The sequence below is a fragment of the Marmota flaviventris genome, chromosome 6 (genome assembly GCF_047511675.1).
Source record: "Marmota flaviventris isolate mMarFla1 chromosome 6, mMarFla1.hap1, whole genome shotgun sequence".
Classification (NCBI taxonomy): Eukaryota; Metazoa; Chordata; class Mammalia; order Rodentia; family Sciuridae; genus Marmota; species Marmota flaviventris.
The window spans coordinates 32,158,432-32,302,610 of NC_092503.1; the positions used below are offsets into that span (position 1 = coordinate 32,158,432).

General features: G+C 36.8%; 2 protein-coding genes across 2 annotated transcripts in view; one reads left to right on the forward strand and one right to left on the reverse strand.

Annotated features, from left to right (window-relative positions):
- Window positions 1-596, forward strand: part of Ccn2 (cellular communication network factor 2) — a 3,205-nt gene extending 2,609 nt beyond the window's left edge. Inside the window, exon 5 of the mRNA XM_027938514.2 lies at window positions 1-596. This exon is cut by the window's left edge and continues 793 nt beyond it. The gene's annotated coding sequence lies outside the window, so the exon portion shown is untranslated.
- Window positions 597-43,144: 42,548 nt separating this feature from the next.
- Enpp1 (ectonucleotide pyrophosphatase/phosphodiesterase 1) lies at window positions 43,145-109,947 on the reverse strand. Its single transcript, XM_027938530.2, has 25 exons — window positions 109,700-109,947; window positions 80,200-80,272; window positions 77,758-77,874; window positions 76,849-76,974; window positions 75,598-75,658; window positions 73,353-73,450; window positions 71,223-71,302; window positions 70,987-71,106; window positions 69,436-69,545; window positions 68,202-68,267; window positions 67,583-67,655; window positions 64,751-64,859; window positions 62,850-62,981; window positions 60,721-60,752; window positions 59,750-59,877; window positions 58,643-58,712; window positions 57,786-57,873; window positions 56,542-56,711; window positions 55,613-55,664; window positions 53,788-53,942; window positions 52,240-52,369; window positions 51,187-51,267; window positions 49,872-50,004; window positions 48,135-48,297; window positions 43,145-46,903 (listed from the first exon to the last, which is right to left on the reverse strand). Exons 1-25 carry the CDS (start codon window positions 109,943-109,945, stop codon window positions 46,733-46,735), a joined length of 2,784 nt encoding a protein of 927 aa, XP_027794331.2. The 5' UTR covers window positions 109,946-109,947; the 3' UTR covers window positions 43,145-46,732.
- Between the last annotated feature and the right edge of the window lie 34,232 nt (window positions 109,948-144,179).

Sequence of the window (144,179 nt, forward strand, 5' to 3'; positions counted from 1 at the left end):
ACAGTGTTTAGGAATCAGAAAACTGTCTTTTAGACTGGACAGCTTGGGGCAAGTTAATTTGCCTGTAACAAGCCAGATTTTTTTTATTGATACTGTAAATATTGTGGATATATATATTATATATATATATATATATTTGTACAGTTATCTAAGTTAATTTAAAGTTGTTCGTGCCTTTTTGTTTTTGTTTTAATGCTTTGATATTTCAAATGTTAGTCTCAAGTTCTGAACACCATAGGTAGGACGTGAAGCTTATCTGATAATTCAAAGCCTGAAATGAATATTCAAGTGGAAATTGTAATCAGTTAGAGTGGCAGTCCATCAAAACAGATGGTTTGCTGAAGGTGAGGTAGCAATGTCCTTGGAAATCTGGTTTCTAGACAGGAAATGTGGTAGCCTCACTTTCAGTGACCAATGGCCTTTATTGGAAAATGACTGGCTCTATATAATTCTATAGGTCAGTTTTCCACCTAGAAGCATTTGTTTCTATTTTGACTATGACTGTTTTTTGGACAGTTTATTTGTTGAGAGTGTGACCAAAAGTTACATGTTTGCACCTTTCCAGTTAAAAATAAAGTATATATTTTTTCTACAAAGGACTTGGCTCTTGGTTTACTCTTGGAAATGGTTCTGAATTTTCTTGAGTATAAATGGGCAATTTTGGTTTATCTTAAGATAATAAAATTATCCAAAAATTTTCTAAATACCTTTTATCACATATAGTAATAAATTGGTTAATCAATAGAATTGTGAATAAAAATACTTCAGACTCAGTCAGGTTTCACAGGCTCGCAGTTACACACATCATATTGAGGACACAGGCTTTTTTTGTTTGTTTTTTATTTCCACAGTACATCATGAACAGTTTAAATTCAATTCTTTATGGATGACTTTAGTCTCCTCTAATCCTTGTGGTATTATAACTGGTCCTTTTTACATTTAGTGTGTCTCTGATTATTGTGGAATAATTCCATATCATAAACTAATTTGCCTTGCATATGGAAATACTAAGATATTTTCCTAAATTGTATGCTCTACTGTGGGTTTACTTCTGAATTTTAATATCTTACTCTTAAATCTTTAAAATACACTACAAAATATACAATAAAATGGAGACATTTAATAAGTCATCTTGCATAATTATGTTTCCAGCTGCCCTGGTAACCAATTACAAATGATGGCATAAATGTAAAAGAGGAAAAGTCAGTCTTCATTCATTAACATTAGTTAAAATTTGTCTTCATTTAAGAGCAATTTCTTCATTTGCCCAAGTCTTTGACCAGATCAATGTATCCTACATTACCAAGTGGTTTATAAGAGATAAAATGAAATTATTCAAGAACCCTAACATAAAAACTGTATTGGATCTACCCAGGCCTCTACTGAAAGAGGAACCAAAGTGAATGCAAACTGAAGAAATGCTTCAAAGGCAACCAGGAGTCCAATTCTTTTTTCAGATAAGACTAGCTGTGGATTCCAGGGAGGAGGGGGGCAAAAAAAAAAAAAAAATTGGAGACAGACTAACTGTCCCAGGGTAATTAGCAATGTTGTAGTCATTCTGAGAGACAAAAATACACCTGAAAATAAAGACTAGTTCTACAAATAGTGACCACAGCACAAACCAAAGGAAAAACTTCCCTTGTTCAAAATGCAAAAGGTATTTCTAGTTACAACACTGGGTTTTCAGGGTACAACCACATGTGTGTATAGCAATGCTGTCAGCAGCAGAACTCCTTCCCCAAATAAACCTACATGCGTGCGCACGCGCGCGCGCACACACACACACACACACACACAGAGTACATTGTTAGTTCACATTTCCTTTCTGTTGATTACTAGCTGCAAAAATGAAGGGTTGTGGTAAATGAGCCCAACTATTCCAAAAGAAATCAGAGAATTCTGGAAACATAGAAGCAATATTGGAAGCATAGAGTTCAGATTTTCCAAATCCCCACCTAAAAACAGGGTAACCAGATTGCATAACCAAAATCCCATAAACAATATTTACAATGCAATTAGGAAATAAGATACCCCCTGGCCCCCAAAATAGGAATGAAGACAATCAACCACCAAAAGCCCACACTGTGTCAGCATATGTGTGAGGAAGAGCAGAGGACAAACAGGGTATCTGATGCTTCTAAAAAATGAGAATCCCCAAAGCAGCCAGCAAGTATTCACTATAAGTACAGGTGGCCAGTTTGAGAACAGCACTGAAACCAGTAGGAGTTTGACATTTCCAACAAAACATTTAAGTCAGAGCTTCTTTCCAAGAGAGGATACCCACAACTCTTATGAGTAGAATTAAAATTAAGCAGATCAGAGATAGCAGACATTGAGAAAAATGATTCAGATAAAAATAAGAACAGAAGTTTAAAATCTCCCCCAACCCTAGTACTGGGGATTGAACCCAGGGGTGCTTTACCACTGAACTATGTCCCCAGTCCTTTTTATTGATTGATTGATTGATTGATTGAGACAGGGTTTCACTAAAATGCTGAGACTGGCCTCTAACTTGGGATCCTCCTGCCTCTGCCTCCCAAGTCACTGGAATTATAGGTGCACACCACCACGCCCACTAAACAGCCATGTTTTTTAAATACTGCAACAAAAGAGGCATCTCTGTGAATTTAAAAGAGCTATCTATACCAAGCCTCCTTACCAGACAAAGTTAAGAGAAGTTGATTCCATATAAATTAGGGAAACAAAATTATCGAAGCTAAATCCCACACAAAGTTACCACATGAAAAAAAGAAAATAGAGGGCAGAAAACATCTCTGCAGATAACAAAAACATCTAAGAAATATGCGTCCATAAAACATTGCAAAGCTAAAACTTCTTATTCCAAAAGAAAATTAAGAAAATCATACAATACAGAAATGATGATAAGAAAACAACCAATGATATAAAATAGCAACATAAATCAGAATTGGTAAAACTTAACTATGAGATGAAGGAATTGGAAATGAAGGAAAGATAATGCACTAGAAGGAACTTAATAGTGATTAACCACAACAGACTAATGGAAAAAAATTAAATAGAAATATAAGAAATAAAAATACTTTGAGAAAAAGTGACAAATATTGTAAGCAGACAAAGAAGATACAATATACAGATAGTGGGAGCTCTTGGAGAAAAAGTTATAAATCAAGAAAATTACTAAAATTAAAAAATGGAAAGTACATATTGAAAGAACATACTGTCTACCAAATAAAACCAATGCATCACCAAGGCATGTCCTAGCAAAATTGCTGGAATTTAAAGAAGAGGAACAAGCACTTGGACATATAGACAAAAAGAACATGAACTTGGTAAGTAAAAAGAAAGTGAGTTCATCATCAGACTTTTGACAGCAATACTTTAATGAATGCTAGAAGAAAAAAAAAACAGAATAGCACATTTGAGATAATCAAGAAAAGAAAATGTAAGCCAAAGAATTGTACCTTACCAAAATAACTTTTAAGAAGAAAAACAAAGAATAAAGTCAAGCTGTTGAAAACATAAAAGAACTCAGGACATACTGGTCCTGAGGAAAGTGAGACACATTAACACAAGGACTGGTGTTTAGCACTGATTATATTTTTACAACCCAGATGAAAAGAAGGTTCAAAAGGAGAAAGTACTGGATACAGTGGTGTCATTCTCTGCTCGAAAGGAGTGGTATACAGTCATAAAAAGTGAAGGAAAGAATGGAGACAGCATATGCCCTTCCCAACACCCCCCCCCCCAAAAAATTAGCTGCTTTTATTGCTAGTGGTGGTATTAATATTGTCATTCTGAGACTGTTACTCTGGGGTGGTATGAAGTAAATTAACCTTCAAGGATGCTCCACTATCCCCAGTGTCTGAGTATTCACATGGGTTTTCAGTGAGGAAGTTAGAAAATATAGATAGAATATAAAATGGTTAAGTAAAATTCTGAATTTGAATTGGAAGAAATATCAGCATAAGGCATGAGGTAGTTTGTCTTTTAAAATACACACACTCACACACCCACATTTTATTCTCTTCATCTGCCCACTGAAAATCTCAGACAGAAAGACAACTCAAAAGCAGTGAGCATCCTAGCCTCAGATTACTCTTGAAATACAACCACTAAAAAAAAAAAAAAAACTAAGGATTTGGGGAAATTGCTGATTCCAAGTCTGGGGCAAGATAGTGTAAGATAAATGCATTTAAGTTTAGAATATCTTTTAATATTGGAGAATAAGACAGTTAAGTGCCAGTAAAATCACATCAAAGGGACTGAGGTGACAAATGAAGGAGATACCTTATACAGATGGGGCAAGTAACCTTCAATGAGAATAGGAATAGTCATGCATCAAGCCTGTCAATTCTGCTTACACTCATGAGTTTATAAAAATAGCTGTTAAAAAAAAAAAACTAATTGACACTGCTATGGCACTGGCTACAGTTTGAGTGCGTCCCCCACAAAGTCCATGTGCTAGGAGTTTGGTCCCCAGCATGGCAGTGTTGAGGTAGAAGACAATATAAAAGGCAAGGCCTAGAGAAAGGTAGTTATGTCACAGGGGGCACCACTCTCAGAATAGAGCAATATAATTTATATGGGACTCTGATATTTCCCATGAGAGTGAACTATCATAGAAAGAGCAAGTCTGAACCCTGAATTCCTCTTTCTTCCTGTCTCACCATGTGATTGTTCTCTCCCCTCTTGCATGTATTCCTGCCATGATATCATCCACCATATTGTGATGTAGCTAAAAGATCCTAATCAGAAACCAACAGATGGGGCTGCCAAATTTTGGGACTTTAACCTCCAAAACTGTGTGTTAAATACACCTCTAATTTATAAACTTTCTAGTTTTATTTTTCTATAACACAGAAAACAGGCCAAGACAGACAACTTCTGATATTGACATAGAACTGATTCAGTGTACACAAAATTTAATTTCTCTATGATGATTTCAGTATTTTGGGGTGGAGTTATACTACACATCTATTAGTGCCTCAGAAAAGATCAGCCCAATCTGGATCAAGCCCAAACATAACCTAGAGACAGCTTTGAAAACAAATTATAAATTTTTAGTCAACTGTGTTTCCTTCGTGATGATCAGTCTAAAGTATAATTTTTATATTCTTTCTAATCTCCTATGCTTTTTAAAATTTTATGAAATAAACAAGCATTATTTTAGAATTAGAAAGATTTTTAAAAAGAAATATTACACCTTCTGATTAAAAATAGCAAATATGCCAAAATTGTTAGGATTGTCCATGATTTGGTAAATTTTTCATAAAATTTTGATAAATATTTCATAATACACAAATAAATAGCTTAGCTATTTAAGCTACTGAACCTTAATTAACCATGTGCAGTGTGTGCAGCACACATAACAATCTCTATGGAGTTCAGACATTCATTGTGTATCCGATGAACTCTCTTATCCCATTTGCTCATGCCATAAATAGAACTGTGGAAGATTTTAGTTCACAAGTATATAACTATTCTTCACCTCATGAATCATACTTATTATATATAGACTTTTACTATGACTAAGAATTAAGTAAACAAAGTAAAATGTATTCTTAAAATACCAAGTCAGATTCCAAATCTAAATATAGGATCCACAGCAATAAACATGTAGACCTATCTTCTATATTAGATGTTTAAAAGATAATCAAAGAAGAGTTAGTAAGAAATGTAGACTATCATTGATTCACTAGCATTTACATCTCAAGAATATAAAACATGTTAAGACTTGCATTAGGTCAATAAACTCTCTTTGTCAGCACAATTAACATTTATAGTCTATATAAATACACAATTTCAGGAAAATTTGGTAGTATTTACTAAAAGTTAAACACATACCTATGACATAAAATTTCTACTCCTTGTTATATATCCAAAAGGAATGAGAAAAAGACATGTATGAAATTTTCAAAGCAATTTTGCCCATCTCCAAAATAAAAACAATCCATATGTCTAACAATAGAAGAATGGATAAGGGAGAATATTTACACAATGGGAATTTAATATTTATTTTTTAGTTTTAGGTGGACACAATATCTTTATTTTATTTTTATGTGGTGCTGAGAATCGAACCCAGTGCTTCACGGATGCTAGGCAAGTGTGCTACCACTTGAGCCACATCCCCAGCCCCTATACACTGATTTTTAAAAAAGAAAGAAAGAATTGCTATTATATTGAGCAAAAAAAAAAAAAAAGCTAGGCTCAAAATTGTATATTCTGAACAATTCATCTGTATGATCTGTATGAGAATGAAGATAGGTAAAACTAATCAACAATGATGGAGGTCAGAACAGTGATTACTCTGGAGGTGGGGACATGAGAGAACTTGGGCCACACTATTAAATGCAGATATTGTGTATTAAAAGTTTAAAAATAAATAAATTCAAGCACTTTTTAGAAAGAATTATGCCTTATTATAAAAAGAATTATCAGGGAGTTTTTTTTAATCTTCATATTTTATATTTTCCAAGTTATTTACAAAGAATAGTTATTACTTTATGATCACAAAAATGAACTTATTTTTAACATTTCAGATGATGAGCTCCTGAAAGATAATACATATAACAAGCCTCTTTGCATAATTAACTAGAGTTTCATATGTATGGAAAATGAAAGGGACCATTTGATGAGGGTAGAAGCTCAAAGCTAAAAGTACCTATGAGAAGAAAGTCCCCCAAATACACAAATATTTTAAGGAGGTATTGAGTTTCCCTTTTACATTAGATGGACTTGTACCAATTTTTAATTAAATCTCACAGTACAAGTGGACCTCATCCTTGGATTATAGACACTGATTTTGCATTAACTTCTCAACAGGTTCATTCAATAAAATGTAATTCTAAAATTTAACTAATAAGTAGAAGCTGTGAAATGATATACTTGATGTATATTTAATGGATCTCAATAAACATATTTCTTTTATACAGTGCAACAAGATTTTAAGGTTCCTGGAGTACCAAGTGGAAAATAACATCTCACTTTACATGTTCCATGTTAGCAGTAAGGGTTAGCAGCACATTTCATCAATGTATGTACATTTCAGCAGGATACTCCCAGGAAAATGAATAGAAAATACCACTTTTACAAATAACAAAAAAACTGATCATCCATTCCGCCCATACCTAAGTTTAAATAAAAAAAAAAAAATTACAACAACTAGCAAAGCCCAAACATAGAAGCATCCTGAACCAAATGAGGTGAGGAGGTGATACATGCAGATAAATAAATGTTTCAAATAAAACCCAGATGTTTGATCTAATTTTTTCTTTACTCTGCATACAAGAAACCAGATTTGATGAATATCACAGAGGGAATCATTCACGGCAAAGATTGACTATAAAAATATACTATAATGTTACATTTTTAATCCACAATGTAATAAAGTAAATGATAAAAAGGCTCATGAATCTAATTGGTTGAGAACCACCTTGTATTCATTATCTAATATTTTAAAGTAACCTCAAATCTATCATCATCTTTATGAAAATAATACATAAAATCACATAAAATACCCCAATTTAACTGTCAACATGGTGGGTGCTATGCAAGAAATTTGAACTTAGGAAATACAGACAGATTTAACCCAAACCATATGTAATCCAAGATCAGAAAAGCAATTTGAATGGGGAAATTTTGATCCACATTTTGAACTTATAAATCTTCATTCACTGTTAGCAATGTTGACTGTTCTCTAGTTTGCAGTCCAACTTATATTGATTTATACTATGTTTGAGATTGAAGTCTTTTAGAATTGAACCCCCTAGCATTAGAAATATTTTAAAAATTAAGTGTTCTTCTTTTAATGTTTTAAAAAATGTTCTTTTATGTCATTCCAGAGGGATTATTTTTTAATGTGAGTAGGCCCAATTCCTTATTTTTCATCTCAATCTGAATTCCTTCCTGGCTAAATTCCTTCTAGTCTATGTCATCCTTGTTCAGTTTTTGTTATACCCTCTCTAGGGAGGAACCATCAAGTAATGAAAATGACATTAAATCAAGGTCTTAGGAAGTATTTTCTACAACTCTTTTTTTTTCTCCCGTTTTATTTGTTTGTTTTTAAATTTCACCCATCTTTTTGGGCTGGTGAATCCCAGTGCAAAGGAATATGTCATGTCACTCATCATTTTTAACTCAGGGTTATTGGGTAAGTTTACATATTCATGTTAAAGAGTTCCAGAAGTTCAGAGGCACTTCCCAGAACTCTGTTTGCATAGATGCCACAATATCAGGATGTGGTGAGATAGAGAGAGGCATGTGGGGGTTTTGGCCAACACTATGGTTTCTAGATTTGGATATTTTAGGGGAGAAGTTACATGCTTCTATATGACCTTTGGGAGACAACTTGTAGAAAGGATGAGAGCCTGATATATGCACTGGGAAAATCCTACGTTTAGCCTTGGGAAACAGCAAGAAGTCAGAAAGGCAAGTAGGGTGGGATGTACAAATATCCACAGGTCATTCATACAATTCTTGATGGCTTTCCCTCTTTTCAGCATGAATATTGTATTCTACTATCTGTTATAATAGTCTCTGTTGCACTGTTTCCAGACATGGTTATTTAGTGACCTCCCCCACACACAAATTGCTCAGCTGATAGAGTACCCCATGATGAGAAAATAATCATTAATCTTTCAAGATGGAAGCACATGATCTCTGTCTAAGCAAAATTTCTACCAGAGATATGTAGAACAGCCAATGGAGATATAAAGGATTTTGACAGAGCAGTGTGGCATTGAAACTGCCCCTAAAGGGTTTAGTGGGGAGCCTGTTGAGAGCTGGTCTGGCTGGCTAGGAGTCTTATACTCCCTATAGCCATTGAGGGAATCCACAAGATTTTTTTGAGAAGATATTTGGGATTGAGGTCCTATAAAGTGGAACCTTTAGAAACTGATAGAATTTCAGGGACATGAAAGTCAGAAGCTGCTGGTAATCATTTGGAACAGCATTCACCAGCAGAAACAGCTGCTGAGAGGTGGTGCTGGGAAGGATGCAAGCCAATGGGAGTGACTAACAGAGCTATTGCTATGGCAACCCATGCTAACCGTGGCTGGAAGTAGTAACTGGTGGAAGTTGTCATTGCCAGACCCACGGGCCAAGAGGATCCACGGGGAGCTATTGACTGGAAGCAACAGTGGGTGTATCTAGCAGAGAATTAGGTCTGTGGATCAGCTACTTGAACAGTTTTTGGGTGGAGGGTGTTTTTCTTGAAGTTGTTATTCCGTTTAAATATGCTTAAATGAATCATTTTTGATTCTGGAGAAAAAGAGAAAGACTGTTAGTCTTATTACCCACTACACTGAGAGCAACATAATTTTCTTTTATGCCAGCTTCTCCATGTGCTCCTGCATTTCTATGAATAGCAGTATTAATCTACTGGTTGTGCAAGTGGAAATACTTCATTATTGGTGACTCCTCTGTTTTTCTCTTACCCAGAATCAAATATTTTAACTGTGCTTTAGAAATTAATTTATATCAAGTAGTCCAAGACCCAATCATACCTCCTCCATCCCTAATTTACACACAGACTTTGGTGATTTCTACCTCCAGGAGCTCCATCAGGTCCTCACAGTGAATGTTGGAGACAAATCCCCTCTGACTTCAGGCAAGGGGAAGGGAAGAGTAATGACTTTGAAATATGTCAGAGCATTCTTCTTCCCACCCTCAGGAGCAACTGTTTTACCAGGGCCTAACCTATTGGGGTTTTTCAATATGTTACCTATTTGATCGATCAAGAAAGTTGATCTCTTGTGGACAGCGGATCTACACTTCTTGTTTATTTGTTTCTTTTCCTTTTTAAAAAAAATATATTCTGACAATCTCCTCATAATTGCTGTATTGAGACTACTGATATTTAAAGTGATTATTGACATCATGCATTAATATCTACCTTATGTATTACTATTCTCTACGTAATAACCTTCTTCTTTGTTGCCTTTTTTGTCTTCCACATTTTTATGGCATTAGTTGACCATTTTGTATGATTCCATTTTCATTCCTTTCTCTTTTTTTAATTTCAGAAAGACATATTTATAATTCTTGATACACATATCATTGGTTTTTGTTTCATGACTAGAAATATTTTTTCAGAAAATATTATATATTCATTGAAACACACCACAATAATGATTTATTATATATATCCACATTATATTTATTGGATAAACATTCCAATTACTTTTATGTAATAAAAGTAAACAGGAATTTTGCATGTTGGCTCTGTGTCATTTTACACATTATTTTTAGGCCTTTATAGGATATAAAACTTAGAATAACATTCTCAACTAATATTCTCATTAGATGTAAATGATTCAAACTACAAACAATACTAAGATAAACACTGCTATTAGTTTAAAATCTAATTTTTTAGAAATTTTATCTTTCAGTCAAAACAAAATGATCTAGTCACACCATTAACTGCCCCCAAATTGTTGGAAAACCTAAATATCTTTGTTAAAAAGCAGATTCTAAAACTGCTTTTTAAAACTCTTGTTTAAAAAAACAAGAGCATATAAAACATTTCTGATATTCATAAGGAATTTAAATATAAATTCATACCTGCTGAGTAAAATCCTGTCAACTTTCAACCTGATTCAACATAGATCAACAGTTATTATGCATAAATAATTCAAAATCAAAGTTTATAATGGAAATGTCAACAAGTCATAACTACTACACATTTCAACTGATGGGTTCCCTTTTACTTCAAGGATGCACAGCAGATGTGCATATCTGATAGACAGACTGCTTAGAAAATTAAAGCTATAAATAAGAATAAATAAATAAATTCAGAGCTATAAATAAGGAATAGGTAAATATAAACATAACAATGCTAAAACATTAGGGCCATTAAAAAAAAAGTGAATAAGATGCAATGAAAACACATTTGATAGGTCTCTGTAAGCCACTTTTCACTGAGTTATAAAACAATGGTTTTCTAATTCTTTTTAAAAGGAAAATTTTTCTAAAACTGATGCATGAAGTAATTTCACTGTACATTCTTGACTAAAAAGCAACCTTCAAATCCTCTTGAGGACTTTGACATATCTCATCAGGATCTCTCCAGAAAGCCAGCTTGTCATATTTTCAGCACCCTTAGTGCTTCAGTAGCCTTGAGAAGTTCTTTAATAACCGATGAAAAAGGCTTTTGGTTAATTCCTTATTCACAACACCATACATAAATAAACAGTGTTTCCATATCTAAGCCAGTTCTCAAAATTCTTGAAATCTCAAGTAGAACATCCATGGTCTCCCACACTGCATTCACTCACTGCCACCTTGGAGTGCACCCCAGCACTGCTGCCACTCCCCAAGGCAAAGGCTGAGGGAGTTCACTCCTTTCTTTATATTTCTTTTCTTTTTTTTAAATTTAGTGGTTGAGCTAGAATTTGCAATATATATTGACAACTAATTCAGGTCCATTTTCAAAATAACACTTTATCACTTCCTGGATGATATCATGCAAATGTAATCTAAAAAAATAAAGTTTATCAATTAAAATAAAAAAGTGTTCACAGGCAGTGGTACCAACAGAGCAGTTGGAAAGAGGCAAAAGGTCTGTGAAGAACACATCCCTAACACCTATCCCCCAGGCGGATGGTTACTTTTCACCTGGTCTTTTTCTGCATCTCGTTACTAGGGTTGAAGGAAGGTACTGGAGGCATAAGAAAGTTTGACTCACATAGCTGGTCACCTGTCACAGAGAACGAAGGTATCCCTGGTTTCCATTGGGACCACATGTTGCTGTTAATGACTCCTGCTGATGAGACTTTGCATAGACATTGGGTCTACTTTCCTTGAGTTGATGTTCAGTCTCTTCCATCATTGAGAAACCCTCCATGGGAAGGTTATGCCTCTCTTTCACCCCACTAACTACCCAGACAGCCCACCTCTTCTCAGTATGGCTTCCTAAGAATGGCTTCCTAAGAGTATCAGGTGGCCACGAGAGGGTTCCAACAACTTCTGTGCTCCTCCGACCTCCCATATGCTTTCATGAGAAATCGAAGTGCTGAGGCCTTCTTTCCTTTTCTCAATAAACTTCATAAAACTCAGATGGTTCAGAGTTTTCCAACTTATTCCCAGGTGCCAAAGTCTTTTCTTGCTGTGCTGGTAGAAGTTACTAGAGCCAGCCATCCCATCTTCATAAATGTCTAGACAAGTAACAAGTACATTCACATGACTCTAAACTCAGAAAATCTCTTCTAAACCACTTCCAACTTTCCATTTCCATAATTCTTATTGCAGGTATTACTATTTTTGATTGCTATGAGTCTTCTAATTAGCTTTCCTGTTCCACCTCAAGTCTCCTTCTTAATTGCTGCCTCCAGATTCATAACTCGGATCACTTAAGTTTGTTGCTTAAAAAGAAAGCAACCTTAAATATTGGCTCCCTTAAATATTGTCAAGGTAAATACTATCCATTCAGCATTCCTGGTGTTCAAGATCTTCTGCAACATGGCCTCAAAGGACTTAGAATAACCTCAAATTACTCCAGCGCATACTTCTGAAGCTAAAAATCAAACTGGACTTTCTCATTTTTCCCAAATATATTCCACATTTTACCTTCAGTCAACACAGTACTTTGGCCTGCAGAATTCTTCCCCTGCTGATTCCCTTACGTGTGTATATGTGTATGAGAATGTGCATACTTTCATCAAAGGCCCTTTAAAGCCCTTCCCAGAAGCTACTTCCAAGAATACTTGAATTCTCTCCTGATCCCCCAACCTAATAGCAGCCCTCTTTCTTTTCAAGTGCTCTAACAAAACTTCTATTTATAACTTTATTTTATCACTTAATATCAGTTATATTCACAATCTAATTTTTTTTATCCCGAGTAGCCAACAGACAAATGTGCTCATTAAATTTAAATGCATTAAAATGGAAATAAAATGTAAAATTTAGCTTCCCTGCACACTAGCAATATTTCAAAAGCTTAGTCACAAGATGCAACTAGTGGCTTTTGTGTTGCATGGCATAGATCCTGTACATTTTGTCATCGCAGAAAGTTAGACTTGAAAACATTATTCTACTTCATTATGAATTTACGTTATTCCTCTCCCTTTCGGGGCCAAAGTTCTTAAGCTCAGAAACTTATATGTGGAAGATTCTCAATAAGCAGCTTATTTAATTATGCTATCACATGAATAGATTGGTAGTCTCTTTAAATCATTAATCTACCAGATCTAACATACCTTGTAGATTACTTGAAGAATTGAAAAACTTTTTCAACAAGTTGATGTTTTGTATTTAAATTCCAAAGCCACAAGTATAAGACAAAGCAATTAGTCATAGAATATGGCTAAATAGTTTATGGAAAGGACCATATTTGTCAGACTATAGTTAAGGATACTGTTGTTATTTCTCACTCATTCCCAACCCAAGACATTAAGCATGTTTTGCTACATCTGCCAATCCCATTTCTGGAAACATTTGGGGCACATCCCATGACTTTTAGATTATTTTTGGCTATTATAATGTTTTCACATTCAGACACTTTTAAAATACAGTCCAATATAAATCAAAAATTTAACCTTCCATTAATTTAAATAATTTCTCCTCCCTCAGTTCAGGGAAGTGAGGAGGGAAAGTTGGGGAGGGGACTAGTCTCTCCTTTCACTCCCCTTGTTCTACCTCATTTTGACACATCTTACATTTGTGCTTTCAAATTTAGCTGTTACCATGGCACACTGAATCATTCGCTGGTCATAGTTTTAGTACGTATGATGGTGAGACAATGCATGTTAGGTACAAGGAGAGATGTAAAGTCAGGTAAGACGTCATTTGTGCTCTCACAAATCTTACTACAGAAATAGTTCCATCGAATAATCATGAAATAAGGTAAAACATGTTAAATGTCTTAAGAGTTTTATGGAGGGAAAATATCCCATAGGAGGGTAAAAGAAAGAAAACCCACTTTCAGCTTAGACTTTATGAAAAAGAACCATTTGAGCTAGGATTTGTAGGAAAGATAATACCAAAAGGCATGCATGTCCTAATTTCATCTCCATATCCAGTAAGTCATACATTACAATCCAGCATTATATCCACTTATGTCCTTTGGGACTCTGTAGAAAATGATTTTATAAAAAAATCAGTCTGACCTGGAGAAGGAATTTATTGGGAAAATTTATTGAAAGTCCTAAGGTGGTCTGATTCCAGCTAAGATAAAGGAATTCACAATATCTCACCAGGATTTTGCCCTCTCTGTCTGTCTGCACTGCTCTACTTTCTGCCTTGTGTTAACTTCAGTCTCAAAAGTTAAGTGAAGATATCTGTCTGTCCCAAGGTGATGGCAGGCACTCCCAGGACTACATTTTTCTAAAAGCAGAACCCATATGAAAAGCCAGAATTCCAAGCACAATTCTTGAGCTTTTGTAGATTAGACAAGCTGGGACCAATGCTTACCCCTGAACCAATCAGCTATACCCGTGGGAGGTAAGGGGCAGACTGATTTAACCCAGGTGACCCCTGAAACCCCTAGGTGGGGTCAGCTTTACTTACAGCACAGGAGCTGAAAGCTGGGGCGTGTCAGTTCCACCAGAGCAGGGATCTGCAACCTTATTCTGTGAAGGGCCTATAATATGTACTTCAGCCTTTGCAGGCCATACTGTCTCTGATCAACTCTGCCATTGCAGCTCAAAAGTAGCCATGGGCAATCCATCAACAAATGGGCATAGATGTGTAACAATAAAACTTCAAAAGTCAGGAGGAAGGCTAGTTTTTGCCAAAAGGCCATAGTTTTCCAACTGCTGCATTAGAGAGAAATTAAGGAGAGTTATCAGAAGGGCAATCAAGCAATAAAAACCAAAAGAAGCAAGTATTCATGGGTAATATGATGTAGATACGAGTGCTACTGTGGCTCTTTAGATCTTTCCCTCTCTATCATAAGAACCGCAATAGAAGACTTTCACTGGACTCCTTTTCTCCAGAGTTCACTTGGCCTCAAATTTAAATAGCCTCCAAAGTGTCTAGGTGGTAAATGCTTGAAATACAGGAGGAAAGGTGTCAGCCTTCGTGGGAACAAAACTGTGGGTGATGGCAGCCCTGGCATCAGATAATTTGCCTGTGGTCATAACACCTTCACATGTTAAGATACATATTCTCCCTCCCCACTCCCAAATAGTCTCTTATTTCCCCAGTCTTTCCCAGGCCCAATAGCACCACACCAAACCACACATTTTCCAGTCATTCAGGCCAAAAGCTGAGATGACATCCTTGATTTTGTTTTGCTCATCCACAATCAACCCGTTAGCAAGTTTCATGTGCAACATTCCTAATGAACATGACACTTCTCCCCACCTCCAAGAGTACAGCTAGAGTCCGGGTCACCAGGTCCCTCTCCTGGACTTCTTTAACAGCCTCCCCACAGTCCCTCCTTCCCCTTACTTCTCTGTGTCCATTCTCCATTCAGCAGCTGAAACAAACTTTCTAAAATATAAATCACTCTGTAGCTTGTTATTAGGTTTAGAACAAAATCCAATCTCCTTAGCGTGGCTCACAAGGCCCTGTGATTTAGGCTCCCTCCATCCTCCCGCCTCATCTAACTTCAGAAATCCTTGTCAGCAATATGGCCTTCCAGGTGTTCTTTGAGTACTCCAAGCTCAGGCCTGCCTCATGGCTCTCAGGCTTTCTACTCCTTTTTCCTAGTCTGATCTTTTTCCTAAGAATTTCTAAGAAGGTTAAATCTAAGAGCACAAGATATGGTTATTTCTCTTGTTTTTCACTCTATCTGTAGGGTACAGAACACCACTGGATACATAGTAGGCTTGAATAAATATTTGTTGAATGAATGAATGAGACCTATGTGTTAAGACAAATAAGAGAACAGATACAGACAGCAGGATAATGCAGAAATGCTGGAAAAGGTTAACGTTCGTCTAAGTCAAAGCACTTCGTTTATCCAGTGCTCAGAGAAGAAACAACAGCTTTGCACCACGTAGAAATAAGTGGTGTGCTAAATTAAACCACTGGGAAATGGCTTGATTTATTTAACACTGATTTTTCTATGAAGTACAGAAAGTACCTTGCAAAGAATTTCTAACTCCAGCAAAATTGGCAATAAGAAAATGTCACGCTTGTAATTGAAAAGCGTGAAATGCCTACTTCAGTAAATCCCAGAAGGTGTCATGAGGAGCAAATAACTTAAGTACCTTTACTGGCCACTCAGAATCTGTCTCCTGATGTCCCAGAAACTTTCTCCCAGAATCCTGTCATGGGACCTTGTGGCAGGGTGGCACTGGGATTAACTTTAGGTTGACTCTCTAATTCTGTTAAATGCTGGTTGCCATCAAGTATGCAAAACACGGTTCTTGGGAAAGTCAACATGCTGGTTTTCTTTATTGCTGATTAATGCATGAAATAGTCTCTTTCAGATTAGATCAATAAAAGAACTATGAGAATAATCCCCTCACTCAGGTGAGGTTTCCTCCTGAACCTATACGAATCAGCTTTTCCATGGTAACAAACAACACTCAAATCTCTGTGACTTGTAAGTTTATTGCTCACCCAGTTACATGCTAGCAGCTGTCCTTTTTTTTTTTTTCTGTAGCTTTGCTCCATGTAGCTTCTCGTTCCAGGAACCACACTATGAGAATAGCCCCCCTTGGGGACACAACATCATGCTTGAGGCAGGGAGGTAAGAGTAAGAGGCAGAGCAACATCTCACAATTGTCCTTCAAGTGGAGTCTTGGAGGTGCAACACTGCACTTCCATTGGATGATGCAAGTCACATGGCCAAGCTGGTACAGAGCAGAAGTGGACTTGGTAGAAACGGGACTTTGCATTTCTCATGGCAATGAGAGAGAATGTGTGATTGCCGTGCAGAAGGGAGTCAATCTCTGGGAACAGCAATATGATCTATATCACAAGACCCAGTCAATATGTTCATCCTAAGTTCGTTCTTCCTCTGATAGGTGGTACTGACATTTATAAGGTTTGAGGTTCTGAAACCTCCTACAGTTCTTAACTCCTGAGTTAAATCCTCAGTTCCAAGTTCAGTTCTATTCTCTCCAGGATAAAAGGATTTAACCCTTCTTCTCTCTTTCTCAGACATTACCCTTCTACTAGTTACAGACCCATTTGCCATCTTCCATAATCTTTCCAGGAATATTTGTGTATTTAAACAAGTGAAAATATTGAAAAATAAAAATTCTTACTGCTAGCTAGAAGCTAATATGTCCAGTGATACTCTCCTGACTCTTTCCAACACACCACACTGCCTACTAGGTAGAATTGCCCTATCCAGAAAGGAAACCAGGTATGGGATGGGTGGAAATGAGTTTTCAGGTCTATTTTAAGGCTTTGGTGGGCCCTAAGTACTTTTATGATGAAGTCCCACTCTACATCATATAAAATATATCAAAACAAACCCTCACCCCACTTTAAATATAGCTTTTGGATGTCAATTTTTTGAAAGGATGTTAATAATTTTGCTTTTCAAATTATTTGGCTACAAGTAGCTTTTGATTTATGATTTGCCATGATATGTTAGCTATTACCATGTATGCTTAGGAATTCTTTCAAAATAAGAAGTTTCTGCTTCCAAAGTTATTTTCAAAAGTGATGAAATGTGTAGAAATATTAAATTTGGCAATTAATATAGTTGACAGTGTTATATATGTAGATTTTAATTGAACTTTTATTACATTCAGCTTTCCAGTTTTCTCATATTACTTTGAGCCAATACATGTTTTTTCAGAACTCAAATATTTTCATAGCCCTCTGAAAAACTCATGGGTTCCAGAATATGTGCATCTACTGCCCAATGGATAAAATAGGCCTGAAGATGCTTTATCTCAGAGCTGTTCTGGGTGAGAAAAAATGCTGCCTAAAATATGGAGCCCAGAAACAAAGCTTTAAGAAGAAACTGAAATTAAAAGTCTAGTATTAGCCAGTTATGGTGGTGCACTATAATCCCAATGGCTTGGGAGTCTGAGGCAGGAGGATCAAGAATTCAAAGCCAGTCTCAGCAACTTAGCAAGGGACTAAGCAACTTAGTGTTTTAGTCAGCTTTTTCACTGCTGTGACTAAGGGATCTGACCTGAACAACTACAGAGAAGGAAAAGTTGATTTGAGGGCTAGCAGTTTCAGAGGTCTTAAAGGTCCATAGAAGGCCAGCACCATTCCCCAGGACTCAAAGTGAGGCTAAACATCATGGCGGAAGAGTGTGATGGAGGGAAGTGGTTCACATCACAGTGATCAGGAAGCAGAGAGAAACTACACTTTCCAGATACAAATATATACCCCAAAGCCACACCCTAATTCCCACCTCCTCCAGCCATATCCTACCACTTCAGTAACCACTCAGTTAAAGTCGATCCGTCTCAGGGATTAAATCACTGATTGAGTTAAGACTCTTACAATCCAATCATTTCTTCTCTGAACCTTCTTGCATTGTCTTACACATGAGCTTTTGGGGGACACCTCACATCCAAACCATAACATTCAGTGAGACCCTGTCTGTAAATAAAATACAAAAAAAAAAAAGGGCTGGGGATGTGGCTCAGTGGTTGAATGTCTCTGAGTTCAATCCACAAGCACCAAAAAAAAAAAACCAAAAAACAAAAAAAAAACAAACGCAAGTCTAGTATTATCCAGGCACAGAGGTGTACACCTGTAGATGACCCTGGAGGCTGAGATGGGAATCTTCCTTGAAATCCAGGTGTTCAAGAGCTGCTGGGGCAAAATAGTGAGATCCCGTCAAAAAAAGAACAGAACTCATGTTGTGCAAAGAGGGAAGAATGTGAGACAGGGGGACAAAAGCCAGGCACTTGAGTCTAAAGTGAGGAATCTGGGAAGAGAGGAAGAATAGGAAGGAATACAGGTGCTTGGGTACTAAGGTATACGCATCATTACCCCTCAAGGCCTCTTGGACAAGGGACTTGTTGAAGAGCTGATTTTATCATACAGCACATTTTTGTGGTGATCTAGGGCCAGAAATGTGCTTTCACTTTGTGACTCCAAATAAGTCTACCACATCCCCACCCCAAGTCTACAAAGTTTTCCTCAGACACATGTCCTCCCAGAGGCCTCTGCAGCTCCCATGACAGCTCCTTGCATGAGATTTTCCCTTCCCTTAGTGGCCCCAAGACATTAAGCTGTTCTAAACTGACCTTTTAGTGAAGGGGCTCTGACTTTCATGCCATGAAAGACCTGTATCCTTCCTAATGTGTCTCTTTCTTCTTGATCTGATTTGTCCAAAGCAAATTGTCTAATTGTTATGGCAGGTTCCTTAAATCAAGCTGCACTTCCCGAGATTCAAAGTGATTTCTACATCCTATTCTCTTTACACTTGCACTTCTGATCCTATGATGCTTACAGTCTGATGACCTTAATGATTGAAGGCTTTCTTTGGCTGGGCTGTAGCATCTCCGCTCTCTGACTTTTGTCATTTCTCATCGAATTTGTGTTTCCAGCCTACAAAGACCACTAGGTTTCCATTTGATTTTTTGGAAGGGAGAGGGGGATGGGTATCAGGTATTGAACTCAGGGGCACTCAACCATTGAGCCACATCCCCAGCCCCGTCTTGTATTTTATTTAGAGACAGGGTCTCACTGAGTCACTTAGCACCTACTTTTGCTGAAGCTGGCTTTGAATTCACAATCCTCCTGCTTCAGCCTCCTGAGCTGCTGGGATTACAGGTATGTGCCACCGCTCCTGGCTCCATTTGATTTTGAAGCAGACACCACTGTTATACCACATATAATGTTGCAGTAACAATAACAGCCAATAAAATTGTTTCCATAGCTTTCTCTAATGATAAATTCAGGTATGTCTTCACCCAATCCAAGAAGAGAACTTTCAGAATTTAGTTAGTATTTTGTTTTTTTGTTTTTTAATAAAAATATGTTTTCACTCTTAGTAATGATGCCCTAATGGACAAGGACCAAAATCTAAAGTCTGACCCTCAGGCCTGTTCTCATCTCTTGATCCTGAAAACTGACAGGACACTTTCTCAAGTAGTCTCTGATCACAGCACTTAATGGGAGGTTTTAGTTCTTGGTGAAGAGCTCTTCTGGAGAGAAGTTTCATCAAAGGACACATGGGTGTCCACTCTGTCCTGGGCAGATCTGGAAGGAGGTTGAGGGGATCACACAAAGTCCATCATGGCAGAGGCTGATGGAGGAAGAGGCCTGGTGCTGAGGGTGTTGGATGCTGGACATAGCAGGCCAGCACTAGTATCTGGAGGCCATAGCACACAGTGAGTGGTGTCCACTGGAATTATAAAGTGTGCCACCTGTGTCACTGTACATGGGAAGTCTGACACAGGGATCTGAGCCTAATGACAGAGACAAGGGTGTTGGGAACGGATCAGACAAGCAGGAGCAGGAAAAGCCATTGCTAGGTTCTATCCGTGGTCACGCGATTTGAGATTTCATGTAAATACTTTTCTACTCAATGGTCCAGAACCATCACCTCTAGTGACATGTTGCTACTGAGCATCTCAAATGTGTCTAGAATAACTAAAGAACTGATTGTTAAACTATATTTAATTTTAATTCATTTAGTTTTAAAAAGTGATGTCAGTTATTGAAAAAGTTGTATATAGGACTAGAATAAGATGTATTCAAATCTCTTTTTCTACCATAAATTTTATGAGATCTAAACACATATCAAATACTTTGCATGAAAATTTAGTGTACAAATTGAGATGCATTGTGCGTGTAAAATACATGCCTGATTTCAAAGACGAAAAAGGTACAAAATATGTCAATAATTTCATGTTGATTATATGTTGAAAGGATAATATTATATTGGCTTAAGTAAAATATCACTAACTTATTTTATTATTTAGCATTAGCAATAATGTGTTGTTAAAATATATTATCAATAGACTTTATATTTAAATATAGATATGTAAATGTATATATTCAAGTACATGAGAATATATAAACGTATACTCTCATGTAATAAGAATACATTAATATACCATCAAAACTAGTTTTACCTACTTCTCTTTATTCTTTTAATGAGACTCATAGAAAAAATTAATTACCTATGTGACATATATATTTCTTTTGGACAGCACTACTCTATTACATGTAGGTGTATACATTCTTCTAGATCATTTAACAAATATAATTTGTTAGATTACACTTATAAATTATATTGACAAGTAACATAATTTATAATATTAATGCTCAAATAACTCTACAAATATTTGGTAACCATTCTTTCACTTCTCAATGTATCAAGAGCATCTTGCTACATCTGATATTCATCTACAGCCTCATAAGGACTAAAATCAATGAGAGATCCTTATTTCCTGGAATCAGCTTAACTGCAGAGCAGATTGTATGTGTTAGAGTTCCATTTCTTAGACTTTTTCCTAAAATACCAAGTGCAGAGAACTAGCAGGTGGGGTACCCTGGACCATTCAATGAGACATGTTTCCAAGAATCTGAGTAGGGACTTGGATGAAAGGAGTGTTTGTGAGCTAAACCTTTCATATTACATTTGCCCTAGTTGCAGTAACAATAACAGACAATCATCTGTCATTAGTATCCGTGGGCTAGTCTCTCATACAGACTTATGATCAGGCAATAAATACTATTTTTAGGAGGTGACTGTATAGTTGACAAATCAGGCAGTAGCCACAGATGGCCTCTAAGCAACCAACACAAAACAGATTGATGGGACCTGCTGCACTTAAAGTCTTATAAGAGAAGTGGGAGTAATAAAGTCTCCAAAATAGGCTGTCTTACTAAAACTTTTCCTTTAAAATCCACTTTTGAAATTCAGTTCAAATATAGCAAATCTGGGATTTTCATCCTCAAGGAATACTTTTATTGTACACAGGCCTTTATAGACTGGCAGAAAAGATAAATTATTTCACAACTTTCCAGATCCCTGAGAAATAGTTAATGAAACTCCTTGCATAGTCAAAACTGTCCTGAGACAATATCCCCAAATAATGCCTTCTCAGAGAGGAGGCATGATATTAGGTTTTTGGTGTACAAAGATCTGCACTTGAATCCTGGATTCACATTTAGTAGCTGCATGACCTTAGAATGTAATTTAGCCTTCCTAAGTCTCAGTTTGCCCATCTGTAAAAGAAAACAATAACAAATGCCTTTTGTGTCAATGTGCATAAAAAGTTTAGTATTTAATTCAATGCATTCTTTTAAATATTTTTGTGCTAGACACACACTAGCTGGTATATAATAAACACTTAGTAAACCTTTTTAATTATTATTCTTTTCCACCTTATGTTACTGAAACATCTAACCTGATTACATTACAGAGTACACAGGTAAAAGAGAAGAGATAGGAAGAAAATAGAAATAAAACATGACATCCTGATATAACAAACTAATAGGATTATGTATTTTTGGAAGGTATCTTTCTTATTTCATTTACCTATACAGATTTAATTTTAAAGGCATTTTTTCATTTTTTTCTTTTCTTTTTTTTTATTTTTACAATTTATTAACATAGTTTGCTATTACTAAACAGTTAGTTTCTAATTTTGCACTCTTAAAACTGCTGTACTGAGCAGGTGTGGTGGTGCAGACCTGTAATCCCAGCAGCTCAGGAGGCAAGGCAAGAGGATCGCAAGTTTAAAGCCATCCTCAGCAATGTAGTGAGGCCCTAGGTAACTTTTTTTTTTAATTTGTTCTTTTTAGATATACATGACAGTAGAGTGTATTTTGACACATTATACATACATAGAGTATAATTTTTCATTCTTATAGTTGTACATGATGTGGAATCATTAAAGGCTTTTTAATGGAAGCCCACTACAATATAGTCCTTTCCTCTTTCATTTAGATAACACCGACATCTTGTGGTCATCTGAAGATAGCCCTGGAAATTGACCCTTGTCATTCCCACATCTTTAACCTTCATCTGCAGAGATGCCATAAGAGAAGTTGAGTCTCTGTATTCAATAATTAAGTAACAAAACAAGACTCAAATATACGCTGACTTTTGGAGACTTTGAACATACTGTAGAGATAATTATAAAAATTCAGATTAATTGAATTAACTGACATTTTGTTTTGTACTGTGGATAATAAAACATTTATTTGTTTTGGAAAACAGTTTAGTATTTCCACATTTTGACTTGGAGACAAAACATTGTTTTCCAAATAGCACTCATTTTGTAGGCCTTCAAAAATCTCCAGGCACACAATCCAGAGAACCTAGCAGATAAAATGGTATATGTGTTGGATGGAAGGGCTTCTCAACCTTGAGTGATCCTTGCAGCGTTTGTTTAAACAAAGATTGCTGATCCCACCTCCAGAGTTTGACTCTATGTCTCTGAGGTGGAATCTGAAAATGTGCATTTCTTACAAGTCTGTTAGTATTGCTGACATTCCTGGTCCACAGACTCATTGAGAACTACTGTGCATTAGCATTTGTTAGAATCCAGATCAAGATCAGTCATCTCAGAATCTCAGACCATTGACAAGGGAAATAGAGTGGTGGGGAGGGTTATGTTGTGTTTTATTTTTTGTTTTTTGTAGTGGGCATTTATTACCCATGGGCCCGTCACCACTAAGTTATATTCCCAGGCCTCTAGTGTATTTTTTATTTTGAGATAGGATTTTATATAAGTTGCTGAGAGTCTTGCTAAATTGCTGAGGCTGGCCTTGAACATATCATCCTCCTACCTCAAACCTCCTGAGTTGCAGGGATTACAGGCATGTGCTACCACGCCTAGCCTATATACGTGAATTTTGAGTATCCTTTTTTTGATGCACAATTTTTAGATGCACAGGCATTTTATCCATGAAAGTGAGTATCATTATTAGTTTTAAGTGAGAAGCAAAAAGGATGTGGGAAGCCTAGTATCCTTGAAGGAAATATATGCAGTCTGAACACTATTGCAATGCAGGACAGGAGAGTGAAAAAGAATTACTTTGAAATAGCAGTTGGCTGAGGCTAACAGGCCATCAGGACCAGCCACTGAGTTATCATAGCTTTAGAGTAGGATTGCTGCAAATCTGGAGTGCCCTGCAGAGTTGCAAGCTTGCTGTCCAAATGAGGTTACCAGGGAGGATAAATTTGGAGCACCAAACAACCTGGACCAGAAGGCTGCTGTGTTTAGCAGCGCCTCCATGTGGCAGTGGCTGGTACAGCTGCACTGAGAGACAACAGTGGGGCTTGGAAGAGGATAGCCTCCCTTCATAGTAAGCAATTACGAGGAAAAAGTGGGGCCTCAAAACTGGCAGATGGACTTAAAGATATTACACAGAAAAATAAAAAAGGATAAACATATTTGCTCACTAAAAAATGGTGATATGGGGCATGTCTCTAATATATAATTTATTTCTGCCATGGGGAATCAGACAGGATTCAATCTTCTGTCTTGAAATTGATGTAAGGTCCAAAGAGCCAGAGAAGAAGCAGCTATCATGGGGTCCTGCTCTGCAACAGTGTCTGTAGATGCTAAGGACTGCTTAAATTATTTTCAACATTAAGATTTGCTGTATATGTTTCTGTTCGTGGGCTGTAGATAAACATTCTCCTTCCACAAACCTAGAAATATGCTCAACATTAAAAGTAAACGATCAGGTTTTGCCTCAAATTACAAACTCTGAGGATGGAGACCAGCAATCTTTGTTAAACAAAGTTATCAGTAAAATATGGTCAACATTCTTTAAAATGTGTTGTTGAGCTTTCAAGGAAAATGGGGGATTCTATAGAACTTTCACATAGCAAGAACTTAAAAATTACAGCCATAAGTGGCAAATAATAACACTGAGGCTGCCTGGGAGGGAAGAAGGTTCCATTTCCCATAATCAGTAGTCTAGGATCTTAGCACCTTCATGAACAGGACATATGAAACTCCAAACCCAGCTGGTAGAAATGCAATTATAAATGTCACTCCTTACCCACCCTCCCTATGAACCTAGGACACTCACCAACCCATACCTTTGTTAAAGGGGTGGACTAGAAAAAATCCACCCACAAATACATGGAGAAATAGTCTCATCTGCTTAAATAAGGGGGAAAAATTCCACTGGAATTTATAGCTGTGCCTTCCCACAATGCAGTTGGAGGTTTGAAGCAGCACCACCAATCTAGTCTGGGAACCCCAAGCCAGAAGATTATTATAGAAGTTAATCCAGAGACGCTAGTATCTCCAGTGTGCCTGATTGAAGCAATGGAAATTTTTCGAGAGGCAGGTTGTGGAGAATTTCCACAGATAGGGTGTAGCATAAGTTCACAATTCAAAATTACAAAACATATTTAAAAATAATCTTTCATGAGAGACTGTTCAGACATAAAACACAGGAATAGTAGACCACCAACCCAAGAGCTAATAAAAAAGGTGAAGCAGAATATAAATTAGGAATGAGAATGGGGTGAGAACTAGGTCTGTGCTTTGCACTAATGGGAAATGACCAGTAGTGGCTCCCAGAGCTATGCCCTAAGACTATCCAGGTTCAATGGCTCAATAGAAAAGCTTATGACTATATAATATTCCCTTCCAACTAGAAGAGTTTGCTCATTTTTAAAAAAAATCTCTCTTGTCTGTCACCCCAAACAAATGAAAATCACATGATTTTGTACTTTACCCAAAGTACAAAAACAACAACAAAATGATGTCATGTGTTTCTCTTTATATCAAACCCCCTCACCGTCCCCACCCCAGCACCTGTTACCAATCTTGGTACATGAAAGGTGCTCAATAAATTCTTGATGACGGATAGGTCGGCTTTCCCGAAATGTAACATCGCTTACTGTTTGCTGAGCAACCTGTCTTCCTGGAATCAGAGGCATGAGAGGTGACACCAGCTGGTTAGAGGCACCAGGGGTGGCAATCAGCCCTCAGAGGACCTTCCCAGTGGAGCACAGGAAGTCAGCTAATGAAAGGGTTAGCAGCTGAACCACCTCATATGCCACCTAAAAGACACTATTTTTACTCTTCACAAGGTATTTTCCACTTCAAAATTGTTACCTTTTCCTCCTTGATATATCTCTTACTTCCCAATTAAGTTTCAAGCTTTCTTTCTTCCAGTTTCAAACCAAAATTCTCTCCCAGGAGATATCTCTCCAAACACTGTTTTACGAGGAGAGCTAACAGACCTGGACTATAGGGTGTTAACGGCACCTTTGATATGGACCAGAACACAAACAGCCCTCTCACCTCCAGGGAGCAGGCCAAACATGTTGGCAGCCACTTTAAATAGAGAGACTCCAGCCCACCAGCCTAGCCCCCCCGCCCCTTCATCATACCCCACATCCGAAATCTCTATCCATCATTCACACTCTGTGTTTGGTCTGGACAAGGGAGTGACTTTGGCACGGGTCTCAGAATATTCTTCATGAACTCTGGCATTCCTCCTTGCGGTCTCCTCAGCCACAGCGGATTAGTTCAGTTTCCCCTTTTAATGGAAATTTAGAAGTTAGTGGGTAAATTCAAAGACTCACGCTGTTGAGAGATCAGATTCTTTAGACTGGCAGGATTGAAAGGGTCAGGAGCAAATAGCTCCACAGAGAAAATGGCACTTTGAGCAAGACCTTGAAGGAAATGGGGAAAGTACTCCATGGGGAAGAAGAGCACACACAAAGATGGAGAAGATGTGGGGTAGATGCGGGGCATGCCAAGGGTCATGGCTGTAATCGAGTGCATTAAATATAACCAGATGAATGAAGAGGATAAATAAAAAATAACATTAATAGGTTGGCTGGGGTCAGACGGGGGAACATAAATGAACTAGAAAGTTACTCTAATATAAGAACCCAAACCACAGTCATTTATTGAGCATCTACTGTGTACCAAGATCTACCACAGCAAGTAAGGTTACCATGAAGTCTCAGATAGAGGGTTCAAAGCTCCCTCTTGGAACAAATAGTGAGTGTCCTGTCTAGAGAAACACACATTATGAAATGAGCATTTTACCTTGTGACATAAACAAAGGGCTTTGGGAAGCAAGAAGGCAGGGAAGAAGAAGGAATTTGGGCTAGGCACATCCAGGACCACAGCAGCGGGATGTGAATTAGGACTGGATTTTGTAGTGAGATGGTGAGAGTTTGGGGTGTGGATGGGATGTGTGGACAGTAGAGGGGGTATTCTTAAGGGAGAAAGCCTATGTGCTTGGGTCAGTGGAATATATTGGTAAATATTTCCTAGCCAGCTAAAAATGGAGCTTGGTTTGCAGCTTTTGATTTCTATGGTAAATGCTTCTGCTATGGCCAGTTTCAAACTAGCAATTGTAAGTCAATCAGCTCATAACATCTTTGACAATTTATCAACAGGCTCTTAGGAGCTGGTAGAGGCAGGCTCCAACACCACGACTTGGTTTGAATGTGTTGAATTTGAGGTGACTGCCAGACATCTGAGTGGGGTTGACTAAGAAGAGTCACATGTCTGTTGTCCCGGTAACAATCTGAGCCAAAGCAGGTTCTGTTTCAAAAATCTCAAAAGGCAACACTTTGAGGAGAGGTCAGTACAGGCCTCAAGGCCCGATTGAACAAAAGCAAACTTACTGTAAATTTGTTTATTCTCAAACAGTAGGTACAGCTTCGTCAGTTTAGAAGCACCAAATAAAACAGTAGTTCATTTGCCCTCTGGATTAAAAGCTAGCTTCAGATTCAGTCTATCCAGTATGCTCTTGGAGCTGCTTTTCCAAGCCGCCCTAAGTAAACCAACTCCAAGTTCCCTTACTTTTGTGTGTGTCCCAGTATATCTCATAATGGCTTACTGCCACCTGCTGGGCAGAGTGAGGTAGCACTGAAAGGTGAAATCTATAAAGAACCAATAAGCCTAAGCAGCAAAATCTTCCAGTTCTTTGTCCTCTGGTGTTTCTGTAGTTGTTACGAAGGAAGCCTATTAAAAATAGAACAGTCTAGACAGTTCCGAGAAACATCCTGCTACTGCCAGTCATTCTGAGAGCTTTCATTTACCTGGTGAATGTCCCACTCATTGGCCCAGACTCCAGTGACCTTTTATTATTATTATAATTATTAAGTTTAATTTTTTGAAACTTTTTATTTGTACACTATAATTAACATAATATTGGGATTCATTAGGTCACATTCATGTATGCACTTAAGATAATTTGATCAATCTCATTCCCTGGAACTTTCCCCTTCTCCTCCTCCCTCTCCCATCTGCTTGCTCAACTTTCCTGATCTCCTTTCTGTTATTATCATTATCATTTTAATTAGTGTATTATAACTGTATATATAAGTGAGGTTCTGACCCATATGTGGAAGCTAAAGAGACAGGAGAAAGGATAAAAGAGGAATTTCACAAAAATAGAAAGGAGATCAACAGAGTAAAGGAAGGGACTCCAGAGGAAGGAGGGGAGGGCATGGGAAGTACTGAGGAAGTCACTCCAGTAGGTGATACTACATTCAGTGACCCTGGAGAAACAAAGAAAGGAACTTCTGCCCATAGGAAGCGCCTGTCTGTGTTGAGCACGCTCAGTGGATGTTCCAGTGGAGAGGCCCAGGCCTTGGTTCCCAGGGAATTCGCACAGCATCTGTGTGTCTAGCTCATGATCACTCCATTTCAAATGCCCCTAATCTTTCCTAAGCTAAACATGTTCGAGACTGATATTTTACTGATATTTAAAATACTGAAGAAGATTTTAGGGTCTCCATTTTATCCTGTCAATAAGATGACAGCTAAGTTTTTTGGCAAAGTGATTATAGCTTATCAATTCTACATAAAACAATTGCAAGGGCCAAGCATAATTGGTGACATTTACTTCTCTTTAATTTACAAGGGTGAGAACTTTATAATAAGAAGGCACAAAAGATATTTTAGACTCTTTATTAATTATTAATGTGATTGCTGCTTTGCATACAATCACAAGGTAAAAATTTAAAGTTATTATGACAATGCTCATATGGTTATTATAAAATTTTACCAAGAGTAAAAGTTCTTTTCTGTTCTATTTTCTTTGTATTATTACTTCTTATGTTATTTATTATTTGTTCTAAGTGTTTTTTAAAAAGCAACTACTATTATTACACGAAGAAATGGAAGCTTATCATTAAGAGAGAAATAAAAGTGTTTCTTACGCCTCACAGTGATGGGTAAGTTAAAATGTTACATTTCCTTCTACCAACAGAGAATACAGGGGAGAAAAAAAAACACCCTACATTTTCAGGATGAAAGACATAGTGTCCCTGCTAGGATCAGGAGCAAGGCAAAGATGTTCACTCCCTACCACTTTTAACATAGTACTGTAAGTTCAAGACAGTGCAATAGAGCAAGAAGAAAAAAGTCATGTTAATTGGAAAAGATGACATGATTTTCTATGTTCAAAAATCCCAAGGAATGTACCAAAAAACAAAAACAAAGAAATAAAACACAAAACTAAAGCTAATAAAATAATTCAGCAAGGTTCCAGGATATAAGATCAGTATATAAAAATTAGCTGTGTTTCAACATATTAAATGACGATTTGAAAACCTAAATAAAAATATAATATTATTTATAATTGCCAAAAATAACTTTAGATTTTAAAAAAACTAAGAAAATATACTGAAAAATACTGATGAAAGATATTAAAGATCTAAATAAAAAGATGACTAGTCATAGACTGGAAGTAAACATAATAAAGATGTCAATTCTTCCAAAGTGGATTTGTGGGTTTACTGCAATTCCTTTCAAAATCCAAGAAAGATATTTTGATAAGGACATGATTATCTTGAAATTTATAAGGATAGTTAATGTTTAAAGCAACACAATTCACAATAGCTAAACTGTGGAGCCAACTTAGATGCCTTTCAGTGGATGAATGGACTAAAAATGTGGCATATATACACAATGGAATTTTACTCAGCAATAAAAGAGAATAAAATTATGGCATTTGCAGGTAAATGGATGGCATTGGAGAAGATAATGCTAAGTGAAGTTAGCTAATCCCAAAAATCAAATGCCAAATGTTTTTTTCTGATATAAGGAGGCTGGACTCATAGTCGGTTAGGGAGGGGAGCATGGGAGGAATAGATAAATTCTAGATAGGGAAGAGGGGTGGGAGGGAAAGGGAGAGGGCAGGGGATTAGCAAGGGCCATGGAATGGGATGGACATCATTATCCAAAGTACATGTATGAAGACACGAATTGGGTGTCAACATACTTTATATATAAACAGATATGAAAAATATGTGTAATAAGAATTGTAATGCAAAAAAACCCCAACAAAGTACATGTATAAAGGCATGAATTGGCGTGAACATACTCTATATACAAAGATATGAAAAATTGTACTCCATATGTGTAATAAGAATTGTAACGCATTCCGCTGTTGTGCATTTTAAAAAAAAATAAAATCAATAAAACTAAAAAAAAAATCTAGAATAGTTAAGACAAATATGAAAAGAATAAATTGGGAGAATTCACTCTACCTGTTTTGGAGATTTTCCATACAGGTAGGTAAACAGACTACAGTATGGAAGGGATAGAAGTACAGATCAGTTGCACAGAGTGGAGAACCCAGAAATATCCACAAAAGTACACTCAACTGATTTTTGACAAAGGTCCAAAAGTAGGCACTGGAGGAGGGGAAGCATTTCCAGTGTACGGTGCTAGAACTATTGGATACTCACAGGCAAAAACGTGAACCTTGACCTAAGCCACAAGCGTTGTGCAAACATTAACCCACAATTCTGATCACAGATTCAAAGGGAAAGTATAATATAATAAAAATTTAAAAATATTAAAAACAAGTGAAACTCTTTAGGACCTAAGGTTTGGTGAAGAATTTTTAGAACTGATTCCAATAGCATGAGTCATTAAAAAACAAAAAACAAACAAACAAATAAAAAAACCCAGGTTAAACTTTATTGAAATTACAAATGTTTATTCTGCTTTAGATCCTATTAAGAGGATGGAAAAGATGAACCACAGTGTATGGGAGTTTATTTGCAAGATATACACATGATAAAGGACTCATATTTAGAATTTGTAAAAACTCAAAATAACAGTAAAAAATTAAGCCTTTCCCTTAGAAAACAGTTAAAAGACATAATGAGATTTATTTTTTTTCACTGAAGAGCCTGGACACATTGCAAATAAGCACATAAAACATTCAATGTGATTAACAAATGAATGCAAAGTAAGATCAATGTATCTCTGCAAACCTATCAAAAAAGTGAAAATAAAAAATGAAAACAATATATAGCAGTGTGAAATGTTACAGCCATTCTGGAAAATAGTCTGGTAGTTTCTCAAAAATAAAAAACTAAAAATACACTTATCGTACAACCCAGCAATTGCCTTCCTGGTCATTAAACCCACAGAAAGGAAAATTTTACATCCACACCCAAACTGGCACACAATTTTTCATAGTAGTTCTATATGTAATAAATAAAAACTGGAAATAACCCAAAATGTCCTATAAGAAGTAAATGATTAAATAAACTGTATATATCCATACCAAGAATATTGATCAGCAATAAAACAGCAACAAACTTGATACATAAAATGACTTGGATTGATCATGAGGAAAGCGCCTTGAGTGTGGGTGTGTGTGTGAGGGGTGATCTCAAAGGGTTACATGCAAATAATTCCAATTATATAACATTCCATTTATATTTTCTGCATTTAATTTACATCTTTATATAAATGTTTTCTGCATTTAATTTACATCTTTATATCTCCTAGTTAGATGTCATTTCTGGAGCTAATGGTATTTTAGCAGGGTGGTGGTGCTGCTGCTGGGAATTGAACCCAGGGTCGCTTAACCACTGAACCACATCTCTGATCTATCTATCTATCTATCTATCTATCTATTTATTTATTTATTCATTTATTCATTCATTCATTCATTCATTCATTTTTTTTTTTTTTTAGACAGGGCCTCCCTAAGTTGTTTAGGGCCTCGCTAAAATTGCTAAGGCTTTGAACTTTCAATTCTTGGGCCCCAGCTTCCACTGCACCCCCCACCCCCACCACCACGCTCCTCTGCCAAAGGCATCTGACAGACTGACAGCTTTAGGGGCTTAGGGATGGCAGAGGGAGGAGGAGACTATGATGATAAGGGCGCCACACCAGGAGACCTTCGTGATGAGGGAATAATTTTCTATCTTGATTGTAGTGGTGCTCACCAAATCTAAACTATATGATAAAAAGACAGAACTGTGCACCCGTTTTATCCCATTGTCAAGTTTCTGGTTTGAAGACGTCATCGCCAGGGTAACTGTGTGAAGGGAACACAGGCCCCCTCTGCGCTTTCTCTGCAACTCTGAATCTGAAATTATTTCAAAAGAAAGGCCTGATTCAAAAAATCCAGCACCAGAGTAAAGAAAGAATGATCTTTGACAATCAATTGTGTGCTTCTGTGTGATGAAATGACTTCTTTGTGAATTCTAAGGAAGGAAATGTCAGGAACGCATGGACTCCTGCCCAACCCCTTTACTTCCCCGCCTGCTCCAGAACATAGAGGCTCACTATCGCTCAACTCCACAGCATTTGATTTAATGGTTTATATCTGTGTCCTTCGAATAGATACCAAACCCAGGCCCACACCAAGGTCACCTTTGAAACCATAATGTTTAGCACAATGTTTATTATGGGTTAAATAAATGTCGGGGAAATATTTTGGTGAATGAAAAACGCCTTGTTTGTAATAGGAACATCTTTCTGAGAACACTCTCCTGCTGTCTGGTTTATTGGCTCAAACTGAATAATTCCAAGTCTGGCCAGCAGAGGGAGAATAACTCCTTAGTTTAGAGATTTTAAGCTGCAACCCATCTGCAGCTCTTGTATGTTCAATTTTATCAAAGGCCTACTTTCCTAGAGCTAACCATGTTTCTAAAGTGAGAATTGTTTTTACTGATCATGTATGTGTTGTTTCACATGCATAAAAAACTTGCAAATTCCCCATCTATAATCAGAACTTCCATCTATCCTGCCAATACATCCTTCCCTCCCTCCCCCAAAACCTCACCATGATGTTTTAAATTACAGTTAAAAAAAAAAAAAAAAGACATGGGACTGGGGCTGTGGCTCAGTGGTAGAGCACTTGCCTGGCATGTGAGAGGCACTGGGTTCGATGTCAGCACCACATGTAAATAAATAAATAATAAAGGTCATCAACAATTAAAACAATATTTTAAAAAAAGACATAAAAATTACCATCGAACTGCTTTTAAGGAAACAGTTCGGCAACAGTATTTTCCCATGGGGCAGCAGACCTCTAAATTTTCTCATCTTATAAAACTGAAACTGCACCCATTGAACAACTCCTGTTTCCTCTTCCCCCAACTCTTGGTAACCACCATTCTACTTTCTCTTTCTATGAATTTGACCTCTATAGATATCTCATATATGTTTGCCCTGTTGTGACTGGCTTAACATAATATCCTCAAGGTCCACCCAGATTGTAGCATGTGATGGGGTCTCCTTTTTTTTGACTGAATAATATTCTATTGTGTGTATCAACCTATGTTGCTTATTCATGCCTCAGTGGACACAAATTATTTCTTCCTCTTGGCTACCGTAAATAGGACTGCTATGGACATGGGTGTGCATCCACACATCCTTTTAAATATGGACTAAAAAAAACATTCACAAGTGACTGGTCTCAACTTTTAATTCAGCCTTGTCTCTTTAAGATACACACGTCTGGATTGAAAGAAGCAAAACCAGACCTGCTATTTACTGAAAAGTTGTATCTATTTCAACAGTTTCTCAAAGCATAGACCAATAGACCACAAGCCTCAGAATTACCCAGTGTGTATGTAAAAGGAATATCTACCAAATCAGAGTGTGGGAGTGATGGGCAGGATCCTACCTGCTGGTAGGTCTGCTGAGTTGTTGTTATCGTTGTTATTTTTTTTTGGGGGGGGGGCTGTAACCGGGGATTGAACTAAGGGGCACTCGGCCACTTAGCCACATCCCCAACCCTATTTTGTATTTTATTTTAGAAACGGGGTCTCACTGAGCTGCTTAGCTCCTCACTTTTGCTGAGGCTGGCTTTGAACTTGTCATCCTCCTGCCTCAGCCTCCTGAGCTTCTGGGCTAACAAGCTTGGGCCATCACCTGGAAGGTCTGCTGAGTTTTAAAAAGACATTAATATCAGAGAGTCATGTCCTTGAGCACACCATAATTAGGCATACAATCCAAGGAATAGAGTCCAAAGTGGGATAAAGGTAACAGATTGTATTCCAAGAACATGCACAGCAGAAGAACAGTTCATACTCCTTTTATCCAGATTCACAGAATTGAAGCTTCTGAAATATACAGGATTCTGAATGGAAGAAGCAAGGACACAATTGGCTCCCACCTCTGCCCCTCAGAATCCTTTCTTTGCTCACCGTTTCTCTCAAATATTAAGACAGGCAAGGTGACTGTGTGCCTTTACCTTGTTTCCTTTTCTGACCACATTGGACTAAAAACCATTTGTCTTATTTAGTTAACAATTGCACCATAACTTATTGGCTTCACATCACATCGTTCTGTTTTCACAGTCCTGTGGGTTGTCTGTGCTCAGCTGGTGGCTCTGCTGATGGTCTTTCCTGGGTTCACTCTTGCAGCTGTTGGCAGCTCCATCAGGGTTAGAAGGCTAAGATGGCCTTACTGCCCTGTATGGAACCTTGGTGCCACTGTCACTGTCCGAGCAACCTCTCTCCATGCAGAATCCCTTTATCCAGCAGCCTAGCCTGTGTCTACTTACACAACAGCAGGGGAGTCCAGGAGAGCAGGCTCATCCCCTCCATGATGTTTGTTATGCACCAAGATTAAGTCCTAAAGATCTGCTTCCTAACATTATACCTATGGTCAACAATACTCTATGTGTCCACGAAAACGTAAGAGAGCAGATCTTGTGTTATCACAATTTGAAAAAGCTTGAAAAGAACCATAGGGTGACAGATATGCTGACCATGAACATTTATAAAACAATATCTCAAAACAAAATGCAAAAGAAAAAAAAAGTTGAGTTCAAAGAGTGGAGAAATAGACTTCACCTCTCAGGGGGATAAGTGGAGAGGGTACACTGCAAAGGGGAAGATGGGAATCTTTGTAAACAATTTTCCACAGTCTGCTCTCTGGTCACAGCACTTCACATCCTTCCCATAAGCAAAACCCATTCACCCTGTCACCAAACCTCCAGAATCTTATCCAGTCACATCATCAAATTCAAGGTCCAAGATCTTCTGATCTGCATTAGGTTTGGATGCAAAGAAAGTCCTTCAGGTGCTGGTCCTTAGGCATAAAGACCTGTTAACTAAGCAAGTACTCTTCTTCCCACACACCACAGCACAGCATGGTGAACTTGGGACAGCAGCATCATTATCGTAGACACTCCTGCTTGCAGAAGGAAAGTTGGACACCTCAACACAGTCACTGATTCTTAGCAATTCTGAAATCTGGCGGGGCACTGGTTACCAGTTCCTCCTACTTCAGGACAGTGACAGTTCCTTGATTAGGATCTAATTCTTCTTCCTGGAGTGGGTTTCCTAACTCATTTTATCAAAAACCTTCTGGTTCTGCCCTCTGAGAGATGCAATGTTAAAATGTTTTCTTGTTTTGTTTTGTTTGTTTTAATAAAAATGGATCACATTTGTAGCTGAAAAACTTTCTCAATCCTCACTCATACAAAGTTAAGTTTCTAGAAGTCTCTTTTAAACTGTTAGTCAAACTTGAGGGGCTAGAATGATAGCTTAGTGGTGAAGCACTTGCTTGGCATGTGTGAGGCACTGGGTTTGATCCTTAGCACTACTTTAAAAAAAAAAAAAAAAACTTGATACAATTTTCTCTAGACTTTGGAATTACCATGAATCTTATTAGTATTTACTCTGAGCCCCCAAAGCCACATTCATCCTTAACTCTCAAATGCCAACCTCTTTCTTTGCATATATAAGTGCCAAGGTGTCCATATTTCTTCTCAATTCTGTTCACAAACACAACAGTGCTCTTTGGCTCATCTGTCTTTCAATACCTTATTACCTGTTCACAAAGGGAAGGTTGGACACCTCAGGGCAGAAATATGCAAATAACAGAAGCCAACTGGAACTTTCAACTTCTGCTTGAAAGACTCCTTTCCCTGATTCTATGGTTCCTTGGATATGTTATCAGTCTTCCAAGATAGTACAGGTTAGATTTTAAGCAATTCCCACACTACAGAACCCCTACTGCAGGTATTGCTTTCTACAACCTTTGACAATGTCTTTACCATTTTCTAGTCTCTGTCTCCTGCCTGATTCCAAAGCCAATGTCACATGATTTAAGTTATACTTATGGTACCATCTACTTTCCATGCCAATTTATGTCTAAATCCTATATTGTATGAAAATCACACTAAGATGGAGTAGCTTAAAAGAATGACTTGCTATTTAGCATGATTCCCTGGCTGTTCTCAGCTGGGTAGTTCTTTGGATGCTCCCACCTGGGATCACTCATGCAGCTTCAGTTATCTGGCAGCTCTATTGTAGCTGAGGGGTATAAGATGGTCTTAACTCTCATATGGCGTGTTGGTATTGGCTGTAGGCCTGAGCATCTGTCCTACAGATCTTCTCATCCTTCAGTAGTTTAATCTGGGCTCCCTTATGTAGTGGTAGGAACATTTGGAACCTAAAACAGAAGCTTCAGTTCTCTTAAGGACACCTCATAAGTTGCAACATGCTCCTTCTGCCATTTTCCATTAGCCAAAGAAAGTCTCAAGGACAGCCAATACTCAAGGGACAGAGAACAGATTTAACATGTTGTTTGGGGGAGCAACAAGGCTGCATGAAGGAGGGAAAACAACAATCTACTACAACGATGAACTGGGGAACAGAATGCAAATTACTCTGGGAGAAAAGTTGGTGAAACAGAAAAAAGAATAAATAGGGTTGATAGAGATGTGACCTCACCTCCCTGAATGTGTAATATATGGGGGAAATGATCGAGAGTGTGAGTGTAGACTTTGCACCTCAGATGAAGAGAACCTTCATGTGAAGAAAAACTTCAAAAGAGGAAAGAGCCCAAATATCATGAAAAGTATGAAGACAACCTTAATCCGTCTTTTCTTCCATTGCTGCCCTTTGTTGGGGCTTTAGAAAAATGAACAGGACACAAAAGGTTTTCCCCTGACACTAGTTTAAAGGAAGATCCAACAACTTGGACACAATGGGAACATTGCCACACATCCTCTTCGCTCAAATAGAATTTCAGTTGCAAATGGAACAACAACAACCAAAGGCACAAAATTCACCAAATATACTATGGGGATGGAGGAAGAAAAGGCTCATTCTACCTAGAAGAAAACAGGTCAAAGAATGAGAAGAGACACCAGAGAATACTTCACGTGTAGAACAAGTTGACGGACATGTCTTGAGCCAGCTGTGCCATTAACAGACCAGACACGTTTGCGTCTTTCCACGATGTCAAAATTTATTGCATACTAGCAGATTCACAAGCTACATCACACTCACCATATTTAAGTTAAGTAAAAATCCTCATGGGTCACTAAGTGTCAGGACCAAAGCAATCACAAGTTCTTTTATTTTCCAGTGTTAAAGTCTAATATGTATAATACTCAAGTCACACTTCATAATTCACATGATAATGTGTATACATTATAGAAAAGCTAAAGAAGAAGGAGGAGGAGGAGGAGGAGGAGGAGAAGAAGAAGAAGAATAGTAGTAGTAGTAGTAGTAGTAATAGTAGTAGTAGTAGTAGTAGTAGTAGTAGTAGTAGTTGAGGTAGCCTTGGTGTTTCAGGATGCTGAACCAAGAGCAAAGGCAAAGAGCGGATATGAAGGCAAAGAGTTACTGGAGGTGGTCCCATAAGAGATTTAAGAAACCATCTACGCAGAGTTGAGGCAAGGTCCAACAGCTTCCAAGTGTCAACTTGTCCTCATGCTCAGGAAGAACTGGGCTGAGCTGAAGCCCTGGGACAGAGAGCAGAGGTTCTTTCCTGTGGATTTTCTTGGGCAAGGCTTCTGACCAGTGACCAGGTGAGGAGGTCCTTGTGCCACTGTGTCCATCTTTGGGTGCTCCTTCTTTTCAAGGTCTTAGGTGAGGAAGTTACATCTGGTGAAGTTGCTAAGCTCCTGGGTCTGGTGTTCTGACATGATTTGACATGCTCTGGTGTCCAGGTACTCCTGATTTAATTTAATAAGTTGGCACAAATAATTATCAATGTGTGCCTTATGTTCGTGCTGGGCAGCTGGTGGTTATTTATTCATCTTAACAAGGTGTGGAGTCATTCTACCCTGGCACTTGTGCTCAATGGAGTAATTCATGCCAAACGACTGCTTTACAAAACAGAGTTAGGCACAGCCTGTTCTCACAATATGTGGATCCAATAAACAAAAAGAGACTCAAAGAAGATATGATAAAATAAAGGTAGAGATTTAGAAAGAAGGAATAGCAGGTCCTAAGAAATAATAAATAGCAAAAAAAAAAAAAAGAACTTTGATGAAAAATGGAATCAGGGGCATACAGGGATGTTTGAAATAGTCACATATGGGATGTTTGAAATATAAAAGAAAAAAGAATTAGCATATAATCCAGAAGCTAATAAAACTGATGGGAGGTTAACCATGGTGTGATAAATGGATGATTGTTATTTCCCTCCTTATACTTTACTGTATTTTAAAAAAAGAAATTTCTCAAATAGAAATCAAATCTGTCAATTTGGAAATAACCTTTATTTTTTTTTAAAGGGAGGCTATGGAAGGTGAGTGGGGTGGGTGGGAAGCGGTCAGAAAGAATGAATGAGAGTTTCAAAAAGAAAAGAAAGGTCCGGAGGAAGTGAGGAAAAGTCCGACATGCCTGTGAGATCCAGGACAGTGGAAGGGCCAGCTCACATTCCAGTGGAGAGGAGGGAGCTCTGCAAATGCAAGAGTCAGTAAGTAAGGAGGGGAAACCCGTAGGAAGGGTGGACTTGGGCTACACAGGGAAGAATCACACTTCTCTGTGGATGACTTCTAGAAGGCAGGGGGCAGATAGGAAACAGGACACTTGGAAGTGGAAGAGAAATGGTGTCCAGTGCCGCCCACCAGATGCCAAGCCAGGGTGGGCCTTTCTAAACCGTATTCACATCACTATGGCAAATCTCAGTAAAATGACAGAGGACCATTTAAATTCAATGGGGAGCTGCTCTAGATGTTATTGGAAACTTACACGTATGTACATGGTGAACGGGACACCGTCATTTCTTGGGGCGTGCTCCCCTTCTTTTTGTTTCCCCTTCTTTTTGAATCTCCTCTTTTTGTTTTATATCTCCTTTCAGCTTCTTCTATTTATTGGATTCACGTATCCATTAACCTGTTCTATGTAGTAAGCATTTCTTTGTCGTCTCTTCTCATTCTTTGACCTGTATTTTCTACTAGGTGAACCGGGTAGACTGAGCCTTTCTTCTGTTCCTCTCTTCTCTCCTTATTTCTTTTCTTCCTTGCTTTTATATTAAGAAAATTTTTCTTTCTTGAATAAACATTACTGATGATTTTTTCCAGATTATAGAAATAGTGCTATTTATAGGGAAAAAAGAAAGTGAGACTGATGTGATTCTGCAATCTGTATATGGGGTAAAAATGGGAGTTCATAACCCACTTGAATCAAAGTGTGAAATATGATTTATCAAGAACTATGTAATGTTTTGAACAACCAACAATAAAAAATTTAAAAAAAAAAGAAAAAAAAGAAAGTGAGAATTACCCCAAACACTACAATTCAGATGCAATAACTGTTAGCATTTTAGTGCATTCACTTCCAGAAAGATGAAAAAGAGAGAGAGCCAAAGAGGAAGATAAGAGAGAGGTGGAGAAAGGGGAGTAAGGAATTCTTCTAGCCAAGAGAGTAGATAAATTTCCAGTGCTATTTTAGAAGCTGTCATTTTTAATTTATGTGTTGTGAATTAATTTCACAATAACTATATTTCAATTAATATATTTCACTTCAGTAAATTTTGACACATTTCAGTTATTAAGGACCTGTTCTGTTATAGGAATAAACTCTTACTACTATTTCTCGCATGAATTAATATTTAGATTGAAAATCACTGTATTTTCGTAAAATTGTACAATGGTTTCTTTAGAGTAAACTTAAAGTACAGAGATTTGAACAGAACACTGGTAAAGGATCAGTCTTTTCATATTTGACCCATTTTCAGGGATGTCTTTGTTATTACAATATTACTGTTTCATTTGGTATATGAAAATTTACATTTTGTATTTCATTTTCACTATCAGTCTTCCATGAGACACTGAAGGATAGGGATATTTTAATAATTTTTAGCTTACTGCTAAAATCAGAGTAAATTCCATTGCCTGGAATCTCAAAGATGGGAGGAAGTAATGGGAAAAGTCACTCCTCTCTGTAACACATGTGGAAGATATCTGAAGTCTATTTGTTCCAGATGCCCTGGTATGGGCGCTACTATTTACTTATGTTCTTCTGCACTGATATACTCTTCCTTGCAGAAGAAGGTATGACCTGGGATTGGTGGAAAGAGAATGGAGGTACTTCTACACATCTACCTCCACCATTGCTAGTGTTTAGGACAGCAGCACGTTGCTGGAGAAACACTATGTGCTTCATAAAGAAGTTTCTTTGGGGATGTCAAAACCCTGGAAAGTTCATTCTTTTCTCTTCAGCTCACAAAGCAGCAGACTTTCCACAGCATGAAGTTATTTAGAACAATTGTAAATGGCCCTTAAACGACATCCTCATCTTTTATTTATTGTTTTCAAAAATCCTGCCTTGTACCCTGGCAAGATTTCTATGAATGAGTTTCTTTAAAAAAAAAAAAAAAATCCCATGGAAAATTCCATCTGGCACTTAAAAATCAAGGAGGCAAAGAACAATTGATTTCTATGTAGTTGTCCTCTAGTTGCATTTCTGTAAGCTGAGATGCATTTGCTATCTTAAATGGATGTTTTGGTAGGATTATCCCATTGGTATTCATTCATCTGCACATTTTTAATGAACAACAACTCTGTTCCAGGCACTATGCTTGCAACAGTGGATGTACATACAGATTATTTCTGTTTTCAGTAATGGATAACTTTGGAGACATAACAATAAATATATGACTTTATCTGTAAATATAAGAAATGCATGGTAAATGCCAAATAAAAATAGACAATAGGGGGAAAAATTCCATGATATTGAGTTATAGTCCATGTGAAACAGCACACTCGTGACACAAAAATCTCATCAGTTAAAATTTTGGAGGGAAAGCTCAAAGGTTACAGTATCAGCAAACTTAGCAGAGGGCCACAGACTGGGTAATGTTTAGATAGTGAAGCTTCTTGAGACTTTTTGACTTCTTTATGAAATTTGTGATAATGATATTCTCTTGAGGGTAAGATCAAGTCAGGACCCTGATCCCTCAAGTAGAACTAACCATCCTTTACAACCACATCATCCTGAAATTATTTTCTTTCTTTTGGTTGCATAGATGGTTTATAGCAAATCATATATTTGAATTTAGTGTCTGGGGTCTGAGTACAACTTCCTATTTGGTCACAATGCCATCTAGCAACACTGTATACAAATTATGGAACAGCAAAAAATTGCATTTTTGCAGACATACAACACAGCAGGGTGGGTATGTGCCTAGGAGTGCTCTGTGGGGTTTTCCAAGGACAAGGGCCACGCCCCCTTCCTTGGACAGGCTTTGCTCTGAGGTAGAGGCTGGTTTCTCAAAAATGGAGTTACATCAGTTTCTCACCATCTCAAAATTTTAAAAACTATGAAAAATTGAGCAATGAGATCCATTCATTAGACTGAGAAGATTTCAGTCTCCTTTAAAATACTTTCAAGTTTTCAGTGATTTAAACTTTCAGTTCTGAGACCCCTGCTTTTTTTTTCCTTTATGTCACACTTTGTAAGATGCTACATAAGTGTATCCGTGAACATTTTTCAAAAATGGGAAGTATTGGGATGTTGTAAACATTTTATTTCCTGTATCTTTATTAAATTGTTTTGTATCTTTACTATGTTAAAGCTAAAGTAGGTTCTAATTCTGAGCCCTGAGTTTCTGATATATCATAAAATAAAATAAAAAATGAATTTAAGTCAAAGTATTAGTTATTCCTTTTAAAATCCTAAAATCATTCCCTGAATTCATGATTTATAAATAAGCATTGTGGGGGGGGGGGGATGAAGAAGGCTTGCTTTATATAGCTTCCTTTTGTAAGTCATATATTATACATTTATAATTTCTGGTATGAATATAATTGCTAGTAAACATCTTTATTTTTCTTCAACCATAGATCTGTAATGGAAAGGGTAAATGCAAACATTTCACATCAAAAGATTCCTAGAGAAGTTACAAGTGGGCTACTTTTCCCTCTGGTTTCAAACAATTCAAAATACTGGAAGGATAGTTATATATGTCTGTCACTTGGTTTTACCTGGAAGTATGACTACATGTAATAAAAATACCCCAAACAAGGATATAGGTTACAGATCAGAAATGTTTACTCTATGATCCTGAAATGAACTTTGGATCTTTTTTCTCCTTCCAACAATACAGCTGTGGTTGACTGTCAACAACACTTGGACTTTGTGTCATATTCTTGGAGAATCTCCTCCCTCCCCTCCCCACCCTTGACACACATATCCACACAGAAAAGCAGGCAAGATTCAGTATATTTAAGTTTTATTTGAAAGCCCACATTTCTTAACTTAGAGATACCTATATTCTATAGAAGAATTTTTTTCTCTCTTACAATGTTTAGACTGGCCCAATATCAGGGAAAATGTCCTTGGATTATAGCCATGTAAGATTTTACTTAATGCTTATGAAAGCACTAACCGCCTCCCCAAATTCCTCTGATAAGCTTCAGTAAGTATAATCACTACACTCAGTTTCAAAGGTCAAACTTAGCTTCTCGGAAATCAAAGCAAGTACCTGCAGTGCAGGATCCAGCAGTTATTGTGGCTACTTACAGAAAAAAGCCAAGGGGAGAGAGTAACTTCTCCAGGAGAGGGGTGGTCTCTGCTCCACCCCCACCTTATCTCCTCACACAGGACTGGCCAACTGGCCTAAGAGTCCTTGAACTCTATGTGTCTATTTACTCTGGTGGTGCCTGAGCATTTATCTTCTTGCCCCTAAGGTTTGTCCTTTTTTCTTGACTCAAGAAAATATTTTAAAATTGTGCCTGTTTCTTTTTCTCTGCAATGAATGAATTGACAACTTCAAAACTTTCTTTGAAAGTTACTTACCTGGAGTAACTGGAGGAATATGGAGTATGACTGGAGGAATAGCAGTAATATTTAAGATTTTTTTTAAAAAAGTTTCATTTTGCATTAGAAAAGTAAAGAATAGCCTTTATTAGGAAAAAGATATTTCCATATGCAGTCAGCCGTTCAGAGCCGTGGGTTCTATAACCATGGATTCCATCAATTGCAGATTAAAAATGTTTGAAAAATAATTATTTATACTGAACATGTACAGGCATTTTCCTTCTTGCCATCATTCTATAAACAACATAGTATAACAACTATTTATATTGTGTTTATATTGCATTAGTTAATATAAATAATCTAGAGATGACAAAGTACAGGATTGTGTAGATTATATGCAAATACTACACCATTTTATATAATGGGCTCAAATATCCATAGATTTGGGTATCAAAAGTTTTGATATTGAAATGTGGAAGAGATCCTAGACCCAATTCCCCACGAATACTGAGGGATGGTCAAGTGAACTCAAATTGGGGGAGTAGAGATATGTCACATGTTTTAAATTGAAATAATATAAGGAGAGGTCTCTTTCACACACACACACACACAAAAAAAAAAAAAAAAAAAAAAAGGAAAGAATACTGTATAAGAGCAACAGATAAATACCTAAAAAGAATACAGATGCTCTTTCCTTTAAAGAGTCCCAGATCCCCTGACAGGGTAACAAATGTTAGCCTAACATTTCCTTTAAGAACAGATTATTATAGGAAAGCAAAAAAAAAAAATAGAGTTGTACATTATAAATTGGTCACTGTGATGCTTACATAATATATCAAAAATAGTGGTAAATGGGAAAATTCCAAAAATGTATCCATCCAAGGGATATTAGAATGTCCCATCTTTACTGTGTTCTCCTGCAGAGCTCCAATTCATCCTTCAAGCCTTAGCCCAAAGGTTGAGAAACCAATGTTGAAACTGCCAAGAAGCAACCAGTATCTCCTTTGTGCTCTCTGACACCCAGCTCATGGCTTTGAAATAATAGTTCCCACTCCTTAGGGATCATTTACACTTGGCTGCTTCCACTCCCTCAAGAATGTAAGGAGTTTAACTTGTTCCTGTATTCTTGGTGTCTAGCACAGGGATTGGACATCTATCTATTTAATAAAGCTCTGCCAAGATTTTTTAAGAAAGCTTATCATGTGTCTGTACATGTTTTAAAGACTATATAAAAATCAACGAGTCACTTCTACAAATATGAAGTAGATATCCTTTTGCTAAGTGTACAAAAAGCCTGGATACTATATATACAACAAATGCAAGAAGACTCTGAATGGTGGAGAAAAGGCGGAAAACAGGATAGGGGCCACAGGACCCAAGAAATAACACTGGGATGTGTTCCCTGAGTTATCTTTTAGCTCATATATCTCAGACTGGAAGCTGAAGAAGTCAACAACCTGCAAACAACAAGAGCAAAGGGGAAAAAGAAATGTCCCATGAGAGGCCTGCTCTCTTGCCTGCCAATGGGCAAAAAAATGGGTAGCCTAGCATGACATGAAACGAAAGTCATTCTGCTCCAATGAAGCAACCACAAAAAGAACCGTGGTCCCCCCATACCAGCAAGGGCTTAGTGGGGAGCCCAGACTTCCAACCTTGACAAGATATAAAGAGGTGTCCCAGATCCCCTGACAGGGTAAGGGTCAGGGAAAGCTGAGAATAGCGAATTGGGTATTTCATCCTTACCTGGTGATAATGAAGTCATTTCCTCCACCCCAGTCCCAAAGTGTAAGTGGAGACCATGTGGGAGCAGTTAACAGGTGCCATGCACATCTCAGTCAAGAAGGGATCAATAGAGAGCTAATGCAGAGCCAAATTCCCACCTTATTTATCTCCTCTCACCTCAAGTGTCAATGGAGGCTGAGTGGGGAACCTGGAATCCTAGCCATACCTGGTAATATGAAGGCAGTGCCCCCAATTTCCCTGCTAGGATGCTATCAGAAAAAAAAAAAAAAAAAAACCCTAGCAAAAACAAAAAGTTCAAATAAGATCCACAGTCTTATAACAGAATACCTAAAATATATAGGTTTCAATTAAAAACTATTAATCTTACTAAGAAGCAGGAATTTTTTTCGAAGTTAAAAAAAATAGATTCAAACACTGCAATGACAAAGATGTTGGAATGATCTGATGAGAATCGTACAGCAGCCAACGTAAAAATGCTCCAACAAGTAATGAGAACACCCTTGAAACAAACAAAACAAAACAAAACAAAACAACAACAACAAAAACAGAAAATCTTAGCAAAGAAATAAAAATTCTCAGTAAATAGAAGACATAAAGAAAAATCAAGTAGAAATCTTAGAAGTAAAAAAATACAAAAGGTGAAATATAAAAATCAATGCATAGGCTCAACAGCAGAATGGATTAGGGTGAAAATGAATCAGGGAACTCTAAGATAGAAAAATGGAAATAACTAAATCTGAACAATGGAGAGAAAATTAGACTGAAAAAAATATACATTCAGAGCTTTAGGAAACTGTGAGACCAAGACAAAAACCAATTAAACTAAGTTATTAAATTAAAATTTCAGTTGCAATTTATATTATTTGAAGGTCTTTGCAGTTCATTCCTAGGCAGTTGAAGAATGATTATCAAATGTAGGACACATACAAATCTTTGGTGTACTAATATTATACCTAAATCGAACCCAAGTAGCCTAATGTAGTCTTTGAAGTTTCACAGTTGGAATGAAAGGTTATTGCCAAGTAGTAGGAAAATCAAGTTCATTTTGTCATTTATGGAGCTTCAAAACGAACAGCTGAGCACAGAACAGCTCTGTAGCTGGTAGTCATTCTTGCGTACACAGGAAAACATTCCTACCTTCTCTGTGAAAAATGTCACCTTCATATACTCACAAATTCTCTGAGGTTTCACCCAGATAAGACTCAATTTTAACAGTCTTAAAGAACCACATTTAGGGCTATTTTCAGCCTCTGTTAATTATGAACACTATGGAAATATTTTTTTTTTGTACAAGCATAGAGTAAAATTTTAAAATTGGTAGATATACCAAACTCACAGGTGTTAGAGAGACCTTAAATATAAAGAAATACAATCACAACTTTAAAAAGCCACAAGATTAATTAATTTGTTTTTGAGGGAGTATAAAGAAAAAGAAGAAATAGGACCTCAGAAATATTTTGATTTCCACTATTTTTTTTTTGTTTAAAACTAAAAACAAAGAAACTCCAAATGAAAAGGAATCTAGAGCCACTTGTAAATTCTTGTTAAGATACTAATGTAACATGGACTATGCCAATTCTATTAATTAGCCTAGTGTTTTCCAACACCATATTTATTACCAATAATATAATTCTACTATCTGGTGTCCAGACAATGTTCACAGCTATTTCTCCCTTAAGAGAAATAAAAGAGCAGTTTAGGTGTGGTCTGTCTTTGAACTTCAATAACACACATAGTTTCTGCACAGAAATTTCTGCAAGACACAATAGAAGCACTCTCCTGCTGCTGTGCTGAGTCCACAAGTTTCCCTGAGATGTCTGAATCACAGAGGATCCTCAGTTCCAACTCTGCTCAACAGTTTCCAAAAAAAAAAAAAAAAAAAAAAGGAATAGCATGGATAGAGGACTGTAGTATAAAATATAAGATTGTCTCAAAAAGATTTATGGTGTGTTTTGTTTTGTTTTTTAATAAAAAAAATCAGTCTTCTTGACTAAAGGTTGACAAATGTGTTTTCAACTTTAAAATGTCTGAAACTGGCTCTTTTCTTTCTTGATAGAAGCTGAGTCCAGTGATGAGTTCAACGTCTGTGATCCGGGCTCTGTGCAACATAAACAACTCTTCAATCCATGAGGGCTCAAGCTTCCCGTGCTATGAGGATGGAAAACAAAAGGAGAATCACCAACAACACTCACTTCGCTTTTCCAATAAGATCTCCCATCTCCCCAGCTTAATCAGTTGGGATGCTGCAGTACTCCGAAATGGCAGATGCCATATGATATTAGACAGAATCCCCACTGTTGAGTAGCTTGTCTTCTAATATTTATATCTATCAAATATATAGATATCTAATATGTATATCATATTTGTTCAACTAGTTGTATCAAATTTGGAAAAAATAAAGTAGGCCTGTAACACATGCTTATATATTGCATAGATACTGCAAGAAATGTCACTCGTGTGGTGTGGGGTTTCAGAGGATCAAATTTAATACCCTGATGAATAGCTGGCTAAAGGAGACCATGGATAAATGAGTGAGTACAACACTCTCTCCTGCTGAGCTCACAGTGGGCCTCAACATCCTTTTGACCACGACCACGGAATTCCAGATATCAACCACACCCACACCCACACCCACAGGGTCTGGTATGAAAGTCAAAAATTCTTGCCAACTCAGGTCTGGATTTACGTTGTGTAACTTCAGTGAAGGAAAAAAAAAAAAAAAAAAAAAAAGACCTAGGGGGTTGGGAGGGCAACTCAGTAGCACAGTGTGTGTTTAGTACACATAGTGTCCTGAGTTTGATCCCAAGCTCCACAAAAAAGAAAACAACCTCGAAACACAAAAACACCCCAGGAAATGTGGGGAGTACTCTTCATCATTTGGAAACACTTACCAATTGTTAACATGTGTGCCATTTTAATTTTTAAATCTACAATTTAGAATTCTAAAACTCTAAATATAAAATGGTTTCCAAACACTGGAATGACAACACAACAGGAAAGGAGATTTTCATAATAAAGATATATGTAGACATTTATTTGAAATGTCTAACCACAACGTTAAGACTAATTTATAATAGTGCTGAAAATTTTTATAAAACCAGTTTTTAAGTAAAAAAAAAAAAAAATCACATTTCATATAAACTTAGAATTTGGTGATGAGACCATGTGAAGTTTGAGTCCAATCTGATTCTGAGTGTCTTTAGCAGAGAAGGTGAACTTCTTCAAAGACCTGTCATCTTAGAGGATCAAGATGAAATAAGTCCACATACATTTCAACAGTTGTGTTTTTCTCCACAGTTGTCTGATGTAAGACATGCATACAAACATACACACAAGCTTAATATTCAATATGCAAAAGAGATTAATGAAGGCTACTTACCGCACAGCTCTCGCTGTTGTCAGGCCTGTGAGGCAAAATGAAAGCTAAGGTATCTAAGTTTTCACACTGCAAGGGATCCTGGTATTTATTTTTACAACTGGTTAGCACAATGAAGAAGTGAGTTGGAATCAGAATTTCTTGATTACGGATGACTTTGATGTTTCTGTAAAATATGCCAATATTCACTTTCAGAAGGAAATAATGATCTTCCTTTTAATGAGCACTTTGATAAAACATGTTCTAACAAAGCACATTTAAAACTAAAATTCAATTAAATTATTTATAAGAAGTTAGGTAATCACAGTGTCTGAATATATTCTATTGATTGAAACTAATAATTAGAAGACCCAAATAATTACTTTCTATTGAAATTCAAATTATTTTTTTCAGTTCTACCTAAAGACACTTGAACTGAGATGCTAAAGGAAACAAAAATATTTTTGAACACCTACCAACAAGATTCTTACGATTACTGGCAGTTCTCAATAGGTCTTGAAGTTATGAACAAATAGAAGACACAGAGGTAACAGGTGAGGAATTTTTTTTTTTTTTTTTAATTCTAGTTCCTTCAGAGAGGACATGGAGTCATGCATTCTCTTTTGTTTTAACTGGATTTTTTTTCTTACCTTGAAACTTAATTTTTAAAAATTGCCACCTATTAAGATATTTGAAGCAAAATCTTTAACTTATCATGATTCTCCTATTTCCATTTCTTTTTCTTTTTGCAGTGCTGAGATTGATATTTCCTTTGGTTTTAAAATTGTGGGAGTTTTTTCCAGCATCTTTAAAAGTTTAAGGTAGTGGGATGATTATTTTCGAATATGATATTACATGGAATCATAATATATAAAACAGATTAGAACATAGGGCTCTGGTGAAAACTATGAATAGGAAACTATGAAGGTCTCTTCCTCTCTATTGCTATGAGCTTTGAGGCTGCTTATGTGGGACGTTCATGTATCAAGTTATATAGTAACAAAATTGCAATTTTGCAGACTTGATATGATCCCAGATAAATATGGGTAAATAGCAACCCCTAAGTCAGCCTGGGAGAGTAGGAAAATTCTTCCAAGAGGCCAAATCTCAGTGGAGTCTTCAGTCTTGTGATCTTGAAAGCAAAATTGCTCCCCCAAATCTTGTAATTATTCTTTAAAAAAAGATAACTAGCTGGGGATCACTGGCAAAGCCATGGGTTTGACCCCTGGAAATGAAAAAAAAAAAAAAAAGACTAAAATGTTTTCCCATCTCATTTTATAAAAACAGCACCATAAGGAGCTGCTCTATCATTGCCCTCCAGTCAGAGTTGCCTAAGAGCTGTGACCTTAACCCAAACCCACCAGACTTGAGGCACCATGGTTTTACACCCCTGGCCTCAGGGTATCTGCAGCCACACCATTCAGTTCTTCATCTTCTGCCTGGGAGTCTATTTATTAAGATAGTATCTTAACATTTCACTACACAGAGATCTTAAATACTGAGTTCAGCATTGAAATTGAGCCCAGTAATTACTGATTTGAATCAAAAGGGGGGGAAAATATAAGTTCTCTTATCTAAGAACTATTTTGCTGAACACTGAGCAAAACATCAAATCAATCAGAGATTTCAAGAGCTTTCAGTGTAGCCAGAAGAGCCTTGTGAGTAGATGTGAATTATACTAGAGAGGAAGGGTTCTGTTACCTCCACAGGACAGTAATCTCCACTGACAGCTATTTTTAAGGTAATAAAATATGTTCTTACTGCTTCAGAATCTCTGTGGAATCATAATGTCCATCAAAATCAAAGTCGAACACAGGACCGCTGACGACGTTGATGCCATTCCTTTCTTCAGCATACCTTTGCAGGAGGGTGTCATGAAAGTAGCGCCATATGACTGAAACAAGGCAGATGATAGAGTTTAAAAAAAAATTGTATGCCACATGTGAAATCAGTTCACATGATGATTCAAAATTAATGATTTGCTATAATTAGAGATAAAGTCAAGTTTGACTTAAGTCTTAAATGTGAGCTCCAAAATCCATTGTTTGGCTTTGGTCAAAAGCTGAATTCAATTCTATTTTGGGCATCCCTGCATGTGTGCACTATAATGAACCATTTTGATTATATGTCATGATTAAATATAACAACATTACAAACACCAAGTAAATTATTCAGATTTATTATAAATATTGAACTATTCACAAGTGTTATAGATCTAAATTAGAGTAAAAATCCCCATATATGCTCTATATTTTGATATTTTACAGAGCAGTTAAAGTACGAATGTATATTTACTCTGCAGGAGTCAAGCCACAATGGCTAATGATGATATGAAGTACATTTTAAAACAATAACAATTACCAAGAACTTTCAAATAGTTAAAGAGAGAATCAGACTGAAAGTTAATATAAGTATTAGTTGACTGTATTAGGTAGATAACTTTACGAAAAACTTTATATACTTTTTTATGTTAGAATTAAAGCACTTTTATTTTCTAGGTCAGAAAATTTGAAAGAAAACAAAAGAAAGCAAAACCTAAGTGTAGTACATATGATTAATGTTTATCTTATAATTTCTTGCTTTCTTTCTCTGTATATTGTAAACACTATTCTTCGTGAGTAATGTAGGTGTCATGTTGGAATAAAAAAGATTGAAATCAATTGAAATATCACCATAACATGTGTTGACGATACTAGATAAAAGGAAAAAGGACTCTGATTCTATTTTAAGGAAGATTTGATCATTTCTGAGGACACCAAAAGATTGTTTTGGTTTAGTATTCTTTATGAAACCCAACACAGCCTAATCTCATATCTTTTGGTAGGGTCCCCAGAAACTCTGCTCTAGGCTAAGGTGGGGAAATCCCCCATCTTTTTTTACATACTTTTTATAAACATAAAACAGCATAGTCATTAAAATATATCATAATTCTAATTTTTTGAGTCCTATAATTCTCAAAATCAAATAAATCTTTAAGAATGTATTTGATATTTACTCATTTAATTTAGGCCATAAATCCTATTATATTCAGACTATACCTTTATGTACTGAATTTATAAAATATAAAGCTTTTTACCTTGAAAACTCTGGTACATTGGCACTATATTAGTAGTTAGCAAAGCTTCAGAATATATTTGACTTGACTCTTTATTTAATTCTAGAAGGAAAAAAAAAAAGGACAACTTTTTCATCCTACACAAATAACATTCGAAATTATAGTTTCCCCTAGGGGTGACATTTAAAAACATAAGCCAAGTATCATCTTAAACCTGTAAAACTTCCCCAGGTACCAAGTGAAGGGGAAATGTAATGTATCTGGTCAAGTCCCTTAAAAAAAAGTTTTTATATTTTTTTCCCTTTTCAAGATGAATTTATCCAAAAAGCAGAAACTTACTAGAAGAGCCTCAGAGTAAACATATGCCTATTTCTACTAAAGTGAATTGTGTTTATAAACTTCTTTCCTTAAACATTTTCATAATCAAAGGAAAAAAAAAAAGACTCTGACTTCATAACAACACCTACTACCCAGAAAAAAACACCATGGGCGGTCTTGCGGGCTGTCTGCCTCAACCTGCTGGACAAGGCCGCCTTGTGTGAGCTGCAGCCTTGGCTCCGGTCTCTAGAAGGCAACAGCCAAGTACTGACTACAGACATTCTGGGGACCAGACTGGATGCTGAGGGTATTTGAGCACCTGAATGAAGTCTTCTGATTTTTACCTTTTAAGGTTGTCTCTAAAAAAAAAAAAAAAAACCAAATTTGGCACTTCAAAAGTCCATTCCCGAGGAGGCTCTGCAGCAGTGAACAAGCAGGCATTTGGAAGGCTCCACCTTTACCTAATTCTTTGACAAATCACACTTTATTTTCAATCAATACAGGTATATCTCCTTCCTAAGAACCCGAGGCCGATTTCCAAGGTCCACTGCCTATCATGTTTGAAAGATTTCTTACCACCCATTTATTTATTTTGTTTATTTATTTGCTGGGGATCAAACCCAGGGCCTTGCGCATGCTGGACGAGTGCTCTACCACTGAGCTACATACACCGCCAGCCCTGTATGAAAAATTAATAAACAAGAAGACAAAAGAAAGCAAGAGAAGAAAAGGGAAGGGCAGGAGGAAGATACTTACGTGGTGGCGCAAGGAACCCATAACTCAGTTTAGCGTTGTTTTTATAAAAGGAACATTTGTGGACAGGACTAAGAGAAACCCGGAAGTCCTTGAAGAGACAGTTGGAAAAGTCTTCTGTAGAGAAACTGTCCTGAAGAACCAAAGGAAAAGAACCATCAGGTACAGGGCACAGGAAGAGAAGAAAATCCCTGGGTAAATAGTGAGAGGTGAGCTGCGGTTGGCTACCTGTCAGTTCACATCCTTCCCTACTTTCTATTTTCCTCCTGGTATAGTCATCTTTTTTCTAACTGAAGCACAAAGATTCTTTACACTATTAAGGACACTGTCCGTCAGAGATGTGCAAATATCTTCCTATTCTGCTCTGCTCATTTTGTTTATCATGTTTTTATCTAAACAGTTTTAGAGATTGGAGTTGGTCTTCCATTTCCAAGTATGCAGCCAAAAATTGTTGGGAGATGGTAAGAGAGCCAGCAAGGGAGAAACCTCAGGAGCAGCGATGTCTGAATTCACACAGATTCAATGACATCGCAAAACTAAAAAGTTCAAAGAGAACCAACAACCTCCATAATTACAGTACTAAACAACAATAGATAGGATAGGGTGCCTACAAAACAGGGTGCATGCTGTATATTATGAAGTCATATTTAAAAAGTGATTAAAGGCAGTCTTTGAAATTAAAAAAAATGAAGTTCAAGATACTTTATATAAACACATAAATATGTGTGTATATTATATATCATGTGTACTCCAATGCCCTATCTTTGTACTTACTTACCTCAGGATTAGTTATACTTTTATTAACTCTCACAACTCTTCTCAATGAAGCATTCTTAAATCCCTTTTCTATCCCTTAAGAGCATCCATCCTTACAGCTGACCAATCACTCTTGGAAAGTCTGGTGAGTCTAGCTTAAAATTAATACCAGGTAAGACCTCCTTCCCTGTTCTCTCTCTTTCTAGGACTCCCCCATCACATTCTCTTTCCACCATGGCACTGGAGCAAGGGGAAATGGTGGTCTTTTCCTGGGATATTTGCCCTAACTCCTTTCTACACCCAACTTATTATGTGTTGGTAGGACAGGGAGAGGTGTCTGGCATCTTCCCCTCCAGATGGCATGCGTAGCAATGGGACTGAGCTTCCATGGCTACCCCATCAATGAGGACCCCCTATGATGTGGGCAGTTGAGGGAAGCACTTGTGCCCATAAGCTGTGTATTTAGAAATGAATAATTACGACTAACTTTAAAACTGATTTTATGAAATTATAAATCAGAATCATAAGTTAGCAAAACCAGGAGGAGATAGGCAAAGAAGAATCCTGTGCTGTATATACCTTATTTCACAGATGTCTGCTCTAAATGCATGTCAAAGTCATGTAACTTGTTAGTGGCAGAATTAGAACTGAAATTTAATTTATGTGACTTCCTGTTCAGTATTACCCTCATTCGGGAAAAGATAATAGAGAGTAACAGTGAGAAACTATGCTTTTAATGTTTTGCTTAATAATTTGAAATAGGTACACATAGTGAAAGAGGGAACAAATACTTGCATTTCTGTTGACGGTATAGGATGTCCAGAGGGGCATGAGGAGGTCATGGCTGTATCCACTCACAAACTGGTGCTGATAAAGAAGACAGACACTGTTTTTCTTCTGAAGAAGTCTGGGTCTTCCATATGGTAAAGTGCCAAGGTTGATATTCTCCTCTAGGATCATAGAAGGAAAATGAGATCACCATTTAAATATAATTAGTGTGCATTATATGATGATATGTGATGATACACCCATCTAACCCTTTCCTCTATTTAAGCATGTTGAAAAATTATTTTTAACTGCAAAACAACAATGAATTACAAAGAGCAGAAACAAACATTTGAAAAATGTGGTCCACTTCAATTTTTGCCTATATAGATCAATGTGTTATCAGCGTTATCACTAGAGGATAATATATGAAATTGCTAGGCATTCCAGCTAATTAGGACTTATAGTACCCAAAATATCTTCATTATTTTAATGACATACTGCAGAAAGCATATAAGGAGACTTGGAACACAAAGGTTCAGAACTGAAATTATGAGTCTAAACCCAATGGAACAATAACAATATAGATAGTTTCTATTGCCTTTTTCTGAGTGTCAAGGGCTCTATAGAACTCTTTTATATCAACTAGTTAATTCTCACATCTCCCTATAAATTAACATTATACACTTATTTTACAGATGAGGAAACAACAACTTATAGGAAATAAAATTTTTTTTCGATTTAGACAGTTCCTAAATTTATATTCAAACTCAGATCTGCCTAATGCTCAAAGTGCCATCCTTCAGCACAATACTTTACCACCTGGGGGATAAAAAGGTGTTTCTAATTCTGTTATGGTTTAGATACTAGTTGTCCCCAAAAGCTCATGTATGAGACAATGCAAGAAAGTTTAGAGGTGAAATGATTGGGTTTGAGATCCCTAACCTACTCAGCACATGAATCCCTTAATAGGGATTAACTGGGTGGTAACTGTATGTAGGCAGTGTGTGGCTGGAGGAGGTGAGTCATTGGGGGTGTGCCTTTGGGGTATATATTTTGTTCAGTGTGTGGCTGGAGGAGGTGAGTCATTGGGGGTGTGCCTTTGGGGTATATATTTTGTTCATAGCAGAGAGCTCTCTCTCTCTGCTCTGTTCCCAGCTGTTTTCCTCTGCCGTACATTTCCACCATGCTGTTCTGCCTCACTTCAGGCTCCTGAGGAATGGATCTGGCCATCTATGAACTGAGTTCTCTGAAACAGTGAACTCCAATGTTTACAGTTGCAATTTTATATAGACAAGTTCAAGTCAGGATTAATGCAGAATTTACCTCTTTATTCCAGTAGGGCAAAAAGAAAAAAAAATGTGAGCCAGCCCAGTAACTTAAAGATCTGCCTATGAACATCCAAATCACAACAGAAAAATGTTATCAGCTGCTTACATGTTCTTAATTTTCATTCAAAAGTTGTGAAAAAACAACCCATCAATCAATTTATAATCTCTTAGAATTAAGATCCATGTAAGACAGAAACTTAATAGGTATTTTAAATGGAAATCTGGGGCTCTACTCTAAACCTAGAAAAATCCTCAAAACGCTTCCATAATTTCCCTAAAGAGAAACTCAGCTTCCACTAAATATGTGATATACCATTTCCACTATAAAATATCCCTTCTTCCATTATAACTAATAGCTTTGACTGTCAAGCAGAGAAATCTCTGTTTTCATCAAATGGTTTTCCATCATTACCTTTATTGTATTGGATAGTCTTAAATAATGCCCCCAAACCAATTTTCTGTGGTTCACACTATTGATAAAAATCCTGCTTTCACACTCCAGGCCGGCAATTAACGTGTCTTACCTTCTGCCATGGTCATATTAAACTGTATCTCGAAATCCACAATTGGCAGAATCTAAAAAAGTTTATAAAACTCTTTTTAAGGATTGAGAGACATATTTTAATTTCATCAACATACAACTTCTGTAGCTTAATTAACACAACACAAAGATAAAATGAACATAGTCCTCTGCATGAAAAGTTTTCTTTAATGGGGGGACAAAGGAAGAGGAATAACAGAGGCAGCAAGACAAAAGTGTCAGCACAACACTAGTGATTGAAAATAATAATATAAAATCTGCTTTAGAATTATGGTCTCTTCCTCAGCTGTCTTTCTTCAAGCCTAAATCAAATCTAACAAAATGGACAGCACAAAAGAAACTACTCCTCCAACTGTCACCTTTTATGAATGTTATCAATGTGGCTGACAATGACCATGTATTTTTACCTTCTTAAAACAATGACAAAGATAGTTGATTAAAAGTAATTATTAAGGCATTTACAGCTTCTCTGAAGATAGGAGTAAAAGCGAAGCAATATCATCTACCTATTTTGTACCCAAAATATTACTTTCCCCCTAACATTTGTAATAGGTTGGGCTGTTTTTAGAGAAGGAACATTGGAATGGGTTTACTTTGTGCTTAAAACACCATAGCAAGGACAACAGCCCAGATTCCAGGATTCAGAATGCTCAAGGGCTCCCCTGAAACTCTCCCTACTGGTCCTCAACTCATCACAGCACCATGGGATCAAAACAGAGCTGAAAATGCAAATTAGGAGGAGGAAAATTAAATTATAAATGGGTCTTTATGTGTCCCTAGATTTAAAAATAAATAAATGTTTACCTCTCACTCATAAGTTTAATTACATTGCTGACTATTTCTATAACACATGCTGTGCAGAGGGTGCCAGGAGCCCTTCCCTAGTGGGCTGGGCTTTTCAGCAATACTTACCGAGGAGTCGCAGGAGCAGCCAAGGTTATCTCTGGGGGTTCTGGTGAAGGGACACTGTACCAGGGGGTGCACTTCTTTAGGATGCTTTGGAGTATAAACAGGATTCTTCAGAAGATGGTTAAGACTTCCATGAGTTCCATTATTAGGAGCTGGAGTCAAATTCAGTAAATCTGCATAATGCCAAGAATGGCAAAGAATTACTTAGAAGTTTCAAAACCAAAGAGTAGACTTATGCTATATCATATATGTATGTTAGATACGTATAAATGAATCCTTTACTCTGTAACTAAAACTATAAAATTCTCTTGAGTTTTGAACTATTTATGACTAGTACTATTTTTAATAGAAATACTGTTACCTGTGCTCTATTTTGCTGTAAAATTCTCTGAATTTTAAGGTGCGTAATAACTATAGTCATCCTCTGTTGAATGCATATTATATGCCATTAGCTGTGCTAATATATTTTTCTACTTAATCTTCAAAACAAACAAATAAAATTACTATCCACATTTGGTAAATAAATAATCAAAGTGTTTTGCCCAAGTCCTAAAGGCTATTAACTTAGTAGATCAAGGATTCAAAACCCAGCTATTCCCGAGTCTAAGATTCATGATTTTAATAATAAAAACAGTGAACACGTATAAAGCACTTACTACATGCTAGGACCTGCTTTAAGTGTTTAGGATATATTATCTCATTAAATCTTACAGGCACCCAACTGAAAGAATTATCCTCAAGACAGTTTAAGGTTTTGTAAATGTAATAATATTTAACTTGAAATAATATTTAAAATCCAACATTCCACCATAAAAGCACTAATTCAGAAGCCACAGACTGAACAAAGGATATACTTAATGAATTTTCCCTTATGGCTACACCCTCCACATTGCCATCCACTCAACTATTACTGTTACCACAGGTTCCACCTGTCCTGCCCACTTTTCACTTCCCAACGCTCTCCTCCCTGGCTTCCACCACTACACTGACTCAAAATCATGTACTGAAACCCAGGACCTAGCAACGTGCAACCCAGAGTGCAGCCTGGTGGAAAAAATCAGATAAGTAATAAGATGTATGCTCTGCACATTTGATGAGCATTTCTGGGTCAGGAAGAAGAAACAGAATGGACGTGTCCACCTTGCCTCATCCTCTTCCCCAGAAAGGAGCTCACCATGTGACCTACTTTTGATAATCCTACTCCAGCTCTGTTTCCAGAAGGAAAGAAGCTGCCTATTCACACTTACCACACATTAAGTTATAGACTTCGATATTTTCAAAAGCGTCAACCTCAATGCCATGCTTGAATCCAGGTCCATAGCCAACAAAGAGTGCCTGGATTGGCCAGAAAAGTCAGTTTATCAGTACAGTTCAGTTATGTATATAGTTGGTCAGAAATTCATATTATTCACATTGTACATGTATAAACTGGTTATGTTATGACATGGGGAAAATACCATGCCCACTGGACTTGGTGGGATATTATTTTAGTCCTTGTTGCACATATAATCTAAGAATACTAAGACTATTTCTCTTAGTTTTACCATAATCCTCGACTTGATAGTCAACATAGAATGGATGATGAAATCTATTTTCTAAATATTTCTATAACACATGCCAGGAGCACCTGGCACCCTATGAAATTTATATCCTATTAAATAGGATATAAACCTCACCCTGTCTACCTCACACAGTGCTGCAGGCATTAAATTAGGTAAATACAATAAGTGTATTTTGAAATATAGAAGTACTAGGTAAACATAAGATACTATCATCTTTCGGAACCTAAGTGTGATACTTTTTCATCTATTAAATCACTGGCTTTCTTTTACTGTGGGGCAATATATTTCATGAAGCACAAATATATGTGAAATAATTATTAGAAATTTAGTAGGAGATATAAGTCATATGTCCACGAGACAAGAATATAAAATATTAACAAAATTTTTGAAGATCTGAAGAAAAATAGCTCTATGAAAATGTTGCATTAATTCTCATTCAAGACATATATATAATCCCAGTGTGTTTTTAAGTTTCAAACTTTCTGTTGTCAGTTTTTCTTCAGATTGAATGCTATTTTTTTAAGTATAAAAGATTTACTCACTTGCATATTTGAAAATACATTGTCAGAGCCATGAAATCCACTTCCACAATATTTCCTTTCTGAGGGATTCCTAATTTTGACAGATATGAATTAATGGTGTAAAGCCTATTCATGGAACATAACTGAAAGTCATGACATTATTTTCATAAGAAAAAAGAAACTATTTTGTTAAACTAACATAAAGTAAATAAAACCACTTGGCCTTGAAATGTTTGGTTATTCTCATTTATACTGTATTACTTAGCTCTGATTTGTCCATGAAATAGACAAAAAAAAAAAAAAAAGACAGAGGTGAACAGCCACTAACATCAAGACAGAAGTGGTTTGAATCCTACTATGCCAGCTATGTTGTGACTTCAGATAATTTAATTACCTTCTCTTGATTAAAATTTCTTATGTTAGGTCATTTGTAAAAATGCAGTGACATAAAGAAATGTTTAGAATACAGCATTTAGAGACACTAAATATTAATCTTCCTATAAGGGTATGGATCATTCCCTCTTTCATATTCTTCTAAATAATAAAAACACAGTTCTCTAGTAAGAGTAGAGATGGTGTCATTGGGTTGAGTGGATTCTGGTCCACTGCTTAGGTTTTTATTTGACAGGGGTATGTGTCACAACTGGTTTCTTGCAGTCATCAAAATTGTGAGTAAATTTTGAGATATTAAAAATATTAACTACCCAAATAATAAAGTGTTTTTATCAACTTCTTGTTGGACTTTGAAGTATTGTTAGATATAATTGCAATCTGTAAAAGAGATGTAAATAGCAAGTGATAATGTGAATATAGATAATAATAATTATCAATAGGGATGTGGGAGGTGTGAGCAACAGTTCCTCTCCCCAGGGGATTTATGGCAATGTCTGGAGACATTTTTAGTTGTCAGAACTGGAGAAACGGTGCTACTTTCATCTGGCAGGTAGAAGTCAGGGATCCTAATATTCCACAATACACAGGACAGCTCCCCACAATAAAACATTACCCAACACAAAATGTTTATAAGCCAAGGTTGAGAAATCCTGAGTTGAAGAGAATCATATTGTATTCACATATAAAGTGCCCAATGGTTACCTTGAAGTACTATACTAAGAGATCAGAACTTACAATGCAAGTTGCCACTGAGGATCCAAATAGAATGTCAAGGGTTCAATCCTGTCACTTTTGGCAAAGTGCAAACGCTTGGGTAAGAACTGTTTCAGGTAAGGTGTGAAGTGCTGGTTTGGTTCCCGGCACTAAATTTGCAAAAAGCAAAGGAAAATCTATTATTTCCATATTATCCAAAGTGCATATTTCTATTGAAATTCCTTCCTAACTTCATGTGAATTTTTTCTCCCATTGATTTTACCCATCTGCCTAAAAAGTCACAGAAAGAAAAATAATAGCTCTTACTGTTTGTATGATTTACAAGGTGACTATCGTAAGCTAGTTAAAACTTTTATAGGATATCATAATTATTACTGCATAAAAGCCTCAGGGCTCTTGGACTGTGTCACTAGATTATAGTTGAGTTATAACTGGTGACCCTAATTTCAAATACCTTGATAACTAATCGTAAGAATTTTCTTCAAGATATAAAATGGAGCAAGTGCAAAACGTAGCATAAATAAATTAGCACCAGGACAAAAACTTATTTTAAAAAATAAGCATTGAAAAAGAAGATGGGGACTGTGGGTATATCTCAGTGGAACAAGGCCCTGGGTTCAATCCTAGCACCACAGAAACAAACAAACCAACCCTACAACAACAAAAACAAAAAGCCTAAAAGGAAATATTCCATAATGCTAACAGCGTTTATGCTGGTACAGCAATAGGTTTTGCTTTCTGGTTTTTTTTTTTCCCCCTTCAATTATTTCTGGTACCTTCATAAAAAGTTTACAATCCCAATAAACAAATTTTGAAAACTTTCAAACATAAGATTATTGAGACATATCCTTAAATATAAGCTTCTACATGCTGGCCCCCCAAAATACCCCAAAATTCAAATCCCATAATCCCAATTACAAATACTGAAACTTTTCTATAAATATACAGTACACAAATTAACAATAACTATAAAGTGGAATAATTGTACTCACAGAAAGATTTCTGGCAATGCCTTCATAATTAACTGAAGGGGAACAAACAAGAATTAACAGTTGTGGATATGCTACAATTACAAATAAAAAATAATACAAAAATGTAGAATGTCAGGTTCAAACCCTATATTTAAATACCAAAGCAGATTTCAAACAGTTTATTTAAGTCACTGTATATTCGTCATTGAAAGGAATTTAAGACAGATCCTTAAGTACTGCTCTATTATGGCACCCATGATATCATGTCATATTACTAAGGCAAATTATAGAACATCTATCCATCCATGTTGTTCATCTATATTCCAGTCCATTCATCCTTTTATTTATTCATCAGCATGTTCATCTACCTATTCATCCGAATATCTATTTATCTATTTATTTACAACCAATGTAGATCTAGTATGATTTTACTGTGTAAAAATTAAAATGTGTGTTTTATACACATATAGCAAACACTTGGGAAGACACATTCCAGACTTTACAGTAGTTGTCTCTAGAGATGGGAATTGAGTTGCTAACTAGGGGGATTTATGATGTGAAACTGTTATTCTTTACTTTGTATTTTTCAATATTCAATGATAATGGTAGAATTTCCAAGTAAGAGGGGCATAGGAAAACTTAGAAGAGAGGGCAAGTTTTAAAAACAAATTTACATAATAAGCCCATTAGGTTTATTAGGTATATTTGGTGCTACACATCAATAACCATTTAGTTTCCTAAATATTCTTTCATTTCTTCTTTGCATGTAAAGTTTGAGAAAATTATTCAGAAAAAATATACATTTTTGTATGTATAGAAATAAATTGATACATTGCTTTTGTTTTAATATGGGAAATTTGGGTATCTACCTGAGATAAGGTATGGCTAAAGCTAATTCCCAAAACAATGTCTGGGGACTGCTATTGCCTGTATGGTTTTTATAACAATCGTGCAGTTCTCCTTCAGTATCTGAGGGGATTTGTTTCAGGAGTTCCCCATGGCTACCTAAATCTTCGGTGAGATGCTCAAGTCTCTTTAGAAAAATGGAGTAATATTCGCACATAACCTACACACAACCTCTTACAGATTTAAAATCATCTCTTGATTATTTATCGTATCTAAAATAACTAAATGCTATCAACTAGTTGTTGTATTATATTGTTTAGAAAATAATTTCAAAACAATCTGTACATGCTTGGGAAAAAAAACAATTTTTTTCCAAATTTTTCAATCCATAGTTAGTCAAATCCACAGATATGGAATTCTCAGGTATGAAAAGCTGATTGTACTTTACTTTTCTAAATTAAAAAAGAATTAATTAAAACTTTTCATTGTGCACATGGAACCTGTGCTGTGTCACTGAGTTAATTTATCTGCATAATCATTTTCCTGTAGTGAAATCTATTTTTCTTCATTAATATTCAACAGTATCCACAGAATTCTATCTATTTATAGAGCCCAATCCTAACCTAATTCTAATAACTCTGAAAAGCTCATTTCTCTTCCCATTTCAAAGTTAATTAGATCAAAAGGATAAAATTTGCCATACATATCCAAAAGTTATCAAGGATGGTATTCAAGAGGCAAAAATAGTTACAAAATACGCTTGATTTACAAAAGAATAAATAACTTAATTTCTTGGTATTTTGTATTTCACATGTGGTCAAGTGAGAATATGAAATTTCTTTTCCTTCCCTGTTTTAAAGACTCATTGCTTTTTGGAATGGTTTATGTAATTTCTAAGGACTGGAACCAACTGCTTATAGAATTAACCATCTCCCTCAGCATTCCTCCTCATAATAGCATATTATACCAAAATGATGTAAGTTATTTTAATGAAGTGTCATTAAGCACCTAAATTCTAACAAATGCAGTTGAATTTTTCCTTTAAACTTTTTTCTAATCACAATCTTGAGCCTAGTACAAGTAAAATACAAACCACAATATGAAATGTATTAAGAAAATCAAATAATATGCTTAGCCTATGAATATTAAGTAGGTACACGTTGAACTTGTGTCCTCAAATCTAGTCTCATAAAATTTCTGTAAGTAGAAAAGACCTGTACTGCAAATTTAATTATTAAACTAACTGATTCTCTTCAGTTTACAGAAATAATGATTTAGAGTAATATATTCTTAACCATACTTACATGAATAGTATTTATCTGGGACATCAGAGGGTCTCAATCGAGGAGCAGGTCCATAAACAACTTTAATATTTTTAACATCCCCCAAATATTTATTCAGATATATATACTTCTTACAACTGCCTTGTTCCATGCCTAGGAGAAAGAAACCACCAAACATATTCTAACTTTAATAATAAATTTAATATAAAAGAAAACTTTCTTTTACTTCCAGAATTGAATTACATTTGAGTTTGACACTCCTATCAGTTCAACATCTGATAGAGAAGAAAACAGAAATTCAGCTAAATCCTCCAGTTCACTTTTTTCAAAATATTTTCCCTTTCCTTCACCAAACTAGTTTAATGTTTCTTCTTATCTCTGTATTTCCAAATCATTACGTGAGTAAAGAACACTGTCTTATCACAGTTTTAGACAGTTATTTGCCCAAAATCATCTAGTATTTTAATCTCACTGTGGGACTGAAGTTTCTTTAGCATGGAACTTCTTGGGACTGTTTATAAATATAGCTGTCTACAATTATTTCTGAAGTAAACAACAAAAACAAAAAAGAGCACACTTTTCTTTTTTAAAGAGAAATAGAGAGAATTTTTTAATATTTATTTTTTAGTTTTCGGTGGACACAACATCTTTATTTTATTTTTATGTGGTGCTGAGGATCGAACCCAGCGCCCCACGCATGCCAGGTGAACGCGCTACCGCTTGAGCCACATCCCCAGCCCCAAGAACACACTTTTTACTTTCTTGCATACTCACCATTTTCTTTTTTTATAGTATTAGGGATTGAACCCAATGGCACTGAGCTTTATACCTCTACATATATATTTTTTTAATTTAAGACAAGATCCCCCAAAATTGCCCAGGCTGGCCTAGAACTTATGATCATTTTGCCTCAACCTCCCCAGTAGCTGGGATTATAAGCATGAACCATTACAGGAGCCATTACACCATAAATTATTTAGTCCTAGAGCTATACACAAATATGTCAAAAACATCACATTATTATGAAATTATGTCATCAAAATATATACTGCCTCTAAAGTCAGATTTCATGCTAAAGAAAACTAAATATGTACATGATAATGTGCTCCAGTTAAATCTAAAATTGCAAAATTAACAAAATTTAATAAAAAGTTTTTTCCAACTCTTCAAATAGCCTGGTGTAGGATTTTCCAAAATCAGAAGCCAAGTGCATTTTGGCTGATGGGAGCCTATAGGCTTTTAAATTTCTGTGAATTCTGTGTCTATCATATTAGTGTAATCTTTTCTTAAAGACTTTCCATAAGAAAGTACATTTTGATCTATAACATTCATAGGAAATATGAAATAAAAATTAATCAAATTCACTTTGATTTTTATACCTTTGAACCTGAAGAGTAAATGATACAAATTCAGATTACTGAAGCCAGATTTAAAGTTAGGTAGTCAGTGTAGCTAGGTAAATCAGGTCTAATATCAAGTGAAATCTAAAATGGAGGCCGTGGAGGCCCTGCGGAGAATGACTCAGGGAAAACACAGGACAACTCATGGAATGTTAATGAAGTCCCAAAAAGGCCCTAGGCCAAAGTCCACCTCAAAGAAATGTTAATGAACAGCCCCCAGCAAAAAGGTGCTGACTCAGAAGTCCTTCCTGACCAGATTACTTCTTTGGCCCACCTGTGTCCCACCCCTCGGTCCTTCCCACCTACATTCCATCACTGAAAGAACTATAAAAAGGGGAGACAACATCCCTTCCATGGATTCCACCTCTTGGGTCCCCTTCTTCCTCCGGGAGAAGTCTTTTCTGCTGTCCTTTAATAAACTTCTAATTTCTACTCTGACCTTGCCTCGGCGTGCTTCTTTGGTGTTATTCTTCAACATTGGGGAAGCAAGAACTCGTCACCAGTCAACAGCGGTAACATTACCATGATCTGAAATAAGGATGAGGTTCAGGCATCTATGCAAATTCAGTCCTTTGAGACCATCCATCAGCATGCCAACCATGTTGTCGACCCTCTGCAAGGCTCTGATGACCTAAGGATGGGAAGCAAATCTCATATGAGCATTCCCTACTAATGATCATTTCTATAGAAATTTATGCCTATTAAAAAAAACACCAAGAAAAGAAAAAGAATAGTGGATGTAATTATGATAAACTAGTTCATGTTAGACTAGCACAGGTCAAGATCAAAGAAATGGAGAACAGTAAACACCTGCTAATGTTAACACTGGAGGGTCCAAATTCTGCATTTGCTCAATCACAAGTTTGGGAATGACATTAGCTGTTCTGATTAATTTTACCTCCTGGAGATTCAAGAGCTACTACTTAGAAGAAACCCAGGTGTCAAACTAATACTAGCTCAAATCTAGTGTTTGGCAAGAAATCACTGTATTCTTAATTACTACTTCATTTTTTTTTTACAGTTTCTTCATGTACTTTCTGATCATTTAAATGGTCACTGTTTAAGTAAAAGTTTTTCTAACTTTCAAAAGTGTTAAAATTATTCATGATATGCTTCTTATGCATTTAAATTTTTTAACTTGGAACTTACAAGTTAAAAAATTACTTATCTCCATACAAACTGCATTCATATTACATAAGAATAATTCAAGGACACAGAATGGCAAAGGTTCTCGGCATATCACTTTCTGGCATTGTTCTTTTCCTCTCTCTTGGTAAAAGCATGTGAGGAAAGTTCTTGTGCAGTTTTTTGTGTTTTCTATAATATATCGAATCAGTTTAATCTTCATTTATAGTCAGTATATTTCACTTTAATATGAGACAAGTTCTTCCAAGCCTTTCAAAGATATCCAGGGACTGAAGTTGTGCTCTTGCCTATATTTTATATATATAAATATAATGTACTTTCTTATGGAAAATCTCTATATAGGCAAATACGTATATTCCAAACAACATAAACTGAAATTTTTAAGTATTAAAAATATTGAGATGCCCATAATAAACAGAGTTTAACAGAATCAACAAATTAATAAGTAAGACTTGAAGAGCAACAGGTTCAACCTTGAAGGAAGATGCATCAGGAAAGCTTGTACTGTGCAAAATTATTAGTAATCAGAGCAGCACCAACTCTAAAACTTACCTAACTGGACAAACAATCACAAAATGAGTCAGAGTATTTTATAGTCAAAGATCTAGACATGGGTCTTAAGTGCCAGTGACCACAGTAAAGGAGTAAAAAAAAGCACACTAGCCCCCTGGTTAGTTTTTCAAATTTTAGAAGGAGTTACGAGAAATATTTCCTTTAGGCCAAATATGACATGGCTACATAGTTGGGCACTCATCTTCCTTACCCCACCTGTAGGAAAAAGCAATTCTGCTGAACTATAGAACAGACTCAAAGGAGGGCACAGTGGGATCATTAACTACAGTGGGGCTGCCAGGATGGAATTTGATGGAACGAATACAAAGGATAGAAACAGACCTGGATGAGATCATCTTCCCCTCCATTTCACTCTCTTTTGTATGAGATGAAAAGCAATCTAAGCAGTAGTACCTACTCATTAAGAGGGGCAAATTTAGGACAGATGCAGGGTCAGTCAAACTAAGGGAAGGTAGTTTAGGCAGATGTTCTAGAGTCAAGTGAGAAAATGGGCATTGTCTTTTCTCTTTCTTCCTCCACTGTTACAGAAGTAAGCATTGAGACCAAGTAGTGCCCTCAAAAACAGAATCATAATGAACATGTCAGGACAGGCTTTCATTGAGACCCTGTCATGAAAGTCCTTAAGGTTTGCAAACTATCCAACCTGTGCCACCTGGGTAAAGGAACTGATATAAATTTGTTGGGAAAACCGAAGCTATTAAAGAAGAGTGTGTTTATAGTTTCTTATCCCATGGAATCACAGGAGGCAAAGGTAAGTAAACTGGGATTTTGAAATAAGGAATCCTGGCAATAACTCTTTTCTCTTTTTTTGTGACCAACAATTCTCACAGATCCTTACTTTTCCTTTGTTTTTATATCTTAGGTCACAGATAAATATTAGAAGGAAAGTCAATTTAGAGATGCAAAGAAACTCAAATCATTTTTCTATGCTAACACTTTCTGTGCTCCAAGATATAAAAATGGTGTGGCCACATGAACTCTGAAAGCAAGAAGTGTTTTAAAGCACTGTACAGATGACAAACATAGACAGGAGCTGGCTAAGATCCTGAAAGGAGGTCAGGTCAAATAGTCACACTACGAGCATTAGTCCATGAGCTGGTCTCTTTAGTTTCCTGGCATCCATCAAATAAAATATGATTATGTGAATATCTCTATACATTTGATAAACCCTTCCCATCCTTAAGTATTCAAGCTCTGTTTTAAGCCTGATGGTCTCAGCAGCTAGGGACCGAGCTCCCAAGAAAAAGAGTTCAGAGGAAGCCTCTCCTTTTTAACCTGTTGCCCTATATTTTCATGAAAATTTGGAATTTTACCTGCTTATAAAATTCTTATAAAGCACTTAGCTTTTAGGCCAAGAGAGAAGGATATGGAGTAAATAAAGGCTTTGGAATAAAAAATACAGAATTTAATTCATCAGTTCAATTTTGCACTGAAGAAAATACAAGCAGAATAATTTTCCCAAGTCTTATTTTGTTGAAAGTGTACTATTTGGTTTAGTAAAATTATTGTGCATGATACTACTCACTCTTTCCAGAAATCATAGGGTCTTAGGGAATGATCTAGAATTCTGCTTCAAAGGTTTGGTTAAATGAGACTAGGTTTAATGGTGTAATCACTGATAAAAAATGTACTTACTTCACTGCTGACTGGTCCATATGAATGGCCTGAAGAATCTGGTTCTTCTAAATACAGAGTGTAAAAGTGTGGTCTAAATCAAACAGTATCAAAATGTAATATTTTACGAACACATTGAAAAATAGAATGGAAAGAATATTTCAACAATTAATAGTGATTAAAAATTCTACAACACTGAGGTAACATTTCTAAACTTACTAAAAATAATTTACAGGTTTGGAATTCTTCAAAATGTGACCATAATAGTTTATTAAAGAGTTAATTTGGATCTAAAACATTAAAACCAATAGCCAGATTTTACTGTAGTCTATTTTTAATAAGTATGTAATTTCTATTATACAAAAGAGTATTTATTTATTTATTTATTTATTTATTTATTTATTTATTTAAGGTTCCAAGGGTTGAACTCAAGGGTACTCAACCACTAAGCCACATCCTCAGCCCTATTTTGTATTTATTTAGAGACAGGGTCTCACTGAGTTGCTTAGTGCCTTGCTTTTGCTAAGGTTGGCTTTGAACTCTCAAATCCTCTAAGCCTCCTGAGCAGCTGGGATTACAGATGTGTGCCACCACAACTGGCTAAAGGAGTATTCATAATAGAAATTAACTTTCTACATACCTTTCATCTCTAGGAAGCTGTAGCCACTGAAGAACAGCTAAAATTCTTTCTTCAAATGGAATGGAACTAAAATTAAGGAAGAACACAACGAAACAAATCTGTGAGAAATGTGTGGATTTAAAATAAAATAGCATTAAGGAATACTAAAACAAGGCAAAGCATTTATTGTGTTTGAAGTTACAGAAAGCTTTTAATCGAAAACTTCAATTTTTTTTCCAATGAAGGACTAAAATTGAGCTTTTATATAAATAAAAGTGGTAATTTGGTTTAAAAATTTGCTTCTCCTCCTCTACTGGAGGGTATTATTCATGTATCTGGAAGCAGGCATTGTTTACTGCACAGATATCAATGCATTAATACAGTCTACAAAGGACACCTCAGGCAGAGCTCAGCCACAGATGACACTTAGTACAATTTGGATTAAGGCATCTGATAAGCAAATAACAATTATCCAGGCAACATCTCTTTAGCAGAGTTAATTATGCCTTCCTATGGGCTTTGTTGACAGAGCTCCATCAGTGTGCTTGCCCAACCGCAAGAATAGAGCTTGAGAAGCCAGAGACCATGAATTCCCCATGCTAGTACAGTACATGGCACATCCAATCTTACTCACCATCTCCATTTCATTTATGGGATGAAAACATTGGCAAATAACAAGGTCAAGGAAAGACACTACACTGTACCCAGGTGAACCCTGAAGAATACATAGCAATATTACAAAAGAAACTGCTATGCCATTTTTGTTTGGGATTTATGATCTTTTCTGTTTGCCCTATTCTCCATCTCAGCTCCAAATATCCTGTATTGATTTTTCAATAAAAACCAGCCAAGAATCTTCCCTTAATTTTTTTTTTGCCTTTTCTGAATATATTGTGAATTTTGGATATCATGAGGAAGTTATCCTAATCAGATTCTTTCACTGGAAAGCATATTTATTGAAGTAATTTAGAAAGGGAAATTCAGAGATATCATGAATATTTTCTTTTAAATAATATTTTGAACATAAGGGAGTCATTCCTACCAATGTATTCTTTAATGCATCTGCCTTTTCTATTTCCAAGTTCTTTTGCTTCCTAGGGTTAAAATGTTTAGTGTCTCCATTCTTCAGATCTGTACACAACACTCAAATGCTAGGGCTTAGGATTCCATTAGGGGCGGGGGGGGGGGGGGCGATGAGAGAAAAAATGAGATGTTCTGTCTTGCAAAGTCCTAGAAAAAGTTCGTTTACACATACCCATTATATACTTTGTAGATATCTGGGTAAATTCCTTTAATTGTCACATCGGATCCTGGCCAAAAAAATGTGCCAGACTTGAGGCCTTGATACTTAGCTGTGATCCAAATCTGGGGAAGAAAATGAAGGAAAGTTAGGAAATCATGTGAACATTCATCTTTCAGGAAGGAGAGTGTGTTCCTGCAACACTACGGTATCCTTCTCAAGAGCTATCTTGTTTTAAAGGTCAGTAAGCTCCAGCAATTAGATTACAGTAATCATATAATATGACTTTTAAACAGCAGCAAATGGAAATTTAAATGGAGATTTAAAAGATGGACATAAGGCAGCTGGTAATTCCTTTAACATTTAGAGCTATATCCCTAATTAGTAGGTTTCTCTTGAAAGAAGAAAAATTCATCAATATACCTGTCTTTAACTTGTTGACATTTTTCCTTATGTAACCAATATTTATTAAGTACTTATTACTGCCAATAATATACATGAATAGGATTCCTATAAGCCTCCTACATTATTAATTTGCATGATCTTCACAGTAACCTTGAGGTAGTTAATCCTGTTATCTACAGTATAGACAGAGAACATCAAGGCACAGGAAGAATGACTTACCCAAAGTCACATAGCTTTAAACATCAGAGCTAACATTTGAATTCATGACCTAGAAAATTAAATACTGTGCTTTTTCTCCTTCTAAGAGGAACATCAAGATTATCCAGAAAGACCATTTTTCATTATTATGGCAATTTTTAAAAAGTAAAAAGGAGAACGCATCTAAATTACAATCAGAAAGAACCTACTGTTATTTATACATGCAAATAGAGCCAGTGCTTGCGTGTCTCAAAAAAAAAAAAAAAAAAAATAGCTTTGTACAGATCAAAAATATTACCCTGGGTTTTGGGGTTGTGGCTCAGTGGTAGAGCCCTTGCCTAGCATGCATGAAGCACTGGGTTGGATCCCCTGCACCATATAAAATATATATATCTCCCTGTAATAATTGCATATGTTTATGAAGTATAGTATAGTATTTCAATACATGTTTCCAATATGTACTGATCAAGTCAGAGTAATTAATGTTTCCATATTTTAATATTTCTGTGTTAATTAAAAACTGTTTTTTAAATGTTTAAAAGATGAAAATATTAACTACCCTGATTTGATCACTATATATTATATACATGTATCAAATCAGCACATTGTGTGCCCCATATGAATGTACAACTAAAATAATAATTAATTTTAAAAAACATCACTGCTAGATGATACTACTATAAGAAAGAAAAGAGAAAGGAAAAATGGCTCAGCACAATCCAAATCCATCTTTAAATAAAATCCAAATCCATCTTAAATAAAAGACTCTCATTTCTTGAAAATTGCATATATCATACAAGTTGCATTTAAGATTACCAGCATTCATCTCCATTTATGAAAAGATGACCACAGACACAGTAAATGAAATAGGGTATTAAAAACTCCAAGGAATGTGGTTGTTTTACTCTAATTGAAATAAACGAGAATAATAAACTATTTTAGCAACTAAAACAAAGAACTCACTGGCTCTCCTTTGTACCACTCAGGATTAAACTTCTCTTTACTTTTAAGTGAAAAGGAAGCATTCATTTTGGGATCATACATTTTATTGTCAATTACGCCATGGGATTCTGGATAAAGTCCCTACAAAAGATAAAACATGGATTCTGTCACGCATTGCAAAACAAGTTACTTTTTTATGCAAAATATAACTTATTCCCTTTAAATAAGGGAATGCAGAGTTGAAATGTAGAGCTTACTGTGACAATGCTGTAGTGATTGGGAAAAGTTTTTGTTGGATACACTGGTCTCAAGTTTTTGGTATACGTTCCACAGTTTTCTAGGAGGGGAAAAAATAAACATTATTAAATACATCTGACAATCTACTTATCTCATTTAGCTTTGATACCACAGTGGTATCTTTAAATCAAGTAAAATAATTAGAATGGATTTATAACCAGATTAAAATTCAGGATGAATTATAAAGTAACACTTGGGATATAAATTCAATGTTAAAGATGTGTTTTTTCCTCTTAATCAGAAACATGGTAAACAAAATAATTAAGCCAATTAAGTAGTTATGCCATACTTAACAGTAACATAAAGTTCAAGACAGACAAGTTGGAATAACATGATGCTTGCAAGATATTTGCTTGGACTTAGTAGTCAAACACCTAAATTATAATAGGGAATGAACAAAAAAAGCTGCACTGGCAACAAAATCTACAAATTAGAATAAGGGTGAAATAGTAGTTGGGGTGTCAGGGTACTGTGCTACAGATTCAGAACCAACCACCCCTGGATGAACTGGACTGCTTAAAAACAAAAGATGTCATTTGGCTTCAAGTCAGAGAAAGCAAGGAAGTCAGACTGCTCTGATGGATGGCCTACTCATTTTTCCCTAGTGTCCCACTTTTCTTCTGCTGCCTCTATTATTGAGGAAGGAACTTCTACCTAATGATTCCAGTGTTTCAATACTGCATTGCCTGATAATGTTCCTCAGATTGCCAGGTGTCTGCATCACTCACTGCCTTGCTAACAGTTCGGAACTGCAGGCTGCATACTCCAGTTGGCCAATACTAGGGCTTGGGCTCATTGTGTATTGATTTCTTGAAAATTGCATATATGAGTACCTATAGCTCCTTAATTTTGAAATCAGGATGTCTTGCTGGTGTGATAGAGACAAAAAGCTTCAAAATCCATGGGCCTACTGGTAAGAACACAATCTTGTCCATATAAAGCTAAAAACTTTTTATACCAAATGTTTTTTACTCAAGATAAAAAAAAAAAAAAATTCTTTTCCTCCAGGTGGAAATTAAAAACTGAAATTCTAAAAATCTACAAAACTCATTTTGGCATGTAGTAAGACATAATTTGGCCTTTACTGAGAGTAATTGTAATGCTTAAAACAACCTTGTATACTCAATTATGGGAAAAAACATATTAGAATGCCAGCAGAACATTAAAATTGCTGTATTTACATGACAGCTACATAATTACTGAGCACCAATAACCAGTAACTTCTACAGTTTTAATATTCATATGTGATTATCTTCCTTTTTCTATAATGCTAATACAACTGATTTTTGGTACCCATATTGTTGGTGAGTTTAAAATTGGGGCATCAATATCAGGAAAAGACCATTCTACCATTTCATCAGTGACCTGCAGAATAATCATTCAACTGAGGGCTCAACTGAGATTTTTTTAAAAAAATTGAAAGGATTCGATTCAAACGATAATACAGGATAAGTAGCAGTAGTTCAAGTCTATATTAGTAGTATCATATCATTTTGTATAAATATGTCAAAATATACTCTACTGTCATATATAACTACAAAGAACAAATAAAAAAAGAAAGGAATGTTTTAGAGTCATAACAAAAATAATGATAATTATAATAAAAACTAGTTTCTACTGTTAAAAAACTGTAGTTTTAAAATTCTGTTTTTAAAATGGAATAGTCATAAAATAAGAAGGAATGTTTCCACAAAAAGAATGCAAAATTCTAAGAAAATGTAAATGTGACCAGGCATGGTGGTGCATGCTGGTAATCCCAGCAGCTGGGCAGACTGAGGCAGGAGGAAAAGCCAGCCTCAGCAACTTAGTGAGACCCTGTCTCAAAATAATAATAATAAAAAAAGAGTAAATGTGTATAAAAATGGGTTACAATCCTAACATAACTGAATCATTTTAGAAGTATTTAAAAGGTAGCTTTAGAGTGATCACACTATTAAAGGCTGGAGCCTTATCACCAGGTTCAGGCTCTCTGCAATGGAGAAGTCTGGTAGAATACTTAGGTCTGCCAGTACTTTTCCAAAAAAGACTGCTTCTCTAGTTTATCTCACCAAAATCGTGACAACCCAGTCATCAAACCTGAAACTACTTACTTAGTTTGCTAATAACAGGAAGAAGTCCACCCCAAGTGTGTAAATATTCTGCCCTGAATCCATCCAAAGAAAATAAGAGGGTAGGAGGTGAATCAAACCTGGGTTTATGAGAAAGGAAAAACAGTGTTAAAAAAGCAGAAAAAAGACACATCCAGTGAAGATCTTCCCCCTCCCCAGCACAGGTACAGTGAAGATTTTTCACTGCAGTTGGTATATAATCATAAATAAACTAACAAGTTAGCAAGCACACTCATAAAGGACATTTTCCATGTACTTATATTCACACTCATGCTTTACCATTGCCTCCTGTGTGTCCGTCATCACATAGTACTTATTAAGCACTCATACTGCTTAATCTACCATACAAGGAACGCTATTCACGGTTCCTGCCATTCCCAAAGCTAGACCAAAGACTATTAAAATATAACAGCATCTCTATGATATTCAGGAGAATAAGTGTTAATAAACAACATTACCTAAATTATGTTTTTGTTTTCATTATTTTTTTCTGAATGACTACTTTCCAACGTTCTCTTGTTGAATCTAAAAGATTGTACCTCATAGAGCATAAATGTATTTAGTTTTTAAACTTCATCTATTTAAAAATATAAATAGCTAATACAGAAGTTTGAGAGATCTTTATTACATTCAAATATTTAAGCAATAAAGAAATGATTCAAAGATTCAAAGCTAGGAATGATCAATGAAGTTACACACACACACACACACACACACACACACACACACACACATAAAAACATAGTCAATGTGCATGGTATAGAAATCCAAAGAAAGAGAAAAAAAAAAAAACCCCACACAAACATACATATGACAATGTACACATCAAGAGAACAGCTGTGAATGATAGCTACATGACTATCGAAAATAGACATGGTTGAGAAACTTTGCTTCTTTGCTTCTAGTGACTCTTGGTAAATGATAGGGGAGTTGTAGACCACTGGATAACTGTGAAAAGGCCGTCCACAGAAGGTTCACTCAGTAATTTAAAATTTAAGAGCAAATTTACTTTGTCTTACCTTTATCAACCCTAGCTCCTCCCCTCCTACTCTCACACCCAAATATAAATGTGACCCTGTAAAAGGAGAACTTTCTCATTTAATTTCTATTAACTCATATTTGTAACACTAAGCACCCTTGGGAGACTGCAGTTAGTTGCAGATATAGACAATGGTCCTTATTTGTACAAAACTATTTTTACTCAACACAAAAGCAGCTTAGTGGTCCCAGGTAAATACACTGATATAATAATTTCCAGAAGAATAAAATGTGCTCAAAATTATGATCATGTTAATAAAGAAAGGAGAAGTTGTATTCTCCACTAAATGATTCAATAATAATGATCAACACTTAGAAGAGTCAAAGCTTGCTAGTATACCCATTAAAAGACAGCTTAGGTTCATGAGAAGTCCCCTTTAAAAAAAAAAAAGTTTCTCTTGATGAGATTATTTAGTTTAGATTTAGTCTTTTACCATTGTTACTATGGTTTTACACCAAGAAAGGTACTCTCCATTCAAAACGGGGAAAAGGCACCTTACATAATAAACATTAATTATATACATGATCAAAATAAGCTAAATACAAGTCAAGAATTCTGAAAAGTTTGGGAAAAATTATTTTAAACAGGTATTAAACAGTAGATCTCAAGAGGAAAAATATAAATATCTCTAATATCTTTACTTTTATTTTTTTCCAAATTTTAAATCTTTAATGATTAATTTATTGACAGTTCTTCCTCAATACCTTTATAAAATGTCTACCCTTTATAATGCACACCAACATTTTGTAAGATACTGTGCAAAATATTTTAAGACCCAAAGGAATAAATACAAATTTTTAAAAACTGTGTAATTCCACTCACAGTCATGTTATTTATCTCCCAAAATATAAGTGAACCAAAACACACACATACACAGTTAAAAAGCTACAATTTGTTACGAGTTCAGTTCTGAAAGATCCTTCCCTAAGAAGGAAGACCCTAGTCCTTCCATTTGACAATCATGAGCAATAAATACTAACTACTCCTGGCCTCTCTTTTTCCAGAGTAGGGGTCAAACCATAATCATTTCTATACCACTAGTGCCAAACAGAAGATCTTGTTAAAAATAATGTTAAAGGAGTCAATAATTGATGATTATTTTTTATCTTCTTAATATGAAAAGAGAAAAACATGGTCCTTCTAAGAAAAGAAAAAAAAAAAAAAACATGTCTGAGAATTTAATCTTACCCTTCTGGACACTGTGGCTCATCAATGCTCTCACATGTTTCTTCTACCCAACTTTTCTCACCTGAAATATTTTCAAGAAATAAAATGAGGTGAGCATACTTAATGGTGACAATAACTGTGATGCTTATGAGACACAGTAAGATAGATTCTAAAAACAAAATATGTTAAAATATGACAACATGTGGTATGACACCAGAGAAATACAATGAATAAAGGGAGTTATTCTGTTTTCCAAATGAGTTAATGAGTTGCCAGGAAGAAAACAATGAATGTATAATTTCAAGTCAGCCATCTGTATCTATGTGTTGTTCTGCATCCATGGATTCAACCAACTACAGGTCAAAAATACTTAGAAATACATTTATATTGAACACATGCACTGTTTTTCTTTTCATTATTCCATGAACAATACAGTGTAACAACTATATGTATGGCATTTACATTGTATAGATGTTTTAAATAATATGGGATCATTAAAGTATTCTGGAGGATTTGCACAGGTTACATGCAAGTACTGTGCTCCATGTTATTTTACATGAGGAACTTGAACACCCTTGGATTCTGATACCTGCAGAGGTTCAGGAACAAATCTCACATGGACACAGAGGGATGATTAGACTATGTTTGTGAAAACTTGAGTAGTTTTCTCATTTTCAAAATTTAACATTTTCAACTATGATTTATAACCCTTCTTCCATCTACTGTACACAATCTTTGGTATTCCAGTGTCTTCATTCTCTCTCACATAGAGTCAGGAATTTCTGTCAAGGAATTTCAAGGAACCCTGTAATTCCTGAATGAGGCATTATAATAACATCAGCTCGCAAAATAACTAATAACTAATCTTTTAAGTTAAACATTGTCTTCATTTACTACAAGAGTACTTGGGGCATAAATATCATGCAGAACTGGAAAAGTGGCCTTTCCACAAATTCAGTGTTAACATATGTCGCTATCATCAAAATAAAAGGGAAGGAAGAAGACGGGAATGAGTAGCTCTAGGTAAAACAAAATTGGCCATGTATAGGCAATAATGGCTATTAGGCTGGGCAATGGAAATAAAGTTCACTACATTATACACTTTCTCTACTTATATGTGTGTTTTAATAAATAGTTTTTAAAGTACCTTTTCAGAAAATATGGGTAGCTAAAAATATTCTTGCTAATATAAAAGCTGGCATCTATGCAAAGCCCTGGAAGACCTGGAAGATGCCAGGCTACTGGGGAATGGTGGGTACACGGCAGCCTGACCTTGACACACAGAGCTGTAGTTGATGCAGCAGTCACCCTGGGCCTTGCAGTCATCGGAACAGGAGCAGCGATTTCTGGACAACCTTTTCTCCCCACACCTGAATTTGTTGCAAGTCCATATATGTCCTAGAAACAAATGTCAACAAAGTATGTGTTATGGTTCCAACACAAAGTCAACACGGAATCACTGTCTCCTAGAATAGGAGCCAAGAGAGAGACAACGAACTGTTTCATAACTCTCAGTGACTCACAGAATCTGCCCCCACTGTGTTCACTCTGCCCTAACAGATATAAAACATGTGCACCCCAATTGTTCGTATTTCACTTAAAACTCAGAATTTCATCTTTTTAAAATGTGGACACATCATCATTATTATTATACAACTCATATGAGGACCCTGGCTTCTTCTAGCAACCATTTTTAGGGTTCTCAAAATTTGATCTAAATCCAACGGTCTCTCTTTGTATTCCATGGCATGTCCAAAGTACATAGAAAATTTTTCTGTTCCAAAGGTTTCATTTTTAAGTTTAAGCGAACATCTATGAACACAGCTTTAATAGACCCATAATAAAAAAATACTTATGTATTTCAGGCATCTTTTTGAACTTAGTTTAAGTGCAAATTAGACTCCAATGGCTTTCAGGATACTATAAACACAGGCATTTTTACTATCCATGAAATATTTAACAAAGGCAATGTATGGAAAAGTTTTTTCTCCAAGGATCTATTAAAACATAGAGGCTATTGTGAATGTTTATACGTGCTAAATTGAAAGGAAAAAAAAACTCAAATAAGGATAAATCATATACCTAAAGAATACCGAAATTGCTTTTCTTTCTTTCTTTTTTTTTTTTTTAATTAATCTTTTCCTAATGTCATGATTCTGTCTTTTCCGCTGCACTTTTTACCTGGTTCTATACATGTCTCCTGGTAATCTAGACAGCAGTTTCCAAGGTCAACACAGGCAGCATCACACCGACAGTTCCCAAACGTTCTCTCAAAGCAGCGGCCTTTGCAACTTTTCACTGAAAACAGTGAGCACATTAGATGATTCCAATAAATGGTTTAATTTCAAAGCAAGCATCAACTTATATACCTAGCGCAAGTATAGAATAAATTCAAAAGATGCTATAGAAAGCACAGATGAGGTAAGAGTCACCTGAGATTCTTTTCACAAATACACACAGGGACACAAACAAAAGGTAATTTATACATATAAATTTACCAGGCTTGGGGTATGGCTCAGTGATAGAGCATCTTGCCTGGGATGCTTGAGACCCTGGGTTCAATCCTCGGCATCATGGGGAAAAAAACTTAAGAATTTTATCTCTGTCATAAACAAAAGAAAAATTTTTTAAAAATTCATTACAGACCTTACTAGGTCTGAAAAAAACTAAAATACTTATAGTCTGATAAAGAAAAATTAAAATAAGGAATGGTTCTGAAATTTTTATGCTATGAAAAGTTAGCTAATAAGCAGCTATGGGTTCCCCTAAAATTTCAAACTGTGTAAAAAAAAAAAAAAATTTAAGGTGGCTATCTAGGAATATTTCAGAAAGGGAAATATCTGATTTACCTCACTGTGATCTTGGCATGAAGTAGCTGTACAGAACATGCTTTCCAGCACTGACCCTACCATGACCTGGGACACTCTTCATCTTCAGAGATCTGACTCCCTCCACAAGGTTTTCCCGATCTCCCCAACCCAGACCCATCTTCTCTTTTTAAGTTTTATAAAACCACATACTTCCCCTTAATCATGTGATTCAGGTTACTTGATTAATGTCCCAGATTTGTACTAGACAGCACACTTCCTAAGAACAAAAGCTACATCTGGATTTTCTTCAGTACACTGTATCCCTAACATGATGCAGGATGTCTGACGTGGAGTTGGCACTAACAAGTTTTTGCTAAACGGATAAATGGTGAATATGGAAGGAAAATATTTTTCTTTAAAAACAATAATTTGACTATGTAACTCCTTACTAAATCCCTTGAATAATCTGGGGTTTTATTGTATTACCAGAAAATTAGGATAATGAATAAAAGAAAAAAAAGGTAAAATAATGGTCATCCAACAACAACAAAAAAGGAATAATCTTACATCTTAACTTTAATAATGGTCTCCTGATCCAACAAGATGACACTCCCTTGAAATTTAACTCTCATTTGGAACTGGGAAATCAGGCAATTTTAGGAAGAAGGAGTAACAACAATAATTTCTAGGATTAAGAATACTAACTTTCACATCCAGACAGTGGTGGCACATGCCTATAATCCCAGCAACTCGGGAGGCAGAGGCAGGAGGATCACAAGTTCAAAGCCAGCCTCAGCAACGGAGAGGCACTAAGCAACTCAGTGAGACCCTGTCTCTAAATAAAATACAAAAGAAGCCTGGAGATGTGGCTCAGTGGTTGAGTACCCCTGAGTTCAATCCCTGGTATTCCCCACAAAAAAAAATTATGCTATGCCCATATAGAAACATACCACAATGAACCTCCTATTATATATAATTATAATGCACTAATTAAAATATTAATAACAATAATAATAGAAGGGAGATCAGTAGAATAGAGCAAGCAGATGGGGGGGGGGGGTAAGGGAAAGGGAGGTACTGGGAAATGAGACTGATCAAATTACGTGTATGTATGAATATAGCCTAATGAATTCTGCCATATATATAATTATAATGCACCAATAAAAATAAAAACATAATGCAAAAGGTAAATAAAATTACTATGTTCCACTCTTTTCAGCAGTATATGACATCTTAACAATCACTAAAATTTTTTAAATAACTGTTAAAATTACAGAATAGTTGAATAGGAGGGGAAAATTTTGTTCAGTTTTCAAAGTTGAATTCCCAAGGAAAACCATCCAAGATTTTATAGGGAAAAAAAGAAACACCAAAGCCAAAAGAATGAAAACTATGATTTACTGTTTAATTATTTATAGTAATCTTATCAATGCTGGGTAGATTTCTGCATTTGATAGTAAGAAAAACATAATCAGAAGCTTAATAATTTCATGATTACTTTGAAACCAACAACATCTTGCAATTTTAAAAACCCTAAGATCGGATACTGATCAGTTTCTGGTTGCCTGGGATTCTACCTGGTCACCTAGCAACCTCTGAACGGCTTCAGCAACTAAATCCTTGGGGGAGAAAGAATCTCAAGAGTCCCTAGAGGGTGGGGGCTGCTCTAGGGACACAGCGCAGAACCTGCTAGCCCTGTCTATATTCTTCATTGTTCTCAAGTGATTTTTTTTAAAATTATTTTGGGAGGGTTTGGATGAGGCTGAACACAAGTACACACACACACACACCACACACAGGCAATACTAGTTACCTTCTTTGGCGCAACTTGGTTTCAACCCAAATATACAACCAAGGATTGTTGTTAATACACATACTGACAAAACCTGTAAGGGGAGAAGAAGACAATTAGAGAGTGTCAAAATCCTTTTTGTCCAAATACTGTCTTTCTGTAAATGTTTCTAAACTTGATAGTGCTGTTTTGTTTGCTGATCTGGCTGCTGGCCACAGGGATGTCTTCACTATTTGAAAATTTCAAACTGTATTATATACTTGGATTCACCTATTGTCCTGAGTACGTTGACTTCAATAAAAAATTCACTTACATGTCAGCAAATATTTCTAGATCATCCAAAAGTTATATAATGAGAAACTCCTAAGATAGTATGATGAAGTAGTCATAAAAATTACAATACTTAAGGAAAGCAAAAGGAAAATTTATTTAGAGACTCAATTTCCAATTTATTAATGCATTAAAGGCAAATGGGAGCATTATATGCCTCACTTAACAGTGAATGACACAAACCTAAGCAGAACAACCTCCTATGGGCAGTGTGTGGGCCAAGCACTGAGGAGGCTTACTTGCTCCTTTCTGGGCCCAAATATTGCCACACATGGGTGGTATGGTTTGGGGTAATCATTCGGCCTCTCTAAGCAACAGTTTATTCATCTATAAAATTAAGGGGTAGGACTTCGTGGATCTCTAAAATCTTTCCAGGGTTAACATTTGCCACATTCTCATTCTCAATAGTATATGTCTAATGACAAAAGGGAACTATCAGAGAAAGCTTGCACAAAGAAGTTCACAAGGATAAAAGGAGACAACAAGGTATCAGAAGGGGACACTCAAGGATTCTCCTAAACATTCAATGGTAGTATAAATGGGCACAATGATAATTGAAGGGTATTTGTCAAATACCTACCGAAACTACAAAATGCATTTTACTATCAGTTATGAAAATATAGGGAAATGAAAAATAGTAAAACCAATATCTATTCAGTATACTATAATTTAAAATAGTAAAATAATGGATTTAAATTTTTTGCTTCTTTTTAAAACTTAGCTAGAGTAGTTTGAACAATATTTATTTTCTTCTCACCCATCATGAGTGAGAACCTTTTGTATGCCCCAAGGAATTAACACATTCCTTTCTAAGCTTAGCTCTGTTTCCAGCATTTCAACCTTTGTACTTTCAATATCCTGAACCATCTGTAGGAGTTTCTTTCCTATGAAGTTCTGTCCCATGTCACTTTCACTGGGATACCTTCTTCCTCTTTGTCACAACCACACTTTTCATATACATCCATAAATTTGCTTCCACTAAGTTCCTCTGGCTTGTATCTAATGTAGTAATCTGTGGCAGCAGCAGCTTCCCCCATGGTTGGCTATTTTATCCATAACTCCATTTACATTCAACTAGAATTTCACTTCCAGCATTATCACTTTTCTTTACTGTACTTTCAACCCTTCATTCAATTCCCGTTTCAATTACACACTTCTATAGACTATCATGTAAGCTTACTATGGGGAGGCAGAGAAGCAACACAACTACATGCTTTGCTGCCTATGTGTGAACAGACTAAAAGATGCACAGTGGCCAGCCACTGACAGACTTTGAAACAAAAGTGATTGGCCACTAAGTAGGATAAGCACCTGTTATTTACAAAGTAATTCACAGATTGATGAACTAGTAGCCAAGTTTGTACTTTAGGCAATTACTCACAGTAAATATACCTGAGTAGCTGAAATTTGAAGCATGTTGTGGGGAGCTGATAATATTCAATCAAACAGTGGTAACTGAAATTGTGCATGTCAGAGAATGAGGAAGCTAGCACTAGCAGTACTCTCACAAGTGGGCAACACAGTTATGCAAGGACATTTAAAAATGGTTTGTATTCATTAAAAACAAAAACAAACAAACAAACAAACAAACAAACAAAAAAAACCAAAAAACAGAAACAGCCTAACTTGTTTTGAAATTGGCTTACCAAGTCATGTTTTGTCTACATAATGGTAGGCTCTCAAGGGATTAGCCTCAGAGATAGGCATCTCAGAAGATTGGGGGGGGGGAAGACTCACACATTCACAAAAACCTGAGCAAGAAGAAGTTGGAAGCAGATGATGATGAATCTCCTTAATTTCCTTGACCCAGTAAGATGCATCTATTGGCAGTGAGAAAGTCAAGGTGGGGCTCTGAGGAAACAGAGGGGACTTGGGACATCCCGTGTGAAGGATGGCAAAAAATCAGAGAGGACAATGAAAAGCAAGTCAACAGGAAAAAGTAAAAAGAACTTCAAGAGCTGGGAGCCAAGCTTAACCTGAAATTATGGACTGTAGTGAACCCGAATGGCCTGAAACTCTAGGAATTGAAATGGGGAAATGGAGTAAAAAGATGATAGGACCAGGGAAATTGGAAGGCAGACAAGAAAGCACAGATGGACAGGGAATCAGGAGAGGATGGGCTGATCTAACAGGACTCAGAGGCCATGAGTATATATAGGAAGAAAAGGAAACTTTGGAAAGATTTGGTGGTAAGCAAGTATTTAAACTGCAACCATTGGTTTAAATTATGCCTGGTGTATGTAGCTCTTTACTCTCTTAAGTAGCAGAAGATACATGCTGAGGTTTTAAAAACCACCTCTTCATTTGTTAAACAAAAGTTACTTAGAATTGATTTTTATAAGATAATGTGTATCACAGAACTGAATCAAAATCATGATCATACTGTTACTTCTTATGTGTACTCCCACCCATAAAAGATGAAATTTGGAGTATCTACTACTCTGTTACAAAATAATCAATCAAAATGTTTTAGTAGGAAAATTTTCTTCAGCAATTTTTGAGTTGTGAAACCTTACTCAGTTTCAAGTTTATTCTCAAAGCTGTCGAATTCAGCATTGTCAAAATCCACCATCCCCTTCATTATCTCTACACCAATTTAGGCATTTTAATATTTTGATATTTTCTTTGCAACTATAGAGAAAGAAAGCATTTCACCTTAGAAAACTTGAAGCTGGAAAACAAAGCAAAGTTGTTGAAATTTTTGCCTCCATGTTAAGAGAATATATTTTTTTTTTTTTTGGAGTTTCCTGCTTGTTTTGTTAGGGTTCCTAAATCATTAGTATTTCTTACACATTTAGTGAGCCAAGAAAAATAGACACTTTTAAAAACCCCTGTTTTTTCCCCTCACAGGCATTAATTTAATGTGTTATTATTCTTTCTTGAATGCCTACTGCTGCATTCCCTGGGCTAATACAATGAAAGTAACTCTGAACCCTATAAAGAAACAAAAGGTGAGGGCAGTGAACATTAAAATTAATGACTGCAATGGAACAGGTCAAGAGCTACAGTAGAAATATATAAAAAATACTAACAGCAGAGAGGAGAACAGCAAAGGAGAAAAGGGTTACAAAAGGCTTCACAAAGAGACATTGAGAACAAAAACAAACAACAACAACAACAAAAGCTTCCCCCACCTTTAGCAATGAACAAATGTTTGAGTAACTGCCAAAATGCACAAAAGTAGATTCAGTGGGAAGTATCAAAAAAAAAAATGGGGGTGAAATACCTAATTTTGGATTGTATTATCTAGTCAGGGCAACAACTCTGGAAGGATACCCCATGTCAATGATAAAGATATGAAACAGGGAAAAGCAATCTAACAGTTCATCTCTGCAGTGACGATATATACAATAGTGCTTCAGATGAAGCCATAGAAGGACAGAAGACAAGACCAGTGTGGGAAAAAATAATAACAACTACAACTATATGACTGACAGTTCCACAGGACATGCTCAGTGTTAGGTGGTTCTCTAATTATATTAAATTACTTACCATACAAGATAGGTTATGATGATTATACTAGTATAAGGAAACTGAGCTACAGAGAGGTTAGTAACTTGTCAAGAACCATGGAGTGGAAAACAAAAGCAGCAAGATTTGAACTCAGCAGGTAGGCTGCAAAGGGCCTGGGGCAAGCAGGGGAGTGGATGGAGAGGCTGAAAGCGGGCTGAGGCCTTGGAGCAGCCAGTGAGAAGTTGTTGGGCCATTTAATTGCACAAGTAACACACTAAATGTACAAGTTCTAGAAAGGTCCTCTGGCAACACCATGAAAGGCAGGGGTCCACATGGGCAATGAGGGCTTGTCCTTACCTGCCCCACTTCTCCCAGGAGATGCTCTATGCTCCTCTACGCCTTGCCTCACCCCAGTTAGAGCAGCCCTGGACTATTCTCCATGAGATTTGTTTATTTATCTGCCTCTGACTAACTAAGTTCCAAGGAGCCATGAATTTATTTATTCATTTCTGTATTTATTTATTCATTTCTGTATTTTTCTGTCTAGCAGGATGCCTTGCACACGGTAGACTTTCCACAAATAATCATTCAGCTCAAAACCATCAGGCAGTGATTTAAGTGAACACAATTTTGAAAGAAAAGCATGATCCCCTACTTTTCCTCATCTGATATGACAAAAGATCATTGATTCATTAAGGGCTTTTATGCCCAAGGATATCTATAATAAATATACAAGCAAAAAAAAAAAATTAGGAAATGGTAGATTGCCAGATTTGGTAATGTGATGGATTGAATAAAATCCAGTCCTTTGTGAAGATGAATTAGCTAATCTCATTGCCTATCAGACCTTTGAATTTTGACAAAGCTGCATGTTTTCTGGAAAAAAAAAACTGAGAATTCAATTTATTACAGCACTGTGAGTCTTCAGGAGATATTCCTTCCTGGAAAATGAGAATTAGACCTTGATAAGTAAATCCACTTCTAAGCATTACAAAGTTCAAAGCAGATGCTAGAATCTTTTCTCAGAGCAAGTTCCTAAGTCCACTCAAGCAGCTGTTCAAGTCGGCTTGGTCTCTGATACACTCAGCATCATTTTAGTTATTTTTGACATTTCTGAAGGAGGTTTTCACAAACTGCAGTGAAATTGTATGTGAAGCAATTTATGGAATCAGTTACATGAAATGGGGGAAAAGAGATGTCAAGTCTGAACAAGCCCATCACGCAGAGGCAAACCTGACACTCAGCTTCAGTGAAACACTAACATTCTGAAGCTGCAGACATCTTCCTGGTGCAAAGACCTCCACTGCAAAGCAACTGAGGTTCAAATCCCACTTCTGCCAATTCATTTATTCAGCGTTTAACAAACATTTCTTGAGACCCTACATGCTGAGCACTCACCTAGTGCTAGGGATAGGGCAGAAAAAAAAAAAAAAAAAAACAAGTTCAGGGCTCTTGTGAGGCTTATACTGTAGCAAATTCTAGAAAACACCAGCTGTGAGACCTGTGAATGTTTCATGTCCTCATTAAGCCTCTCTGGTTTTTTTTTTTTGTTGTTGTTGTTTGTTTGTTTGTTTGTTTTTGTTGTTGTTGTTGTTTTAATCTATAAAAGGGTGCTGATACCCACCATACAAAGTGGTCAGCAGCTCTGGCCATAATGTGTAGAAGATGCCTAGTTAGGTGTATGGGGCCAGAAGTGCTTGATAATTGACAGTTCCTCCTGGGACTATCCAACTCACTGAGAGGACTGGGCCTACTAGAGATTCTTCCAAGAGGACAATAAAACACCACCATTTCTTTTTCTTTTATTTTCTTTCTTTTTCTTTTTTTTTTTTTTTTGGTACTGGGGATTGAACCCAAGGGTGCTTAATCATGGAATCACACTCCCAGCCCTTTTATTTTTTAAAACAGGTTCTCACTAGATTGCTGTGTTTGACTTTGAACTTGTGATCCTCCTGCCTCAACCTCCTGAGTTGTGAGGATTACAGTCCTGTACCACCATGCCCAGAAAATTCTTAATCTTGAAAGATTTTTTTCTGGGTACAGAATTCCAGCTTGGCAATTATTTTCTCTCAGCAGAGTGATGACACTGTTACACTGTCTAGGCTATAATCACCACCACTGAGAATTTAGCTCCAAGAATTTAGCTCCTTCTGTCATAATTTTGAAAGAAATCATTTTTTCCTCTAATATCTTTAAATTTTTTTAAAATTTTTACTTTTATGTTCTGCAGTGAGTTCTGATGTTTGTTGATATATTTATTTTTTTAACTCTGGTTAACATGCAAGGAGCTACATCCCAGGATTGGTGACTTTCATCAGTTCTAGAAATTTATTCTCTCTTCAAATAATGTCCAAAGTAAAAAGAGTTAAGATGGATAATAGTCACAGAAAACAATAAACTATGAAAAATGACCTAGAAAGTTTTTAGAAAAATCAAATAAAATACCAGAAATAAAAAGTAAAATGAACAAAATTCAATGATTATGCTCAACAGCAGAAGAGACATAGTGGGAGGTAGAATTAGTGAGCTGGAGGATAGCTAAGAAGACAGTTCCTGCATGTAGCCCAGAGAAAAAGGTTAAAAGAAATTATATTTCTTCCAACTCACTATTATTTCTTCCATAGTTTCTTCAAAAATCTTCAAATGGTTCTGTAATTTGTGTCCAATAATGGGTATAATGGAAGTCTTTGCTTCTACTGTGAAATTTCTGCCTTTTTTTTTTTTTTTGGTCATGTGCCATTTTCTTTTGTGATTTTAGTTATGTTCTATTCATTAACATTAAAATTTTGAGAGCTGGGGTTGTGGCTCAGTGGTAGGCCACTTGCCTTGCATGTATGAGGCCTTGGGTTCAATTCTCAGCACCACATAAAAATAAAGAAATAACATAAAGGTATTGTGTGCATATACAACTAAAAATAAATTTAAAAATTTTTTAAATTTGAAAACTCATTAAAGCCTAAGACAAAGATGTATTCTTAGAGAAAGGATTTATACTGGTTTCAAAGAGGAACCTTGGAGAAACTTCAAGCTTGAAACCATCTTCACAGCTTGAAGAAAATAAAGTGTGATCAACTTGCATTGTCTTTATACATAAAGAATACATCATAAATTACACAATAGCTATGTCCTTGACTGATTGTTCTAACTTTACAAACTATGATGGATGTGCACTACAATATATTTACAATAAAATACATGCCTTACAGATATACAAATGTGCAACAATTTCTTATAGACTGAAATTTTTATTTAAAAACTTTACCTTCATTTCTGAGTTATGATAGCCTCCAAAAATAGATCTTTTATATCTCTTTCTCTCCGTCCCATCTTCAACCTCATCAAATTCAACTGAAGAAATTTAATGCCTGTCTGTACTGTGCCAGGGAACACATAATAATAATAACTGTCTTAGAGCAGAATATCCTTCATTATCACAATTATGTTAGTCTTGGCAATTATGAGAACAGTAATTTTTAAAATTATCTCATTAATGGGTCTTTAAAAACCACAGAAACTATTATAGAAGGATTTAGCAACTTACAACTAGTATAGGTTGAAGGTTACAATGGTGGAAAAGGAAGTACTAAAATAAAAAAAGAGTAATGAAAAGTTATTTTATAAAGTTGTAAGCAATTGATAAACTACATATACACAATGACAACAGAAACCCAAATAATCTAGCTGGGTGTGGTGACACACCCCTGTAATCCCAGTGGCTCGGGAGGCTGAGGCAGGAGGATTCAAAGCCAGCCTCAGCAACAGCGAGTCACTTAGCAACTCAGTGATACCCTGTCTCTAAATAAAATACAAAATAGGCAGCAGAACACAACAGACACTAGTATGGCAATATGTAAATCAATGGATGTGTAACTGATGTAATTCTGCAATCTGTATATGGGGTAAAAATGGGAGCTCATAACCCACTTGAATCAAAGTGTGAAATATGATATATCAAGAACTATGTAATGTTTTGAACAGCCAACAATAAAAAATTAAAGAGTTTCAACACACACACACAAAAAAAATAGGGCTGGGGATGTGGCTCAGTGGTTGAGTGCCCCTGGGTTCGATCCCTGGTACCAAACCAAAAAAAAAGAAAAGAAAGAAAGAAAGAGAACCCAAATAATCTAGGAAACTCACTCTTGTTCTTGGTGGACAAGGCCATTTATTACCAAACCACTACTTGTAATAGTGACTCAAAGAGGCAGTCAGAATGCTAATGGCAACATAACAGAAGGGAACTCCACGCTGGCTTCCCTTGGTTGTGTACAGATCCATATATGTGAGGTGGGATTTGTTTCTGCCTGCTCAAGCCAGCTGCTAAGCTACTTTTAGGGATCTCTGAGTGAGTTCCAAGAGAGCTAAGCTCACAAGCTTTAGCACTCTTCCTAAGAGTGATTCTTCCTTTAAAAGGAAAAAGAACCTCTACTCTGTAGATGACAATACAGACCTTTCTACAAACACAAATGGAAAAATACCAACTTTAAAATGAGAGATAGTAAGACAGAAATCCATGAAAACATACTTCAAAGACATACCACAATTTTGTTTGACTTTCCAAGAATCCACAATTAATGCATTTTTTTTTACAATAATGATTAATGGAATTACTGGATGTATGGCATCTTTTCAAATAGTACTTACTTCTAACAGATATTAGAAATAGTGCCATGAATCTGGTACATTTTTTAAAAGACCAAATACTTCTCATGTTTAGTAAGTAGGAAAAATCAGTGTGAGGCCAAGTCTAATAGACTTTGCCAAAATGGATTGCAGTTGTGAATAAAGAGAACTACAATCCGCTATTATGTTCACATTGAGAAACCACATGTTCTTCTTTGGAAAATGTATATTATCTTTGACATCTTTCTTTTAAAAGAACAGAAGAGATGAGAAAGTCTGAAAGAGATGGAGATGTCTTGTGATTAAGGCACCAAATAGAAATCCTTAAATTATTACTTTAAACATAGGCACTCTTACATGTTACTCCTATTACTAGAGGCTCTGGGCATCTAACCTTTTCCTAGGTGGTAAAGAATATTGACTGCAGATATCTGTGTGTGTGTGTGTGTGTGTGTCTGTAAAATATATATATTTTAACTTTCCAGGATGACACTATGTACAAGAAATAGAACACGAAGCCCTTGAGATAATATGAATCTGTTATAACCCAAAATATAGTCCCAAACAATTAATGAATAAAAACAGTATAGAACGGGTTCAACTAGTCTCTCTTGGGCAGATGATGCTATCAGATTCATCTCTAAACTAATATAATAATCCAAAAAAAATACTTTGGCACATTTTATTATTTCTCTCCAACAATCAATTCTACCTTAATTTGGATGACCCTTGACCCTATATCCTACTCTCCTCTCTTAAAGACCATTACCCCCCAAATATACCCATGTATCATTTTTGGTTGAACAGAGGCCACTGGAATAAACTAGGAGGCCTGTCCTGAGAAGAGGCTGAAGCACAAGTCCTGGGGCCGTGATTCCCCAGACAAGGTCCAGAGGGGCTTGGAACTCACCTGCACCATGCCCTTCATACTAGAAATCTTTCCTAGAGCCCTCCAAGGGAAATGATTTATCTCAGGCAGTTATTGTGTCATCATGCTAATTTATTTTTGTTTCAATAAGTACCAAGCATTTCAAAGAAAGGAATAACCAATAGTTATTACTTCTGCCTCAGTGAGCAAAGACCTCAAAGTGAGCTTCTCCAGGATCTCACCAAGTACTTTCACAGACCATTTCTCTTTGAAGTTAAAGGTCAAAGAAGAAAACACCCATCTGATCGTGTACAGTAATGGCTCTGCTGAGCTTTGATGTTGGTCTGCTGACCTTCACTCTGTGATGTGTACACCCTCACAGAATATGGAGAAACAAGCATGTCATCAATAAGGTCAGTGACTCAAAACACCTCAATTGCAAAGCAGCATCACACTTCAAAAGGCCAGAGGACAGCTCTTCAGATACAGAATCTAATCCCCACAGGGGAACTTCAATTTATCTCCACAAATGGCTAATGGACCTGCGTCATCACAGAATTATTAACTATCAACACTTCTGCTCTTGGTCTGATGGCTTATTTAACTGTCTTCTATCTTGAATAGAACGTCAGAAGAGCAAAATAATTTTTGTGGTCTTTCTTCATGTATTCGTCTAACTTACTTCAGCTGAATCTATGGAGAAAAGAGATCTTGAGGAAAGTGTCTAGTCAAGAGGATTTCTATCTCTTGCCTGATAAGAAAATAAAACGACAGAGATGACAGAGTAAATAATTAAAGGTATAAAATGAAATCACTAGAAAGAAGATGGGCAAATATTTCTATAATTTTCAGGTGTTAGACACATTTAATGGCATGGCAACAAAATCCAGAAATTATAAGGAAAATTTGATATACTCGAGTCCACAAAAACTATGAATTTCTGTAAACTAAAATGGAATATCCAGCACAAACAAAATTAAAGCAGGAGAACCTAGGATGAAACATTTTCAACATACAACAAAAGGTTGCTTTCTCTGGCGGATAATGAAGCTATAAAAAAAGTAGAAAAACACACTCCAAATTTTTAAAATACCAAAAGTAATAAACCAGCTATGTAAAGAGATAAAAATAGCCAACGACAGTATTTAAAGATTACTTTCACTAAAATTCAAAAACCAATGAATGTTTTTCCTCTCCAATGAAATTGACAAATGTTAATTAAAAAGATTCATAATTACAAGAGTCGGTGAGGCAGTGAGAAGAAATAGGCCCTTACACACTGTCTTCACAGACGTCTAAATATTGCTTTCAAAAAGGTCACTTAGATGAATCTATCTAAATTCAAACTGCATATCTTCTATACCTGTGATTCTAATTCTATTAATGTATCTGTTAATATGTTGCACATAAATAACACAAAGATATGCATTAAAAGATATTTATTGTAGCATTGTTTACAATGGCAAAATCCTGTGACTATCTAAATTTCTATTAATAAGCAGAGAGTAAACAGAGTATGTAATATTATATATGCTTTGGTTTTCATTCATGGTTTCTAGGCTCATTGTTCCCTCCCCAAGGGAGTCACAGAAACTCTAACCTTTTCTTGCTTTTCAGTATCTTGACCAGAAACAAATTCTGTGACCCATCTTGTCTGATAGTCATAAGATGCTCCTCATTCCAAATGCCCCAAACCCTGGAGGGAGGAATACTGCACAGAGACCAAGGATGCGGAAGTGCACAGGCCTTACTGTATTACCCATTTAGTTTATCAGCATCATATGATTCCTTTTCTGTCTAATCACAGTTCAACATGGTTGTCCATGCTTCCATCATGTCTATGTAATGAAGTCTCCATAAAAAGCCAAAAGGACAGGGTTTGGAGAACTTGGAGAGAACTGAACATGTAGAGGGCAGCATACCCCAAAGGACACAGAAGAAGCTCCATAACCCTTCTCCTGTACCTTGCTCTATGCATCTCTTTATCTGTATCCTTTGCAATATGTTTTATAATAAGTCATAAATGTCAACCTGAGTTTTTATTTTTTTGGTTTTTGGTACCAGGGATTAAACCCAGGGGCGCTTAACCATTGAGCCACATCCCCACCCCTTTTTGCATTTTATTTAGAGACAGGGTCTCACTGAGTTGCTCAGAGCCTCACTAAATTGCTGAGGCTAGCTTTGAACTCACCATCCTCCTGCCTCAGCCCCCCAAGCTGCTGGGATTACAGGCATGCACCACTGCACCCAGCAACATGAGTTTTGTGGCTGCTCAAGCCCATTGACTGAACCCAAAGAGGATGTTATGGGAACCCCAATTTTTAACAAGACAATCAGAAGCACAGGTTAAAATTAATGTGGAGCTTGCAACTGGTATCTGGGGTGGGGTCAGTCTTGAAGACTGAACTCCCAACCTGTGGGATCCCATGCCATCTCTAGGTAGGCAGTGTCATAAATGAATTAGAGGACTTGGCAGGTGACCACAGCTGCAGAATCACTTGCTGGCAGGTGGGGAGAAAGGTTCATACCTTTTGGGGTCACAGAAGTCTGCCATGTTGACTAAGGTGGCATGAAAGCAGAGGGAAAACAGGCACTCTGTTTTTTTTATCCAGCACCTGAATACATCATTATAAATCCATACAATATAAAATACCACCCAACTAGTTTAAAATTATGTAGATGTGTCCTGGAATACTTGCTTAGATCTATTCCTGAAATACTTGCTCTAAATTCCTTTAGCATTTAGCCCCACTCAAAACAATAGAGTAATTATTCTTCACCATGCAGTGAGAAAGACCAAGCTGTCCCAGGCACAGGGACCACAGGGGAGGCCCTGAGACTACATGAAGAGACAGAATGAGTCGCCCAGCCAGCCCCTAGATGCTCTGCCCTGACATTCTAATTTCAATCACCAGCTGACTGCAGCTGCATGAACTGCATGAACACCATAAACTGCATCTGCCCTGCCACACCTCCCCCAAATTCTTGACCCACCAAAAACCATGAGAGATTTTTAGCCCATCAAACTGAGGACCAGAGGAAGAACAGAGATAAATTTATCAAGTTTGTAGTACAAACGAAAATGGCTTCCTGGCCACCTGAGGCACACTGCCTGCCTCCTTCTCCCAGATTTTATGCTTAAACCATTTGCAAGGTAAAATGATTAATCAAGAAATCTAAATTGGCTCTGCTATAAGTGTGCTTCATTGAAAGGTAATGTCCTGGGTTGTCATCACTTTAGTGGAGGAAGGAAACCCCTGACTACTACTGCACAGGCAGAGCTCTACGGGATGTAGGCACTGTAGCGTGTACCCCTCATCCCTCCTCTTTGGTAAATGCAGAGTGGAAGCAGAGAGGTTTATGAAAGACCACTCCTAATTTGCAAGTAGAAACGTGGACTATACACACTAGTTTTATGTCGCCAAGCAACCTGCAGGAAATAAACAACAGGACAAAATGAGCTGAAAAATCTTAAACACCTTGCAGTGCCAGAAAGTTAGGAGCTACTAAATATGCAGACACATACACACACACACACACACACACACACACACACACACACACACATAATAGGCATATGGCAAAGTGACAGAGAAGCCAATTCCCAATGGCTTAGGACAATTTAAACAAAACAATAAATAACAGAGTATTGGGATATAACCCAAAGTACAAAGTAAATATTGATGAGTTCATATTTATATTTTAAATGACTGAAAAGTAAATGCATGGGAAAGAATAGGCAAATCTCCTATATAGGAGAACTCCGAATAACTTATGTAGATATTCGCCCAACACAAAGGTGGAAGGAACATAAGTGTCCATCCCTGGAGTGAGGGATGGGCATAGTGACTTCCTTACAAAGGTACAGTGTAGAAAGGGACAAATAAAGTAACTTTGCTATGGAGACACTTGAAAAAGACTATTTTAGCCAGGAAATTAAGGCCAACATCATCAAAGATAAGTCATATTAATAACAAAGACTCTTAATAAAATATGTTGAGGATGGCACTTTACCTCTGCAGGCTACCTCCCCAAACTACAGCTTCCAAGTCTAATTATGAGGAAAAAATCAGACAAATCCCAATAGAGGGATATCCCACAAAATATATGACTCATTCTTTCAAAACTGTCAAAGTCATCAAAAACAAGGAAAGTCTGAGAATTTTAGTGAAAAAGAGCCTAAGGAGACACAAAAACTAAATGTAATATGGTGTTCCTGGATGGGATACTGGAAGAACAAACAAAAAAGAACATTAGTGGAAAAAAAAAACAAGGTTATCCAAATAAAGTATGGACTTTATTAATAAGAATATATCAATATTCTTTAGGTGTAGTAAATGTACCATCCAATTTTGGAGATATTAGGAGAGGAAAACCACATATGATGTGGAGATGAACTCTGTCCTAGCTTCACAAGTTTTCTGTAAATTTATAATTGTTCAAAATAGAGTGTTTATTGGGAGAAAAAGAAATAGGCATGCATTCACATTATTCTTCCAGAAATTTTCCAATTTGTTTTAAAAAATGTTAAATCAGGGCTAGGGATCTGGCTCAAGTGGTAGCGCGCTCGCCTGGCATGTGCGGGGCACTGGGTTCGATCCTCAGCACCACATAAAAATAAAATAAAGATGTTGTGTCCACCGAAAACTAAAAAATAAATATTAAAAAAAAATGTTAAATCCCACACATGTACATTTTCAAGAAACAACTCCATGTACAATTGTGTTTCATCCTTTTCCATGTAAAGCTACACCACAAACATTTTTTTTTTTTAATTTGCCAATGTTTCTTTAAAATTTTTTAGGTAGATCTCTAGGTTGGGATGTGGACTACATCAGCAATATATGCTATTGCTAAGGGAAAAAAGCAAGTTGAATGTTCACTTCATACACTGCAGCAATGTGTGAATTTTTTTTTCAAGAATTCAAAAAGGCATAGACATTGCTTTCACATCTATTCCCTGAATGTGCTGAATACTCTGGCTAACTGTCTGGACAACCCTTCAAGGATGAGGGAACTGCTCCTCAGGGTATGGGATTACACCCCAGAGGAATCACTTCAGATGAAAAGAGCCATTTGCCCAAAGCCACACCTTCTTCCTGGGGCAGCTTCTCCCTCTTAGACAACTACAAAAAAAAAAAAACTCAGGTTAATTTAAGAATGAGCCATGGGGGTGCTAGGGCTGTGACTTAGCGGTGGAGCGCACATCTAGCACATATTTAAAAAGGGCTGGGGATTTGGTTCAGTGGTTAGGCACCCCTGGGTTCAATCCCTGGTACCAAAAAAAAAAAAAAAAGTATGGGCCACAAGGTGGGCAAGTCCTCCACTGATGTGGCATCCATGGGATTCCACTGAGCATGTCAACTCCCCTTCACTTTCTTATTTCCTTGCCTTCCCTTCCACAGGTGCTGACCTCAAGAGATGCTCTAGGAAAATGCCAGGTACACTAGTCTCCATCTCTGAGTCTGTACCCAAGTCTGTTTTCCAAGAAACCCAAATGGGGACTCTGGCTTTTTCCTGATCTTCTAGCTTAGAGAAAGAACCTTGGCTGAATTCATTCCCAGACTCCCTGACCCCAGTCCTTAGGCCAGAATAATCCAGTAGGAAACAAGGACAGAAGACTAGAGGGTAGGAAGAAGTGAGAATCTGTTAAAGAGTCTGTAAACAAGTCAAGATGGCGCCTGGCATTTTGCCAGAGGTAGTGGTTTATGAGGTGGTGCCAGCGAGCCATTAAGTGTGGAGATTTCTTGTTGGTTGACTGCTGTATCTAGTTTATGTTAATGAAGATAAGCTGTGTGGAATGTATAAATACCTCTGTTGTCCTACAGTAAATGGCTCCCACTCCTGCTGTATCAATGTACACAAGTTGCTCGTCACCCCCCCCCCCCCCCCCCCCCCCCCCCCGTTATTTTGCTGAAGCTGGACTGCGGCAAGAATCAAGGCCATTCTCTTTTCCTTTTCTCAGGTGTGACCCCTGTGGTGACAACCTCTCTCAGGATCCCAGTTCTCCATCACAGCCCTAGCTCCCAAGACCTGGTTTAACCACCTTTTCCCTTTGTCCTCTGTTCCCAGGTGGTAGCAGCCTCTGGGTTGTCCTGGTGCCCCATCATCCAGCTTTTCTAGCTATGCTGTAATTTGCTTCTAATTTTAAATTCTTTTGATTAAATTATCAGACATGGCCTTTGTTTCTCTGATTAGACCTGATGAACACAGCTAAAAATAATTAGACCAAGATAGATCAATAAACACAGCCCAGGGGACAATTGTAGCTAAACTTAATGTGGGCAAAGAACCCTCCATTTTAGGAATTCACCTGTTTTATGTGATTCTCAAATCTTCTAAATGCAAATGCTATTAAAATAGATCTTGCTCAGCTGAATGTCAAACAATAAAAGATACTGTCCCCCCATCCTAAAAATACCTTGTCACTTTTGAAGATACCATCAAGAAAGATATGACTCATTAAATAAAAAGAGCATTAAATGATTTTAGAAAAGAACTTTTAAAGTTCATAAAATAGGAAAAGGAAGAAAACAAGTTTGTTTTTTCATCCTACAGAAGAGCCCTTCCTAACCTCAGGCAGAGGATAAGATGGATGGACTAAGAGGGAAAGCTTTATGGGTCTCAACTAAAGCACTGACCTCTCACCTAGGCAGGTGTCATACCTACACATTCAGGTTGCAGTCACAGATGAAAAACAAAAGGTGCAAAGAACATCATGTGCATTTAAGTGTGTCTTATGTTTGTTCTTTTTTTTCTGAAAAAAAAAATTTCAAACTACAGTACCTTGTGTTTATCCTTTAAAAACAGTCTTGGTAGAAATTAAGAAGAAAAGAAAAAGTAACTACACAGAGGATTTTAGTACTTATTCCTAGGACAGGAAATAGCTTAACAGGGAAATAAACCATCACTCACTTTCTGTATAGGCCCAATGGTTACTTAATTGCTATTATGGTGGCAACTTAAAGACACAATTTAAAAATTGGTAATGGATACATGGGTTTATAATTTGAGAGGGAACATAATTTTAGAAATATAGCATCTTTTAATGTATTCATTTATAGTTAAGTCAATTTAATTATACTCATTTATTTGGATAAGGAATCTTGAAATTATGATGCTAAGGACATTCACACTTAATCCTTTAATTTTGTTCTTTTAGTAAATGTTTCTTGAGCAAGTGCTATGTACTTTTTTACCACTATGAGCTGAAGAATTATAAAAGTTTAAAAACAAAAACCATGATACCTCATTCTTTACCTGATATCCAACAGAAGTTTTTAAGATGATAAAAATGTCCCACATATCCATGGTCACCCATATGGTAGAAACTAGCCACATGTCACAGCTGAGCACTTGGAGTATGGCTCCTATGACTGAGGAAATGAATTTTTTTTTATTTTATTTAAGATTACTTACTTAAATTTTAATATAAGTAGCTACAATATGTGCCTAGTGGAAGGAAAGAGAGTTATAAAGTAGTTGAATTAAAAAAAAAAAAAAAGTGTCGGTCTTTCTACATCCACCCTCTGCACTCCCTTTAATTTGTTCCTACCATTAAAACTAAAATGACCTTTCTAAAATGTAAATTACATCTTGTTGCTAAGAACAAAAATCAAACCAAACAAAACAGGCAAACAGAAAAAGGACTTCAGTGATTTCCAATTGCTCTTAAAAAAAAAAAAAAAAATCCCTCAGATGGTCTGCAAAGCCCTGCCTGCCCCCTAATGACAGTTCCAGCCTACTGTCCCATAGTACACCACAAGCTCTGCATGCCAACCATGGTGGCCTTCTCCAAGTTCTAGGATAAATCATGTTCCCTCCTCTTTGCCCCTGTTACTACCACCCCTCCCAATCCTTTTCTGCAAGATAGGCACTTCCTAGAGGCCCCCTCCTCTGACCCCCCTGATTGGCCAGTTTCCCATCACTGTTCTCTCACAGCTCAATATATGGCTCCTGGGTGGGATTTACCATGGTTGCAACTTGAGATATTTTATGTAATTATTTGCTAAGTATCTGGTCCCCTATGGGTAGACTGTTATTGACCATGTGGCCTAGCCTCTTGCACCACACCACTCACACAATAGGAATTCTAAATATGTGTCCAATAAATTACAATTTATAATCTAGCATGGACTCTATCAGATGTGGAGGTAGTTACTATTATTATCTCCTTTGTACAGGGGAGAAAACTAAGACATGGGAAAGTTTAAGGACTTGCCCCAAATTAAAGGATACACAGCAGTTATTGGCAGAGACAGAATTTATACCCCAGAAGTCTGGCTCCATAGTCTGCCTCTTAAACAAGGGGCTATGACTTCTTATGCTTAAATAAGGGCTATGACTTCTACAGGATTATGCAGCAACTGAGCGGTTCAGGGTCAAGGGAGACGGACGGAAGAGCAGCTAAAGAATGTTTCATGTAAAAGAATACACTGAAGTGGAACTTGGGGGTGCCTGGTGCTGGGTGAGAAAACAGAAGTGAAAAAAATCACACCTGGGATAGAGAATAGAAATAACCTGTATAAGGTGTGTGTGAAGAACAGCCCTACTCTGAGCTGACTGTAATGGAAGGTATAGATCAGCAAAGCTGGAAGATTTGAGAGAGAGACATGTATCTTGAGCTTGATTTTGACTCTAAATTGATAAGGAACTTTAAGACCAAAAAATACCTGAGTCCTTCAAACTCTTCAATCCAAGCTGTGGGTATAAAACATGTCTCACCCAACGTGCAGGACACTGTGTCCCACTGAGTTGCAGGAGCCAGACCAGACACCCTCATCAGCCAACAGGTTTGCTCCTCTTCATTCACAGAACTGTGCCAATTAGAGGAGATAAAGTATCTAGCACAGGACCTGACAAATGGTAAACTCAACAAAGGCGAAGGTGTGTATTTTCCTCCCTAAACTTACCAGCACTTACTAGAGACAAGGGTCTACTCTAAATGATTGACAAATATTAAATAACTGGCTGCGTGTGTATGCGCTAGTCATCCAGAAGTGCTACTACAAACAGATAATATACTATAAACATATACTATATATGTTTATATACTATAAACAGTTGTTAATAAGCCCTTGAGAAACAAGATCCACTATTACTCAAACAATGAGAAATAATGCTAAAAATGAGGCTGGGTTAGAAAGGTGCACACCTTTAATCCCATCAGCTCCTGAGGCTGAGGCAGGAGGATTGCTAGTTCAAAGCCAGCCTCAGCAGCTTAGCGAACCCCTAAGCAACTCAGTGAGACCCTGTCTCTAAATAAAACTTAAAATTTAAAAATTTAAATTTAAAACAATGTAGAGAGGCTGTCTCTAAATAAATTTTTTTAAAAAAAAATTAAATGCTGGGCTGAGGAATACAAATTTTACCACATGTGATGTGGAAGTCTCTGGAAAATTCTGAAAAGAAATATACTGAAAAGCAGTCACTATTTTAGGATAATTAATAATATAACCATAGAAGGAGTCATGGTAAATGGAAGTAGAGCTAAAAAAATGATTAAAAAATGAAAAAAATAAAATAAAATTTTGAGGACTAATTGCATGTAAAATACAAGCAGGGACAGTTACAAAGATTGCCACTGAGCTAAGGATAGTAAAATAAAAGTCCCAAAATCCTACTTATCAAAGATACATTAAAAAGTCAACTAACATCTGGGTGCAGTGGTATATATCTGCAAACCCAGACACCCAGGAGGCTGAGGCAGAAGGATAGTTAAGTTGGAGGCCAGCCTGTGACTTAGTAAGATCCTGCATTAAAATAAAATTTTATAAAGGGTTGGAGATGTAGCTCCATGGTACAGCATTCACATGAGGCCCTAGTTCAATCCCCAGTGCCACCAAAAAAAAAAAAAGACTGTCTAGCAATGTTAAAATATCACATAAACTATAAATTTTAAAAAAGGAAAGAGAACAGTACATACAATTTGATCTCATTTTTGTTAAAAAAAACAAAAAATGATATGTACACATATGCCACAGCCTGGCTGGCTGGGCAAAATAACGGGGGGGGGGGGGGGGGGCGAGTGACAAGGAACTTGTGAAGGTTGATACAGCGGGAGCCACTTTATTGCAGGATAGCAGAGGTATATATACTTAACTGATTATACACAGCTTGTTTCAATTAACATCCAGATACATCAATTGTTCATTAAGGAATCCTTATCATCTTAATGATTACACACAACTTAACTTAATTGACTTAATCTAGACACAGCAGTCAGTCATTAAGGAATCTCTATCATCTTAGTGGCTCGCTGGCATTACTTCTCAAACCACTCCTCTTGGCAAAGTGCCAGGCGCCATCTTGACTTGTCTGTGGTCCTCATCACACATAGAATCCTTGGGGGAGGAACAAAATATTAATAGCTTGCACATAGAATGAAAGCAGTGTTTATTTTCTCCTTTACACCTTTTTGCATTTTCTGTGATATGAAGCATTTTTACAACAGGAGAAAATACTCTCTCTAGACAAAGATTTTAGATCTAGAAGAAGCCCACCTAACCTTTTATATTATGATTAAGAAAACTGAAAATCAGCTAAGAAACTGTTCAAAGGTCATATAGCAAACAATTCTTATTACTCCAAGTTTACCCTCTACAAGATACCTGTCTCCCAAGACCTTTGCTTGAATCATTCCTGAAAAAACATCATTCCCTTTTTCAAAGTTTCCAAGAGATGGCAAAGAAGTTTCCAAGTGTTGACATTCTGCACATTAACTTCCTTTAAGCTGATTGGATGTGGTATATAAATGAACCATATATAAGTAGAGTTGTTTTGTATTTATTTCCCTGGGTAATCCAAAAATAGACAGGACCAATATGATCTGTTCTTAATGCTCCTAGCCCATACCCTTCCCACCTGAGCACATTCACATTCCATTCACCTGTTTCCTAGTCTCCAGAGACTCTGATCTAGATGATGTTAGGTGGTGATTTATAGGAAGCCAGTGTATTGGATGATTAAGTATTATGGAATAAACTTGTGCCAAGGACATTTAGCCTGATTCGACACCTGAAAAGCCCCAGTACAAGATTCCTTTGTTTTGGTTTTGTGGATTGTCAATAAGGTACTGCAATGGAAACTTTGAAGTGAAGAGTTCTATTGATGGTATGTTGTAAAGAGAAATCTACATGAGATCCTGGTAGATGGATGGCTAAGCTGGAAAAACACCTATTATCATATGATTGCAAAGACAGAAAATTGGCCCAGCTGAGAGCAATAAAGAGCAATTAAAGGACAAGCCAGTACAGAGTAAGGAAAAAGCAATTAAAGAACAAGCAACAAATGAGAGCATGGGTAGGTTCCTGAAAGACGGAAACTGCATGTGCAAAGGGAAGTAGGAGATGGTGTGCAGTGTTCTGGACACACAGAAGCAATGGGGCTACTTATATCAATGTACCACTGGGGTCCAAGGAAGGAGAGAGACCAAATGCAACCAGCAGTAGTGCCACTTCAACCCAATGCCATCATAGTTGAGGTCATGGAGGGAGGAACTGAATTTTTCTGTCTTGCTTTGTGTTTTTAATCACAGCATCTTGTATGAAGTCAAAGGCAGAGCAAGCATTGATTATAACTCATAGCTACAGAAATTCCAATAATTAGGTCTCATAACTTTGGAGAGCTGTGACACCCCAAACTTTAATGTGCAGACAAATCCCTGGGAAATGCAGATTCTGGTTCAGGAGGTCTGGGATGGGGCCCAAAATTCTTCATTTCTTACAAGTTGCAGGAAAATGATGCAGATGGATTAGGAGAGCACACACCAGGTAGCAAAGCTGTCAAGGGCCTTCTGAGTAAAGAAAAATTTAAAATTCAGGTCACTCTGAAGCTTATCAATGACAAGAAAAACTACCATGAGGGGCACACTATGTGCCACTTTGCACATATAATTCAATTCTCCTAACAACACTCTGATGTGGTTTTATTTTACTGTTGTGGAAGTTGATATTAAGGAAATATATGTCTGCATTCAAACAGCTAATAAGAGAGTATCAGGATTTTATCACAATTCCAACTCCAAAGTTATTTACCAATAAACTACAGAGATAAGATTAACAGAATTCTTACTAATGTGATCAGAAACCCCAAAATTATCTCTAACAAGAGGATAATTGGACTCAATAAGGCAGCAGAAGCAGAAGGATTTTGAAATCTATAAAGGAATTTACATAAAGATACAAATGTTATACCTTTTTGATCATTTTTATATGTCCTAATCTCCCATTTCCCTCTTTTAGTTCTTAAAATATTATTAAATATATACTTTCCCTTAAAGCAGATATATTCTCAAAACTTTTGGTCTCAGGATCTATGTTCCTACAAATAGCTAACAACCTTAAGAAGGCTTTTCAGAGGACTAGGGACACTTTTCTTTAAAACCACACCAAAATTCTACAAGTGGCAATTCTTTAAATCATAACATGAAACTTGGATAGATACTGACAACTTTTCATATTGTTACATGAAAATCCATTAGTCTACCTTGTACTTTGGAACTTGTATCAATGCATAATTTTGGAACATCATCCATTGGTTCTTTGAAAAATATTGGTTTACTAAGTTCTGCTGTTTTTTGAAATGTTGACATACATCATTGAACAACATGAAAAATATCATCCCTTATTATCTTCATCCATAACGTCAAAAGATCTTTAAGGATTGGGAAGCTGTAAAGTTGATATTCAGGAAATATATGTCTGAATCACATATGAATCAAATATGAAAGTTATTCAAATTTCTAATTTTGCCCAAAAGCTCAATTTTATTGTAGGCAATAGATATCTCCTTCATTTGTTTTCCTTGAATCGACAAACTTAATAACATTCATTTTTAATAAAATGACTGCCAAATACCCAACTAGCAGTAACAACAGTTTGTCAGTAATGCTTTCTAAATAACAAGGGTGTTCCTGGGAAAAAAGCATCCAGCTTGGCTTTTAACCTCAACACAAGATGGTTTGGCCTCCAGAAAAACAGCAATATATGTGGCAAATATGCCATATGAGTCTTCCAAACTCCATTTAGGGAAAAAAAACCTCACAATAGTTGTTATTTATTTTGCTACATAAAAGCACCATAAAACTTCTGGAGTTTCTCTTTTCTCTTTCCAGAAGAGATCTTAGGCCTCAGATGACCCATTAAGACCCTAAAAGCATGCTAGTGCCAAGGAGCCTTAGAAGGGAAAGAACCCAGTTTTAGGAACAAGCTATTTTTCTCATGAATATTCTCCTAAAAAGCACAATAGAAAGATCTTTAAAGATCCCTAATCACATCTGAATGGAATGTTTGCCAGATAGATCTATGTGAAGTCATAAGATATGGTGAGAAAATTATCAATGAGATATGCTTGTGAAAATTCACCCTTGCAAAAACAGTTTTCTTTGATGACTCTCTATTTTCCTATTCCAGTACATTTAAAAATGTGTCAAGAAGGAAATTCAAATTAAGAAAGAAATTTACCAAAAATTTGCAATATTGGAAGACCATGAAAACCTTATTATTGCCTAATTTTATGCTAGTGAAAAGCACACTAATTTTGTCACTGAATTTTTTCAGGGAAATTTAGTTGCTGAATTACCAAAAGAAATATATCTCATTATATAACAATCTGTGTCATCACACTAGAAATCACAGAGGTTCTAATCAGATATCGCTTATATTGAAGTGTGGGGAGATGACACCCAATGACAGACAAAGCCTGGTGCATCAAGATGTAACAATCATCATGGACAAGGCAAACAAATGGATGACATCAGCCATTAGGCCACAATAAAAATCTGTCATTTAAAAGACCTTTCAATTAAAAAAAAAAAAAGAACAAGAAGAAGAAAAAAAAAAGGCCTTTCACTTATCATGGTCTATTACTTAATGGTAAGGCTTTTGCCTCAGCATTTGATATGTTTCTAAAAGTGAAGTAAATAAACCACCTACATCTGAAAAAAATGTTGAAAAACAATGCAGGCTCCTTGAATCCATTCCAAATCCTTATCTCTGGTATTAGAATCCCGGAATTCATGTCTTTAAGGCATTCCCCAGGTGGTTTCTATGAACACTGTGGGAGAAACCTGATTGAACTCCTCTAAACCTGTTTCCTGATCTGCAAAAATAGAACTGAATGTCACCATACTTTCCTATTTCAGAGCTGTTGATGTGTTGTAAATCAATTAAAAATATATGGGAAAACGCCTGTTAAAATTTGCAAATTATCATCATCTAAACTTTTAACCACTTATATCTCCAACAGCTCTTCTTCTAAAAACTAAAAGTAAAAGAGAAAATACTGACATATATTATAGACAATATCTTAACTGTTGTAATGAAGCCTCAGGTAACTAAAATATTCAGGAAGTAGTGTGCCCCGGTTAATATTTAGCTGAAATTCTGGCTACTCTTTTAAAAGACCTTCTTAAATGTATTACTGCACTTTCCATCCTTGGTTAACACATAATCCAATTTTTATTTAATGCCAAAGGATTTTCATGTTAGGTCAGCATTCTGCATATCTGTTCTTGTTGCACAAGATTTATGCTGAGAAGAGTAATCCATGTTGTGCCATGAGTTCATTTACTAAAAAGGTTTCTTGTGTATTTTTTGTTATTTGGGGTATATTTCATGGTTGATAGAGGCAAGTTTATTTTAACCAAAGGCAGATCACTAATTGTTTTAGTCAGCCTTTTCACTGCTGTGATTAAGAATCCAACAAAAACAACTTCAGTGGAGGAAAAGTTTATTCGGGGGCTCACAGTTTTTGAGGTCTCAGACCATAGGGAGCTGACTCCATTCCTTGGGGCTTGAAGTGAGGCTGAACAACATGGAGGAAGAGTGTGGCAGAGGGAAACAGCTCACATGGTGATCAGAAAGCAGAGAGAGACACTCTACTCCACAGGTATACATATGATTTATACCAAAGCCACACCCCCAATGCCCCACCTCCCCTTTCAGTTACCACTAAAGTCCATCAGATGATTCATTCACTGATTGGGTTAAGGCTCTTGTAACCCAATCATTTCTTCTCTGAACCTTCTTGCCCTGTCTCACATGTGAGCTTTTCAGGGACACTCACTTCCAAACCATAACACTAATTATAAGTTAAGTTCCAAAAGCTCATTTGTTTCCAAGTTGTCTGGAACTTGAAATACCTCTCCCTCTAACAACAACAAAAAAGTTGTGAATCATGATTAAGTTCTCTGCCTTGTCCAAAGAGCTCATAATACATAATACATGCCCATTACAGTTGCAATACATTCATTAATATTAAAAATTACAATGGTATTACAAAACAAAATTGAACATAAAACTATTATATTTACCTTAGCTACTGAAAACTAAGAGAAAAGAGTTAGAAGGAGAAACATGAGAAGCTGATAAAAATTTCTGCAAATATTCTACAAAGATAAATAGCCTCAGTTGTTCTTATACTGAATGCATAATGCATGTCTCTCCCATGGCCATCAGGGATTCTCTTCAAAGGCCTGATTAGTATATGATGGGGATAGGAGATGGCAAAACTGAGAATTAACTGACAAGCAGCACAGAAGGGAAATGAGACAGGTATTCAAAGCAAGGCTGTGCATGCCGTAGAAAGAGACTACATGGAGCGGAAAGAGCTGAGATACAAATGGGTGTGAGAGAAATCACAGAGCATGACTCAATGCAGAAGAAAAGAAGTAATAGACAGCAATGCTGGAGGCAACAGTGGCCCATAAGAGTTATAAAGACTGAATGTGGATATGGCAGCAAAGTCACCAAAACAAAAGAGGCCTTGGCATAGGTAAGGGAGATTTATTTTACCTATACAATGTCCTTACTTGAATATCCTAGTGCATCCTCATTTGGGTTATTTCTACTTGAAAAAAATTTCCAGCAGCTAGATTTCTAATTCTGAATCTAAATGATCACTAAGGCCCTGTCTGGTATCTTCTTAGACATGTGGCCTCAGTCAGGAACTCTTGTTCATTCATTACTTGTTTCATTTCCCTCTGCCCAAATAAATTGTTATTCCCACTCTGATCTTACCTGAGAAACTATACCCAGATCATGTATATTTGGATTTCTGAATTTGTGGAACCTTTGAGGCCATGTTATATATTTGGTCTTCCCATCTTGCCCTTTTACAAGTTGAAGTGTGACTCCCTCTAATTAAAAATGTAGCGATTATTCAACCAACCAAACACTGACACTGAACCACATTAGGTATTATTATGGTTTGAATTTGAAATGTCTTCCAAAAGCTCATATGTTAAAGGCTTGGTCCCCAGTGAAGTAATGTTCAGAGGTGGGGCTTTCAGAAAATGATTGGATAATGAGGGCTCTGATCCAGATCTTATCTTTTATCAGTGGATTCATCCATTTGGTAAATTAATTTGAATGGACTAGTGGGAAGTAGCAAAAACCATAGACAAGTGGGACATGGTTAGAAGAAGCAGGTCACAGGGGCATGCCCTTGAGGTCTATAGCTTGTCCCTGGCCCCTTCTTTTGTCTGCCTGTCTGCCTGTCTATCTGTCTCTCTTTCTCCCTCTCTCTCTCTTTTTCCTGGCTGCCATAAGATAATAGCTTTTCTCCACCATGCACTTCCACCATGATGTTCTGCCTTATCAAGGGCTCAAAGCAATGGAGCCAGTCAACCCTGGACTGAAACTTCTGAAACTGAACCCCAAAAATCTTTCCCCTTTAAGTTGCATTTATCCAGATATTTGTCTTAGCAGCAAATGACACAGGTACTATTTTAGAATCAGAAGTAAAAACAACAGTCTAGCTGAGTTCCTAGAAATCCTTGGTGCATTTTATTAGAACACGTGAAATAAATACCATAAAGGGCAAAGAGCAGACAGCTCTGACCTCCAAGGTGCTCTGGCCATTTTAAAATAAAATGCTTAACTGTAGTTGACAGATATTAAATTTCATTAACCAAAGGGCAATGTCAATTCTGAATCTAATTAAGAGCCGAGAGTTATCATGAATACTATTATTAAATCTTCATTAACCAAAGAGCCATGTCAATTCTGAATCTAATTAAGAGCAGAGAGTTATCGTGAGTATTATTAACATTGTATTCTAGTGATAACAGATCACAAGGCAAAGGGAAGGAAGCTGAGGGAATTATTAACCTTCACACCCGAATCTCAGATAACCAAGGCCAACTCCACCTCTTAAAAGAAACTCTTCAAAGGAAAGGTGAAAGTAGTCTTCATTGATCACTACCTATACATGAAGTCTTTGACACACACATGGACATATGTTTGCATAAGTACAGCAGAAGATCACAACATAACAAAACAATGCTTCAGAAGAACTAACTGGAAAAAAATACATTGCAATGCAGTTAAAGTTTCCTGTCCCTTTAAAATCATGCAGGGAACAAGGATATTTCAAATGAAACTCCAAATCCAACCTGAATAGAAGTCTATACTTCAAAACTTGATTTGGAACCAAGGAAAAACATCTAGTATTTAAAATATTGCTATAGTTTGGATGTTGCAAGTCCCCCAAAGGCCCATGAGCTTAAAGTCTTGGTCCCCAGGGTGGCCCTATTGGGAGGCAGGGCCTTATTGAAGGTGTTAGATCATGGGGGTGGGGGTGCCTTCTGCAGGGATTGTGAAACTCAGGTCTCATTCTTTCTCTGCTTCCTGGCTCATGATGAAAGTGGTTTGCTCTATCATGTGCTTCATGCCAACACCATCAGTTCCCTCACCAGAGACCCACAGCAATGGCATCTTGATCTTGGACTGGAACCTCCAGAACTGTAAACTGAATAAACTTTTTTTTTTCTGTGTATCTCAATTACCTCAGTATTCATTACAGTGACAGAAAGCTGACTGACACACATATCTACTGAGGCATATAGAAACTAATACTTGTTTTTTCCTCTTTCTGCTTTCCTCAATCTGGCTCAGTGCCTAGGCAGAAGCATTTCCAGGACCCAGGGCCAAAAGCCTCTAGAATAGAGCTTGCTTGTCTTTTCCTAGGATCAAACACCACATAGGGAGAAGCAAGAGTAGGACAAGATATTCCCTTCTTTATATATTCTTACATACCCTCATCCTTTCAGTTTACTGAGAAAATTTCAGAAAAGTGCAAAAGTCATTACCATTGATTGATTATCTATTTGCAAAGCAACTCTCATGCTTATTCTGCTAGATTAAAGCAGAGCAGCGGTAGAGTGGGTACTCTTAATCCCAACGCCAGGATGCATCAGTCCAACCTATTTCTTCAGCTTTATGAAAAGTGTGCTAATGCTTAATCTGAAAAAAGAAAGAGAGAAAAAGAGAAATTCTCTAACTGTAGTTTTTCTCTAGAAGATGTGTCACAGTGCTCTTTGATAATAGCTGTCAAATTCCTTTGGAGGAAAGATTTGGAGGTAGGAGGGTACTGAAGTTAGGTAGGGAAAGAAGAATGTAGAAGAGGCTTCACATTCAGCTTTAAAAAGTTTCAAGAATAAGACAATGAGCTTGGTGATTACTTATATTTTAATGTCTCTCGGGATTCCAGCAAAAGATCTGGAGTAAGAATTAAATATAGGTTACAGAAAAAGGCCCCACCTAGTGGGATACAAAAAATATTCCTAGTAGTCCTATTTGAGGAAATAAGTACCAGGACACTTCCATCTCAACCATGCAAAGGTTCATCATAAAAACATATGGGATGCTGTTTGACCAGCTGAGTGCAGGTGTCAAAGACTAAAACCTTTGTTCCAAAGGTGGACCTTTGTGGATACCCATTGTGGATTCTCAATGGGTAGAGAGTAGGTAAATGAGCAGGGAAGATATAAAGATTAAGCAATTGGGAAAACTTTCAAGACTTACAGACATGTAGAAATGGTTTTACATTTGACTTGCATAAAATTCAATGGATAATTATTGACTGCCTCATAGTATGCTAAAACCACCTGAAGGTAGTAATACTAAATAATTTAAATGATCATGTTGTAAAAGCTAAAGGTCTTCATTAAAAATAAAAACAAAACAAAAAAAATCCACTAGACTCAAATGAAACAAGTTCTCTTCAATACCATATGTTATAACAATGACATCTGATACAAAAATATATCTTGAGATGCAAACATCATGTGGTTTGGGACACTTATTCTTTGAAACTTAGGCTTATTTTTAAGTACTAAGGATATGACAACATCTCTTAAGTCTAGGAATTTTGGCTCAAAGTACTGTAATGTCACCATGATACCTAAAATATCATTGGAAATGACTACAAAAAGGAGACTTCAAACACCAGAAAAGACGTCTTACAACAAATTATGTTCAATCATCATGTGTGACAATACATTTTAGTACTCTATACACAGAACTGTGGTTTCCACTTAATAAAAGAAAAACGATTATATCTTCTTTTGGTTTTGATCTTATTTATCACACACATTGCTCCATTTGATCCTCACAAAAATCTATGCAATGTCCAAGAGATTCCAAGACCTCATTTTAACACAGAAAAAAAAAAAAAAAAAAGTGAGGTAGGGAAGAATTATGGAAGGCCCCAGGAACTAATAATGGCCATGAAACCCAGGCCTTCTGATCCAAGATTAGCTCTGGCCACCAAAGATTTAGAATGAAAAACAACCACACACTTCAAGAAAATTAACTGTGGATCCTGCAACTGTCATGACAAAATAGCGAAGGGACCATAAGTAGTTATACATTAGCAACCCAGATTGCGTAGCCTGAGGTTAGAGTGGGCAAAGAATCACAGTCACTTAATGTTAACATTGATGGAATTTCTGAGCAGCTGCAAGAAATACCTAAACAGCTGAACGAAAAGTGTTTTCTAAAGTTCCTGATAAAACTCAGAAAAGAGGTCTGTTGAATCTTTTCAACTGGAATCAGTTACTCTAAATCATCACTACAGTACTGCATCCCGAGCCAGAGCCACCAAAAGAGGTTTAACATTTCTGCACCTTCCTAAGACAACTTTCAGGTTGCTCATTTTTCCTCCTCGAAAAACCCTGGGCTCTTCTTGGGAAGAAAGTGATATCTCTAAAGAGGACCGGTTTTAACACTCTGGATTCATACTGAGGCCCTCCCGAGCATCCGGAGTGAAACATATCGCTGGCGCCAAAAGAAGGGAAAGCGGTGCTGAGACTTGGCACAGCTGCAAAGGTGGGTGTGCAGGCGAAGCGAAGCGCCCCAGAGGCTGCCTCTCTCCGGGGCCGGGTGCTGACCGCGCTGCGAGAGAAGGAGCTCTGCGCGCCCCACCTCCCGCCCTCCTGCGCGCCAGGCCGGGTAGCCGACCTACCAGCGAGAGCACTTTATAGGTGTTGGGGTCCTTGGCGGTGCGGGCGCGCGCCGTCTTTTCCAGCGGTTCCTCCCCCAGGTCCATAGGGGCCAGCAAGGACGCGGCCGCCCGCGGGTCTCCTGGCGCATCGGTGGCGCGGCCGCGGCTCGAGTCGCGGCCGTTCCCTGCTGGGCCTTCCCGGGGGCCGCGCCCGCCCTCGCCGCCGCCACCGCGGTTCCCGCCCCCAGCGCAGCCGTCGCGCTCCATCGTGGCCCCGGGCGCTCCGGCCCCGCTGTTCCCAGAGCCCTTTAATAGACTCCGCGCCGGCCCCGCCCCAGCCCGCCGCGCCGCGCCGCGCCGCCCCACCGTCAGACCCTTGGCTGCTGTCCCTCCGCCCAGCGCCCGAAGTGAAGGGAAAGCGACTCAACGCCCCGGATTATTTGGCTTCCTGTCTGATTTCGGGCACTCTGCGTGTAGGTTATTTTGAGTCCTTCACGTGGGCGTGTCTTTAACTTCTCCCCAAAGCCTTCCCCTCCCCGCGCCCCGGCCACCGCGAACACTTGCAGGAATCGCCCTGCGTGGCCCCGCAGCGCGGGCTGGACTGGAATTGCAGAGTGTGGTCTGCAGAGGGCATGAGATCATGGGGCCCCAAAATAGAGCAAGGAGGAGGAGGAGAAGGATGCATGGCCCAGGCGCTCCCAGCTTCTCAAAGGCAGGAGAGTGAGTCTCGGGACAGACCTGTGTGTTTCTGGAGAGAAATGCAAATGAACCGGTAGGGTCGGGGGCGGGGTGACTTTCTTGTTCTCCCACGTGGGAAAAAAAACAAGAGTTCTCCCAAAGCCCTTGCTTACCTACCTCCTAGGCTACACTACTCCAAGAGAGGAGATTCAACCTTAAAATAAACGGGTTTACACACACACACACACACATATGGGATGTTTAGTTTTCCATGGTTTTATGTGTTTTCTAGAGCTTTGTTGCTGCTTCTGTTTTAATATATTTACTTACTAGTTCCTTTTGGCTTTCTGTATGGAAGGTTTCGAAATGTCAGCGATGTGCTCTCCTGAGAGTGACACTGTTACTTGGTTAGCAATATTAACAATTCTAAAGCAGTCTGAAATACTGAAAGCTTTATGTTTTAACTAGACCATGAACCAGCGGCTGTAATTCTAAATGTGTTTTGTTTCATCTTTGATTCTACCACTTGCACGTTGTTTCCTTGGTTGTCAGCAAAAACCACAGTGTGCAGGGAAGTCTCCTGTCAAAGGAAAAGTGACTCTCAACTGACTTCAGTGACTGAGGAAAGTCCTACAACCCCCAAACAATTAAATTCTTATTCATTTCACTGACGGGAATATATGCAAATGTTTTAAAAAGAGAATGAATGTTTAGCAGATATAAAGTGGATTTTGTCCCCTTTAAAATAGTCAACTTGGGATGCACTTCATTCATTCCTTCAATAATGAACTCTTCAATCTGCCACCTCCAAATATGCATAGCATATTTAAAAATGAATAAAAATATATTTTTCCCTTAAATGGTTTCAGTTTGGTGAAGAGGAGAAAGTGGGGCCAACATGTACCAAAAAAAAAAAAAAAAATCAAAACCTAAGTCATGTATGCATTATAGAACCACCACACATAGGATATTATGAACAATTAATAGAAAAGGTAATTGACATTGAAAGATGTAAAAGCCATCCCTCAAATCACTTTTGAACTTTTATTTTATTGTTGTTACCTTTGAGTCAGCTTACAAACCACCCAACAGAAACAGGTTTTCACTATTTCGTAGTCACACATTATTTCTTACCACAAACTTGGCTTCAAATCTTGCTTTGACTGTTTCCTGAAGTCAAATTCAAGGATTTGCTTCACTGAGATTGATCAAATGAGTGTCAGAACTTCTAAAAGCAACTCAACAGAGACTTTCCAAAGTGGCTTTGAACCTGACAAAACAAATGGAATAAGTGTGTTGTCTGCAACTCAAAACAACAAATGACTTTAAAGACTTTGGTCCATTGGAAAAGTCAATGCATCTGCAGGGTCACAAATATTTCAAACATCTAGGCACCAGCAGGAAACATAAATGAGTGAGGCAGCCCCCTGCAGATTGGCAAAAGGTGAACTAGATGTCCTTTAGTAATAAAAAGTGCAGCTTTTACTCAGGGTAGGATTGTGCACCCCGGGTAAACAATCCGATTTTTCAAAAGAAACAGGAAATTGAGATGTTTTTGTGAATTCTTCAGATTGCAAAATGTTTTCTACAAGATTCAGAAAAAAATTTTCTTTAAACACTTTAAAGGCCAAACAAAATCTAACACATCTGTAGGGTGGACCTAGCAGGCAAGCCACCAGGATGTGGCTTCTGCCTTAAGCTTCTGCCTCAAGCTCCTGCCTTACCTCCACCAGTTGGGACTTTTATTGGTAATTATAAAAACCCAGTTAAAGTTCTAAAAATAGAGGAATAAGACAGGCCTAGTAGGCCACTCATATTGTTTAGCTATAGACTTTGAAATGCCTTTGATAAAGTCTTGCCTCAGTCTTGTTTATTCTAAATGGTCAGAGGGACAGCTTCATATTCCAAAGTACAACAAGGTAGGTCTGGGAACATAAAACAGCAACACAATGAATGTTTCATCTTTAATCCTAAATCACTCTGCATTAGTGACTGAGCACTCTGATCTAGTACAAGAGGAGAGATGATACATTAAGCTTTTATAATATTCCTTGACATAAACATGTAAACATTTCTTCTCTGGTATCTGAAACTGTAAAGCTGTAGATAAAGCCAAATACCAAACAAGACCAATTTATCTATGTTTGAACTATGCCTCCTCAAAGTTGAGAAACTCTTAGCTTTCAAAAAATGAAATATGCTGTAATTACTTTAGCAGCTGCTTCAGAGTTTTTGCAGCTTTCTCCACTTCACTGGTATAAGACCAAAGACATCTAGCCAAGTCTTAAAAGAGAAAACCACATAGCTCTTTAAGCTTCATGAGATCCAGAAAAAAGAAAAAGTTTTTCCACAGCATTGATTTATTTTTAAGATTTGGTATGACATTCTAATTTTTCTGACTCTTTTGTAAGCACAATATATGTGCCCTTTTTAGCAAGAAGATTGTATAACTATGTGACCTTGAACAGATTACAAGAAGTCTCTGATCCTTAGTCCTTACTTATACAATGATCTTATAAATAATATTACAAAATTATGCCAATAAAATGTTTTACATTTCCCCAACTTTATATAAAAATTCCAATATATTTTTCCATATTTTAATCACCCAATCACTATGCCAGGAGAGAAAATTTAGACTTTAATTTTATATAAATTATGCATGTTTTACATATAATTTCTAATGAGAGAGCTGCCATTGGACATGCATCTACCAGAGGGGCAGAAAGGCATCCTTGCTTCTCCGAGATGGAGGACACTTGCTTAACAGGAATCAGTCAGATAACAAAATAAGCAAAGTGGACCCAGACATGTAAGATATACTAGAAGTAATAGAAATTGTGGAGAAATCTAAAATACTACTCTGTTTGTTAGCTTTCCATCACTGTGACAAAATACCTGATAAAATCAACTTAAAGGAGGAAAGATTTATTTTTGGTCATCATTTCAGAGATTTTGGTCTGTGATCAGTTGTCTCCTTGCCCTTAGGTCTGTGGTGAGGCAAAACATCATGGCAGGGAATGATGTGGTATAGCAAAGCTGCTCATGTTTTGGCAACCAGAAAGCAGAGCGGTGGACAAGGGGTTCAATATACCCTTCAAGGGCACTCTGTCAGAGAGCTACTTCCTGCAATTATCCCCTGCCTTCTAAAATTTCCACCACCTCCTGATAAGGCCACCAGCAGGTGACTAAGATTTTGGGAGTCATTCTGGATGCAAACTAATACTATTGAAAGGGGACTGCTACCCAAATCTTCACTTTGGGATTGAACACAATCTTGGCCACTGTGCCCTTCCCCATTTTCTCTTATAACTCCATTTCAAACAAAATCTATGGCATGAAAAAATCCTCCATTTATTTATTTACATTACTTTTAGTTTTTCTCATCAGTGTATTATAGTTCTTTCTGTCTGGGTCTTGGTTCTTTTGTCAAGTTTATTTCTAAGTATTTTACAATGGAGTTATTTTATTAATTTCGTATTCAGTTTGTTCATTATCAGACTACAGCAGTATAATTAGTATCCTGTAACTTTGCTAAATTTGCTTATTAGTTCTAAAAGGTTTATTTGGTTTGGTTTGGTTTGGTAGATTCCTTTGAATTTCTTAAAAGCAAACATTGACATCTATAAATTTCTCACTAATATGTACATTATATTTTAGAGGGGTATTCTGTCATCTTTTTCATTGCTGTCACCAAAAGACCTAACAAGAACAATTTTAAAGGAGGAAAAGTTTATTTGGGACTCACAGTTTCGGAGGTCTCAATCCATACATGACCAACTCTATTATTGTTCTGTGACTGTAGCAGAACATTATGGAAGAAGAGTGTGGAAGAGGAAAGTGGCTCAGGACATTGCCACAAGAAAGCAGAGAAAGACAGCACCATTCTTCAGGAACAAAATATATACCTGAAAGACATGCCCCAGGGACCCACTTCCTCTAGCCACACCCTACCTGCCTTCAGTCACCACCCAGTTAATGCAGTCAAGTAGATTAATGTCCTGATTAGGTTAGGACTCCCAATAATTTCAGCTCTAAATTTCTTGCATCATCTCACACATGCACTTCTGAGGGACACCCAACATCTAAACCATAACAAGTGGGGAAATTATTACTTAGAGTATTTTCCATATTTATACTTGGATTTTGTGGACGGAATTTGCCAATCTCTTCATGTTTCTGTAACTGGAAATCCAGCATAGAGTTTTAAATAAATGTTGGAAATTTTGATATTTATTTGAATTTTTAAGTATTAGCTACTGAATTAATATTTTTTTTTTTTAATACCTGGAGGCCAATAAAATTCACCCACAGAACCAATTGATCTTTAGGTTTTCAGTTTGCAAACTCTGAGAGTGTACCAGGTAAGTCTGCAAAGTAATGAACTTTTCCGTTGGTCTTCATTTTAACTCTAGGCTAGGAATTCCCTGACTATGCCAGTGTCTACTCCATTACAGTTAAATCACATTATCTCGATCCTTTTTATCTCTTTAGGGTAACTTAGTAATTAGGGTACTATATAAAGATCCAAATATATGCTAAGTGGAGTTAAGGTTTGAGTCAATTAGGAAGAAATTGGTTCCCAAGTGTCTGATTAGTGTGTTGTTCCAGAGAAATGAGGGTTTCTTGCTGGATAACAATTTATAAAACAAATGTTCACTACAACTTCTTTGTCTCATTATTTATTGTTGGAATTTTGTAAGCATTATGAAATCTCCACAGGCAGTTTCATCCAAGACAGCAAATTGCCTTTAAGGACCAATGTTTTTGCTTATTATATGCATTGTGCCCATTATTTGGAAGTCCCTTAGAATGTTAGGAAGTATGCAAAGTTTTAGGATCACTTATATATAAATGATACGGCTGTCCTCTAACTTACTCTGGGTCCTTATCCTACTGTGAAACAAGGGAAAAAAAGGATCGAGACAGGGGTTTGGAGTGCTAGATCACATTACCCGATCCCTTCAGTTCTTTGGGGTGACTCAGTGTTGAAGAATAGATATGCTTATTCTTCCTGTTTGCTCTCCTGCCTCCAATACTCCCCAAGACAGGGTCTGGATGTTCACCAGCAGGGTTTGGAGAGGGTCCCTCCAGCAGTGTGAGCTGTGCCTTCTATTAGCTCAATCCTCTTTTGAGTTCTTCCTTAGGTCCTTGCTGAGCTGTGTGGTCAGAATCTGATCAGTTATGGATATTGAGCAACTTTCACTAGCATCTTTTGATGTGCTTCTGGTAAACTTCTGACTGGTTTTCTTAGCTCTACACCAAGGCTCAGGAATCCTTTATAGCTAACCAAACTCTTTTGCAGTTCATGGTAGAGCTGAAGACGTTTCTGAGTAAACCCACATCCTCTATCCAACTGTTCTAAGCTCATTGTATTTGGTTCCCTGTTAGAGCCACTTAAAGATAAAGTGAGGCCCACAGTGCTATTGCACCAACTGTCCACTCCATGCCTTCTAAAGTCCTCCCAAACATGAACACTTCTGGATTGCTGTCTTCTCTCAGAAGGGTTGATGAAAGCTTCTGTGTGCTGGCTGCCTTAGATCCAGCCTAGTGACACAGTGTAGCCCCTTTTCACTTGGAAGTAGTCCCTTCACGTTGGAGGGGGAATTTCAGCCATGGGCTCCTCCATGAAGTCCAATCAGGAAACAAGGTGAACACTCCCCTCAGGCTTTCTATTCACCTGACCTCCAAATCTGGGATTTCATCTCTCCACAGGAAAAGCCATCTTAAAGGTGATGAGCTGAGGGCGTCCCTTAACTCTCTTCACGTTTCTCCTTTCTGTGCTCCACCGAGTCACAAGAGTCAACTTTCTCTCATCCTAGGGTAGCAGGGACTTCAGGACATCATCTCCTGACTTCTTCATTCCCATGGCCTCGCCCTTACTATGTTTGTGGGAACTTAAGAAATTTAGCAATCATTTTCTCTCTTATCATCTGGCCTGATTTATTGCTTTGCTAAGTAATAAAAATTCTATTTTTATAGACAAAAGCTAACAATAACAACTTTTCATCCTTCTATATTTAGCATAAGTAGTCTACATTATCTCCTTCCCCATCCTCTGAATAAGTGGATGATTCTGACTGATCAGGGATCAGATCAAAAGTTATACTTGTTTTTAAAAATTATTACCCAGTTCTGCCCCTGCAGATGTAGAACAACATAAAATATGTAAAAATGAAAGATCTTGACATTTTAAAAATTTAGTAATATGGGACATATCCATTTTTTTTACTAACATAATTCATCAAAGCTGGTTAGCCATCATCTTGGGAAAGAGAGGGCCAAGCCTCAGGCAAGTACATGGACTTTTCAACCATGGGCTCCTCCTTGAAGTCCAATCAGGATGGACTTTGTAAGGTTAGACTCTTAATTGTCCTCCAAAGGTCCTTGTGCTGAAGGCTCCATCTCCATCCTATGGCACTGTTGGGAAGTAGTGGAACCTTTAGGATATGGGACCTAATGTAAGGAAGTTAGATATTTGGAGCAATGCCCTTGAGAGGATATTGGAACCCTACCCCAACCCCTCTGTTTCCATATCACTATGAGGGAGCAACTTCCTCCACCATGAGCTCCCAGCGGTTACCTTCTGCCTCACCACGGGACCAAAAGCAATGGACCAAACTGACTGTGGATTGAAACCACTAGCTGAAGTAAGTCTTTGGTCTTTGAAGTTGCCTGTCTCAGGTATTTTGCCACAGTAACAGAAAACTAACACACATTGCCCTCTCACAGAGTTGAGAGAATATTTGCTACAAAGATTCCTTAGTTGTAGTATAGTCTGAAACCTTAGAATTCAGGGAATAACATTGTAGCTGTGAGACCCAAAGAATAAGAATATACTCTTCCTCGGTCCTGGTTACATAATGTAGCGCATTAGATGCTGAGATCTGACCAGAAAACAACAGATTTGTTCTTTCTTAAGGTATGGAGAATAGGGAAAACAACAACAACTAAAACCTCTATCCATCTCTATACTTTAAGCCATGAGAAACCAAATGATGAGCATTCTCACATTCCATTCCAAAATAAACTTCTAAAAGATAAAAATGTAAAAATATGCAAAAAGCCATAAATGCATATTAAGAAAATATGGGTGATTATCAAAAATTACCTCAGCTCTTGACCCATTCAAATAAGTAATTTTTGACAGAATGAGTGAATGTGAAAGATAAATATTATCTTTCCTTTTTAAAATTAAAATTTATTTTTAACTGATCCATAAAAATTAAAATTATGCATATTCATAGAGTTATCATGTGATGTTTTGTTTCAAACATACATTTTGTAATGTTTAAATTGGGTTAAAAAATCTATCTACTCAAACATTTATGACAAAACTTTTTATATCCTTTCTTCTAGCTTTTTAAAATGTATACTTATTACTGTTATCTATACCCACCAGAATGTGCAACCAGAACTTCTTGCCCTCATTTAACTGTAACTTAGTACTCACTGGTCAATCTTTACTCACTCCCCTGTCCTTCCTCCCTGCTCTCCCCAGCCTCAAGTAACCTCTATTCTACTCTCAATTTATAGATCAACTTCTTTAGATTTTATATGAGTGACATCATGCTGTACTTGTTCTTCCGTGACTGATTTCACTTAACATAATAATCTCCATTTCCATCCCTGTTGTCACAAAGACAGAACTTCATTCAGTTTTATGATGGAAGAGTGGTACCTTTGTATATACATACCATGTTTTCTCCACCCATTCATCCGTTACCTTGGTTGTTGTGCATAGTGCTGCAAAAAAACATGGGTGTGCAAATGTCTATTGCACATACTGACCTCATTTCCCTTGGATGTATACCTAGGGGTGAGATTGATGGATCACTTCATAGTTCTAGTTTTAATTTTTTTGAGGAGCCTCTTAACTGTTTTCTATAATGATTTTATTAATTTACATTCTCGCCAACAGTCTGCCAGGGGTCCCTTTTCTCCTCATCCTCACAAGCAGTTGTTATGTTCAGTTTTTTTTAATAGTAGCCATTGGGGTGAAGTTTATCGTGGTTTTGATTTGTATTTCCCTGATGATTATTGATGTTGACACTTTTTATATATCGGTTGTTCATTTGACTGTCTTGAGAAACGTCAGTTTAGGTCTACTGCTTATTTATTTATTTGCTTTGAGTTTTTTGAGTTCTTTGTATATTGTGGATTTCAGCTGCTTGTCAGATAGAATAGCTCTTCATTCTGTTCATTGTTTCCTTTGCTGTGCAGAAGCTTTTTAGTTTGGTATAATCACTTTTGTCTATGTTTGCTTTTATTTCCTGTGCTTTTGGGGTCTTGCCCAAAATATCCTTGCCATTTCCAGTGTCCTCAAACATGCCCCCTATTTACTTCTGGTAGTTTTAGGCCTTTTTTTTTATTTAACACATTTTATTTCTGTCACTGTGAAAAATAAGGATCTGGTTTTGTTCTTCTGCATTTGATTATCCAATATTCCCCTCAGCATTGATTGAAAAAAAAAAGGGAATTTATATCCCATGTGTGTAATTTGTCAAAATATACTTTACTGTCATGTATATCTAAAAAGAACAAATTTTTCAAAATTCTTAAAGAAGACTGCCCTGCCTACAATGCATGATTTTACCACCTTGTCAAAGCTGAGTTGGCCCTCCCTCTGCTTGAAGATGAGCCTTTGAAGGGCAGAAATACAAAACAACAACAACAACAACAAAAAAAAAAACTTAGTTGATTGCAGATGTGTAGGTTTACTTCTAAGCTCACTATTGTGTTCCCTTGGCCCATGCTGTTTTGATTACTATAGTAGTGTAGTATAATTTGAGGTTAGGTGGTACAGTGCCTCCTGCTTTGTTCTTTTTTTTAAAGTATCTTTGGCTTTTTTTTTTTTTTTTTTTTTTTTTTGGTGTGGTTCCATATAAACTTCAGGATTTCTTTTTCTAGTTCTGTGAAACATATCATTGGTACTTTGATAGGGATTGCATGGAATCTGTAGGTCACTGTAGGTAGTATGGTTATGTCTCTCAGTAATTTCATCCATGTTTCATAGTTTTCATTTTAGACATCTTTCACTGTGGCTGAATTTAATCCTATGGTTTCTTTGTAGCTGTTATAAATGGACTTGTTTTCTTGGTTTCTATTTCATTAATTTGTTATTGATATATTGAAATGCTGCTTATTTTTGTATGTTGACTTTGTATCTTTCAAGTTTCTTTAATTAATTTATTAGTCCTAATAGATTTTTAGTGCAGTTTTAGGAATTTTCTGTACATAAGATCACATCAGCAGCAAACAGTGACAATTTGACTTCCACTTTTCCAATTTGGACACAATCCTTTCTTTCTTGTCTGATTGCTCTGCCTAGGAATCCAACCACTATGTTGAATAAAAGTGGTGAAATCCTTGTATTGTTTCAGATCTTATAGAAAGAAAGCATTTAACTTCTCTCCATTCAGTGTATTAGCTGTTGACTTTTTATAAATGGCTTTTATAATTTGGGGTACATCCCTTCTACACCTAATTTATTCAGCATTTTTATAATGAAATAATGTTGAATTTTATTCAATGGCTTGTATTCATATATTGAAACAACCATATGGGTTTTGCCCTTTATTCTGTTAATGTGACATATCACATTTATTGATTTGGGTATGTTGAACTATCCTTGCATCCCTGAGATAAATCCCACATGGTAATGAAAAATCTTTTAAACATGCCACTGGATTTGGTTTATTATTATTTTGCTGAATATTTTTGCATCTATGTTCATCAAGAATATTGACCTGTGGTTTTTTGTTGTCATTGTTTTGTTTTTGCATCCTCATGATTTGGGTATCAGGGTATTGCTGGCCTCATAGAAGGTATTTGGAAGAATTCCTTTCTCTTCCATTTTTAAAAATAGTTGAAGAAATAGAATTAGTTCTTCAAATGTTTGATAAAATTCAGCTATAAAATCTTCTGGTTTGGGCTTTGTACAATCTTTCTTAATATGTAAAGAACTTTATAACCATTTCATGACATTTTTAAAAATTTAACTCTAAAATAAGCACAATTTTTTTTAAAAAATTATCACTTTAACAGAAAGAGAAAACCATGGCTAAGACAATATTCAAAGCAATGCCCTAACAATAAAAGAATTAAGAGTCAAAGGAATAGACCCAGAAAAAAATATGGGAATGATAGCACTGCAGATAAGCATTTCAGACATGCTGTTATAAATGTTCTCCATAAAAGCTGGGGGTATAACTCAGTGGTAGAGCCCTGGGTTCCCCAGCACTCAAAAGAAAGTACATGTTCTTCAAAATGCTAGAGGAAAACATCAACACGATGAAGAGAAAAGTAGAATGTGTCCCAAAGACCCAAATGTAATTAAATGTAATTTCTCAGATGAAAAATAAATATCTAAAAAGAAAAACAGACTAGGTAGACTTAAAAAAAAAAACATTAGAAATGGAAGATTTAAGAAGAAGTCCAATCAAGGACAGAGCAATAGAAATTATCCAAAATAAGCACATAGAGGGGAACAAATGAATTTTAAAAAGAAATTAACAGAGCATCAGGGACCTGAAGGACATGTAATTAGCATACACATAGGAGAATTCCAGAGAAGGGGGAGAGGATTTTAAAAATTGAAGAAACAAAAGTTTCTACTTTTAAAGAAAAGTACCATCCCAGGTTCCATAATTTTAACAAATGCCTGCAGAATAGACAGGAAAAGAAAGAAAAAAAAATCAATGCATATTATAATCAAACTGCCAAAAAAATTAGTATTAAAGAAAAAATCTTTAAAACAGCCAGAGGGAGAAAATGATACATTATCTACAGAGAGGAGAAAGGATAAGAATTACAGCAGACATCTCATCAGAATGCATGTTAACTGATGACAGTGCAGAAGTTGCTGAAGCACAGAAAAAGACCTGTCGAACTAGAGTTCTTTACCCAGAAAAAAATGCCTTTGACAAAAAGAGGCAAAAATCAAGACTCACGGAGAAAACCTATCCCCAGAAGAGTTACACTGCAGCATATATTACAGGATATTTTTCAGACAGAAGGAAAATCATACCCCACTGAAGTTTAGGTCTTCACAGAAAAAAATTGAAATGTTGGATAATTATAGACATTCATCTCATTTCCAATCTCTTTAAAATGTAATCAATTTAAGCAGAGCTAGTGACAATTTACCATGAGATTTATAGCACACCGAGGAGCAAAAGACACGGCCTGAGCACACAGAATGGGAAAGTGAAATGGAAATGTGCTGTTGTCCAGTTTATAGACTATGTGAAGCCACATGGAATTACTGGAGAATAGGTTGTGACACATTAAATAAATATTAGTGAAACAAAGGAGAGCTAATAATATAGGCCATTAATGGAGATAAAATGGAATCATAATCAACTATCTAAATTAATCAAAATGAAGAAGGAAAACAGGAAAAACATTAAACAAAAAACCAGATGAAGCAATAGAACATAAATAATAGCATCACAGATTTAAGCTTAATTAATTTAAATTAATGATAGATTTAATTTAACAAATGGATTAGAACCATCCCAATTAAAAGGAGAGATTTTTTTTTTGATTGAATGAAAAGTCAACGCTCAACTGTACACTATGAACAAGATTCTACCTTAAATGTAAAGACAGAAAAGATGAAAAAAGGTATATCATACAAATACTAATCAAAAGAAAATGATTGTGCTATGATAAAATCAAAAAAGTAGTTTTTAGAACCAAAGAAAGTTATCAAAGTTGAAGGACATTTCATTATAATAAAGAAGAGAGTTTATCATGGAAATGTAATCCTAAATGTGAATATAGGAAGTAACAGAGGACCTGAAGCAAAGCACTATAAAATTGAAAGGGAAAATAAACAAATTAACAACAAAATTTGAAGATTTCCCTAGTCCTGTTTAAGTAGCAGAAAGAGAAAATCAGCAAGGATATAGAAGAATTGAGGGCTGGAGATGTAGCTCAGTAGAGTGCTTGCCTAGCATCTGGAAGGCCCCAGTCTCCATCCCCAGCACCAAACAAACTGAACATCCAGCTATGGAGGAATCAAATAATGATAGAGTTGTCAGATATTGAAAATTCCACCCAACAACAAATAATGAACCAAATACACCCTACCAAATACACATTCTTTGCAGATGCATGTGGCAACATAATCAAATACAGGTACGATATTTAAACTTAAGAGCATTGAACTCAAACTATATTTTCTGAGTACAACAGACTTAAGCTAAAAATGAAAAAAAAAAATTAAAATCTCAGATACTTAGAAATCAAATAGCATACTTGTAAATAATTCCTGTGTCAAAGAAGATATCACAGGCCAAATGGAAAATATTTTTAACATAATAAAAAGAAAACACAGCCTTTCAAAATTTATAATATGCAGCTAAACTAATGTTTATAGGAAAACATAATGTTAATACATATACTAGAAAAAAGTCTCAGATGAGCTGTTTATGAAAAGATGAGCAAATTTGATAATCAGAAAGAAAAATAATAAGGAAAAGAAAAAAAAAATAATAAAACTGAATATAGAAAAAAGTGAAGAAAATCAATGACATCAAAAGATGTTTATTGAAAAGCCTAATAAAAATTATAAATCTTTACTCAGACTTGGGGGGGGGAGAAAGAAGTTATAAGTTCCCAGTATTGTGCATGAAAAAGTGGCAGAGACACTAACAGTTAAAGGGTAAAGGAATATTGTAAGCAATTTGACATGAAATTCTACAAAAGCAAAACTACAGTGACAGAAAACAGTTGAGTGTTTGCAGAGCTACAGTGGAAGGAGTGAGAGAATAGACTGTAACTGGCCACAAGGGGACTTTGGGGGGGAGTAGAAATGTTTTATTTCTTTCATATTTTTATTAGTGCATTATAGTTGTACCTAATGGTGGGATTTATGGTTACATATTTGTTCATGCACACAACATAACCATATAATTTTCATTCCCCAGTATTTCCCCTTTCTTCCCTCCCTTACCCTGGTCCTTTTCCTCTACTCTATTGATCTCCCTTTGATTTTCATGTGATTCCCCCTGACCTCATACTTCTCCTTTTCTCTCTCTAGCTTCCACCTACAAGAGAAAATATTTTACCTTTGACCTTCTGAGTTTGACTCACTTTGCTTAACATAAGTTTCTCCAGTTTCTGCCATTTTTCTATTTTTCTGCAAATCACATAATTTGCTTTTACTTTGTGATTGAAAAAACTCATATATATTATGTATATAATATTTTCTTTATCCATTTATCCAATGATGGACACCTAGGTTGGCTCCATAATTTGGCTATTGTAAATTGTCCTGCTGTCAACATGGATATATATATATATACACTGCTATAGTATGATGACTTTAATTCTTTAGGATAAACACCAAGGAGTGGGATAGCAGAGTTATATGGACAGAAATGTTTTATCTGTAGTTTCAAGCAATCCTTGATATTCCTTGTTTTGCAATTGCATAATCCCCACTTCCATCTTCACATTCCTTCCCTCTGTGTGTATCCCCTCTGTGTCTGTGCCTGTGTCCAAATCTCCCTCCTTTAATAAAGATGCAGTCATTGAATTAGAACCCAGGCAAATGCGGTATGGCCTCATTAGTTGTTCACACTGGCAAAGACCTGACTTTTAACTAAGGTCATATTCCAGCGTACCTGGCCTTGGCACTTCAGCATATCATTTTCAGGACCCAGTTGGAACCTCAACTACTGCACAGGTCATAGTGTCAAGATATGATGTATATGATAGACTGGGAGGAAAGAAAAGAGGCCACGATGACGTCAAAGGACTGGCAGAGTGGAAATGAGATGGGTTGGGAGAATAAGTGGCTCTAGTGAGAAACAAGAATGTTCACTGCATACATATCAACACTCACTCAACAGCAGGTGTAAAATTTTAAATAAAGATTGTGTATAAAATTTGTCTCACTAAAGTTGATTTTCAAAAATTTAAAAATGATATAAAGTCAACAGCCACTTTGGGGAAAAAGTGATGGGTCCAACATTTACATTTACTTTCCTTTTCTTACAAAACCACACTTAAACAACAGATTTTTTTAAAAGCATAAATACACACAGACAAAGGAGTTGGAGAGGAAAGGCCCAGAATAACAATTAGATGGAAAAACAGATGGATACTTGGTAATTGCTTTAGCAGATCCCAGAAAGATTAACCCTAACCAAAAAGTGAAGAAAGTTAAGATGTAACCAGATTTATATGCAGACCAAGATGTACTAGGTATTTCCATTAGAGGAGGTGAAGGCAGGACTCCAAAAACAGGAAAATTGTTTGAAAGTCTGTTTAAGAAGCAGTTAGAGGGCCAGATCCTCTGTCTGATTTCACACAGCTTTCATCAATAGAAAACTGAAGTTGGTTTTGTTTTTGTTCGGTTTGTTTGGTACAGTACTGGCCCTGGGGATTGACTCCTAGTGACCTTTAACCACTGAGCTAAATCCCCAGGCCTTTTTCATTTTTTATTGAAACAGTCTCACTAAGTTGTTGAGGATCTTTTTAAATTGTTGAAGCTAGCCTTGAACTTGTAATCCTCCTATCTCAGCCTCCCAAGTTGCTGGGATTACAGGTATGTGCTAATGTGCCTGGATGAAGTTTTATTTTGTAGAAAAAAAAAAAAGGCTTTGATTCTAGGATTCCAGAACAGAAAGACAAGAAATAATCATGTTAATATATTTAATTGATTAGCATATAATTACCAAAATAATATGGAGGATACTTAAAATATTTATAATGAATATCAGTATACCAGCTCTTTGAATACACATTTATTTATTATTATCACTTACATATACTAGGGCCTGTATTAGAAACACTGAGGATAAATGTGTGTGTGTGTGGTGGGGATGACTCATCCGCACAAGAAACTTTTTAGTCTGGGGAGACAGATGTACATGTTAACAGTTAATTTCACTTTAGTGTGTTAAGAGCCGCAAAGGGGTTGCATGTTTGGTGTCCATACAGAAGGTGCCAAACTCAAAGTGAGGGCCATGGTCCTCATGACTATCACTACTTATGCCTCCTGTAGTACACTTTAGAAAACTATTCCCCTGGCAGCCACTAGCAGGGGCAGTCCCCATATACTGGGTGGTGGCCCTCTTCCTATGGTCATGATCGACTTGGGCAGAGAGAGCCGTCTCACAGATCTGGCCAATCCACTGACTCAGTTGTGACTAAGTTTTCTCTGGCTTGGGCTGCAAGGTTTTCTGTCAATTAAGAAGTTCGTACAGAAGTAGCTGGAAGGTCATGATGTAGAAAAGTAGACCAGAGGAAGACCTTGCTGGGTTGAGTCAGCAGAAGAATCTGGCATGGGAAGGGAGGCATGGGACAGGCATTTGCTGAGAAGCAGAGATAGAAGGAACACTGAAGAACTGCCCAGGACTGGTGTGGTTCAGGTCTATCTTGCTGGCTGTCTTTGGATTTTATCTGCTTCTTTTTCTTAAAATAATGTCTCTCCCTTTTGCCATGATCTAATTTTAAGGGGTTTCTTTCCCTACATAACAAAAATCTTGACTAGAATAATAGTGGTGGAAGATTTCCTGAAGGCCATGATGTCTAAGCAAATCTTAAAAGACCATCAGAGTAAGACCAAGAACAAGAGGGGAGAAGCTACTCCAGGACCAAGGAGACAGGTACACAAAGACTTGCAGGCTCCTTCCAGCAGCCTGCGTGAACAGCTGGGCGCAGCCAAAGCACATTACAGGGAGAGGGAGGGGCCAGGTTGTGCAGCTGGCACCCAGGTTCGGAGTGGGAGTGAATAAGGTGACCCAGTGAACTCCCAGCTCATCTGTCCCTTGAAAAAGCCCAACTCAAGATAAGATAAATACAATTTCTGGAAACTTTGATAAGCTTATGAAAAGTCAGGATGAGTTGTGGTATTCTAGTTCCAAGGGAAAGACTTACTGGAGTTTTGCTGTGTTGTCATTATGTAAATATTCTATTGTGAAAATTATCTCAATGGGGAAAAAAGTTTTCAAAATATCATCATTTCTGATGAGCCATAAATAAATGCACTTTAAAAATAAATAAAATACAAGACGAATGGAATGATAATTATTTCCAAGTTTTAAAGTTTTCATGGGAATCTAAAATCAGATAATCTTGAGTGTGCTATAAAAAAATTAAAGGTCAAAATTAAAATTAATTTTATTAAAACAGAAAAGCTTTAAATAGCCAGAAGTCTCCCATATAATTTAGATTTTCATAATTTTTCAAAAGAAAAAATGGAAGTCTTAAAACTGTAAAAAATTTATCAAAATATCAAATTGAAATGAAAACTACGGATTGAAAAATGTATGAATAATTAAATTTCCTTATTCCTGGTAATACATTTCTTATTTCAAAAAGCACTGATAAAACTTATACTTAATATTGAACCATTTAATAAAATTAAAGAAAATCAAGGAAGTGTGTAATTTTAAAAATGCATGAGAAAATTTATGAACATCATTCCATATATTTTTCCTGTCTTCATTAACACATATTCACACATGCATATAAACATATGCTATCTGTATGCGTGTAACATACAACAAGAGGGAAATATTTGTCTATATGAAACAACATATTTGAAGAAATATGCAACTTTCAACTTATAAAATCATAACTACATCTTCAACAAACTTAAACACCCAATGAATTGATCTGATCTGGAATGAAAACTAATAAAAACATTGACTGTCATTTTATTGAGTGTTACTATGTGCTGGTTATGATGCTGGAGACTCAGACACACAGTTATTTTTTGTCTTCTTATTTATTCATTTTTAAATTCATTTATTTTCTGAATACTTTTTGTGTCTTTATTGTGAGCCAAGAACTATCATAGGCATGGAATATAAGTAAGATTAAGGTATTATCAGCCTCCACAAGGAAGTTGGAGGGCAGTGAAGAGAGAAATTTTAAATTAAATGCAGAATAATGTAATTCTTTAAATTGAATCAACACTATGGTGAAAAAGTGCATGGGGCTGGGAAAGTACATTACTGGAGTATCCAATTCAATCTGTGGCAAGGGTAGGATGTGGTCCGAGGAATGATGCTTAAACCAAGACATGAGTGATCAAGTAGGGCTTAACTAGAGCAAGGAGAAAGAAGACCACAGTCCATGATTTTGAAATATGGCTTTTGTTGGTTGTGTAAGACCTGCCTATAGGGAAAATAAGACAGATCAACCATGAGTCATACACTGGAGGCTATTCCCACTTTAGTGCTTAAGCCACCACAACTGTGCATTTCCTTTTATACTTGAGAACAATTCAAAATCCCGGAAGCATCGAAAAGATGGTTTGAAGTCATCATAAACAAACTTCAAAGTGCTGAAAATGATAATAAATCTTTGAAAAGTAATTCAAGCACACACATTAATAGAAAGAGAAATGGTAAATTAGATAAAATATACATTTGGAAATAGACTTCAGAAAATAGCTTGGAATTTATTTTCAAATACAGATGCTCCTTGACTTATATTGGGAATGCCTCCTGCTCAAACCATTGTAAGTTGAAAAATCATAATTTAAAAATGTATTTAGTACACCTAATATGCAAACAGGTTAGCCCTGCCTACCTTACCCATGCCCCCAATCTTAGGTTATTAGCCTATAATTGGGCAAAATACCTAACACAAAACCTAATTATAACAAAGTGTTGACTATTCCATGTAATTCATTGAGCATGGTACTGACAGTGAAGACAGAAACTATTTAGGTACAATTTCTACTGAATACATATTTCTTTCAGAGCATCACAAAATAAAAAGTCATAAGTTGAACCACAGTACACTGGGAACTGTCTCTATAATTAAATCATGTGTGTATTTCACACATATATTTGAAGATAAATTTAAATCTATTTAAATAGAAAATGGATTTTGTATATGAGTCTACTTTCAAATGTGGATATTAAAAACAAGGAGAGTCACAGTAAGAAGTTATACGTTTGAAAGACTATTCTAAAAGAAAGGTAATCACAGAATGATGTTGAGGAAAATAAAATCAGTAAAGATACTTTTTGTGTTTATTTGAATTCTGGGACACTATCCTTAACAATGCCCTATCATGGGTTATGATGCTTTTTCTTCTCAATCATATGAAGTTAAACTTGCAAATAAATTTCATGGGAATGAGTGCTTGGCAAACTGAAAAGAAATACAACATAAAAATCATTTCAGTTATTATTATACTTTATTCAGAATGGAGACAGTTGATCTTATAGGTCACAAATTGTCAAGTGCATCAAAATTGTATTTTAATAAACTATTATGCATCGTTCAAAACAGAGAATGTAGTTCACAGTATTAGGCCATTATCATTGTATCACAAGGAAGCAATTTGTTCCCTAGCTCAGAGCAAAGGCTGCCACATGAGATGAATGGCAGTAGTTGCTGTCCTGTGAACACAGTAAAGTAATCACAAGCAGAGACAAAAAAGACTGTAAGGATTCTCTCAAGCATGCTCTCTTGGGCAGTAAGCCATGACTGAGGTTGGCTGGGGAACAGCTGCTAGTGATAGACCTGTCTGGTGAGCAGCTGTGACATGGAGTTGCTTTTTTGGGGCAAAGGCTTGAAGCAATGATACTTCACAGAATCTCTACCATATTAAGAAAATAAATAATAAAATGATACCAGCTACCACTCATTGGGCATTTGCAATACACTACGCACTGAGCTATGTGATTATAGACTCTGCTTGGAAATATTTCACTAGCATTTACATCAGCAATAGCTAGAGAGCCGGGCTACTCTTATCCTTGTGCACATGAAAGGGATCTTCCTCTATATTTACTCATATAGAGACTAAAATGGTTTCATAAATTTCATTGTACCAATGAGTCACATTTTAAGCCAATTCCTTTGCATGGAATTAGGTGAGTTGTTTCTAATCTTGGCACAACAACGTTTCAATGAATACCTTTGCTACACTGTTTCCCACAAAAGCAGGTGTGGCTACATTTGTCAAATCTATATTTACAGTGGATTTACTGCATCATCAGTTTTTTTTTTTTTTTAATTTCTAAAGATCCTCTCAAATGATACTCTCTATGGGATGAATGAATTTACTGTCCCACAAATAATGCAAGAGGGCTCTGTCCCATCTCCCAACTTCATGATGCAATGAACTAGTTATCTCATGTTAGTGTCTGCTATGTCCTAGTTACATCTAATAAATCACTTCCTCCTTATAAAAATCTGATAAGTATTATTATTATCACCATTTTATAAGTGAGAAAATTGAGGGAAACTTAGATCAACAAATTTGCCCAAGTGATGTAACTGGTCAGCTCAGCAGGTTTCAAACTCCTGGGTTCATGCTTTTAAATACCACATTTCACTGTTCAGGTTTTCTTGTCAAACAGATGGATGAAAAGGGGTACCCTGTTGTAGTGTTCACTTGTAGTTCTCAGAAAATAGGATTGACATTCTTTGTATAAGGCACATCTTTTTCTCTATACTAGTGAATTTCTTTCTTTTTTTCTTTTTTCTTTTTAGTAGCAGGTATTGGACCCAGGAACATTTAATTATGTCAAGACTGCAATAAATCACCAAGTTGATCTTAAAGTAGGAAACAGAACCATCTTTATTCACCAGCTGGTGGTTCAGATCTACCAGCTGGTGGGCCAAGAGGCAGCCTGCAAGTCTATACCCTTCAATCCCTCCCTGGGGTTTGAGTACACCTTTTATAGTCCAAAACCATATTAATCATAAGTGGCTGTTTCTATGATTCAAAACCATAAACAAACATCATGAGATCATAAGCAGATGGGGAAATGGGTCAAAATGACCCTAGTTGAGTACAAGTTAAAGAATGGTTACTAACACATCTAGATAATCAATCTCTGGCAGAGTACATTCTCCAAGAAAAATGGGAACCAAAAAGAGAACAATTTTACATTGTATAAGAATTGTCATTTTGTGTTGCCAAACATGCTGTGCTAAGCAATTGTTGATGGGTACAGAGGAGGGTATTTCCATGGGAGAAGCATTTCTTATATGTCGTGAAGTCTCGGGGTAAAATGGAGTCTGTTTGGTTATTGCCCATATAGCTTGGCCCATAACATAACAGTTGAGCCACATCCCCAGCCCCTTTAGCCCTTTTTATCTTTTTATTTTGAGACAGGGTCTCACTAAGCTGCTTAGGGGCTTGCTAAATTGCTGAGGCTGGCTTTGAACTTGTGATCCTCCTGCTTCAGCCTCCCGAGTGCTGGGATTACAGGCCTGCGCCACTGCACTCAGAGTTTTGTTCATTTTTCTACTGAATTGCTGGCCTCCCACTTATGGAATCATCATCACACAATCAAGATCTTTTGATATATGAGTTTTGCTCACAGTGGTTTCTTTTCTTGCACTATGTCATTCTTTTTGTGTAGTAATGTTTTGATCTTGATTTTATGGTTTCAGGACTTTATATGACACTTAAAATATCTTCTAGGTCATTTTAATTCTCCAATGTTATCTGAGAGCGTTTTTGTTTAAAATGATTTTACATTTCACTCTTTGACCAATCTAGAATTTATTTTGGTGTGAGATATGGACTTGATTTCTTAGTTTTTCTTTTTTGACTATCACTGTGCTGATCTTTCTCAATGCCTTTAAGGCACCTAAAAGAAGCTGCCACTGTCCACTTCCACATAAAAATAGCAGCTGTGTTTGGAACTATTATCTTTCAGGATTTATCTGATTTGCGTAGGGGTTATATATTTCATTTGCTAGTCATTAAAGGACACGGAAAAGACTATCATCACCCATCTTTAATGGTGGCACTAATTTCTGCCATTTCCCTTGTGAGATGAAATTACAGGTGTGCCATATTGACAGGGGGAGTGTTACGGTTTAGATAGGGGTCTCCCAAAAGCTCATAGGTAAGACAATGCAAGAAAGTCTAGAGGTAAAATGATTACATTGTGAGAGTCTTGACCCAATCAGTGAATTAATCCCCCAATAGAGATTAACTGAGTGGTAACTGTAGGGAGGGAGGGAGGATGTGGCTGGAGGAGGTGGGTCTCTGGGGGTATGCCTTTGGGTTATATATTTGGTTGACCTTAGTCTCTCTCTCTCTCTCTCTCTCTCTCTCTCTCTCTCTCTCTCTCTCTCTCTCTCTCTCTCTCTCTCCCCCCTAGTGTGGTGTATGGAGCTGCTTCCCTCTACCACATTCTTCCACCAAGATGTTCTGCCTCACCCTGAGCCCTGAAGAATGGAGCCAGCTATCTATGGATCTATGGACCGAGACCTCTGAAACCATGAGCCCCCAAATAAGCTTTTCCTCCTCTAAAATTGTTCTTGTCAGGTCTCTGGTCACAGCAGCAAAAAAGCTAACTAAAACAGGGAGGCAATTTCAGAGGTTTTTCACGTGGCCTTCCTCCTGTGTGATAGATTATACTGCAAAAATTCAAGAAACCCAATGAGCATTCATTCAGACAATTACCACGTATGTCCATTCCATTTATACACTCAGAGACTGGGGAACTGAGCACTTTGTTAATCCGTGAGCTCCACTTGAACCAAACTTGAGCCAGGATTCCACTTATTGCTTGGATACATGTATCTCTACTAGAGAGGCCATGATGAGGCTTCAGATCCCTGGATATCAGTATCAAGTCAGATCTTAGGTTCACAGAGTGCCTGATTATAGTTACCTACATAAAAGGTCATAGATTCCTTTGGAAAATAACTGGGAAGAGTCATTCACATATCCACTTGCTATGGTATTATACTGATGCATCTTCAGGGGGACCCAAATTCTTCATGGGTGTTTCAAATTTAGGTCTGGAAACTATACTGGAGAGTGACTATATTTGGATGTCTGCATCCACCCTCCTCATTATTCATTCTTGATTTCTTTTGTAGCTTAGATTAAATAATACCTTTGTTCTCTAAGAGACTATTTTCCCCAAGGAACACCATTCTTCATTAACCATCTTCACAGCTCTCTGGCTACCACCCCTAAAATGCTACTCATTGTGGTAACAAGCACCCACCTTGATTCTGAAGGCTAAGTGCCACCATCTGGCTTCCATTATCACCAAGGATTTCTAGGGGCCATATTCTATAAAGCTTCTCCTGTCCTCTATATCATGACCTCCAGATGAGAATACCACTGAGTCTGCAACACGCTGGTGTCACTTCACCACTACTTGCCTTATGAGTTTGATAAGCTGTGTTCTTCTAGGAATTACCACAGCATATAGCCAGCTGGTAGGTTTTCTGGTCTTACATGGTATGTCCATTCTGCCATGCCCACTTCTGTGAGTGCTATGATCCTTTGCTCAGCCATTTTCCACAGAGTTCTGGGATTTCTACTTGAGTGAATATGAGCCATCATTTCTCCCAGGGTTTCCAGAGCCAGGCTGTTTGATCATTGCTTTATCTTCCATGAACCTCAAAGATGGTAAATCCAGGGTCAAGGAGGGGTGCTCCCATACTGACAAACTCTCACTTTATTCTATTGAACAGTTCATACTATGTCCCATCTTCCATTGATTCAGCACATTCAGAATCCAGTCCCATAATTTCTCTACAAGGATCTACCAGCATATGTGAGCTGGATCCTCCATCTCATTTGGTATAAAATCCCCATTCTCCCCTAGCAGGCCCAGCATATCTCCAGCAGGCTGTGTTGTGAATGGGACCTAGCTATTCATCTGGCAGGGGAACCACATCCTGAGGTCTTGAGGTGGGCATGTGTTTTCTTAAAGACCTTAGCATCATTTTCAAGATGGGAGTACTAGCCTTGAGAAAGGAAGAGTGGGTCTGTTCTATAGGTTTGGAAGTCTGTTTTCTAGCAGAGAACAGGAAGCTCTTGAAGAATAGTGATATAAATTCCTCTGAGATATGGGACATGAACCCAAGACAGAGCACAAACATTCTGTGATAAGCCATTTGAAAAGTCTTCATGAGTCTTCCAGTCACTTCTGGGAAGTACGGATGAAGCTCTAATTTTGACCATTTGAAGCAGCAGCAGGGCAAGTTATTGCTTCAGTGTTTCACATCTTCTTTCATTGTTTTCATTATCTCATGTCCACAACATGCCAAAGGCATCCCACGTATCTGTGTGTCCATTTGTTTGTGTGGAATTCCTGAGTAGTCACAAAATCTACTTAGAAATAATTATTTTTCAGACTGCCACATGGTTGGAAAATCTGCTTCCTATATCTGTTAGTCACACAACTTCCTCCCTTGGTTGCTGATATTTTATTAGACTTTTGTTTGAGGAGAGAAGAGGAGAGGTGGTGGCAGGAAGGAAGAGGAGTGCTTGGTTAGGTTGTACCCAATATCCAAGAATCCTCATTGGGCTGCACCACATAGAACTGTTTTGGAGGTTTTTGTGGCTATTTATAAATAAAGGTAGCTGAAGTTGTTGACATACAAAAAAATATTCTGGAATCAAATAACTTTTTTTAAGTCTTTCTTGTTTAAGAATTGGGTGACTCTACCCAATGCAATTGACTTTTTTTCTATTTTGATTTGCACATTTAAAAATGTGGATAATAACACTACCTGCTCTGATGATCTCAAAAAAAGACCCTTTTGAAATATTAATTAAGATCCCACACATAAGAGCACTTTATAAATTGTAAGGGACATTGGATTGGTGATGCTGTTTCTATTTCAGTCACTACTGAATAGTTCTCATTAAAGTCAAACTATTCCAAAAGGGAAAATTTGCCTCTATGAGGTGGTAATTGTTTTCCTATATGATTCCTAGGAGTTTATTTTATTTTTACATTTCAAACTAAACAAATATTGGCAAATGTAACATGTAAGCATTATGAATTTTAAATTGATGGTCACTTCTAATTTTATACCACAAATACTGAAAAAAAATTGTTTGTTTATCCTCAAAAAAGTATCTACAGATTTTAACCACAGAGAAAGCAAACTGTTTTTTCTTAACTTCTCCAAAACACATCCTCTATCCTGAGGTGATAGTTGTGTAAATTTGACATGTCTGAAGATCCAAAATAAATTTCTAAATACACAAAACTTTAGGCAAGAAAATAATTCCTTATTTCAATACAAAATTTGAATTAAAAAATAAAAAGTCAGGGTTTTTTAATGATACCTGTGCTAAAGTAAATAGCCCTGCCCTCCCTTCTTCCTCTCCCCACCAGAATAATCTTTATCCTAAAGAAGTCACATTTACTGCTTAGCATTACTTCTTTTTGTCCTCAACCTGGCCTATTTCACTTCCTTTGGATCTTTTATTCCAGGGTGACATGCAGAATTTTCAGGTAGTAAATATCCTTTCCTAAGGAAAACCCTGGATAGTCCTTGAAAGAGACCATCCTACTAAAGAAATAGGACTTCAAATAATTCTCCTGCATATATGAGAAGTTTGAAATGGAAAATAATTAAACTGATAAAAAAGAATACCTTAGCTCGATTAGCATCCTCCATCTCTAAAATGTCCCCCACTATTGGAACAAATCTATACCATTTTTAGCATTGGAAATCATCTGCTTTCACAAAAAACATCAGGCAAACTAGAAAGGAAGAAGGAAAATATTCCTATCAAATTGAATTATTCCAGCTGGCTGCTTTCCTTTATCTAGTCACTGGCATAACTACCAAATCTGTATCCTTGGGTGGCATGCCATACACTCTAATAGAACCCAAATACCAAGAGTGTTAATAAAAGTGAGCCTGGTGTAGGGAACTGGGCAAATTCAGTGGTCCGTAGCTCCCCCACCTCACCCCCCCAGGCAACCCAGGTTGACCAGAGCCTCTTGCTGAAATCATGCATGTCTCAAAACAATGATCCTCTGTGGAGTACAGAATAGCAGACTTTCAGGACAGTGTGTGTGTGTGTGGGGGGGGGGGGATGTAGAGAAAAGGAAATTCAATTTTATCATTCAATTTTATCTTTGGAAAAACAAGTAGAAATATTTCTTTCGAAATTTCAAATTATTCATTGTTGATTTGTTTTACCAAGGGAGTATGGATTATGAAACATTGAAAAGTGCTATCCAAGTTTTCCTTTCCTTTCAGCTCCTTGTGAGAATTGACTGTCATGCCAGAGCCAAGGTATGTATTGAGAGTGTCACTGAAACCACAAGCTTCCCAGAGTGCAAGAGAGCCAGAGTCAATCTCCAACGACTCCATGGTTCAAGTCACAAAAGCCCCACATTTGTTCCACTCTTCTCTTCAAAAGTTCCACTTTTCAAAAGTGACATAAATTACACTTACATCAACTAAAACCAGCACCGGCTGTTGGCACATGAAGCTTGAGTTATATGCCTGTAGGGTAATCTGAGGAAACTCTGGATGATAGTCTGCATAGGAGGAAGGGTGGCCATCTCAGGACAGAATGATTCTCTTCTGCACCAATCTCTTGAGAAAGAAGAAGAAGAGAGAGGAAGGAGGGGCAGGGAGACTTGGCCCACATTTGTCAGTATGAGCTTAAGGAACTGCAGAGAAGTACTTTGAAACCAAACTTCATTACTACACCCAGAAAGTATTTTGCACAATTAACTGCTCTTTATTCTCCAAGTCCTGGAAGACAGTTTTGAGAATAAAAATGCACTAAGAGTCCTCAGAAAATTTATAGCACAGTTAAAAACACATCTGCTGGAAGTGTTAGGAAATATTGACCTATATATGCTGTAATGTTATAGAGAAATAAAGATGGAAACAGTTACCAACTTTATCAGAGTTACCAATTGGAATTGACAAAAAAAGTGGGGGGCTTTATTTCTATACATGGTATTTACTGAATATTTAAATTTCTTCAAGATCAGTCATGATTCCAGAGGAAAAAAGTCCACAGATTTATGGTCTGTAATTATAAATGGAGTACCTACTGTACACATATGAGTCTTCCCAGGACCCTGAGGATCCTTAGCCTCAGAAAGTATAGATCTTCTGGTGCCCACCTCTCTAACCACCATTGGCTATCTAGGAATGCAGTGGCCTAGACTCTGACTTCTGAAACCAGGGCTTCCAGATTCTAGTATCTCACTATTAACCCAAATGCTCATATTGCATAATTACTACATTAGAGATGCCTCTGATTGGCTTCGACATTTTACCTATTAAATGCAAAAATTCTTCAGAGGAATAATTTAATGTATTTTACCTTGTGTTTATATGTTTATGGAGAAAAGTTTATGACAGCTCAGTAGCTAGCTCTGATAAGAGAAGGAAGGGCAAGAGGATGAGCTTCTGAAATCACTGACAAATGAAGGTACACACACAGGGCACCGTGGACTCTGAAGTCAGTTTGCTTATTTATTCCCTGACCTTTTCACATTGAACCTTAGTCCAGAAGCATTTCCCTTTCATGATAGCATAGATAATTTAGATAAAAGAAAGAGAAACTAATAAACAAGGTAAACCAGGATTCCCATTCAATGAAGCAGGTAGAGAAAGACAGAAGAAAACTCAATGAATGGCCGAGCATCTTGGGGAAAGTACATAGAAAGTACATGTAGAAATGCTCTGAGGATGCACAGAGACTTTGTAAGAAAATGATGTTCTGGGTTCCCCAAGTATTCAGGCTGCTGTGGTTTCTGCTACATCCCATTGTCCTCTCTGCCCCCTGCTGTCCTAAGGGCTGTGTCACCCACACACTACCAGTTTATAATGTTCTCTGTGCCAGTGACCTTGAGTTCCGAGGCTCTCCTCCTTGGGGCACTTTTTATTCAGAAAGCTGTGCTGTTATTTTGTACACAGAAGGATGCACCAATAGTCTAATCTACCTTCAATTTAGAGCTTCTGGTTTAGAGCTAGCAGATCAGAAATAGGCTTCCTCTTGCTGAACCCATCTGATCCTCCCAGTCCCTCAGTATTCTACTATCCACTACTACTGACAAGGCTTTATGCTCATTTCCATCTATATATGTATCTATGTATCAGGTAGAAAGACAATGGGAGCTTACTGTATGGCTGGCACTGGGAACCTTGCAGTGACCAAAAGAGACACAAATCTCTGCCTTCCTGTCGTTACAGTTTAGTGGTGTGTGTGTGGGTGGGGGTGCGAATATAGCCTCTGCCAATTTAAGGCAACATATTTCTTGGTTTCCTCAATAGAAGATGCACTGATAAGTTTGTATCCGAAATTCTGTTTGCTCTCAGTTGCTACAGAGATATAGGTTTGGGGGGATTTGTTTGCTGTTGACTTTTTAACCAGTTAACTCAAGGGCAGAGAAAATATACAGTAGAATTTATGATCAGAGGAATAGGCAGATAATAAGGAAAAATAAATAAACACAACACATAGCCTTTTAACAGGTGATAAATTCTATGGGGAAAAATAAAGTGGGGAAGGAGAGAAGGAGGATTAGGGGGAGGTATTTGCAAATGTAACCATGATAGCCAGGGGAGGCCTCATTGAGAAAGTGACATTAAAGACTTGAAGGAGGGGAGGGAGATGGTTCTGGGGGAAGAGGGATGCAGAAAGAGGAACACAGCAAGTGCACAGACCTTAGGCTGGAGACTGCCTGACCTGTTTGGGGTGAATGTTCAGGAGGCCAGTGATGCTGGAACAGTCAATGGTAGGGTCAGGGAGGTGACAGCATGAGGGCAGATGAGGGGAAGGAGGTAGAGGCCAGGCCTTGGAAGATGTTATAAGTGAAGTAAGAAACAATCCCACCATCCCCCTAACTACTGCCCCAAATCCCACCAATGTGGAGCTCTACTAAAGACTCTCATCTAGGAAGCCACGAGAACTTGGTGCTCCTCTTTTCTGAGAGCAGTCAGAGGACTCCCTGTATGCCTCTAGATGTTCTGCCCTGTATGGAGCCTCTGCCAATTTAAGACAACGTATTTCTTGGTTTCCTCAATAGAAGTTGCACTGATAAGTTTGTATCTGAAATTGTGTTTGCTCTCAGTTGCTACAGAGATATAGTTTTGGGGGGATTTGTTTGCTGTTGACTTTTCAGCCAATTAACTCAAGGGCCGAGAAAATATATAGTAGAATTTACCATCAGAGGAATAGGCATTTTCTATCATGTCATTAAGACTATCAAGATAAGATAATGACCTGCAGAAGATGGGAGATGTATTATAAAATCACAGTACAATTTGCATCCATTACAGAGTGTTCCTAATGCCTAGGATCAGTTATATTTGTCCCTAAACTGAATAGATGTGTGTTTCTCCATGCAATAGTAATACTTTGATAGTGAGGTAATACTTTTCTATCCTGCCAGATACTCTCTGCCCCAAACTATTTTAATCTATTTTATATTACATTTCACAGTATCTATATGTCACTATAATATTTGAATAAAGAGGAGACTTTAAAGAATAAACCAAAGTCATGCAGATTGAATCCAAAGGCAGGAAGCACTCAGCAGAGTCTAGAAATTTATGGACTCTGGATTCTAACCTCACATATTCTGTGTCAGATACTGTGAGGAGCATACATTAACCCTTTTTATGCATTAACACAATAAAAATTCTGAGGTATTCTACCATTAGTCCATTTTATAAATGGAAAATTTAAGAAATGGAAAAGTTTAAGAAATTTGTCCATATTTCCTGAGCACTGCAGTGTATCACTACATGAACCTGCTAAATAAGACTCACATTTCCACCTATTTTGCAGAGGGAAGCATGGAGAACATTGGTTCAATGTAGTCAAACAGTAAGACGTGATAAGCAGATGGTTATCATTAGATCTATCTTGTGACTTGTATTACATCTGATTTATTCCCTGATGGACTTTTTTTTTCCCTTGGATGAGGGCCCTCTCTTTTCTAGTTTGTATGCTCTCTTCAGAGGACTGGTTAAAGATCAGAAAAGCTGTATGAAATCTTGACTTGTTCAGAGTTTACAGGCTCACCAATTGGCTTGAAAGCCTTGTAAAAATAGTCAGACACATTAGTTTACTTTTTCCATATCTGAGTCCAGGCTCAACCAAAGAGTTCAGAATTTGTGCTTAGGGAAAAATCATGGAAATATGCTAAGTGAACTGAAATGCTCTCCGGGTTACAACATGGGAGGTTACGCCACTGAGTCCATGCAGCTCTGCCCCCCACCCCAGGGATTTGGTTGTCTCTTCCTCATCTCATGATGAGAAACACAGAAGGGTTTCCATAGTAATAAGTGAAGCAGAATGCACACCAAAGGTCTTGGTCCTGCCTTTCCTCAACATAATAAAGGAGATGTGGTCCTGAGACTCCACTAAAGCTCTCTCCTGGGGACACTGCTCAGTTCAAAGACATATTGCTTGGTTTCCTTGTGGTCTGATTATTCAGCAGCATACAGAGGTCTCAAATATAGCCAACCTTCCATATCTTAGGGCTCTGCATCCATAGATTTCTCCAAATATGGTTGAAAATATTCCAAAAAATATTGCTTAACACATAGAGACACTTTTTTTTGTATTATTACAATATGGTGTAACAACGATCTACATTGCATTTATATTGTATTAGGTATAATAAGTAATCTAGAAATTAAAGTTATATGGGAGATGTTCATAGTTATACATAAATGCTACTCCATTTTTACACAAAAGACTTGAGCATTTATAGACTTAGGTATGGGGAAGAACGACATATTTCAGTATCCACACTTCTCAGGGTTTTGGCCACAAGATCCTCCACCCACTTTTATCCCACCATTTCCTGGCTCTCTTGCTTCCATGCAATCTACTTAAATCCACAGTGTTTACAAATGTGGCCTTCTCTTTACTAGTTTGTAACATTCTAGAAAGGTTCTGTATTACATATTTGTGATTTTTATATATTGAAAATACAGTTTTCCACTGGTATACCATGCTATTTCAGATATACTCTATAGGAAGAGAACAATATATATATATTTATATATATATATATAAAATCTATGTGTGTGAGGATGTGTGTATACATGCATGTATGCATATATAGTATATATCTACTTTTTTATAAAAGTAATAAAAGTCACATGTACTGATGACTCCATCTTTTTGAGCTCTCATAATTTCTGATAAAATCACTTTCTATTACTAAATTAAAGTTGGTGGACATTTCTTGTAAAACAATATGGTAATGGGATTGGGAAAACTAAAAAAGGAAATTTTTTTGTGACTAAACATTTTCATATTTTCATCTCTCAGCTAATTTAAAAAAATACATTCTTAGTTGGGCATACTGACACACACTTGTAAGCCCAGAAACTTAGGGGTTGAGAGAGGAACATTGTAAGTTGAAGGCAAGCTTCAACAACTTAGTGAGACTCTAAGCAACTTAACAAGACCCTGTCTCAAAATAAAAAACATATAAATAAAAAGGGTGAGGGATGTGGCTCAGTGGTAAAATGCCCCTGGGTTTAATTCCTAGAACAAAACAATAATAAATAAATATTATAAATAAATAAATTATTTACTGTGTGGTTGGCAGGTGCCAGGAGCACCTACCACTTGCCAGGCATGATGTTAGGCAGAAAAAACACAATGACAAAAGGAGTGACAATGGTGGTCCCTGACCTCAGGGAGTGTATAGTCTAAGAGGTGCTGTTGGCAGCAGATGCTAATCAAAAAATCACAGCAATGGATATAATTATACGCTAATACAGGTTATAAAGAAAAGATATCCAAAGCTACCAATAATTTAAAATATTTATAATGTAAAGAATTTATGTCAATAAACTATATTAGGATGCATATAAATTGGTAAATATCCAACTGGCTACTCTACAGTTCCATTTAAATGTCTAATATACATCTAACCTTCAGTGTCAAAATTAAGTGCCTTATCTTCCCCCTAAAGATATCCTTTTCTGTTTTAGTTGATGTCAACTTTTTATTCTTCCAGTTACCAGGGAAAAATCCTGGTGTCATCTAGACTTCTCTTGCTCCTTCAATCCTCCTATCCAACCCCTCAGTAAATTTGTGGCCATGCCTTAGGAACGTACACAGATTCTGACCTCTTCTCACTCCCTCCCCTGATGCCACTGAAGTCTATATCAACATAATACTAAGTGGCATCAAATCTTGTCTGGATTTTTGCAATGACCTAAATTGCCTGCCTTTTACATCTTCCCTGCTCCTCTGCTCCCTCTCTATTCCATTATCTTGGTCTCCTTGCTGCTCCTGGGATTTGCCAGGCATAAGCTGGCCTCAGAGCCTTTGCTCCTGCAGCTTCACCTGCCTGAAATGGCCAGAGATCTGCTTGGCTTCTTCCTTCCCTCACTTCTTCAAGTCTTTGTTCAGATTATACCTTGCCAATGAGGCCTACCCTCAGCACCCACATTCCTGGTTCCCTCTTTGGTTCTCCTTTTTCTTCTGACCCTTGGCACCAGTTATAACATGTTTATAATTTTATATAAAATTGTATCATAACTTTGTCTTCTCCCACTACAATCTAAGCTCCATATTGGCAAGAAGCTTTTTTGGAAATTTGTATCCTTAGCCCTTGGAATGATGCTCAGCATATATTATACACTCCCTAAATATTTTTCAAACGATGGAGGCAAATCTGAAGGCAGAGTAATGTAGTGGAAGAGTGCAGACTTTGAGCAGGCAAACCTGAGAGTTCCAATACTGGCTCTTCACTTTCTAGTTGAGTGAACTTGAGTCACCCCTTATTCTGAAGCTTTGGTTTCCTCAACTGTAAAAATATAAACAACAGCATCATTGCAAGAAATACATGTGAAGCACTTAATGTAGCATCATAGGTTTTATAGATGATATAATATGTTTATATTAAATATGTTTATATTAAAGATATAATGCTGTGTTGTTTTTAAACAGTAGTCCATAATAACAAATATACCTTAAATACTAAAAATCATGAATTTGGGACATCAGGTATTACTCAAAATATTAAAGCTCATCAATAACATAAATTCTTCTGGGTTCTTAGTTGAGGACCTCAGCAGTTCTGTCAGTTACTAGAAAGTATTCGCAGCTGAAAGATGCAATTGTTTAACACCAGAGTTTTTCAAGTCGTGAACACTAATGGCAACAAGTTGGTCTCATTAATAATGACTCCAAGTAAGAAAAAATAGCAGACAGACCCATTTCTTGGGGGCAAATAATGTAAGATTGGCATATGACAGAAAAAAAAGCTGAGATAAAAATGCATTCTACTTTGCTTTTCAGTCTTCTTTCAGGAAGAGTGGACTTTAGACCACAAGTGGTAGAATATACATTACTGGAGGATCCAGAAGAGGGAGATGTGTGAGAGTGTGAGAGTAAAAGGAGCTGCCTAAACTTGTTCACATCCACAGGTAAGAAAGGAACTACCCTGGGGAAACCGCTCAAAGGACCTCTCAGCCACCTCCAATTCTTTTTGAAAAGCAAACTGAGATATATGGGCTAAGAGACAAAAGATGACAGGAGAGCTGCTATGGTTACTGTTTCCTAAACTGCACGAGTCATAGCTTGGCTTTAAAACACATACATTAAAAAACAACCAGAGGGAGTAACTGGAGCCTTTGTAATTCGTGAAGTATAAATCGTTTGAAAGTCACTTACTGAGTGTCTACCATGTGCCAGACACTTAGTGAATGTCTTTCAAATTAAAAATAAAATAAAATAAACAAAATAAAAATAAAAAATCCCCACCTACATGATAAATGATTCCATGTTCTTTTTGTTAGACACTGAATAGTCAGGGCACAGCTGGTCTACAAAAAGACATTTGACAAAACTTTTCACAGAATGCTAAGTATGTGTCTTCTCAGCTAACCAGTCAAGTGGCAGGTCCTTGACCAACGCCTGGTGAAGTATGTAAGATACATCTCTAGTACAGTGAGCCAGCCAAGAAGCAACTCTAGTCTAATGAGATGCTGAGGACAATGGCAAAGATGCTGAGAGGGTACTGAGATTCTGTCCTGTGAAGAGCAACTGAAAATAAAAACTCTGAAAGAAAAGAGGGTTCAGAGACTATATAATAGCTGCCTCCACTTAGAAAGGGTGCTGCAGGTGGGGTAGGACGGGAGGAAGGAGCTCCTCCTGTACATTATCTCTTTTAATCCTTACATTGAGCTTTCAAGCACACCCAACTCTGCAGGTGAACACTCAACATCTGAGGCAAACACATAACATCTCCACACAAGCATAGTGGGAACACCCTGGATCCCCTCTTCTGTATGGCCAGTCTCACCTTTCCCAGCTCTGCAGGACTGGTCTATTATTTGATCCTCATTGTTTGTGAAAGTTTGAGCAGTTCAGGTTGGTGGGTTTCAGAAGAAGAAAAAAAAAAGGAGTACATTGTTCTTAGCAGTCAATGTTTTACTAAGAGGTAGGGTGGAAAAACCATTCCCTTGATTACAGGTTACTTTGTAATGTGAAAGAACATAGAAGAGTTGAGGTCCAGCTCAGTGGTAGAGGACTTACCCTGAGTTCAACCAACACTGCTTAAAAAAAAAAAAACAAAAAAAAAAAACACCCACACACAGAGTGCAGCCTGAAAAGTCACTTCTTGCGGCCCAATCTCATAAAAGTACACTGATGACATAGTATGAAGCTACCATGTGACGCCGCGGGATTTGTTTGTTTGCTGATTTCCAAAGTGGGGACCTCAGAACTTTAAAATGTCTGGTTAGCTTTAGAAACAAGGAGGAGAAAATGGTACGCCTGGATGGGAAAGTCAGTTCGATTACTTCAGTTCAATAAACATTTCTGAATGAGGCTTCTATTCCCTTAAAAACCATGCCTAGTTAGTTTTGGTTTATAGAGGCCCTCCTTAATAGCAATGTTCATGAAGAAAAGAGCCCTTTCAGGGAGACTTCAGAAAGTATATGAAAAGGTTCTTTGAAAGCTATCACATTTTGAAACTGGCTTTCAGTGAGCTGCTGCTGGCTACAGTGATCTGTAGGTTCAATGACTTGCTGTTATTTTTAGTATTTAATAGCTCCTTTTTTCCTACTGTTCTCAAACTAAATATTCTGTACTTTATGGTATTTC

Excerpts from the sequence above, each read along its gene's own strand:
- Enpp1 (XM_027938530.2), bottom strand. The coding sequence starts at position 109,945 with ATGGAGCGCGACGGCTGCGCTGGGGGCGGGAACCGCGGTGGCGGCGGC. Across the intron at positions 53,943-55,612 it reads TAATATGACCATGGCAGAAG|AGGAGAATATCAACCTTGGC; the intron begins GTAAGACACGTT and ends CTATGATCCTAG. Across the intron at positions 52,370-53,787 it reads CCTATACCGTCAACAGAAAT|GACAGTTTCTCTACAGAAGA; the intron begins GCAAGTATTTGT and ends TTGGTTCTTCAG.